The sequence below is a fragment of the Hibiscus syriacus genome, unplaced genomic scaffold (assembly GCF_006381635.1).
Source record: "Hibiscus syriacus cultivar Baekdansim isolate YM2019G1 unplaced genomic scaffold, ASM638163v2 tig00002237_pilon, whole genome shotgun sequence".
Taxonomy (NCBI): domain Eukaryota; kingdom Viridiplantae; phylum Streptophyta; class Magnoliopsida; order Malvales; family Malvaceae; genus Hibiscus; species Hibiscus syriacus.
In genome coordinates, this window is record NW_024061918.1 from 21,190,197 (window position 1) to 21,326,069 (window position 135,873).

The 135,873-nt window shown below is 34.6% G+C and overlaps 2 protein-coding genes, 1 long non-coding RNA gene and 3 pseudogenes across 3 annotated transcripts; 5 read left to right on the plus strand and 1 right to left on the minus strand.

Annotated features, from left to right (window-relative positions):
• Positions 1-43,504: 43,504 nt before the first annotated feature.
• LOC120139957 lies at positions 43,505-60,491 on the plus strand. The gene is made up of 3 exons (XR_005517691.1): positions 43,505-43,724; positions 60,035-60,039; positions 60,481-60,491. It is a non-coding gene; the product is annotated as an uncharacterized LOC120139957 (long non-coding RNA).
• A 6,957-nt stretch (positions 60,492-67,448) lies between these two features.
• On the plus strand, positions 67,449-80,685 carry LOC120143587 (annotated as a pseudogene).
• Positions 80,686-82,296: 1,611 nt separating this feature from the next.
• Positions 82,297-98,478, plus strand: LOC120143596 (annotated as a pseudogene).
• A 2,272-nt stretch (positions 98,479-100,750) lies between these two features.
• LOC120141487 lies at positions 100,751-103,294 on the minus strand (annotated as a pseudogene).
• Positions 103,295-106,464: 3,170 nt separating this feature from the next.
• LOC120139964 (protein transport protein Sec61 subunit gamma-like) lies at positions 106,465-106,750 on the plus strand. Its single transcript, XM_039155058.1, has one exon. It carries the CDS (start codon positions 106,467-106,469, stop codon positions 106,674-106,676), a length of 210 nt encoding a protein of 69 aa, XP_039010989.1. The 5' UTR covers positions 106,465-106,466; the 3' UTR covers positions 106,677-106,750.
• A 5,677-nt stretch (positions 106,751-112,427) lies between these two features.
• On the plus strand, positions 112,428-112,733 carry LOC120139971 (protein transport protein Sec61 subunit gamma-like). The gene has a single exon (XM_039155060.1). It carries the CDS (start codon positions 112,439-112,441, stop codon positions 112,631-112,633), a length of 195 nt encoding a protein of 64 aa, XP_039010991.1. The 5' UTR covers positions 112,428-112,438; the 3' UTR covers positions 112,634-112,733.
• Positions 112,734-135,873: the final 23,140 nt, after the last annotated feature.

Genomic DNA, 135,873 nt, shown 5'->3' on the forward strand with positions numbered 1-135,873 from the left:
ACAGTCCATTGACTATGCATATAGGTAGAAATAAGATGTATCAAGACATAAAGAGCCGATATAGGTGGCATGGTATGAAAAGAGCTATCACAGAAATTGTGGCATAGTGCATGATAAGCCAATAGGTTAAAGCTAAACATCAAGTGGCTTCTGGATTGCTACAACCAATATTCATTCCTGAATGGAAGTGGGAACGAGTCACTATGGATTTTATTTCAGGGTTACCATTTACACCCAACAAGAAATACTCTATTTGGGTGATTGATGATAGATTAACCAAGACAGCTTGCTTCATTCCAGTACTGACAGATTATTCGATAGATAAATATGTTAAGTTGTACATAAAAGAGATAATTTAGTTGTATGGAGTGCCTGTATCGATAGTATCTGACAAAATCCAATGTTTACACCAAGATTCTGGAACTCATTGCACGAGGCCTTGGGAACTCGAATGAATTTCAGTACAGCTTATCACTCGCAGACGGATGGTCAGTCGGAGCGGACCATTCAGATATTGAAAGATATGCTAAGGGCATATGTGATCAAATTCAAGGGATCATTAGAAAAGTATTTTTCTTGACAGAATTTGCTTATAACAACAGCTATCATTCGAGCATCAATATGGCTCCCTATAAATCCCTTTATGGGAGAAAGTGTCGAACACCGTTAAATTGGTTCAAGCTAAAAGATTGAGATCTAGTTGGCACTAATTTGATGAAAGAAATGAAAGATAGTGGGGATCATTCAAGATAATCTCAAGATAGAATTCAAATGAAAAATTCTTATGCAAACCTAAAGAGAAAAGAGATTGAATATCAATTGGGTGATAAAGTATTTCTCAAGGTATCACCTTGGAAGAAAGTATTACGGTTTCGACACAAAGGAAAGATGAGTCTGAGAATTATTGGACCTTGTGAGATTTTGAAAAGAGTCAGACCAGTTGCTTATCAGTTAGCATTGCCTCCCAAAATGAACAAGATCTATAATGTTTTTCATGTGTTGATGCTCAGGGAAGTATCGATTAGATCCGTCACATATTATCACTTAGAGGAAATAGAGATTCATCAGATTTGACCTATGAAGAGGAATCGTTTGAGATTTTGCTTGAGAAGTCAAAGACCTACAGAACAAGATGATTCATTTGGACAAAGTTCTTTGGCAGAATCATAAAGTCGAGTAAGTGACCGGGGAAAAAGAAGAGGACATGAAAAGACAGTATACGCACCTCTTCAAATTAGGTACATACTAAAATTCAAGGATGAATTTTTCTTAAGGGGGAGAGCTATAATACCCCAAATTTTTGTTAGTGACCAAAAGGTATGTTTTGAAAGTTTAGTTGCTAACATATAAAATTGGTAAAAGTTTAGGGACCTAAGTGGTAATTTTCCCAAAATAATTTTTATTCCAAAAAATATGTAGTTTTTTTGGAGTGGGGTTTTATTGAAATCATATTCTTGATCCGGAATTTACGTTGAAAACTAGGAAGGGTTAAAGTCTAATAAGAAATTAGTAAATCGGATTGAATAGAAATTTTGGGAAAATTGAAGAAGATAAATTAGGCTTAAAAATATTATTTCCACATGTTAAAATTATGGAAAATAATATGGATCATTAGATTTGAAGATTTATTTCCATGTTAATTTGGATTGTTGGATCAAAGTGGCAAGATTGCAATTTTGGAAAGTTACTTGGTAAAATTGAAAGGGTAAAATATTTTGTTCATCGTTGACTTTGGAAAATGATAAGGTTATGTTGCTTGATATTATTGTAAATATCAAGTTTCATTGATGGAAAAATGACATTTGTCATTAAATGAATATTTTATTCATTTAAGCTTAAATAAAGGTTAAATTAACATAAAATTACATTAAAATTTCATGAAACTTAGGCCATTTTTCAGCCCCTTGGTCGTTGACCCCCTAGCAAGGTAAGATAAATTTCTTTCTCATTTTTGAGCAATTTCCTTTGGATTTGGATCATGTCGTGAAATAGAAAATTGTTTTATTTGAAAAACGCTATTATTTGGTACCTTTATTGCATGCTAATTTGATTTGTGTTCAAAGATCCCAAATCTAGTGTTTATGTTCACATTAGGGTATATGGAATTGATGAAGGATTTTTATGTTTTTAAGGTTGTAGAATCAATTCCAAGCATAATTTATGCTTAAATATCAATTATACATGCCTATATAAGTTATGGGTAATTTCGACCTAACCCTAATCTTGAAGGAAGTTTATGTTATGTTGAATTTTGATTAGGTCTTTGATAGTAGAGATTGTATAAGGTTGAATCGAGGTTGATTTTATGCTTAAATCGAATCAAAATCAAGTAAAATCATGAAAACCTAGTCTTAGGTACATAAACCATTCGGCCTTGAGAAAGATGATGGGGAAATTTTTTGAAAAAATTCATGTGGCTAAGAAATGATATTAGAAAGGTTCTAAAAGCCTTAGAAATTTTTTGGGCCAATCAATAAATTTTTGAAAGTTGGGGACCAAATCGATAATTATAAAAAGTTATGGGTTATTGTATAATTGTTCAATAATTTTTGTACTATGCTGGAAATTACTCTTTGGGGACTAAAATTGAAGTTAGAATGTGAAATTTAGCCATTTTGGAAAGTTGACAAGGTTTGAGTGATAAATGATAAACATTGAGAAAGTTAGGGATTAAATGGTAAATATGGAATTGTTGAGGTATTTAGGCTGAAATTTTAATGCTGGAAATTATTGGGCTTATTTAGGCCTTGAATTGATGAATTAATGACAAGAGCCCAATATGAATAAAAAGGAAAAGCTAAGATGAATTTTAGAAGAATTCGAAAATAATAGTACTTTTGGAGTATTATTATTAAGTATGAAATGTTAGTATGACTACTAACATGTATTTTATATTTGTATATGCTTCGTATGGATACTATGTAGATCGTGATCGAACTCGTGATACGAGCAAAGCGAAAAGCAAGGAAAAAGTTCGAGAATAATCGTATTTTGATAGTAAGGCATAATAGTGAGGCATATCAGGTGAGTGCACTTATTATGTACTTATATAATATGAGGATGACTTGCGATGAGTATACCTCGAATGTTTTTATAAAAGCATATTTTACCGTTTTTTTAAATATTTTCATAAGGTTTATGGTGATGTTAGGGTATGAACTTCCCTAAAACAGATGATGAACTTTTATATTATTTTAACAACTATCCATGTTTCAGAATAAATGTTTAATCTGCGAATTTGACTTAAAGGCCTATTGTATGTGCATTGAGAGTCATAGGTGCATTTTGACATACTTGGAGTATGATGGTTATCGATCGATTTTGTTTAATGCATATGTTGCATTTTCGTATCAGTACCTTTGTGTACTTTCAGCACTATGTGTGCACTCATTGTATTCGTAATGGGTTTATGAATTACCATTTCGATATATTAGTATAGTGTCGTTGTTACTACAATACTTATACTTTTATTTAGCACAATTCTTATAATGGTTTACTCATGTTTTTAAAATACCTTATTTATTTTATTGTGTCTCACTAAGTGAATACTTAGCGTTTAATGATTTTCACGCATAGGTATATTGTACGAATCAGAGTAAGGAGTACAGTTGATATCATCAGTCAAGGGTTGCCTTATCAGTAACAGTATGACATCTCTAGACGTTTAATTTGATACTACTAGTTGGCATGTACTTAGATATTGAATAACCCCCAACCCGTACCCGACCCGAATACGAGTCTGAGGTGTCACATTGACTGTCCAAAACGTTTACTTTGACAAAATCCAATGAAATTTAGTTAGATATTTCCAATAAAATCCAAATAATTTCTATTGTATAAAACGTATAGTTTTACGAATTGATCAAAGCGTTTCCAGTACAAATCTTTTATCTTACATGCCAACTATATTTCATATGACAAAATACATAATTTAAATCTATTTCTGATCTGAATTGTGGAAAGGAGAATCTGACCTGTCTTGCTCCACATTGCTCTTTACTCTTCTCACTTCGGTAACCTACGTGTGAAACAATCACACGCTAAGTCTATGACTTAGTGAGCATTAAACACATTAAAGTAACTCTAACTACTTAATCATGCATGAACATATCATATCATATCATGCTATCACACAAAACAATATAGCATTTCATGTAATCAAATGTACACATATACAGATCATTCATCCTTTCCATCATTAACCTTATTCTATTATCCATACTATTATCATTTATATCCTTTAATCATACATTTTTATCAACATATGACTCATTCAAACCATACACACATCACCATATCAATCATATAATACAATTCATATCACGAAAGCATATACTTTACATGTAATATATATATATATATTTATTGTTATCTCTTTGTTAGCCCATGTGCATTTGTGAGAACTGTAGATATGTGAGTCTATCGAGGTTGTGCACTATGCTGTAACCATAGCTTGTATGGGGTCCCACTAGGGGCTATGAATTTTGTCACGAAGGACCTATGAAATATCCCGAAGGATCACTGTATATCCCGAAGGACCGCGTAGACCCTCGACTCTTGGCATGCCAACTATACCTATAGCTATCGTATCATATAACATGGGCATTTTCACTTTATCATATTTCTCATGCAGTCATATAGTTCAGTTTCCCATATGTTCATATATATGCATAACATAGCATATACTTCCCATATCATTACATTCAAAAGCATGTTAACACATATAATCATGCATACATACAATTCATATCATTCATATAGGTATAATCATATATTCATGCATTCTAACATAGGAAATAGACTTGTCACAAGTCTTGTTTCCATTTAACACCATAAACTAACTAATATGCACTCACCTTGGCCTCACTAAGTTCCAATCCATTTTTATAATTTCCTCTCTTGCGACCGAATCATAACTCGATAATCGTTCTGGGACTTGTTCGTGCTCGATAACTATATAATCATACATTGATACATATTAGTATCCAATTAATATACTCTAATCTATAATTTCTTAGACCAAAAGAAATGTTTATTTCAATTTCCCCTTGAAGTGCATTGATGCATTCTACAGTGTATCGATGAATCCCTTAACATGTGCATCGATGCACTCCTTGTGCATCGATGCACTAATTGCATTCGATGTTTCCATTTTTAAGGGGTGCATCGATGCACTTCCTTTGCATCGATACACATTGAAAATTTTTGGAAATTTACCCTTGATGCATCGGTACACATTGAATGTGCATCGATGCACCTAGCCCATGATTTCCAATTTATGCCCGAAAATCCACTCTTTTCACCTTAATAACTTCATATATCATCCCCTTTTCTTATTCTTAACTTACATACTCATATTCAAACTCATTTCTATTCATGCATCACCCTTTAAATCTCAAAATTCCTTTATCCATATGGAAATCATGAATTACACTAAATTTCCAGCATGTTCCAAATTCAATTCTATTGCTTCTAACTTCTTAATTAGACCCTTGACAAGTCAAATTTAACTTCCAATTTAACTTATCCACTTTCATTCAAGATTTCCTTTAAAAACTTCTAATCTTTAATCTCTCTTTACTCCTTTATCTTATGGTTTTAAGATAAATTAAGATTTTCTTAAGCTTAATTATCATCTAATGATCAAAACTCAACCTTAAAATCAACAATTAATCAACAAACAAAGAAACTCACCTTTGAGCTTGGAGATACGGGAGGAGGAAGAAGAAGAAATAAAACTTCTGGAGAATTCTCTCATCTTCCACGTGGTTCTCTTATCTTATAAAGGAATGATAAAAATCTTACTTGTCAATTGACCATTTTACCCTTTAATACATTCCATAATTACTAAATAACCTTCATCATATATTTGCAATAAATCATTGAACTATTCAATTATCCTACTTTAATTACCAATTTCTAAAATTTTCAATCTAGTCACTAACCCGATATTGAGGATGTTACAAATCTCCCCTCCCTTTAAGAAAATTCATCCTCGAATTTTCACTGAACATAATAATAACATATCTTCTAATGTTCTCATGTTACCTACTTTACTTAATCTTTCATTCCTTATACCCAAATCATATCTTTCCTTTCATGTTCACATACTCTTGTCTTATCACCTATACTCATCTCTATGTACCAATCTTCATTGCATCCTCATAAATTTAATAACCCGTTTACTTATATAGAACTTCATTCTTTATCATTTCCTATGCTTGTATCTTCCTTCCTTAAGGTTCCATGCAAATACTTATCTCCTTTTCTACATCATAACTATCTGATCAGAATACACAACTATATTCAGATTCACATCATAATCATTGAACTTAACTTTATCTTTTCCTTCAATCTTATAACTCTATCACCTTTACTCTGTCAACTAGTCAATAACATTGTTCAATCTAGGGCACAAGCCCTAGTGAACCAGTCATGTACATCCTATAATTTCTGTTGCTCAAACTCAACATTCTGACTTCCTTTGTCTTATAATCTAATCATCGATATACTCCTTCTTAAACTCTTCTTATCAATCCTCAGCTTTACTCAATTATACAAATCCTTACTTCCTTTTCCTTTACTATACCACATTACTATGATCCAAATATACAAATGTATCCAGATCCATTTCATATTTGGTTATCATAACCTGACAATATCTTATAATCTTATAATTCCAGTACATTGTTATCATGTACTCTGGTTATCCAACGCTAACTCTTTCCGTCTTAACTGCAAACCCTTATCATATAAACACTCTTGCTTATACACAATGATATCCCTTCGTTTCGAACTCATAAGCTCTAACTTTATACATTTTATACGCTTGTCACTGATATACTTATTCTTGAACTCTTCTACCAATTCTCAATGCATCATTTGATCTTTTAACGCTCTTATGGTGACACTTGTTCACCATATTCTATCTTATCCACTAAATAACAAAACGAATCCATATCACTTTTCTGATTCAAAACAATGAAAACTTTTTATCATTATTCATATATGATTTCAACTTTCTGAAATCAACCTTTAATCTTATAAGACATTTTCTGAGGTTTCTGCTCTTCATCTTGCCTGGCCAGGGCAGCTAAATTGCTATCACCATCAGATTTTTCAACTATCAATTTACTTTACTTTGACAATTTCTATAATCAATTCCTACTATATCATACAAATCTTATTCTATTAGCAAGACAACATACTCCTTACACTATCAGATCAGAAATTTTCACTTTTAGTTAGCATATACTCATTTTTAAACCTCATTTGACTTCAGTTTAAGCCTAGAATCGGCTAAACCTTAGCTCTGATACCATTAAATGTAAAACCCCTAACCCGTACCAGACCCGAATACGAGTCCGAGGTGTCATATTGACCGTTTAAAACGTTTACTTTGACAAAATCCAATGAAATTCATTTAGACATTTCCAATAAAATCCAAATAATTTCTATTGTGTAAAACGAATAGTTTTACGAATTGATCAGAGCATTTCCAGTACAAATCTTTTATCTTACATGCCAAATAAATTTCATATGACAAAATACATAATTTAATCCTATTTCTGATCTGAATTATGGAAAGGAGAATCTGATCTGAATTGTGGAAAGGAGAATCTTTTATCTTTACTCTTCTTACTTCGGTAACCTACGTGTGAAACAATCACACGCTAAGTCTATGACTTAGTGAGGCATTAAACACATTAAAGTAACTCTAACTACTTAATCATGCATGAACATATCATATCATATCATATCATATCTATCACACAAAACAATATAGCATTTCATGTAATCAAATGTACACATATACACATCATTCATCCTTTCCCTCATTAACCTTATTCTATTATCAATATTATTATCATTTATATCCTTTAATATACCTTTTTATCAACATATGACTCATTCAAACCATACAAATCGTCATATCAATCATATAATACAATTCATATCATAAAAGCATATACTTTACATGTAATATATATTTATTGTTATCTCTTTGTTAGCACATGTGCTTTTGTGAGAACTGTAGATATATGAGTCTATTGAGGTTGTGCACTATGTTGTCACCACAGCTCGTATGGGGTCCCACTAGGGGCTATGAATTTTGTCTCGAAGGACCTATGAAATATCCCGAAGGATCATTGTATATCCCGAAGGACCGCGTAGACGCTCGGCTCTTGGCATGCCAACTATACCTATAGCTCTCGTATCATATAACATGGGCATTTTCACTTTATCATTTCACATGTGATATAAGCTCATATCTTTCTCATGCAGTCATATAGTTCAGTTTCCCATATGTTCATATATATACATCACATAACACATACTTCCCATATCATTACATTCAAAGCATGTCAACACATATAATCATGCATACATACAATTCATATCATTCATATACGTATAATCATATATTCATGCATTCTAACATAGGAAATAGACTTGTCACAAGTCTTGTTTCCATTTAACACCATAAACTAACTAATATGCACTCACTTGGCCTCACTAAGTTCCAATCCATTTTTATAATTTGCTCTCTTGCGATCGAATCATAACTCGATAATCGTTCTGGGACTTGTTCATCCTCGATAACTATATAATCATACATTGATACATATTAGTATACAATTAATATACTCTAATATATCATTTCTTAGACCAAAAGAAATGTTTATTTCAATTTCCCCTTGAAGTGCATCGATGTATTCTACAATGTATCGATGCATCCCTTAACATATGCATTGATGCACTCCTTGTGATCGATGCACTAATTGCATTCGATGTTTCCATTTTTAAGGGGTGAATCGATGCACAGGAAGTGCATCGATACACATTGAATAATTTCTGGAAATTTACCCTTGATGCATCGGTACACATTGAATGTGCATCGATGTACCTAGCCCAGAATTCCAATTTATGCCCGAAAATCCACTCTTTTCAGCTTAATTACTTCATATATCATCCCCTTTTCTTATTCTTAACTTACATACTTATATTCAAACTCATTTCTATTCATTCATCACCCTTTAAATCTCAAAATTCCTTTATCCATATGGAAATAAAGAATTACACTAAATTTTCAACATGTTCCAAATTCAATTATATTCCTTCTTGTTGAAAACATTTTGATATTTCGATATAAGAAATTAATATAAATGAATTTTAAGATTTTCCAAAAGATTTTCTAAGTATATTCGATATAATTATTCGAATATCAAAATATTACTCCAAATCTTTCAAATGTCATTTTTAATCCTTACTCAAGTGTAAAATTAAGTTTTAATCTTAAAATAATTTTAAATAATTTTACAAAGTATTTTGAACCATTTCAAAGCCAAAAATTCCAGTATGTCCAGAGGGAACCGATTCCCCCTGAATGGTTTGGCTCTGAGAAAAACAGAATGCTTGGAGGGTACCGATTCCCCCCCCCCCAAATGGGGTACCGATTCCCCCTAATCAACGGTCGAAATATTTGAATTTTACACTTAGGGAACTGATTCCCCATGAGGGGGTACCGATTCCCCCACGCTTCAAGCTGTTTTATTAATTGATTTCACACTAAAACGGCTCTATTGACTCCACTAATCATCCCCAACGTTCAGAATCATTTGAAGGTGTATTTAAACAAGCTTAGAAGCCATTGATCAATAACAAGAAACAAGTATCAACAAGAATCAATAGAGAATCAAAGAGAAAGAATCAAACCTCAAGTTTGAGCATTTTCAAGCCTATTTCATTCAATATTCATTTTTGCTTTCAAGAACACTTATTGTGCTCAATTGTATTATTCTTGAGTGTTCTTTCTTTGTTCTAGAATTTTGCAAACATCTTGCCTTGTGAGGATTTTCTTGTAAGTTTGCAAAGTTTGTATCGTTATCTTTGGGAGAGAGTGTTCTCAAGAATTTGGGGTATAATTCCTGAGGGATTTGTAAGGTTACACTTTGTCCTCAAAAGAAAGACAAATTAGTGAATTTGTGGAAAATCCTTAGTGTGGATAGCTAAAGTAGTGGACGTAGACTTTGGTTGAGAAAGTCGAACCACTCTAAATTGTTGCGCAATTACTTTCAAATTTATGCATAAGCTTCCATCGGAATTTTTATTTGCCAATTCACCCCCTCTTGGCCATATTCATCGATCAATTAACTCAACAATTGATATCAGAGCCTCACTCATTTGAAGGTTTAATCACCTCTTGAGTTGATCCAGGAAGAGTTATATCGATATTCAAAGTCATCAATGGTCGGCACTTCAAACACTGACTCCGGTCTCGATTCAATGCCCGTCAACAAGCCTCCTTTCTTCAATGGGGCTAACTATGCCTATTGAAGAATAGGATGATGTATTTCATTCAAGCAAGTAACATGGGAGCATGGAATGTTGTAGAAGATGGATATATCAAGTCTCTCACTCATCCAAGATTGTGGAGCGAATGAGAGACAAAAATATTCCAGCTCAACTCCAAAGGCATCCATATCATATTTTGTGCTCTTGGACTAGATGAATATGGAAGAGTTTCATCTTGTATAACCACCAAAGAAATATGGGATAAACTACAAGTCACTCATGAAGGCACCGATGAGGTAAAAGAATCTAAAATAAGTTTTCTAACACGTAGCTATGAAAATTTCAGGATGAAACCAAATAAAGATGTCAAAGCTATGACGGATAGATTCTCAACGATTGTCAATGGTCTCAAATCATATGGAGAGATCATTCCAAACGAGAAGCTTGTGAGGAAGTTAGTTTACTCACTTCCAAAATCATGGCAATCCAAGAAAACGACAATCATCGAGGCTAAGAACCTAAAATCCTTAACTCTTGAAGAGCTAATCGGTTCCCTCCTCACTCATGAAATGATGCTTCAATATGAGGTGGACCTCGATAAGGTTGAAGAGAAACCAAATGACAATGAGAAGAAGAAAAATATTGGAGTTGCTCTCAAATCCACAAAAGATGAGAGTGATTCGGATGAAGATGACGAGGAGATGGCATTGTTTGCCAAACGGTTCAGAAAAATGATGAGACCTTACCGAGGAAGAAAATTCAAACGAAATGAAGGCCTCAAAAATGAACCAAAAGAGAAGGACCCGATCATTTTCTATGAATGCAAAAAGCTAGGTTATGTCAAATATGATTGCCCACAATTAAAGAGAAATTTTCAATCAAAGAATAAGCATAAGGCTCATATGGCTACATGGAGCGATGAAGAAGGTTCCAAAGAAGAGGAACAAGAAGTAGCAAACTTGTGCTTGATGGCATTCGGGGAAGATTCTAAGGTAACCTCTAACTCATCTGATTTTGATGATTTATCTTACGATGAGCTATTAGAGGAATATAATGGGTTGGCTTCGGATTATGAGAAGTTATTTTTAAAATATAAAAATGATATTTCAAAATTGAAAAATGAAAAGAATCTCATATCCAAGACCAACAATGATCTTGAAAGTAAAATCAAAGATTTGCAAATCAAACTAGAAGAGTTTGAAAAGAAAAAATTGAATTTGCAAAATTTACTTTCAAAGGTTAATGATGATCATCAAAAGAAAATTGATGATCTTAAAGCTTCTTTTGATAAAGTTGGAACAAAATGTTTTGAAAAAAGAGAAAATTCAAAAACCAACTTTGTTAGAAAAAGTTTTAAAAACTACAATCATAGAGGTCCCCGAAGAACCTCTAATGGAAAAATCGTTAGAGTATGTGGGTTCCTAAAGAACTCATTACTACTAAAGATAAAGATATCCTACACAAATGGATACCTAAGGGGACTAGGATTTTGGAAACTAATGAATATGGACCCAAAAGAATTTGGGTACCAAAAATAAAAAATTAATCAATTTTTAAGGAAAATGAGCATTGCTACAAGGCACGGGAAATAAATTCAAATTCATGGTACCTTGATAGTAGATGTTCAAGACACATGACCGGAGATAAAAGCCGGTTCATAGAGCTTAACGCCAAAAATGGAGGAGAAGTGACTTTTGGTGATAATTCAAAAGGTCACATTGAAGGTATAGGTAATACCTCTTCCATACAAATTAAAAATTTGTTATATGTGAATGGTTTAAAGCATAATCTCTTGAGTATTAGTCAATTATATGATAAGGGATTCAATGTCATATTTGAAACTAATGGTTGTAAAGTCATTGACATTGCATCTAATCGGATTATGCTTGTTGGTCATAGAATAGGAAACATATACATGGTGCATTTAGACTCCATAGAAATGACTAATTTATGCGTAGTTGCTAAGGATGAGTATGATAGTTGGTTATGGCATAGGAGACTAGGACATGCTAGTATGAGTGTTTTACAACGGTTAGTTCAAGGAGAATTGGTTCGAGGGATGCCTAAACTAAAATTTGATAATGATAAAATCTGTGAGGCTTGTGCTAAAGGAAATCAAAAGCGAGTTTCTTTTAAATCCATTAATGATGTGTCAACTAGTAGAGTATTACAATTGATCCACTTAAATCTTTTTGGGCCATCTAGAACTACTAGCTTGGGTGGAAAACAATATGCATTTTTCTTGGTAGATGACCATTCTAGATATACTTGGGTTCTATTCTTAAGTACTAAAGATGAAGCATTAGAAAAATTCATCATGTTTTCAAAAGTAATCCAAAACGAAAAAGGTTATTCTATAACTAGTGTTAGGAGTGATCATGGAACTGAATTTGAAAATCTTGGATTTACTGATTTTTGTAATTCTAATAGTATTAGCCATAATTTTTTAGCATCTAGAACCCCTCAACAAAATGGAGTTGTTAAGAGGAAAAATCGAACTTTAGAAGAAATGGCTAGAACCATGCTTTGTGAAAACAATTTGCCAAAATATTTTTGGGCGGAAGCCACAAATACCGCTTGTTATGTTATAAATCGAGTAATGATTAGGCCTATTTTAAAGAAAACTCCATATGAACTTTTCAAAAATAAAAAGCCTAACATTAGCTATTTTCGTCCTTTTGAATATAAGTGTTTTGTTTTAAACAACGGTAAAGACAATCTTGGCAAATTTGATGCTAAAAGTGATGAAGGAATTTTTTTAGGTTATTCCTTAAATTCTAAAGCTTATCGAGTATTTAATAAAAGAACTTTGGTTGTAGAAGAGTCTATACATGTTGTTTTCGATGATAATCTCCTTTCGAGGAATGATTCTTGTGTGAATGATGATGTAGGTGTTATAAATACAAATAATGTTAGACATGACGTTGGAGAACCACCATCAAAGGAAGAAACAAAAAATGAGGAAACTCATGATCCTCTCGAGAATCCAACCATTGAAGAAAGGGAAGTCTCTTACCCAATGGAATACAACTATGTCAAGGATGGTGAGATTATAGGTGATCCATCCAAATGGGTAACAACTCGATCCTCTCTTAGAAATATTTGTAATTATGTGGCATTTATCTCATGCATAGAGCCTAAGAATATTAAAGAAGCATTAAAAGATGAACATTGGATTATGGCTATGCAAGAAGAGTTAAATCAATTTGAGAGGAGTAAAGTATGGACATTAGTTGAAAGGCCTAGTAATAAATATACTGTAGGTACTAGATGGGTATTTAGGAATAAGCTTGATGAAAGTGGTAATATAGTGAGAAATAAGGCTAGACTTGTTGCTCAAGGGTATACTCAAGAAGAGGGCATAGACTATGATTAAACATACCCATAGCTAGGATGGAAGCAATTAGAATGTTATTAGCATTTGCATGTTTTCATGAATTTAAATTATATCAAATGGATGATAAAGGTGCATTTTTAAATGGTTTTATAAAGAAAGAAGTGTATGTGGAACAACCTACAGGTTTTGAAGATTTAAAATTTCCAAATCATGTTCTTAAATTGACAAAAGCACTTTATGGATTAAAACAAGCTCCTAGAGCTTGGTATGAAAGATTGTCAAACTTTTTAATTGAAAAAGGTTTTTCAAAAGGGAAGGTTGACACTACATTGTTTTTAAAGCATAAAGGTAAAGATTTATTAATAGTTCAAATTTATGTTAATGATATAATATTTGGTTCTACTAATGATGTTCTTTGCCAAGCATTTTCTAAGCTAATGCAAAGTGAATTTGAGATAAGCATGATGGGGGAGCTCTCATTTTTCTTGGGACTCCAAATCAAGCAAAAAAAAGATGTCATCTTCATCAATCAAGCTAAGTACGTTAAAGATATGCTCAAGAAGTTTAGACTGGAAAATGGGAAACCCTATGACACTCCAATGAGTTCATCAACAAAGCTTGACTTAGATGAAGGAGGTAAATGTGTGGATGTTAAATTATATAGGTCAATGATTGGATCTTTACTTTATCTAACTGCAAGTAGACCGGACATTATTCTTAGTGTTTGCTTATGTGTTAGATTTCAATATTGTCCTAAGGAATCACATTTACTAGCTGTTAAGAGAATCTTTAGATACCTTAAGGACACTCCTAGTTTAGGACTTTTGTATCCTAGAGACTCTAGCTTTAGCTTGCATGCCTTTTCAGATGCGGATTATGGAGGATGCAAATTAGATAGGAAAAGCACCTCCGGTACTTGTCAATTCCTTGGAAATATGTTGATTTATTGGTTTTCAAAGAAACAAAATTGTGTTGCATTATCTACCACTGAAGCCGAATACATTTCAGCTGGTAGTTGTTGTGCACAAGTTTTATGGATGAAACAACAACTTTTTTATTATGGAATTGAAGTAGGTACAATTCCTATCAAGTGTGACAATACTAGTACTTTTTGTCTCACTAAAAATCCCATCCAACACTCTAGAACTAAGCACATTGAAATAAGACATCACTTCATTAGAGACCATGTCACTAAGGAAGATGTAGTTCTAGAATTTGTTGATACTTTACATCAATTAGCGGATATCTTTACAAAGCCCTTAGACAAGGAAAGATTTTGGACACTTAGGAGAGAATTAGGTTTAACTGACCTATCTTCACTTAGTGTTTAAAATAATTTTAGATCTTTTAAGAATAAATGAAAAATGCATATAATAGTAATTTTTGATTGCATTCATTGCTTTTAGTTAGGGGGAGTTTATGATTCTTTGTGAAAATTAACTTTATGTTCAAGTAATTTTTAATGATAAATTTGTTTGTTTGAACATTATTAATTTTCAATATATGAGTTGACAATACCACTAGAGAAAATTAATTAGGAATTTTGAGTGTTTAAAATCAGATTTTATCAGTTTTGGTGCAGAGGGAATCGATACCCCCTTGAAGGGGAACCGATTCCCCCTTTGAAGGGGAACTGATTCCCCCTGTAAGGGAATCTATACCCCCTAGAGGTTCTATTTTTAACACGTACAGAACCCTTTATTTGCTCAAACCCTCTCTTCTTCTCTTCATGTTGTTCTCCTCTCTACTCTCTCCCTATCTCCATATTTCATCAAAACAACGTTTTTAATCAGAATTCTCTTCAAATATCATCTCCTAAACCTGTTGGAATCATCAAAATCGTGCAAACTTCATCTAATTTCACTCAAATCCGAAAATCTTCAAGGTATTTTTCTAAAACTTCTTTTTCATCAATTTTTTGATTTTAGAACTAGTTTTAATTAGTTCTAGGTTGAACTTTAGATCGGGCATTGATTGTTTAGTGATTAGAAACTAGATTTTACAACTAATTTCATCAAAAACACAAGAATTTTCCAAAGTTTTTGAAATTTTCGAAATAAAAAAAGTTGTTTTTCAAATTATTGTGTTTTGATTGAATTATGTTGTTGTTATGAAAACTATACATATATTGACTCTAAAAACATTATTTTTCAATAGTTTTCAAAAACTTTGCCCATTAGGATTGGTATAAAGAACCTTGAAATATTGAGGACTCAATTGAGTTTTGGGATTGATTATTTTGCATACATATGTTTTTAAAATTGTAGGTTATCTTTTCATTCCGATTATCTTAAATCATGTATTATAAACGTTTTAGGGCCTCCTCTATTCATTCTAGCCAACCTCCAAACTCACCTCCAAATCCTCCACCTATCCCACAAATTCATATTCCTAATCCCGATGATCCAAACAAGACCATTCGCAATTCTTGTTTCAATGAACCCGGTTGTAAAGAAAATCTCTACTTTAGGTTTTGTCAATACTTTGAGTCCTACAAAATTCGGGAAGAACGTATCACATTTCTTCAATCCATATTAGACATAATTTATGTCATCTTCCTACTCTTCATGAGTGGAAATTTGACAAACTCTTCGAGCTTGAACCAATTGTTTACCATCAACTTGTTTATATCTTCTACTCTAATGCTGTTTGCATTAAAAACTGAGAGAAAACCTTAACCATAGGGATCCGATCCTATCTTCTAGGACTATTCTTTCATCTTGACTCGGAATCTATTGCCAAAGCATTAGGATTAGATAATGAAGGGTTAGACAATGAAAAACTTACGGTAGGATCTCAGTATAAGCGAAGGGATAGTACAAGTGTTCTAGACCTTCATGACCATTTTCATAACCTAATGATATCTTGGTGGTTTAGACCATTCGGAGGCCGTTACTCTACTCTTCGAGCCTTAGATCTATTTTGGCTTCATTGTGTCCAAAATAATCTCAAAATTAACCTCCTACGGATTATCTTTGCTGAACTTGTCGAAACCGTAAATCTTGTTCCCAATAAGAAATTATGTTCTTCTCTAGTTTACGGTTGTATTCTTAGTAATCTGTTTAAGAAAGCTGGGCTTAGAGTTGGTCTTGATGCTTCTTTTCCCCTCAAAAACCGAATCAATCTTTTCTCTTTAACTAAATCGGGATGGAAGATCAATGAAGAAACTGGTCTTTGGGTTCGTACTGGTGAGCAACCTCCGGAAAAAGACGACTCCGACAATGAGCCGGAGCAGCACGAGGAACAAGCACCTCCAGAGGAACAACCTCATCCAGAGTATCAAATGCCTCCATACTTCTGATATTTTATGGAGAACATTGATTTGAGGCTTGCATCTATCGATTCCAATCTGACTGCAACCACCGAAACGATGAATCATCATTTTGATTCGTTGGACAAAAGGGTCGATGCACTTTCACGTGATGTGACCAATATTTGGTCACATTTATCTCCTCCTGATACACCAATGGATGATTAGGCCCTGTTCTTGCTTAGCTTTATTGGATCAAAACTTCAAACTTATTGTTTTAACATTTTGGATATTTTGGAATGTTTGAATTTGTGGATTGGTTGACTTTGAATTTATTTTTGGATGGTTTGAACTTATATTTCTTGTGTGGTTAAATTTATTCATTATTGCATCATTTACATCATGTTAGATATATGACTAATTTTTCCATGTCACATTGTTTATGAATATTGATTATGAAACTAATGGCTAACGTTTCTCTTGATTGTGATCTTAGCAGCTTAAGCTATATATATTTATAATCAATTGGTTAAATTATTTCAAAACCTTGTTTAAAATATTTTAAAAGTCTTTTTCATTTAACAAAAAGGGGGAGAAATGTTAAAGTGTTTAAAGGGGAGAAGTGTTAGAGTAAGGGGGAGTAATTTCAAAACTTGATTTCAAAATCTTAAAATTACCAAAATGTTTTGTTATAACAAAAAGGGGGAGATTGTTGAAAACATTTTGATATTTTGATATAACAAATTAAGATAAATGAATTTTAAGATTTTCCAAAAGATTTTCTAAGTATATTCGATATAATTATTCGAATATCAAAATATTACTCCAAATCTTTCAAATGTCATTTTTAATCCTTACTCAAGTGTAAAATTAAGTTTTAATCTTAAAATAATTTTAAATAATTTTACAAAGTATTTTGAATCATTTCAAAGCCGAAAATTCCAGTATGTCCAGAGGGAACCGATTCCCCCCCCCCAAGGGGGTACCGATTCCCCCTGAATGGTTTGGCTCTGAGAAAAACAAAATGCTCGGAGGGTACTGATTCCCCCCCAAGGGGATACCGATTCCCCCTAATCAACGGTCGAAATATTTGAATTTTACACTTAGGGAACTGATTCCCCATGAGAGGATACTGATTCCCCCCACGCTCCAAGATGTTTTATTAATTGATTTCACACTAAAACGGCTCTATTGACTCCACTAATCATCCCCAACGTTCATAATCATTTGAAGGTGTATTTAAACAAGCTTAGAAGCCATTGATCAATAACAAGAAACAAGTATCAACAAGAATCAAGAGAGAATCAAAGAGAAAGCATCAAACCTCAAGTTTGAGCATTTTCAAGCCTATTTCATTCAATATTCATTTCTGCTTTCAAGAACACTTATTGTCCTCAATTGTATTATTCTTGAGTGTTCTTTCTTTTTTCTAGAATTGTACAAACATCTTGCCTTCTGAGGATTTTCTTGTAAGTTTGCAAAATTTGTATCGTTCTCTTTAGGAGAGAGTGTTCTCAAGAATTTGGGGTATAATTCTTGAGGGATTTGTAAGGTTACTCTTTGTCCTCAAAAGAAAGACAAATTAGTGAATTTGTGGAAAATCCTTAGTGTGGATAGCTAAGATAGTGGACGTAGACTTTGGTTGAGAAATTCGAACCACTCTAAATCGTTGCGCAATTACTTTCAAATTTCTACATAAGCTTCCACCAAAATTTTTATTTGCAATTCACCCCCCTCTTAGCCATATTCATCGATCGATTAACTGAACACTTCTAACTTCTTAATTAGACCCTTGACAAGTCAAATTTAACTTCCAATTTAACTTATCCACTTTCATTCAAGATTTCCTTTAAAAACTTCTAATCTTTAATCTCTCTTTACTCCTTTATCTTATGGTTTTAAGATAAATTAAGCTTTTATTAAGATTAATTATCATCTAATGATCAAAACACAACCTTAAAATCAACAATTAATCAACAAAAAAAGAAACTCACCTTTGAGCTTGGAGATACGGGAGGAGGAAGAAGAAGAAATAAAACTTCTGGAGAATTCTCTCATCTTCCACGTGGTTTCCTTATCTTATAAAGAAAAAATAAAAATCTTACATGTCAATTGACCATTTTACCCTTTAATTCATTCCATAATTACTAAATAACCTTCATCATATATTTCCAATAAATCATTGAATTATTCAATTATCCTACTTTAATCACCAATTTCTGAAAATTTTCAATCTAATCACTAACCCGATATTGACGATGTTACAAATCTCCCCTCCTTTTAAGAAAATTCGTCCTCGAATTTTCACTCAACATAATAATAAGAACATATCTTCTAATGTTCTCATGTTACCTCATTTACTTAATCTTTCATTCCTTATACCAAAATCATATATTTCATTTCATGTTCACATACTCTTGTCTTATCACCTATACTCATCTCTATGTATCAATCTTCATTGCATCCTCATAACTTTAAAAACACATTTACTTATATAGAACTTCATTCTTTATCATTTCCTATACTTGTATCTTCCTTCCTTAAGGTTCCATGCAAATACTTATCTCCTTTTCTACATCCTAGCTATCTGATCAGAATACACAACTATATTCAGATTCACATCATAATCAATGAACTCAACTTTATCTTTTCCTTCAATCTTATAACTCTATCACCTTTACTCTATCAACTAGTCAATAACATCTTTTCAATCTAGGGTACAAGCCCTAGTCACCCAATCATATACATCCTGTAATTTCTGTTGCTCAAACTCAACATTCTGACTTCCTTTGTCTTATAATCTATTCATCGATATACTCATTCTTAAACTCTTCTTATCAATCCTCAGCTTTACTCAATTATACAAATCCTTACTTCTTTTTCGTTTACTATACCACATTACTATGATCCAAATATACAAATGTATCCAGATCCATTTCATATTTGGTTATCATAACCTGACAATATCTTATAATCTTATAATTCAGTACATTTTTATCATGTACTCTGGTTAGCCAACGCTAACTCTTTCCGTCTTAACTGCAAACCCTTATCATATAAACACTCTTGCTTATACACAATGATATCCCTTCGTTTCGAACTCATAAGCTCCAACTTTATACATTTTATACGCTTGTCACTGATATACTTATTCTTGAACTCTTCTACCAATTCTCACTGCATCATTTGATCTTTTAACGCTCTTATGGTGACACTTGTTCACTATATTCTATCTTATCCACTAAATAACAAAACGAATCCATATCACTTTTCCGATTCAAAACAATGAAAACTTTCTATCATTATTCATATATGATTTCAACTTTCTGAAATCAACCTTTAATCTTATAAGACATTTTCTTAGGTTTCTGCTCTTCATCCTGCCTGGCCAGGGCAGGTGAATTGCTATCACCATCAGATTTTTCAACTATCGATTTACTTTACTTTGACAATTTCTATAATCAATTCCTACTATATCATACAAATCTTATTCTATTAGCAAGATAGCATACTCTTTACACTATCAGATCAGAATTTTCACTTTTAGTTGGCATGTCTCATTTTTAAACCTCATTTGACTTCGGTTTAAGCCTAGAATCGGCTAAACCTTAGCTCTGATACCATTAAATATAAAACCCCCAACCCGTACCCGACCCGAATACGAGTCCGAGGTGTCACATTAACCGTTCAAAACATTTACTTTAACAAAATCTAATGAAATTCAGTTAGACATTTCCAATAAAATCAAATAATTTCTATTGTATAAAACGTATAGTTTTACGACTTGATCAGAGTGTTTCCAGTACAAATCTTTTATCGTACATGCCAACTACATTTCATATAACAAAATACATAATTTAAACCTATTTCTGATCTGAATTGTGGAAAGGAGAATCTGACTGTCTTGCTCCACATTGCTCTTTACTCTTCTTACTTCGGTAACCAACGTGTGAAACAATCACACGCTAAGTCTATGACTTAGTGAGGCATTAAAAATGACTTAGTGAGGCATTAAACACATTAAAGTAACTCTAACTACTTAATCATGCATGAACATATCATATCATATCATGCTATTACACAAAACAATATAAAATTTCATGTAATCAAATGTACACATATACACATCATTCATCCTTTCCATCATTAACTTATTCTATTATCCATACTATTATCATTTATATCCTTTAATCATACCTTTTTATCAACATGTGACTCATTCAAACCATACACACATCATCATATCAATCATATAATACAATTCATATCACAAAAGCATATACTTTACATGTAATATATATATTATTGTTATCTCTTTGTTAGCCCATGTGCATCTGTGAGAACTGTAGATATATGAGTCTATTGAGGTTGTGCACTATGCTATCACCACAGCTCGTATGGGGTCCCACTAGGGCTATGAATTTTGTCCCGAAGGGCCTATGAAATATCTCGAAGGATCACTGTATGTCCGAAGGACCGCGTAGACCCTCGACTCTTGGCATGCCAACTATACCTATAGCTCTCGTATCATATAACATGGGCATTTTCACTTTATCATTTCACATGTCATATAAGCTCATATCTTTCTCATGCAGTCATATAGTTCAGTTTCCCATATGTTCATAGATATACATCACATAGCACATACTTCCCATATCATTACATTCAAAAGCATGTTAACACATATAATCATGCATACATATAATTCATATCATTCATATAGGTACAATCATATATTCATGCATTCTAACATAGGAAATAGACTTGTCACAAGTCTTGTTTCCATTTAACACCATAAACTAACTAATATGCACTCACCTTGGCCTCACTAAGTTCTAATCCATTTTTATAATTTCCTCTCTTACGATCGAATCATAACTCGATAATCATTTTGGGACTTGTTCGTGCACGATATCTATATAATCATACATTGATACATATTATTATCCAATTAATATACTCTAATCTATCATTTGTTAGATCAAAAGAAATGTCTATTTCAATTTCCCCTTAAAGTGCATCGATGCATTCTACAGTGTATCGATGCATCCCTTAACATGTGCATCGATGCACTAATTGCATTCGATGTTTCCATTTTTAAGGGGTGCATCGATGCACTTCCTGTGCATCGATACACATTGAACAATTTCTGAAATTTACCCTTGATTCATCGGTACACATTGAATGTGCATTGATGCACCTAGCTCAGAATTCCAATTTATGCCCAAAAATCCACTCTTTTCAGCTTAATTACTTCATATATCATCCACTTTTCTTATTCTTAACTTACATACTCATCCAAACTCATTTTATTCATTCATCACCCTTTAAATCTCAAAATTTCTTTCTCCATATGGAAATCAAGAATTACACTAAATTTTCAACATGTTCCAAATTCAATTATATTGCTTCTAACTTCTTAATTAGACCCTTGACAAGTCAAATTTAACTTCCAATTTAACTTATCCACTTTCATTCAAGATTTCCATTAAAAACTTCTAATCTTTAATCTCTCTTTACTCCTTTATCTTATGGTTTTAAGATAAATTAAGCTTTCTTAAGCTTAATTATCATCTAATGATCAAAACACAACCTTAAAATCAACAATTAATCAACAAACAAAGAAACTCACCTTTGAGCTTGGAGATACGGGAGGAGGAAGAAGAAGAAAGAAAACTTCTGGAGAATTCTCTCATCTTCCACATGGTTCCCTTATCTTATAAAGAAGAATAAAAATCTTACTTGTCTATTGACCATTTTACCCTTTAATTCATTCCATAATTACTAAATAACCTTCATCATATATTTCAATAAATCATTGAACTATTCAATTATCCTACTTTAATCACCAATTTCTGAAATTTTTCAATCTAGTCACTAACCCGATATTAAGGATGTTATAGATATGTTGTGATGCTCTGATATGATACTTGGTATTTGGTTGTAGTATTATATTACGTTTCAACTTAAACTACTGTTTGATGGATTTTTAAATGTTATTTTATATATTAGTAGTTGAAGAACATTTAATAAATTGTACTATTAAACTGTTTATTTAAAGAAACAAAATTTTATTGGTTTTCAAGTATGAAAATGTTTTAAAATCATGTGGTATCTGTGGCTCATATATGGAAATGGATGTTACAAATAAATCTACAAAATAAAACATACACGTAAGCAATATTAAAAGAATTCTAAATCAAACAATGTTCCCTGGCAACTACGAGAGTTTTAGATGTCAAACTTACACAGAGCATATTGTTGTCATTAGATTTTTTTAGTAGCAAAATGTATCAAGGAAATGAGATGCTAGATAGAAAGTAATGAAATCAATCACGAGAAGTACCAGTTCATATTACAGCATTCCAGAAAGTAATTGGTCAGCTATCAAATCAAAGAATATGATATGATGACTTCCAAATTTTATGCAAACATGATATACTTAGTGGATGTGTTCAGCATTGATTAAAACCATTTGAACTACTTTAATAACTTTCATTAATTAATAATTCAAACTATTAACAATGCTAATCTAATGGATGCACGCTTTTCAGTGTACCTATGCTACTCAATAACACCAGAGCTCACAAATGTATATAGCAATTCGAATGAAAATATTTCCATATTCAAACAAAAACACTATATATTTAATTGCAAAATATTTCAACTCACAATCATGAAGTTCAAAGCTCATAAACTAAATACTCAAGTAAGCACAAAATACAAAGTTCATAATAAACATCCAACAAAAGTTTAATCATTCAAATCACTCCCTATCTCAATAGAAGGAATTGAAGGCATTGAACGTGATATGCTGACCACTGAAGCTCCTCAACAAGCTTCCTTCATTCTACAAAATCCCTGGCAGAAGATTTAGGTGTCCATGACTTGAGAATAAATAATGTGGAAAATGGTATTGTTGATCTCTCTCAATCGTCACACTTTTTCACCAAAGTACTCCCCCTCTTATAGCTTGAATGAGAATTCCATCGCCAATAGGAAAGGTCAAAATTTTAGGTATTATCCATCCACATGATAGCTACCCAATCCACACTGCAAATGTCACTGCCAAGAGAATTCGGCCGAGCCACATGACAACTAAGGCCACCACAAAATCATCAAGTCAAATACAAAAGAGTTCTTCCAAAGTGAACGTCATTGCCAAGATAATCCACCCGAGCCACACTAGCTCAAGGAAAAGCCCAAGAAAGCCAATTTAACGGAGTATTGTTCTCACTATCCCATTAAACTTTTTAAATTTTTTTCACATGCATTGAGAGCAATCCATTCCTTAGGTTTGGTGGTACATTGTTTGTTGATTTTATATTTTATTTAGGATTACATGTTATATTTGTTTGCATATTTTGTTGCATAAATTGTAAAGCATTTATGAGTTGCATTAGTAATGCTTTAGGATTAATGTTAGGAAACCAATGAAATATATATTCTTTTTGGAAATTTTAATGATACCTGATGATGAAAATTTTGATGATGTGAAATGATAGAATAATGTTGTAGAGATTTAGTAGGAATTGGATTCATAGAACTTTTAAACACTATAGGTGTATGATATTAACACTTAGAGAAGTTAGAAATTTTAAGCTGTAAATCTCATATCTTTATTAGATGCTACAGTTAATTTTGTTAAAAGTCTCTTAGAAATAAGTTGGATAATGCTGGCAATAGCTCCAACATATTTTTAGGAAATAAATTGGGTAATGCTGGTAATAACTCCAATATAGTTTTTAGGAAATAAGTTGGAATGTTCTAACATAGATAAGGCAAATTGGTGTAGCATTGAAAATTATTAACTGAGTATGTGAAACATTTTCTAACTTATCCAATAATTAAGTTGATACACCTAGATAGCACACTATTGCACATTATGAATTCTAAGACTACTACGTTAAAAATACATTCTTCAATTTAAGATCATACATGTTGCATTTCTTGTTGTAGCCAAAACTGAGGGCTGAAAAATGGATTGGGAGAAAGTTTCTGAATGTTTTCCTTATATTTTTCCTGTAGTATTACTTATAGTTACATACACTTAGTTTCTTAAGGACAAACAAACATTTACGTTTGGGGGTGTGATAACTCTCCAAAAGTGTTATCCTTTAGAAATCTTTTTACCTATAGTAAGCTTGAACTTGAGCATTTTTTGGAATATTTTAGGATCATTTTTACTTATTTTGCATCATTTGCACAATGGGATTGAGTTTGTTAATGTTTGATGAAACTTTATGTTTTATGTTGGGATTTGGTACACTAATGTTGGAGGCATTATTCGATGTTCTAGGTATGTTGTATTGCAATGCTATAATGAAATGTTAAACTATTCTATAGCATTCAGTGACTCACCACAAAGATTGGAGAACCTTCTAAAGGGGACAGCCGGATAAGGACAACTGTCAAAGGCTCTAGAATCACTTGAAATATGGTGGATGACCATTGGTTAAGGATCCACCCTCTCAACCTATAAATAGAAGCAATACTCTCACCATTTCTTCATCCAATTTTCTTTCATCTCCTATATCTTTCCCCATCGATTTAAGCCACAATGGCAGCTTAGTACATCTGTCGGGGAGTACATCAGTAGAAAAGGAGCAGCCTGATTATTGGGGTTCAACGTTAGCTTATTATTTCAAACTTGAGAAAAGAATGAATGATATTGTGGTTCTTGAATGTTAAATACTTTTATTTTGGGTATCGAACATAAAGTGTTTGATTGAATTTTTATGTGATAATTTTTGGTGATTTAAACGATGTTTATGATGTTGTAGTTTTTAATAGATGTTTATTAGAGATGATAGCATTTTGTGCATGTGTTTTTGATTAATTTTAGAGATGAAATAAATTAAGGATGCATGCTAGGTTTTGTACAACATAGGTGTAACGCCCCATACTATGTCCAGGAGTCCAAGCCAGATACCTGAGCGTACATTAGCTTCCAATCGTGTTGGACAGATCAGGATCCACATTATGCACATTTTGTGAAAGTAAACAAACTAAAATCTCTTACTATTCATCATACACAATGTTCAATGTAACTAACATGCAATTGAATCTCAATTAAACATGCAAACATTACATTTAAACATTTAGGGGTATTTTGGTCATTTCATATTTTATAATAAATCAACAAGTCAAATCACGAATTAAGGTTACCACATCTTAAACATTGTCATAAGAAAGCAGCACGCAAAACTTTCATACCAATCGGACATCAGACAATCACTCAATCAAATATATAATATTAAGGACCTAACTATAAATATATAAAACTTATGTAAACAGTAATATACAATTGAGGGTTCCATTATGCAATTAAGTGTGTTTAAGAATTGATCATTCAAATTTCATCAAATTTCCAAAAAAAGTTTAAGTAATGAAACAAATCAATTTATGGGTTAAATTGAACTCACATAATCATTCAAGGGTCAGAATTTAAGAACACTTCAGAACTTTAATGAATGCAATTTCGCCTTTTTCCAATGAGAAAAATAGTTAAGGGATTGTTCTTTCTTGAAAGAAATCTATCTTTTTTCACGAGGGATCGATCCTTTTGAAAAGAGATCGATTCTTTGAAAAACAGAAACTTTGATATCAATCATTTATCCTAAGGGATCGATCCTTTTTTCTGGAAAAAAAAACTACAGATTTACAAGAACATGCATATTTGGTCAACTAATCACCCACATAAAAGTAATCATGGACTAGGAACATGATGGGGCATCATTCAACCATTTCAATTGCATAAAAGTTCATTTCAAACACAAGTCACCTACTCATTTTTGGCATTTAACGTTGTTTCATGCAACCTAAGAGTCTAAAAAATTAGTTTACCAAGTTACACTTAACTAAACACTCTAAACACTTCTTTAGGTTTAAAACAATATTTGAGTAATATCATGCTTCAAGCAACAAGTTCATACTTATAAATTCAAATTCAATGAATCAAACCAACATCAAATCCCAAACGTAAATACACTTATTACAAACCAAAATCCAACATTATAAGTACAACAAAGTGAATAATAGGTCTAAGTACAAAACGTCCCCAAATTACCACACAAATTTCGAAAACCACATACGTATAGTTTTATGCCTTAGCCATTCTTGATCACACCAATGGCAAGCTCCTCGCCTCCAAACTCGAATCTAATCCTCTAAAAAATGTTAACAACAAGTGTGAGCTTATAAAGCCCATTGAACGACTAACATTCAAAGCAATGCACATAACCAAGATAAAGATCAATCTTATATGCTTATACATAACTTGTTCTTTACTCTACACATATAATTTGACATCTTTCTTGAATGATTAGTTAACATGTTCCAAATCACTTGATTTCCATATTAAACAAATATCAAGGAACATATAGTTTAAAAGCAATCACAAGCACGCATGCACAATTATCTTCCATGGAAAATCACATACACGCATTTTTCCATTTTAAGATAAATGGACTTTGTTCGAAACACAACTCACTCATTGGATAAACGAACTCCATACAACTCCCGCTTTTTTTACAGACTCACATAGGTCTAAAACAACGAATTGTTGGGCAAACTCAACACCCATCCTTACCCCGTATCTTCTCAGAGTAAAACTCAACATACCATCAAAACATCGTATAATCCTGAATCACACAATAATACAAAACACATAGAGTACTTTTCCTAGGCATGTCTTTGATATCCAAAGGTCCTACTAAGAACAATATCCAATTAATCCAATTCACCAAGAGTGGTAGTTAATGATGTATAGTTTTCACATATTTATTCAAATAAAATTTTGAAACACACTTACGGATGGTTGTCATGATCAACCCATATATTTGGACAGAGAGAAAGCTTAGCTCATCCAATTCACATTCAGAATATATATAGATTTTCACAAGCCGTTTCCAAAATCCTATGCATCATTTGCAACACATCATATTCATAATTCACATTCTCATTTTTTCATAAGTCGCGTCGTATGTAAATCAACATAATTCATATTCAAACATTATAATTAACCAAATAACACAATAAATCAGAATTATAAATGCAATATTACACAAACCTCAACCTTGAATCATGTTCATTCCCTAAGAATGCAAGCCAATCACCTTGCTGTCTGGAAGCCGAAAACGCTTCCAACCTCAACGTTCACCAAACACTAAGTACCAAGTTTCCACAACTAACAACAGAATAAGAACCTTGCAAAGCAAATTAACAAATCAAAATCTAATCTAAAACAAAGTAGAATCCTATGTTTCTAAAACAAAGCATAAACGTCAAAAACATCGAAAACCTTACCGACGTCACTCTAGAAAGCTCCAAACCGAAACGTACGAATCTCCACACTAAAAGTTGATAAACAACAACTATAATCAACATCTAACTCAACTAGAATTGCACAAATTAACATCTACAAACCTAAATTCCCATATTCCCAAAAATATCGAAAATCGACTTTGTTTTCAATAAATCAATATCCAAATCATTTGCAATCAAAAAACTGATTTAAATATTATAATCACACCAAAAATAACTCAATTTTATTAAGAAAACCTCAAAACCAATTCAAGAAATCATCACATTAATTAGCTCCGAAAATTCAATTTAAATCTTAGAAATCCTTTCAATTAAATCATCAATTCAATAGAATCATTAACACTTAGTCACTTTCCCTCGAAGCTTGAAAGAAACCCAAGGAAAAGATCCTTACCTTGCTGAAAATATATTGAAGTTGAGATCATCAATGGAACTCCATTATGATCAAGCTTTAAAAACAAGAAGAGAAAAGAAGAGAAACTTGAGAATTAAAATCAAGATTGAGATGAGTGAGTTTAAAAATCAAGAAAAAAAAGAGAAAGAATTAATCAGCTTGTTTGGGAGAAAAATGAGAGAAAATTGAGGAAGTTAAGAGAAGTTGCTAAAATGTAAAATAAGAAGGAAATGAAAAGTATGTGAATGAAATCAAGTAAATGTTATTTAGATTAAAATGAATCTAAATGGAAAAATGGTAAAAAAATGAAATATAATACATTTTAATTTAGAAGGAAAAACTCTAAACATAAGTCTTGGTGTAATTGCTTCATAACTTTGGACATTGTAAAAATTTACAAAATGATTACCGAAATTATAATTTACAATTCTTTCAATTCACCAAATCATTTAATTAAAATTAATCATCTAAAATCACTTAAAACTTTTTCAAAGCCAAAATATGAATTTTAGAAAATGTTCTTCTTTTTTATCGAAAATCCAAAAATCAACCCGAAATAGACCTTAATTACCAAACCCATTTTTAGGACGATACAACTCTCTCCCCATCAAAAGAATTCCGTACCCGAAATTACCTTAGCTAAACAACTGCGGAAACTGGGCTCTCATCGACTCTTTAGTCTCTCAAGAACCAACAAAATCAATCACGCCGAAGCATAACCTCCAAAACCTATATCACACGCTCAGACCACCCATCCGTCTGTGGATGATAAGTTGTGCTCAAACTAAGCTTCGAACCCAAAGCCTTATGCAAACTTCGCCAAAACCTCAACGTAAATCGCGAATCACGATCCGAAATGATCAACAAAGGAACTCCATGCAACCGCACTATCTCAACTAAGAACAACTCATCTAACCTCTGTAAGGAACACGTAATGTGAACCAACAGAAAATGTGAACACTTAGGTGACGTTTGGTTGGCATGAATCCCTTGGAATTGGTGGGAATTGGAATCCAATTCCACCACTTTTCCATGTTTGGTTCAAGTTTTCCAAGGGGATTGGAATCCCTCATGGCTTCAACTTTCCATCAAATGAGGGAAAGTGAATTCCATCCAAGAATGGATGGAATTCAATTCCCTTGTTGGAGGGAATTGAAATTTAACCATACTACCCTCATCAATCTTTTGGTAACTTATTCGTATATTGAATAAAAATATTTTTTTATTATTTCGGGTCGGGTTGGGTTTCTAATTCATATATTCGGGTCGGGTCGGGTGAAACTTTATTTTGGTAGGGTCGGGTCGATTTTTTAAGTGTGATATTCGGGTCGGGTCGAGTTCAGGTTTAGGGTGAAAAATACTCGACCCCAAAATATATATAATTTTACCTTATATGTTTAGGAATAATTATAATAATACCCCTCTATATATAATTTTTTTCAATTAAGTCATTGTTTTTATTGAATAAAAATAATTTTTTTATTATTTCGGGTCAGGTCGGGTCGGGTAGGATTTCTAATTCATATATTCGGGTTAGGTCGGGTGAAACTTTATTTTGTTCGGGTCGGGTCAGGTTTTTAAGTGTGATATCCGGGTTGAGTCGGGTTCGGGTTTAGGGTGAAAAAACCGACCTGACTCGAAAAAAATATATAATTTTACCTTATATATTTAAGAATAATTATAATAATACCCCTCTATATATAATTTTTTTCAATTAAGTCAATGTTTTTATTGAAAAAATAATAATTTTTTTATTATTTTGTGTCGTGTTCGGTCGGGTTTCTAATTCATATATTGAATAAAAATAGTTTTTGGTATATTTTTTGGTAACTAATTAACATACTCTGATTGGAATGTATCGAAATATTGTTATATCTTTTGGTAACTTATTAACATATTTTGATTGCGATGATTTTAACTTATGATGTTTATTAGCATGATTTTTGTAATTTATTGAAATGAATAATCAATTAATAAAATGAAAATTTAATATTTTTAAATTTTTTATAATATATTACTACATGTAAGTTGTAAAACAAACTAAAATAAAGCAAAAAAACAAGAAGGGCAATTCTGTCATTTTACATTATTAAACTCAAATTCATCTGACGTGTCTGCGAACCAAACAGAATATGGAATTGGATTCCAATTCCATTTCCTGCCAACCAAACAGAATATGGAATTGGATTCCAATTCCTGACAGATTCCAATTCCTTCACAGATTCTAATTCCCTCAGAAATATTCCAGCGAACCAAACGCCACCTTAGTAAATCGATCAACTATCACCCAAATCGAATCCTTGTTCGAAGGTGTCAACGGAAAACTCGTCACAAAAAATCCATCGTAATTCATTCCCATTTCCACTCAGGAATACTAATTTGTTATAACAAACCCGAAGGACACTTATGCTCGGCTTTAACATGCGGACAAACAAAACATCGTCCGACAAACTCAACAACGGCACGCTTCAACCCAGGCCACCAAAACAACTCATATAAGTCCCAAAACATCTTCATATTACCCGGATGCATCGCAAACGATCCACTATGCCTCTATGAGAATCTCATACCTTAGACCCTCATCCCTTGGCACGCACCGAAAGCACAAAACACCTTCAGAGTTTAATGAAAAGTCACCCCCAACACTATCTCGCACTAGCTGAAACTTTTCTTCCAACTTCTTGTCACTTGGTTGCAAGTCCCGAATATGTTGAGACCATGTAGTCTTAACTCGCAACTCAGCTACTAGTGCTCCATCCTCAGCCAAACTCAAACGAGCAAACAAGGCACGTAACTCACCCATCGACTTACGACTCAAGGCGTCCGTAACCATGTTCTTACCCGGATAATACTCAATCACACATTTGTAGTCCTTCAACAACTCAACCCAACGTCTCTGCCTCAAATTCAACTCATTCTGAGTTAGGAGATATTTGAGACTCTTGTGATCAGTGTAAATAATAAACTTCTCACTAAACAAGTAGTGCCGCCAAATCTTCAACGCAAACACTACTACGACCAACTCCAAATCATGCGTAGGATATTTAAGCTCATGCAGCTTCAACTGCCTCGATGCATTAGCAACTATCTCGATGCATTAGCAACTACCTTTCCATCTTGCATATGCATGAACCCAAGACCCACAATCGATGCATCACTGTAAACCAAAAAATCCATTCCCGACACTAGTTGAACCAATATCGAAGCCTCTATCAAAGCTGACTTTAATAACTCAAAACTATTATGCCTTCCACTCGTCCACTCAAACTTAACATCCTTTTGCAACAACTTAGTTAATGGAGCAGCTTCCCTCAAAAAAACCCTCAACAAACTGTCTATAGTACCTCGCTAACCCAAGAAAACTATGAACCTCAACAACACTCCTACGCGGTTTCCACTCAACTATCGCCTTAACCTTACTCGGATCAACCCGAATACCCTCAGCAGAAACAATATAACCAAGAAACGCCACATTGCCTAGCCAAAACTTGCATTTAGAAAATTTAGCATATAACTTATTTTCCCTCAAAACTTGTAAAACAACCGAAGATGTAAATCATGATCCTCCTTAGAAGTTGAGTACACCAAGATACTGTAAATAAACACCACCACAAAATGATCGAGCTATGGGTGAAACACATTGTTCATCAAGTCCATAAAAGTAGTTGGAGCATTAGTTAACCCAAACGGCATCACCAAGAACTCGTAATGACCATAACACGTCTGTAAAGTTGTCTTCATCATATGGTTCAAGAACCTTTAACTGATAGTACCCAGAACGTAAGTCGATCTTTAAAAACACCTTGGTACCCCTAAACTAGCCAAACAAGTCATCGATCCACGGTAAAGGATACCGATTATTGATCATCAACTTGTTCAATTGACAATAATCAATGCACATTCGTATTGTACCATCCTTCTTCTTTACAATCAAAACTGGAGCACCCCACGGAGAAACACTCGGATGGATAAAACCTCGATCCAGCAAGAACCTCTATCCAATAACTCTTGGAAATACACTTTCAACTCCTTAGGTGCCATGCAATTGGGTGCAATAGACACAGGGGCTAAATTGGTATAAGTCACTATACGAAACTCAACCTCACGATCTGGTGGCAAACCCGAAGCTCTTCTAGAAACACATCTGGAAAGTCCCGAACTGTACGAATATCCTCACACATAACTCCCGACCACCCGGATTATGTACATAAGATGAGTATGCCTCACAGCCACAACCCAACATCCTACTTTCATCCAAAGTCGATACAATATTAGAAAGAAACTCCGACTACTCACCTACAACCAACTAACTCAACATTATCTGTCGTCTTCAGAATTACCCGGGACAACTTGAATTTCAAGTGCACACGATGCTTGCGTAACCAATTTGTACCCAGAATGACACCAAACCCATGGAACAATAACTCCATCAAATCAATCAAAAAAACCTCACCTTGAACAACCAAATGACACCTACGGTACATACAATCCACAAGTGCTCTCTCGCCCAAACCTCCAGTTACAACCAAACCCACACTTAACATAAAGGAACACTCAACTGACTAGCTAAACTAATAAAGATATAAGAGTGCGTAGAACTAGAATCTATCAAAGGAAGCAAAGGAAAAGACTATAGCAGAAAAGTACTTGTGATCACGTCTATCAGAACACGATCTTAAGCCTCATGAATCGCGAACACTCTAGCAGGTCCACCAGTCTTAGCTACCCTGACACGACCACGGCCTCTACCACGATCCTGACCCATCAGACCACCCGTACCAATTTGACCAGCTTCTCTTGCAGGAACAGGTGCCCCATTTCTAGGCTCAGTTCTCCTCAGACAATCTCGCAACCGATGACCCTTGTCGCCACAACAGAAACAACCTCTAGTAGTACGCCAACACTCACCCGGATGAATCTTACCACAAGATAAACAAAGTGGAAACTACTACCAACCTCCAAACGATCTAACAACCCTACCAGACTGGCCCTAACGAGAATCACATTGATTTGATCTACGACCCCTCTTAACCGAACGACTTTGAAAACTAGGGTCACTGGACTTCTTTCCAGAGAACTCCCTGACTGATCCCCCCAAAGTACTCTCTACATCCCTCACTTGATCTACCAGAACTTCAAACACATCTGAAGACCCTATAACCAAGTAAGCATAAATATCTCTCCTCATACCATCCTTAAAACTCTTACACCTTGTAAGCTCAGTCGGCACAATCTCTCGGTTATACTTACTCGGACGAATAAAATCAGCCTCGTACTCAGATACCAATGAACGAACCTAAACCAAGTTGAGAAATTTTTTCTTCCTCACATTTGTATATTGTGTACCCAAAAACTTATGCCTAAACACCTCCAGGAATTACGGCCACGTCAGTCTATCCTCAATAGCACTCCTCCGAGTCGTGACCCACCAACAATGAGCATCACCCTGAACTAAGGACATAACATAACCTAACCTCTCAGCATCGATACAGTTCATCTGATCCAAAACCCAAATAACACTCTCCAACCACTCCTCTGCCACTGTCGACTCGGTACGGCGAACACCACTAAACTTTCTAGCTCTTAAAGCCCTCAGCCACTCTAGCGGTAACCCTTTAGCAGCTGCTATCGATAAAGGAGCGGGTACCACAACCAGAATGGCTCGACGTAAAGCTCTTAGAAGTGCTTCAGTCAATACATCCACAAGAAGGTTCAGTTATGGAACTACTGGCAGAGATCTGTTAGCACCACTATTGACCTTGGTCGTATTAGCCCCGATAGTACGACAACTCAACCCAGAGCCCCTAAAATAGCACATCACTACGGTGCCATCGCTCTAACTAGACACATTACAAACTAACGTCAGAATGAGAAGTGCACCAGTGATCAAGGCAAAACCTACAAAAACATTTTAAAATTATGTAGCAATTTAGTACTTGTTTCTTACCCTGACATACAACAGTATACACATCATTAATTGACAAAACAATTGAGTAACCTAGCTCTGATACCAATAAACATAACGTCCCATACCCGATCTAAGAGTCCGAGTTGAATACCTGAACATACGGACAGATCAGGATCCACATTACGTATATTTTGCAAAAGCAAACAAATTAAAGTCTCTTATTATTCATCACACATAATGTTCAATGTAACTAACATGCAATTGGATCTCAATTAAACATGCAAATATTACATTTAAAACATTTAGGGATATTTTGGCAATTTCAAATCGTATAATAAATCAACAAGTCAAATCACCCAATTAAGGTTACCACATGTTAAGCATTGTCATAAGGAAGCAACACACAAAATTTCATACCAATCAGACATCAGGCAATCACTCAATCGATCATACAAGATTAGGGACCTAAATATAAATATACAAAACTTATGTACCAAATAGTAACATTCAATTAAGGGTTCCATTACGTAATTAAGTGTGTTTAAGAAATGGTCACTCAAATTTCATCAAATTTCCGAATTAAACAAATCAATTTCTAGGTTAAATTGAACTCACGTAATCATTCATGGGTCAAATTAGAATTTAAGAACACTTCAGACCTTCAATGAATGTAATTTCACCTTTTTCCATCAAGCAAAATAGCAAAGGGATAGATCCTTTCTTGAAATGGATCAATCCTTTTTCACGGTGGATCGATTCTTTTGAAAAGTGATCAATTCTTTGCAAAACAAAAACTTTGGGATGTATCCTTTATCCTAAGAGATCGGTCCTTTTTTCTGAAAAACTGTAGATTTATCAATAACATGCATATTTATTCAACTAATCACCCACATAAAAGTAATCATGGACTAGGAACATCCTTGGACACCATTCAACCACTTCATACATGTGAGAACAAAGGTATAACATGCTTTATAACACAAGTCAACACAGTAATCAAGGATTTGACACCAAAAGTCATCAATTGCATAAAAATTCATTTCAAGCATAAGTCACCTACTCATTTTTGGCACTTAAGGGGTTTCATGAAAACTAAGAGTCTAACACGTTTAGTTTACCAAGTTACACTTAACTAAACACTCTAAACACTTCTTTAGGGTCTAAAACAATATTTGAGTATCTCATGCTTCACACAACAAGTTCATACTTATAAATCCAAATTCAATAAATCAAACCAATATTAAACCCCAAATGTAAATCCATTTATTACAAACCAAAATCCAGCATTATAAGTCCAAAAAAGTGAATAATAGGCCTAAGTACCATACGTCCCCAAATTACCACACAAAGTTTTTGAAAACCACATACGTATAACTTTATGCATTAGATTTTCTTTATCACACCGATGCCAAGCTCCTCGCCTCCAAACTCAACTATAATCCTCTAAAAATGTTAACAACGAGTTGAGCTTATAAAGCCTAGTGGGTGACTTACATTCAAAGCAATGAACATATCCAAGATAAAGATCAATCATATATGCTAATACATAACTTGTTTTTTACTCTACAAATATAATTCAACAACTCATTCTTGAATGATCATCTAACATGTTCTAAATCACTTGATTTTCAAATTAAATAAATATCAAGGACCATATAGTTTGAAAGAAATCACAAGCACGCATGCACAATTACCTTCCTTGGCAACTCACACAATCACGCACATTTTTCCATTTTAAGATCAATGGCTTTTGTTCGATGCACAACCCACTCATTGGATAAACAAATTACATACAACTCTCATTTTGTTTATAGACTCACATAGGTCCAAAACCACGAATTACGAGGCAAACTGAACACCCAGCCTTACCCTGTATCTTCTCAGAGAAAAACTCAACATACCATCAAAACATTGTATAATCTTGAATCACACAATATAAAAAACACATGGAGTACTCTTTCCTAGCATGCCTTTCATATCCAAAGGTTTAATTAAGAACAATTTCCAATTAATCTAATTCACCAAGAGTGGTTGTCAATGATGTATAGTTTTCACATATTTATTCAAATAAAATTTTGAAACACACTTATGGATGGTTGTCATGATCAACCCACATATTTGGACAGAGAGAAAGTTTAGCTCATCCAATTCACATTCAGAATATATATAGATTTTCACAAGCCGTTTCCAAAATCCTATGCATCATTTGCAACACATCATATTCATAATTCACAATCTCATTTTCGTCACAAGTGGTGCCGTATGTAAATCAACATAATTCATATTCCAACATCATAATTAACCAAATAACACAATATATCATAATTACAAATTTAGCATTACATAAACTTCAACCTTGAAACATGTTTATTCCCTAAGAATGGGAGCCACTCACATTGCTGTCTAAAAGCCAAAAACGCTTCCAACCTCAATGTTCACCAAACTCAAAGCACCAAGTTTCCACAACTAACAACAAAATAAGAACCTTGCAAAGCAAATTAACACATTAAAATCTAATCTAAAACAAAGAAGAATCCTTTGTTTCTAAAACAAAGCGTAAACGTCGAAAACATTGAAAACCTTACCGAAACATCACTCTGGGAGATCCAAACCGAAATGCACGAATCTCCACACTAAAAGTTGATAACCAACATCTAACTCAACTAGAATTGCACAAATTAACATCTACAAACCTAAATTCTCGGATTCCTAAAAATACCAAAAATTAACATTGTTTTCAAGAATTAAATATCCAAATCATTTGCAATCGAAAAATTGATTTAATATGATTATAATCACTCTAAAGACAAATCAATTTCATTAAGAAAACCTCAAAACCAATTCAAGAAATCAGCACATTAATTAGCTCTGAAAATTCAATTGAAATCTTAGAAATCCTTTCAATTAAATCAATAATTCAATAGAATCATTAACACTTAGTCATTTGCCCTCAAAGCTTGAAAGAAAACCAAGGAAAAGATCCTTACCTTGCTGGAAATAGATTGGAAAAGATCCTTACCTTGCTGGAAATAGATTGAAATTGGTATCATCAATGAAACTCCATTATGATCAAGTTTTAAAAACAATAAGAGAAGAGAAACTTGAGAATTAAAATCAAGATTGAAATGAGTGAATTTAGAAATCAAGAAGAAAAAGAGAACGAATTGATCAACTTGTTTGGGAGAAAATGAGAGAAAATGGAGGAAGTTAAGAGAAGTTACTAAAATGTAAAATAAGAAGGAAATGAAAAGCATGTGAATGAAAACAAGCAAATGTAATTTAGATTAAAATGAATCTAGATGCAAAAATGTTAAAAATGGAAAATTAAAACATTTTAATTTAGAAGGAAAAGCTCTAAACATAAGCCTTGGTGTAATTGCTTCATTGATTTTGGACATTGTGAAAATTTACAAAATGATCACTGAAATTATAATTTCCAACTCTTTCAATTCAGTCACCAAATCATTTAATTAAACTTCCATAATTAAAATTAATCATCTAAAATCACTTAAAACCTTTCCAAAATATTTTTAAAACCGAAATATGAATTTTAGAAATTTTCTTCCTTTTTATCGAAAATTCAAAAATCGACGCGAAATTGACCATAACTACCAGACCCGACTTTAGGACATTACAATAGAGGCTTACGAGAATAACATATCCATATAGAGATATAGGATACCTATGATTATGCTTGATTATACACATATTAGATTTTTAATGAGAATTAAAAGTTTAATATTGTGAATTAATCTTAGCATTAATCATGAGCATAGTACTTCAGCATTACTACTATGTTTGCAGCCCAAAGATAATAGCATCTCAAGTCCATCGGTTTATAATGCTCTCTTGAATGCTATAGCACTTCCCTACTCTTTAACACTGATAAATCTACCTTTTACTTTTATTTGTCACTCATCACGTCAAATCTTTCTTTACTATACTATAAAAAAATTTGCTCCATGTGGGTTTGACATCCGTAGCATTAGTTTGCTATCACTTTATTACTTGATATACGACACATGCACTTGCGTTAATTTCGTAGCATCTGTTGCCTAGAACTAACTTGTGGAATGAACCTTTGATTCGCAAGGTCTTTAGTGATGTTGATGTTAATCAGGTACTGATGGTTCATATTTCCCCTTATAATAAGGATGTGAATGTTTTGGGTAACCATGATTCTGGCATGTATTCTATGCGATATTGTTACTGGTGGTTGCAATAGAGTGCCCATGATACTAAAGGTCGGTCTAAGATTTGATCGGTCATTGCAAAGATTCAGTTGCTTCCAAAAATCTGTAATTTTGCATGGCGTGTGGCTTGTAACGCCTTACCTTTGGGTAGTAGCTCAAAGTTACCAGGTTAACTAATTCAATTTGCCCGATGTGTTCTGCTAATAAAGAAACAACGTTGGATGCAGTTCATTGTTGTTCTTGAACTCAAGAGATCCTTCATCTGGCTGATATTCCTATTGGTGTTGCTCTTAGTAATGTAGTTGATCCTTTGGTTTGGTTGGAGGACTCGTTATCTTTTTTGGGATGTGATGATTTTGCTATTTTATTATTTATTTTATGGAATATCTGGAATAACATAAATTCATTTATTCATAATAACAGGTTGTAAGTGCCTTGGATTTTGGTTATGAATACAAGAATTCTTCACCAAGAGTACTTAGAGTTCGACGCAAAGGAGAAAGATGTAGAGTGGTCATTGGAGGACCATTAGAGGTGTGATTCCAAAGGTGGATAATGGTAGATGGCGGTCATTGGTTGCGAGAGCGATTAAAGTCAATACGGATGGGGCCTTTGACGATGTCCGTCGTATTGATGTTTTTCATAACCATTTTTTACGAAATAAAAATTAAAAGTATAAAAAATTAAGTCTAAAAATAGTTATGACTTTATTTTGGAAAAATTGAGATAAATTTGATTTAATTCGAATTGGATTTCGGTTTATTTTGAAATTTGTAGTCGCCGCCGACCTTCTGATTAGGTAGGTCGAATACCTAAAAACGTATTTTAAAACAATTTTAAGAAAATTCATTTTTAAGACATAAATTGATCTGCGTATTACCAGAAATTTGTTTTTAAGGATTCGTCAATCGATTACACGTGAGGAAGGGTAAGCAGCCCTACAACACTCAAAATTAGTACCTTTGATTATACGTTATCTGAAATGGTAGAATTTTGTAAAATTCGAATCTAAAATTTAAATTACGATCCTTTTATTTCGATGAATTTTAAAATGAGTTAATTTCTTTATAAAATACTTGACTCGATAAAGATGATATAATTCACTTGGTTTTATTTAAGAAGGATGTCCTCTTACTACGTGAATTAACAAAAATTGAAATCCAGTTATGTTGGACGTAATTTCGTTAAACCATGACGCAAGTCAACATTGCCTTTGATAATTTTTAAAACGAGAAAATGAATGCATGACGTATGAATGCAGCAGTAATAAATGACATGGATATGATCGATGAAATGTCAAATATAATATGTCAAATAAAATACATAATAACAATAAAATATTATCTTCATTCGAATAACCCTCGGAAGGGCACTCTAGTTTTTTGGAGGTCATCTATAGGTTAGTAAAACAACCACAATTTTATAAATTCGAAAATATTAAAACGACATTTTAATAAAAGTAAAATATGTATGTAATAAAGTAAAATTAAAAAAAGGGTCGGCCTTAATAAAAAAAAATACGTACATAAACGTATATAATGAAATTTAGGCATAATACAATATATGTATTTAATGTACATAAAAAGTCAAACAAAGATTTAAATATATAAAAGGTATGCAAAACATTTAATACACGTTGACACTAATTAATATTCATAAAAGGTGCGCAAAAAATGAAAGAATATATATACATAAATACCATATATACAATATGATTTAATATATTCCATAAAATATTAAAAATACTAATAAATACACCTACATTTATGCATATTTATATTTGTAGCAAATAAAATGTGCAAGGAAAAATATGCATTTATGCGTGATCAAGGGTGACCAAACAAATCAGCTGAATAATATTTAGGCCAAACAAATAATTAATCAGGGACTGAAATGCAAGATTTAAATATTGTCAGTCTCAAATCTAAACATGAAAAAGTGAACACTTAAACTAAAGTTTGAGGCCAAAAGAAACACGAGATTAGACTTCATAACTCAAGTGAAAACCAACACAAATAAAGGACTAAATCACGAATAAACCCAAACATGTTAACAATTAATCAGTGACGTAAATAAAAAAAATTAAAATCCAGAAGCATAAAGTGTAAACTTTTATTTAAGGACCAAACGAAACTTTACAAAACGCAGATGGCCAACAAAGGGGTTGTTTCATGAGCAAGGGTTCAGAAACCTTACCCCCAAAATGACGTAAATTCATCAGCCATATATAAGTGGAACTCAAGGCTAAAATTTAGCCTTATATTTCATTAGTACTTTTCACCCTTTTTACCCAAAATACAAACTCTCAAACCCTCTCTCTCCTTTCTCTCATTCGGGTGCAATGATCGATTAGCTATCGTTCAGTGACGTCGACAGCCACCGTGACCACTGGAGACGGTGGCCGAAAAAATAAAAAGAACTAAAAATATCCTTTTTCTCTCTGGAACCCAAATCCCAAGTTACTTTTACCTTAAACCAACTCTAAAAGCCTAGATCTAACAAATAAATCCGAAGAGTCTACCTTCCTCCATCGCAAAATCCACTGTCCGATGAAGTTTTCACCGAGATATGTTGCTTCCCACTCACCAATGAAGACTTTGACCAAAGGGTTTTAGATATAAGGCTTTGAATCAAGGTTTAATTCTTTTTTAGTCTCATTTTTTTCTCTTTTTTTTAACTGTTTGAATGGCTTTCCCCGATTTTTTTTTTAGTTCTCTCTTTTGTCCTCCTTTTCCGAACCCCCTTCTATTGTTGCTTGATGTTGCTTTTATGGTGACTTGTTTAAGCTACCAGGAAGCTCGTCATAGGGAAATGATTTTCCTATACTGCATTAAAAATCCAAATCTTCTTTGAATTTTAATCTGATTTTTAATGGTTTGTTGAATTGATTTATCTGTTTGATTGATTTCATGTCAGTTTTTGGTTGAAATGACGGCAATGGGACAGGCTCTGATAGCGACGGAGGGTAGCTGGGAACCTTGCTGGTGGCGCGAGTGTGGCTCGACTTGGACAGCGGTGACTATGGGAGGAGAACATCACACCTAGGGTTTCTAACAAACCCTAAAAGATTGGGTTGGTTTCATTCAAGCCTTGTTCTATAGGAAGGTTTGTTGTTGGGCCCTTTAATGGGTCAGGTCCTGTAATGTTGGGTCTGCTATTTGGGTTAGTGGCCCATTGTATCTTGTTTTTAACCTGTAAATAATAAATACAAAATAAAAAAATAATTATAACCAGGACAAAAACTGGCGTCTACAATGTTGTTGGTGTTATAGCTCATGATTGGAAAGGACATGTTATTGGCGATCTTGCTCAAACATCGATTGGTTGCTTTGAAGCTGGATTTGCAAAATTTCATGCGCTTCTTGCTGGTTTACATCTTGCATGTGATAATGGGTGGGAGGTTGTTCAATTTGAGATTGATTCGTTGATGCTTGTGCACAAGATCACTCACAAAGGACATTTCTACGCTTGGTATTTTTGCCAGGGAAGCTCGTGCTATTTTTCAATCTAAGCCTAGATTTCATATTACCTTTTCTCCTCATTCTTGTAATATTGTTGATCACAAGTTAGGTAGTTGGGCAATTAGAACTAGTGGTACTTTATTTTTTTTGACTAGGTTTGTCTCAAGATAATTTACAGTGACATTATGTTTGATGTATTGATTCTTGATTTATGATAGTTGGACACTCTTTTCCCCTTGTTAGGTTTAGAGAAGGAATTTTTAATGAGACCCTTATTGGTTTTGTTCAAAAAATTGTTAAATAACGATAAAAATACACTCACATAACAATTTTATAATACATATTTTTATTTAATTATATAATATCGACTATTGAAAGTTATAAGGATCAATTATAGTAGTTACTTTGTTGAGTTCATTGACTATTAAAAGTTAATGGTCACTAGACTATTCATTACGTTCTAAACTCTTATTTTCCGTTAAAAATTTAACGCAATCTAAGTTGTACATTAACCTACAAACTAAGATATGATAAAATCTGATCTCATAATCTCAAACGATTATATATCTCAAGCACGTCCAACTCATATGACATTTAATTTTTTAGCGGAAAATGATGAGTTTGGAACATAACGAATGAAGGGACTCAAAAAAACAACTTTCTATAATCAATAGATCATTTTGTAACTTTTAATAGTCAAAGAACTTAATAAAATAATATTTTATAATCGGTATCATATAATATTACGAGGTAATTTTTGTTAATACAATGGGAAGAGAAAGGCCAAACTAGAGAACATTAGCCGAGTATTGGTCTTCTGCAATCACTGTTTTCACCACTGGTGGAGGTCGAGAATAGTGAACTAAGCCCATCGGATGCTCCCATGATAATCTCGCCATGCCATCTGCTGCTATGTACCCCTCATATTTGCTATCGTGAAACAAGAAAAGGCTCTGATCTGAGAAATTGAAAGGATATATTCACATTTGCTATCGGACGTTGTCATTGGGATCACGTAGTTGTTCTTGTTTCTGGTCGGAGCGTTGCTCCCTACGATTTAAAGTTCGTTATTTCGTAAAATTTGTTTTAAGTTGATAATAATATTATTTTTGATTGCTGCTGAATTCCTTGTTTAGGTAATGTATCAGGCTAATGTTTTTTGTCGGAAGTAGTAATTCGTTGATATTGATTTATTAAGCGATTTAGTTTCTGCTTCGTTTCTGAAAGAATTGAGAGAAACGGAAGGAAAAGTTGCTTGAAATGATTCGTTTTTAGTTCTTTCATTAGGAAAAGTGTTGATGACTAAATCGGTCGTTCCTATTTAGAAATTTTGATTGCTTGAGTAGGGATTTAAATTTAGGCCCGAGTTCTTTGAACTGTTGTCTGTATCTACTGGATTAGTTGCTTCTTTTTTCTAGAGGTTTGTTTCCCCTTTTTTTTCCTTGCTTGGATGGCTTTTGTGTCTATAACGTTGATTCGATTTAGAGCCTTCAGCATAAGCATTTGATGTCTATCACATTTGTACCGAAGTATTCTAGCTTAGGGATTGTTTATTACGAGGTAACTTTGGTTAAAATTTAAAACTCTTTTGTTGTGGTCATAAAAAAACACTCAAAATATGTATAAATGAAATTTTTAAAAATAAAAAACTCAAAATTCAATCATTTAAATTAGGTTTATATAACAAATAAAATACCCAAAGTATACCCTCTTTTTCTTTTAAGTATCTAAAGTATTTTTTGGTCAAAACAAGTACCCAAAGTTATTTTTTTCGTCAAAATAGGTACTTAAAATTTTTTTTGTCAAGATAAGTACCTAAAGTATTAGTTTTTTTCATCTAGGTACCTAAAGTATTCTTTAATCAATGTCACATGTCAACTTTTTCAGAACTTAGATGAAAAGTTTGAAGAGTTTAGGTACCTATTTTGACATAAAATATTTTAGGTACCTATTTTGACCAAAAAGATAACTTTGGGTACTAATTTTGACCAAAAATACTTTAGGTACTTAAAAGAAAAAAGAGTATACTTTAGGTACTTATTTATAATATAAGCCTTTAAATTATAGTGAAAATCATGATGAAAATATAGTGTAACATGGATGTAAAAAAAACTTTTAATAAAACATTTATAATATTAAAAAATTAATAATAAGATAAGATAAAATGTTATTTTAATTTAAATGTAATAATCTGATAAATAAAAGATAGTTTTTTCTTAGTTGAAACTTTTTTCAATTTTATATAAGAAATATTACAAGTAATTACAAACTAATCAAGGCATAATTCTTATATAAGTGCCTAAACTATATCACTTTTTTTTCTAAACATGTGCTCAAACTTTTTTTTTTGAATCATCTAGGTGCCTAATGTTACAAATGTTACCACTTTAAGTGCTCGGACCTCAACTGATGTTAAATATTGTTGCTAAAAGACACGTGTCATATTCTGGTAATTTTAAAAATTTTATTTAAAATTTAAAAATTAAAAGTATACTTAAAAACACATAAAATTTTTGAAATACTTTAAAAATCCTCCAAAACTTTGAAAACTCTCATTTTAATCCCTAAACCCACACTGACCGCCACCATTTGCCATCGACACAGCTCCACATGAACAATCTATGTAACAAATCGTAACCCAATCCAATCCCGACGGCCAATCGGTGACAAGTATGATGGCATATGACTAGGTAGATGACATTGACTACGTTGGCGGTGGTGGTCGCGATCCACAAGGATGACATCGACGATTAGAGATTTAAGATTGTTAGGGATTTGGGTTTTTTTTATAATTAAAGAGAAATTAGAGTTTTTATAAATATTATAATATTTTTATTTTTTCTATAAAAATAAATTTTTAAAATTACCAAAACATGACACGTGTCACTTACTAGCTAAATTTAACGACAGTTATGGCCCGAGAACTTAAAGTGTTAACGTTTGTAACGTTAGACACATGGATGATTCAAAAAAGAGTTTAGGCTATTTTGAAAAAACTATATAGTTTGAGCACTTATTTTATAATTAAGCCAATAATCTTTTTTTATTATTAATATAGGGTAAGTACAATGCAATATTTGTTCAAAAATGACTCTCAACTATTTGACATTGAACGCTCACGCATCTGACATTTCTAGTGCTCAAACTCGAGATTAGGGGTGAGTGTTTGATCGATTCAAGTAAAAAAAATTCGAGTTATTTGAGTTGACGATTCTTATTTTACAATTAGAACTTAACTAGAAATTTTTTCGAGTCAAGTATTCGAGTTTATATATATTATATTCTTTTTACATTATAACATTATTTAATATATAAAATATAATATAAAAATATAAAATATATTCATAATATTATATTTCAAAGAAAGCATTTTGAGAGTAAAATATAAATGAAAGTATAAATGAGTCAAGGAATTGATGAGAAGAAATAATTTGCAAACAATTGCAGTTAAAGAACCAAATTGAGTAAAATGCAAAGTTAAGGGACTAAATAAAAATAGAGTATATTTTTAGTGAAAAAGTAAGAATTGAAGTTACATAGGTATTATATTGTGTTATATGAGCATGTTGTTTAAATGTGGTTAAAAAATGACTTAAAATAAAGTATGAATTGAAGAAATTATGAAATTATGTAAAATTGAGTGACTAAATTGAAAAATAAAAACAATTATCGAAAAAGAGGAGTTGAAAGTGCATATATATTATATGATAGTTAGGAGTATGTGGTTCAAATTTGGTAAAAAAATAGACCTAAAACAAAGGGGAAACTAAATGAATAATGAAATCAAGGAATTAATCGTAAAACTATCAAAATATGTAGTTAATTTTTTTATTTGTTGAGTAACTCGAAATTTCAAATTTTCAACTCGACTCAACTCGAAAACTGAATCGATAATTCGAGTCGACTCGAATAACTCGAAATTAAAAAAATGATTTTTCGAGTCGAGTCTAATTTTGCTCACCCTACTTAGGACCTCAAAGAATAACAACAATTTCTTTACCACTAAGATCACTTAATTCGTGCGTTAAAAAAATAATCAAATGTATAAGATTGGGATGATAATAATAAATGGGTAAATTACACCGTTCCTCACTGTACTATACTCTCTCATATTTTCCTCACCTAACTTTCAATTTTTCTATTTTACTCACTAAACTTTACAGATTGAATCATTTTGCTCACTCAGTCGTTAACTTTTTAACGGTGTTATGATGTGGCACAAAAATTAAAATGACACCGTTTTGAAAAACTCAAATATACTCTAAAACGACGTCGTTTTGGTTAGTTTGGACTGAAACGTTTCAGTTTCCTCACTTTCAATCTCAAATTTGTGGACTTTGGAGCAACTTCCGACAAAATGGAAGTCGTATTCGAACTCACGACGTTGAGACGAAGTGACCTATCCCATTTTGGGACCAAAAGGCCACCATATACGGCGGTCGACGGTGATATCCGACCACCTTTTATTTTTATTTTATTTTTTAATTATTTATATTAAATAAAAAAACCATATCATCAGTCGTTAGAGAGAAAATGGAGGAGTGAACAAATGATTCAATTTGTAAAGTTTGGTGAGCAAAATAAAAAAATTAAAAGTTTGATAAGAAAAATAGGAGAGAAGGTATAGTATAGTGAGAAACAGTATAGTTTACCCATAATATATCCACTAACGTGTGTGTATATTTCAACCCACCGCTGTAATCGCGTGTACAGTACGATTAAAATACAAAATGCCTCCTACACTCCAAACCCTACGCGGCCTCGTCACATTGGTAGCACGAAAATTAAAAAACGAAATTACATAGTCCAAAAAAAATAAGTAGGGATAAAGTACACTAAATGTTCCTAAACTATTCTCAAATGATTTTTTAGTCACTCAATTTTTATTTTATAATTATAAATTTATTAAATTATTATAAAATGATTATTGCGATATTTTTATAACCACAAAGTTTGATAATTCTAATGAAAATTATGTAATAATTTGATATTTTTATCATTATTGTAACCATTTGATAAAAATAATGATCATTTTGTAATGTCACAATGATCATTTTGAAATAGTTTTGTAAATTAAATGATTATTTTATAAATTTCAAATTTTTAATAGTTAAAAAAACATTTGAACATAACTTAAACTTTTAATATAGTTTATTAAAAAATTATAACACGATTTAAAAATTTCAAAAGAATTAGGATGAAGTACACCATAGTCTCTAAATTATGTTAAAAATGATATTTTATAATTAAATTGTTTTAAAATTATAAAATAACTTTTGAAAGTTAAGTGACTGAAAATATCATTTAAGTATAGTTTGAAAACCTCTTACGTATTTTATCCAAAATAAAAAAAGGGAATTTTTATTTAATTTTAAGGGTAAAGTACTCATATAGCCACTAAACTATATTGTTGCTTTTATTTTTATCAACAAACTATTTATTTTTCAATTAGACAATTCCACTGTTAAGTTGCTACCAACCAAGTCATTACCTGTTAATATTTGATGAAAATAATGATATACTAGTTAAGTAAACTTATACAATTATATTTTTAGTTATCATTAATTACATATTCTATCAGTTTAGTTGAACTTTAATATAAGTAAATTAAACAAATTTATTTAAGTGTCACATCATTATTTTCGTTAAATGCTAATCGTTAATATTTTTTTGATTAAAAAAGATAACCCATGAAGAAGGTTATGTAGTTCCAGAAGAGATGACAACACGATCTGCCTGGTTCAGTTCATAAATCGCTGCAGTAGGAGCATTGAAAGAGTGAAAGCCAAATGGAAAAGACCAAGCTGCTCTAGCCATTCCATCAGCAACCTTGTTGCAATCTCGAGGGGTAAAAGCCAAAACATCACTCCAGGAACACGCAAGTAACTCACAACCATGGGTGAGTTAAATCCGGAACATTGAAGAAGATCAATTACCGAAATCTGCTTGCTGTCCGATTCGACCACTAACGTTCGAATACCCAACTCCCAAGCCATCTTCAACCCCTCAAATATACCCCACAAACTCAGCATCCAATGTCGAACAAACACCAATTTCTTTGGAGAAACCGGCCACCCAACTACCAGCTGAGTCCCTAATTACACCACCTCACGTGCTCAATCCCGAATCTGTTCGCCGAGAACCATCAGAATTCAGTTTATGCCATCCTTGTTGGGGTGCCTGCCAATACAGGGATCGTTCTAGTGGTCACATCCTCCTTAACTGTTGCGACTGAAAATGAAGGAGCTCTTGCTGCATTAAAAAACTTTTTTGAATGTCATTTTCGAACTCTATAAACTCCACGTCAAAGATCAATCTATTTCTTTGATGCCAGAGACTCCATAAAATAAGCCAAACAAAGCACCCTAATCAACATGATTAAGCGAGAATTGGCAGTGGTTCAAAAGATTACGCTCGACCCAAGCCAATAAATCTAACTGGTAAAAAACTCAACTTGATGTTCATATTTGATCAGTCTATTCCAAACAGACTTAGCTGGCAAACAATTCCAGAGAACATGGATTGTTGATTCGACTGCCGCTCCACATCCTAAACACCCTGCATCGGAAGCCATGTGCTTCCTAACTCGTTTTTCATTTGAGAGAAGCCTGCCCCTGCACACAATCCAAAGAAAATTTTTAACACGGGGGAATCCATTATACCCAGCAATAGTCTTCCAAATCGGATCCCCTTCCAAGATATCAAAGTTGCACCGACGACTATAAGCACTCTTAGTAGAGAAGATACGCTTACTTTCCCATTTCCATCCCGGATTATCCGAACCACCATGAAGTAAGGGTGGTTCGAGGCCATTAAATTCAAAAACACCAATAGAGGAATGAACGGAATGATTTCTTCCCATCGCCATTCTCTATTAGGACCTACAAGAGAGGCCACCTTCACATTAACCGGTGGAATACGACCCTGGGTTGGACATGAGGCACGGAGGGGCCTCAACTCTCCCAGCCAAGGATCATCCCAGAATTCCACGGTGAGACCATCGCCCAAATTCCAAACAACTCATTCTCGTACCTCACTCCACACAAGACCCCCCATAGTCGAGAGCAACTATTCTTCGTAATTGACTCAGGAAGAAATTTAGTCATTTTATACTTACTTCGAAGTACCCGAGCCCAAAGATGATCATGATTCCTTACTAATCGGAAACCAACTGTCATAAGCATTGCTTCATTCTGAATGTGCAACCTTCAAAATCCAAGCCCTCCCTGATGTGTGGGCAAGCAAAGGATATCCCAACGAATCATGTGAACATTTTTCTTCTCCTCAAAGCTACCCCAAACAAAATTTCGGATGACACGTTCGATTTCCTGACAAACCCCTTTAGGCAAGTAACAAGTATGCATTGTATAAGATGGAATACCTACTAATACAGACTTTGCTAACACAATAGGACCTTCCATGGAAAGGTGTTTAGCTTTCCATCCTGAGAGGCAATCTCGGGCTTTTTGAACTAGGTAGCGATAAGTTGCACAGGTTACATGACTATGTAAAAGCGGGACTCCAAGATATCTTCCTAAATCATCCACAAGAGTAAATTAGAATCGTTGATTAATATCACCTTTCAAGGCTTTATCAACGTTATTCGAAAAGCAAATATTAGTCTTTGAGAGGCTCACTTTATGCCTCGAAGCATCATCAAAATACCAATAACTCTCTTAATAACAACAAGCTGTTCAAGAGACGCTTCAACGAAAAAAGAACAAGGTCATCAGTGAAAAAAAGGTGGGAGAGATTTGGGCCACCGCGAGATAAGCAAATTGGCTTCCATAGATTGTCATCCACTGTACGCTTGATGGCCTGAGATAGCCTTTCCATACACAAGACAAAAGGTAAGGTGACAGGGGATCACCTTGACGGACTCCTCTGAACATAATCAATTTTCGAAGAGTTGGGGGACAACCAATATCAAATAGAGTATCATCAATAAAGGGCTACTCCAATTGATCATACGTTTTTTCCAAATCAATCTTGATTGCCATCCACCCCTTCATGCACTTTTTCCAATTCATCGAGTGCACTACCTTCTGAGTAATAATTATGTTATCCGAAATAACCCTTCTAGGAACAAAGCTAGTTTGGGTCTCCAAGATCCATCTAGGTAGAAAATGCTTCAACCGATTACCAATCACCTTTGTTACAATCTTATACAAGACCGTGCAAAGGCTAATTGGCCAAAATTGAGACAAATGCTCCAGGTGCTCAACTTTTGGGATTAATACAAGCAATGTTTGGTTGAGATCTTCCGAAACTTCCCCAACTGAAACAATCACGCACAAGCTGAGCAACACTAGGACCGACAAGACTCCAATTCTGCAGATAAAAGAATGCGTGAAAACCATAAATATCAGAAGCCTTTGTTGGTTGCATATCAAACACGACACGCTGAACTTTCTCCTCAGAGACCGGGGTGGAAAGACTATCAATCGGACCAATATCAGACGGAAAATAGTTACAAACGTAGTACATGTACCCCACCTCACCAATAGAACAGAAAAGTTTAATGTAATACTCAACTGCCATGACACGGAGGCTCAGATCATCCATACTCCAACTATCATCATCCCCTAAAGAGCTCGAATTGTGTTGACTTTCCTTCTATTACGAGCACAAGCTTTAAATTATTTGGTATTGCGGTCCCCAGATAATACCCAATTACATCTTACTTTTTGTTAGCAAATCGACTCCTCTTGTTCCAGAATAATATCAAGCTCTTGCCTAAGAGTCTCCTCAAGATTGCTCAAAAACTGCGAATGACGTTGGGCAAAGACCCGATCAATGCCCCCAGTTTAGCAATGATATTTTTTTCCGCTTACCGATCATCCCAAAGGTACGAATATTCCTATAACACACTACACCAGTATGACACACAGTCGTCCAATGAGAGCGCCACATGGAACCACTGGAGTGGCTAATCGGAATTTTCTTTATCAGAGTTAATGGAAAAATACATTAATAATTACTTGTGATAAAATAGACAATAACTTTCATGCTAAACATTTTACAGTCAGGAGCTCCCACATATACAAAATTCAAATATACAAACCTTGAATTTAAAACAAGTTACGACTCGATTATACAAAATAAGAGTTAAAAATATACATGCCCTCTAAGAAGAAACCGAGACGTACTCTGCTCCGAAAATCTGAGTCTGTATCTGCTCGACACAAAAGTTCTTCAAGTGCTCCACCTAAGAATCTGCGTAAGGGATCAAATTCCAAATGGTGAGCTAATTAGCTCAGTGCCATGATAACAACTAAATCGTACTAATAAGGGTTCATTTAAAACATGCTCAAACAACTAAATAAAAGGTAAAATAAATCTATTAATCTCAATTATTAATAGGTATCCTTGTGATACTCACTCTCTACGCTACGGTAGACATCATGGTGCGACTAAGGGATCTCTGCATCTTGGAGCTCACACACCCATCTAGTCTACCGAGGATGTTCCCCTAAAATCTCTGCATCGGACATCAAACCCCCAACTAGCCCACACCTTGCGAGTGTCAGACCTTGCACCCTATCTATTTAGTATAAAGTGTCTTGCACACTCGTTAAGGATATCCGGACTAATTCTATACTTTGATACCTTGAACTAAAGGAACTTGGTGTCTCGTTTGTTTCCCGAGCATCAAATAGGGCTAGTCTTATTTATCCCTACTTTATCTTGCTTCTACGTTCTATTAAGCTTTATTATTGTTTCCACTTGTAGTCTTATTTGAAAGTAATTATAGAGTTCTTAGGAGCCTCATTTCCCCATTACAATACCTTGAAAATCTTTAACTTAAAATGTACGCTGGTACCGATACTGGCCTTTCAGTATCAGTCTGACCTCTTAATATTGATACTTTGCCTTAGGTATTGATACTTTAACCTATTATTAAATGCTTTGAAAAAGAATAGTATCTATATTCACCGCCTAGTATTGATACTTCCAAGCTAGGGTACAAATACTAAACGGGGTATCGATACTAAATTTAGATTCAATGTTTTGAAAATAATCTCAGTATCGATACTCCTATAGGGAGTATTGATACTTTTACCCTGGTATCGATACTTCCATGAGTATCAATACCAAATTTAGCTTTGATGTTTTCAAAAATTCCTCAAAATCGATACTCCTTCAAGGAGTATCGATACTCCTTTTCAAACTAGGCTAATTTTACAATTCCTTAAGAACAATATCTTACAGTACTGATACCCCTGCTCAAAAAGGCCTTATTTATGCTCAAATTTTACATCCAAACTTACTTACTGTCCGCTCTTTGTGAGTACTAAATATGGGTGCGGATATGTGTGCAAGTATACACAATCGAACAAGTAATAAAGTGATAAGTCGAGTATCGTCTCCACAAGGAATTAGGGAAATCAAATAGGTTTGTCAAGGCACTTTACTTTGTCACCTAAGTAAAGTTAGTAATGGTATAAATAAATGATAATGTTGTAGCAAAATAAAATGACTGATGTGGAAATGGAATGATGGTGGTGTGGTAGTAATTAGATATGCCATGGCAAATGAAATTATAATACGTGCAAGTAAAATGGAAATGTCAAGGCAAAATAAAAATACAAATACTGGATTTAATTTGTAGGACTTTAGCTTTCTTACACAACTAGCAGCAATGAGAATGAATGATGGGAGTCACTAGGAAAACCTAAGTCTATTTCTCTGAATGGTATTTCCTCTATGCTTAACCTACCCGACAGAGTCTACTAAAGTTCCCTCAGCTATCTCTAGGAAGGGACTCGACAGATTAAAGATGCCCTGGCAAATCCGATTGGCTTAAACCCCTGCAGTGATCCTATTGATTCAGATAACAAGATATGTCTCGGCAATACCTTTTTACGGAAGCATTAACATCTAACCTATTGGTTATGCTATACTCCTTTTAGTCCAATGAAATCCTATTCTTATCTCTAAGATGGATTAGGCCTAGTTACTGTCTAAAACCCCTTTGTTTATGTAGTTTCTCCCTAGCTACTCTCGAAGACTAAAGATATTTTGCCTAGGTATTCTCTCGAACCCTAAACACCTTCTAAGGAAAGGCTACTCTCGTAGCTCCTACAACCTCAAAGCATTAGTTTCATAAACAAAACAGATTAAAACATAACAAAACAACCATTCATTGAAAATAAAACTTAGACATCCAAGCGAACTCCCACCAAATAGGATTAGTTCATGGTGGGGTTCGAAATAAACAAGTTCAAGACAAGTTCCATTCGTTCCTTACAACCCAACGACAAAATATGAAAGCAAAGAATTAAGGGGAGGAGAGAAAGCCTTAGACGTGCACTGCCCAATGCTCCTCTCGGCCACCAAGAACTGCTCCCAGCGGACTGGCTCCTCTCGGATGCTCAGAACGCCACTCCTTTCTTCTAGTCAAGGAGAAATGCCATGGCAAGACAGATTGACTGAGAGATGTGAGGCATTCTCACTCTAACTTTTTAAGCTTAAACCAGTGTGTAACTAAAGTCCTCTTTAATGTGGCTTCATCCTCTATTTATAGGAGAAACAAATCCTATGAATTGATGTTAATTATCCTAGAAAACCCCAAAACCATAGTTGAGCTACTTGGGAGCCGAGCAGGGCAGTCTATGATGCAGCCTGGGTAGATGGCTGATGGACCGGTAAAATCCTGCTGCAGACGCCCAAGGACAGGCAGGATCTGCAGGGTCAGGTGGCATCATCAGCAGAAACGGTGGGTAGAGCGCCGATCCCTCCAAGCGGATCTTCGAGGTGGATTTCTCGGGCAGAGCTCTCGAGGAGTCGGATACAGCTGGCTGCAAAAATATCTTCTCGCACTTACAACACTTTCGAAATGCCAGTTGAACTTGGCAAATTCATTTTGCTCAGCAATATCCTTATGTCACGGCATTTTCTTTCCTCTTCTTCTTGCTATCAATACCTGCACATCATCAGACAATTACCTTTCCCTTTAAAGCAGCACCGTAGTAAAAATAAAATACGACGGTAAACCGAAATCCACCACATGCAACTAAATGCGTCTACATGGTCCTAAATGAGCCTTTAGACATCCAATAACTTAAGTAAAAAGATCTCAAAATGTGGCCTTTTACGAAGTTATCACACCCCCAAACTTAAGTTATTGCTTGTCCTCAAGCAATGGATAGTAAAAAGCAAAATAAAAATACCATGACAAGTTCAGAAGACAACTAGTTTCATGGAATAAAATTTTAGCCCTCAGCATAAATGGCTTCAACATGCTAGACTAGTTCAAGAAATCTAGTATTGTCCCCTAGGGCAAGATTCTTTGTATGGGTGTGTATGTGTTGTATCCAGTCCATGCTTAACAAATTTAAAAATTTTCTAAGCAAGCTTTCTTAATTTGCCATGGCATTCACAAAATTTACTCCCACCTTGCTTTATTTTCTTTAATTCAGCTACGAGGGTAGTCAGCTCATTACTTTACCATCCCACACTCTAGGTGAAAGGGAGCATACCTTCCACCCCCGATCTAGTCAGGTAGAGTCATCCCGTGACTACTTTTATTCGCTCTTATGCCATGGCATAGCGGAGTGTTCCTCTACAGTTATGTCGAGGCATTTATTCATAACTTCATTCATTTCATTTCATTTTTTTCAATTTTTTTAGTGGGTTTTTCATCATTCAAAATTTTATGCCACAACATTTTAAGAATTCTCTTATAAAAAATTTTAAGTTTCTCAAGCATGGAAAACATACAGTCGTGTATTTAAGGATTTCAAAGAAGCAAGTCCTAGGGTTGGTTCTATCATCCTCAACCAGTCATGTACATTCTATCCTAGCCATCAAATTCATCATCATCGGCATCCTTAACTAATTCCAGAAAACTATTCAGGCAATTACTAATGTCATGGCATATTTATTTTACTACTACTATCATGAAATGATGCGAGAACCCTACTTCCCCCAAACTTGAGAGAAGCATTGTCCCCAATACTGACTAAAACTAGGGAAAATAAAACTACATGTTATGAATGCAATGCAAATACAAGGTACATTGTCTTTAAATGGGTGGTGGTGCAGCGGTTGCGTGGCGAGTGCGCTTTCCTAGCTTGGCAGGGCTAGAGTGCTCTGAGTTAGACACAGGTTCGGCTGGAGGAATGCTAGGTCCTTCTGGAACGGCTGGGAGTGGGATCTCCTGATACTGAGATGCCTTCCACAGGCAACGTCGGCTCCTACGCAAAGGAGCTTGCCGTGGCATCTTTGATTGTGACTCCTAGGTGGACTCAGTGGGATGTGGTACTTCAGGTTGCTCTTTTTCTATCGGTGCAGCATATTGCGGTAAATCAGGGTGTTCTGCTGCCAAGGGTTCAACAAGTTGCGCTAGTTCCGGGATATTAGCGAGTTGGAGGTTGGCTTCTTGATCTGTGTCGGGTGACACTACATGGATGGGATCAGGGTCATCGGTCTCTTCAGCGTTAGCAGACTCTTCAGGTTCAGCGGGCTAGGGACTCTCTGCACCGTACGACTGAGGGGCATCAGTATTGGTAGGATGAAATGCTTCTGCAGATGCCTCGGTATCATCATTCGGTGGCACGAGTATGTCAGGAAAGACAGGAATGGTGAAGTTAGTGTGCGGGAGGAATTCCATCAAGGCACTGGTGAGAAATTCATCTCGGCGTTTGGCATAGGCAAAATATGTCATCAGTTTGTCAGACAGTTGCCTGATATGCTCGTGAGTGCGCTGGACTGCCTGCTCCAGGGTATCAGAATTTGCCTTGGAATGTTACAATGAAGAAACGCGAGATATGGAAGCCTCTTTTTCCTTCCCTTTTACTTCCTTCAGTCCCAACAACAAAGGAACTTTTGCTATGGTAATTTCAGCAATACCCGGTAGAATCTCATTAAACATTTCTTCAGGAACCTTCTTCTTTCGGCATAAGGCAGTGATGAGGTTTGGAAATACCAGGGCACTGGCAGGTCGCTTCAGACACAGATGAGCTTGTTCCACTATAATTTTCCTCACATCGATGGTTCGCCAGAAAATGATTGAATACAACAAGAGCATTTGCTGGCATGACACGGTAGTATTGTGGGACGTGGGTAAAAGTTTGTGCTTCATGAAATGATTCCACAACTTCACCTGTGGGAGCAGCCTCTCCCGATCCACGATTTTATGACTTATTTGCTGTCCATTCCATTGCGTATTCGAAAGATAAAGGTCTTCCAAGATGCCTTGGCAAGTTTCGTTGTCAGCTTCTTGCGCAAAAGATGTATGATGATCTGTAATATCCTGCAGTTTAAAGTAACGGTTAATGGCAGAAGAAGTAAAATGAATAGAGATGCCACGAACCATCACGGTATGCTGGTTTGGCTCGGATATATTGGAATAAAACTCCTTCACTAAAGTAGCATTGACGGTGGCGGGATGCTTGGCAAATTTTTGCCACTTATGCTTGGTGATCATGTCGAGAACCTCACCTCCGAAGGCATCATCCTCCTTCTCAAAGAAGAAAACCCCAACTCAAAAAATACTCGCCAGTTCTTGATTGTTTGGAACCATTCACAGGCGGAATCATCCATAAACTGTGGTGGCGAAGGTGGTGTAGGGGGACGGGAATGAACCATCGTTAATCAGAGAAGGGAGAAAGAAAGAAAAAAACTTGGGGTTTTGGACGGTTATGGAGGTTTTGGTCAAAGAGAGAAGAGGAAGATAAGATAGAACAAGTCAAGGAAAAATGAAAAGGAAATGAAGATAAAACAAGAAATGAGATTACGTGGGGGATAAAAGGAGAAATGGTGGGGTCTAGACAGGAAGAAGACAAAAATTGAAAGTTAAAAAGTTTTAATCCTAGGTAAAAGTGAAAAAGTTCCCTCCTTTTATGAATCACTTTTGCCGCCCAACTTTCACAAGCTTCCTCCATACTCTTCACGTGATGGTCATGTGGGAAGTATCTTGCAAAAAAATAAAATAAACATAATTAATTAAAAATGAGAAAGACTAAAATAATGGTAGAGTAAAAATTATTTATGCACAACAGTAAATTTAAAATGTCATGGCATCTTTAAGATGCCAGACCCATGTCGACATCATGCAAGAGCAGTGCCGACTTGTCACGCGTAGGTGGGATTCCTTGGTAAGCCTTCAGGTGCTAGCCATTGACTTTAAAAATGGATCCATCGTCCAGGTTCTTGATATCAACAGCGCCTTATGGGTAGACATGGTGAACTTCAAACGGTCCCGACCAGCGTGATTTTAGTTTGCCAGGGAAGAGTTTGAGCCTTGAGTTGAAGAGCAGCACTTTCTGGCCCTTATGAAAATGACGTGGCAAAATATTTTTGTCATGCCACTTCTTAGTATTTTCCTTGTAGAGCTTGGCATTTTCATATACTTGCGCTCGAAACTCCTCCATTTCATCCAAGTCAAGCAATCGTTTCTCCCCAGCAAGTTGTGCGTCGAAGTTTAGCTTCTTGATTACCCAATATGCCTTGTGTTCCAACTCAACCGGGAGGTGGCAGGCTTTTCCATATACCATCTTAAAAGGCGACATTCCCAGAGGTGTTTTGAATGCCGTCCTATAGGCCCATAATGCCTCATCGAGCTTGGGGGACCAATCTTTCCTTCGAGGGTTCACCACATTCTCAAGGATTTGTTTGACTTCACGATTGGACACCTCAGCTTGCCCATTTATCTGCAGGTGGTATGTCGTGGCAATCTTATGTCATACTCCATATTTCTGCAATTCCTTGGTAATTAATATGTTGTCGAAGTGGGTGCCTTCATCACTGATGATGGCTCTCGGTACTCCAAATCGAGTGAATATGTTCTTGTAAAGGAACTTGAGCACCGTCTTTGAGTCGTTCTCGGCGTAGCAATTGCTTCAACCCACTTCGAGACATAATCCACCGCAAGCAAAATGTATAAATCCCCAAAAGAAGATGGGAATGGTCCCATAAAATCAATGCCTTAAACATCGAAAAGTTCTATCTCCAGAATATTTTGCAGTGGCATTTCATGTCGTCTGGAAAGGTTTCCAGTGCGCTGGTATCTGTCGTACGCTTTGCAAAATTCGTGGGCATCTTTAAATAATGATGGCCAATAAAAGCCCGATTGGAGGACCTTTACAGCAGTCCTCGAACCTCCAAAATGCCCTCCACAGGTTGCTGTGTGGCAATGGTATAAGATATTACGTTACTCCTCTTCGAGGACACACCGCCTAATCATTTGATCGGCACATTGCTTGAACAAGTACGGCTCATCCCAAAAGTAGAACTTGGCATCATGCATAAACTTCTTCTTGCCCTGGCTATTTAGTTCATAAGGGAAAACATCGCTAACAAGAAAATTAACAAGGTCAGCGTACCACGGAATTACCGTGGAATATAAAATTTTCTCGTCAGGGAATTCTTCTTTAATATCAAAAATGTAATGGCATTCTGAAACGTTCTCTAGCCTATATAGGTGGTCTGTAACCTGATTTTCAGTACCTTTCCTGTCAACTACCTCTAAATCAAATTCTTGCAATAGTAATATCCATCTTATCAGTTTAGGCTTGGCATCTTTCTTGTTCACTAAATATTTTATAACAGAATGATCGGTGTGAACTATGACCTTTGTGCCTATCAAGTATGACCTAAACTTGTCAAATGCAAATACCACGTCAAGTAATTATTTTCAGTAGTAGTGTAATTCAATTGTGCATCATTTAAGGTACGGCTAGCATAATAAATCACATGAAAAATTTTACCTCTATGTTGTCCGAGCACAGCTCCTACGGCAAAATCACTTGTATCGCATATTAATTCGAACGGTGCCATCCAATTTGGGGAACTACGATCAGCGCAGAGATAATGCTTTGCTTCAGCTCTTTAAATGCGCCATGGCATTTTTGATCGAACACAAATGGTTGATTCTATTAAAGTAGGGTACACAAGGGCTTGGATATTACAGAGAAGTCCTTGATAAATCTTCGATAAAATCCAGCATGTCCAAGGAAACTCTGAATGCCCTTGACAGAGTTTAGTGGAGGAAGTTTCTCGATTACCTCAATCTTGGCCTTATCAACTTAAATGTCTTTTGTAGAAATCTTGTGACCCAGAACAATGCCTTCTGTTACCATGAAGTGGCATTTTCCCAATTCAGTACCAAGTCGGCCTCTTCGCACTGCTTCAACACCTTTGTCAAATTACCGAGGCATTTTTGAAAGTCGTTACCAGAGACAGAAAAATCATCCATAAAAATTTCAAGATAATCCTCAACCATGTCAGATAATATGGCTTGCATGTAGCGATTAAAAGTTATCGGGGCATTACAGAGTCCAAAAGGCATCATTCGGAAAGCATAAGTGCCATAGGGGCACGTGAACATGGTCTTCTCTTGGTCCTCTGTGCGATGGCAATCTGGTTGTACCCCGAGTAACCATCCAAGAAACAATAAAATGCCTTGTTAGCAAGTCGATCTAGCATTTGATCGATGAACGGAAAAGGGAAGTGATCCTTCTTGGTGGCCTTGTTAAGCTTACGGTAGTCCATGCAAATTCGCCACCCGGTGATCGTGCGAGTAGGTATCAATTCATTGTCTTCACTCGTCACTACGATCATGCCCCCTTTCTTGGGCACGCATTGAACGGGACTTACCCACGAACTATCCGAAATGGGGTAAATTACTCTAGCGTCCAGCCATTTGAGAATCTCCATCACAACTTGCTTCATGATTGGGTTCAATCTCCATTGTGACTCTATAGATTTTCCATGACATTCTTCCAACAGGATTTTGTGCATGCAGATTGTTGGACTTATTCCCTTCATATCTGCCATCGTCCACCCCAACGTTTTCTTATACTGTGACAAAACACTCAGCAAAATAGTTTCTTGGTTAGGAGTAAGGGCAGAGGAAATAATCACAGGCAATGTCTCATCACTACCCAGATAAGCATATTTAAGATACTATGGAAAATTCTTAAGTTCTAAGGTATGAGCATGCTATAATGAGGGCTTGGGAGGAACAAACTCTTCAAAGTTTAAAGGTTCAAAATGCGTACCTGGGCTAGCCTTGAGAAAGCTAGCCTGCTGTTCCTCGGATTAAAAGTCGTTAGGCTCTTCGGCCTTTAAGTCTTCCAACAGTCCCGCATTATCACCCAGCTGAATGAAATTGTCATGGAAAAATTTATCTGCTTCTTTTGCAATTACTGTGTAAACTTCTAAAATGCTCTGGCATTCTTCATAATCATCCATGCACTTAAGTGATCGGAAAACATTTACGGTGACATGTTGATCAGCCACTCGCATCGTTAGCTCTCCCCTCTCACAGTCGATCAGAATACGAACGGTAGCTAGGAAGGGTCTCCCCAAGATTATGGGTGTTTGTGGCGTCAACCTCACAGTCCAGAATCAGAAAATCGACTGGAAAGACGAACTTGTCAACTAGTACGATGACATCTTCAATTCGCCCCTCTGGACGAACGTGCGAACGATCAGTTAATTGCAAGATGATTGAGGTGGGTCTCACATTTCCTATCCCAAGCTGGACGAATATTGACTTAGGCATCAAGTTCACACTTGAGCCAAGGCCACATAATGCATTCCCAACAAATTTATCTCCTATTGAACATGGGATGATGAAGCTGCCCGGATCATGTCTCTTTGGTGGCAGTTTACTTAAGGAAGAGCAAAATTCTTTTGCCATGGCAATTGTTTCATACTGCTCAACCTTTCTCTTCTTGGTAACGATTTCCTTTAAAAATTTGGCATAGGTGGGCATTTGTTCCATAGCCTCTAGAAAAGGAACATTGATTTGCAGTTGACTCAGAATGTCAACAAACTTTTTAAACTGAATATCTTCGTTGTGCTTCTTCAGTCTTTGCGGAAAAGGAAGTGGGGGTCTGGCTTCCTGTTCTGACGGGGTACGAACAGAAGTTACATTGGCATCTTTGTTTTCCCATCAGTTTCTTTACTTGATGACTCCTCAGCCATTTCCTCTTCCACTGGTGCTTCTTCTTGCACTTCATTATTAGCTTGCTCGGTCACAGGGGGGTGACTCATCCTTTGGTGTTCCCCCAAACATGTCTTCAGCGTTAATTTGTGTACCACTTCGGAGAGTTATCACACTGAAGCTCTCTTTTCCATTAGGTTTAGTGACTTCAGTGTCACTCGGTAATTGTCCTGGTTTGCGTTCTTGTAATGCCACGGCAATTTGACCTTGACTTTCTAGCGCCCTCAGCGACGAACTATGACTCTGGAGCAGCGCTCCTTGATTTTTGATAGAGGTCGCATGGTCTTGCATCATTGTTTTTATTGTTGCAATAAATTCTTGTATTATGGCTTCCAGAGAACTTGTGTTTGATGAAGATGGTCCTCCTTTGTTAGAATTATGCCATGACATATTCGATTGATAACCCTGAGAGTCATTGTAATTCTGTTGTCGAGCTGGTTGATGGGCATTATTGGATCCTTGATTTCCCCATGAAAAGTTCGGATGTTGATGCCATCCAGGATTATATGTGTTGGAATAAGGGTTGTTGTTACCTCGATTAAAATTGCCTACAAAGTTGATGGATTCTTGATTGGTTGGGCAATCATTCTCGTTGTGATTGCCGTGGAATAATAAACATGCTGAATGAGCTACCTTCACTTCTCTCACCTCACATTGTCTTTGCAAATTCTTCAACATGTTGGTGATAGCAGTAAGTTAGGCGGACACGTTATCTTTAGAATCTAGATCGAAAGCTCCATATGACTTGCGCCCAGCTCTAGCCGTGTGGATGGAAATTAATAATCATTAGTGGAAATCTTATCTAGAATGTCAAATGCCTCTCCTGGTGATTTGTCAAGCAGCGTCCCATTTTCCGAGGCATCAAGCATCATCCTCGTGGGTGCATTTACTCCATTATAGAACATCACCACTTGGGTCTAATCTTGAAAACCATGATTTGAGCACTTGCGAAGCAATGCCTTGTATCGATCCCAACATTCATACATCGACTCGTCATCAGCTTGACGGAAGGAAGTAATGTCGTTCCTCAATTGAGTGTTCATATTCGGAGGATTATACCGCAGCAAAAATTTTTTGCACCGATCTGTCCACGATTCCATTGAACTCGCTGGAACGCCACTCAACCACGCCCTTGCTCGGTCACATAAGGAATAAGGAAACAACTTTAATTTCAAAACATCTTCGTGCACCCCTTGTTGGCGGAACGAATCACACACCTCCAAGAAGTTACGAATATGCTGTCTGGCATCTTCATTTGGCATGCCCCCAAACTGTCCTATAGTTCAACATATTGAACATGACGAGTTTAAGCTCGAAATGGGCTGCCTAAATATTTGGGGCCACAATTCCCGAATTTAAATCTTCTAAGATCGGATTTAAGTGATCACGAATGGTGCGAGGTCTGGCTGCATTCCTAGAATTTAAATTTGCCCCGACATTCTAATCCTCTTCATGGCCAGTGCCTTGATTTCCGAGTTGGTACATGTTTACATGTTGAGCGCATCTTCTGTGTCTAAAAAGCCTCTCGATTTAAGGATCAATAGGTTCTAATGGCTCTTCAGGATTACTTTGGGTCATGTACCTAGAAAAATAAATGAAGAAAAATTAAGGAAAGTAAAAAAAATATTAAGCTAACTAAAAAGAAAATATGAACAAGCAAAATAAGAATGTTATGACAAATCAATTGAACTTCCAGTTGCCAACTCCCCGGCAACGGCGCCAAAAACTTGTCCGCTCTTTGTGAGTACTAAATATGGGTGCGGATATGTGTGCAAGTATACACAATTGAACAAGAAATAAAGTGATAAGTCGAGTATCGTCTCCACAGGGACTTAGGGAAATCAAATAGGTTTGTCAAGGCACTTTACTTTGTCACCTAAATAAAGTTAGTGATGGTATAAATAAATGATAATGTTGTGGCAAAATGGAATGACTGATGTGGAAATAGAATGATGGTGGTGTGGTAGTAATTATATATGTCGTGGCAAATGAAATTATAATACGTGCAAGTAAAATGGAAATGTCAAGGCAAAATAAAAATACAAATACTGGATTTAATTTGTAGGACTTTAGCTTTCTCACACAACTAGCAGCAATGGGAATGAACGATGGGAGTCACTAGGAAAACCTATGTCTATTTCTCTGAATGGTATTTCATGTATGCTTAACCTGCCCGACAGAGTCTACTAAAGTTCCCTCAGCTATCTCTAGGAAGGGACTCGACAGATTAAAGATGCCCTGGCAAATCCGATTGGCGTAAACCCCTACAGTGATCCTATTTATTTAGATAACAGGATATGTCTCAGCAATACCTTTTTGCGGCAGCATTAACATCTAACCTATTGGTTATGCTCTACTCCATTTAGTCGAATAAAATCCTATTCTTATCTCTAAGATGAATTAGGCCTAGTTACTGTCTAGAAGCCCTTTGTTTATGTAGTTCCTCCCTAGCTTCTCTCGAAGACTAAAGATATTTTGCCTAGGCATTCTCTCGAACCCTAAACACCTTCTAAGGAAAGACTACTCTCGTAGCTCCTACAACCTCAAAGAATTAAGTTTCATAAACAAAATAGATTAAAACATAACAAAACAACCATTCATTGAAAATAAAACTTAGACATCCAAGTGAACTCCCACCAAATAGGATTAGTTCATGGTGGGGTTCGAAATAAACAAGTTCAAGACAAGTTCCATTCGTTCCTTACAACCCAACGACAAAATATGAAAGCAAAGAATTAAGGGGAGGAGAGAAAGCCTTAGACGTGCATTGCCCAATGCTCCTCTCGACCACCAAGAACTGCTCCCAGCGGACTGGCTCTTCTCGTATGCTCAGAACGCCACTCCCTTCTGCTAGTTAAGGAGAAATGCCACGAAAAGACGGATTGACTGAGAGAGGTGAGACCTTCTCACTCTAACTTTTTAAGCTTAAACCAGTATGTAACTAAAGTCCTCTTTAATATGGCTTCATCCTCTATTTATATGGGAAACAAATCCTAGGACTTGATGTTAACTATCTTAGGAAACCCCAAAACCATAGTTGAGCTACTTGGGAGCCGAGCAGGCAGTCTATAATGCAGCCTGGGTAGCTGGCTGATGGACCGGCAAAATCCTGCTGCTGGCGCCCAAGGACAGGCATGATCTACAGGGTCAGGTGGCGTCATCAGCAGAAACGGCGGGCATAGCGTCGATCCCTCCAGGCGGATCTTCGAGGTGGATTTCTCGGGCAGAGCTCTCGAGGAGTCGGATACAACTGGCTGCAAAAATATCTTCTCGCACTTACAACACTTTCGAAATGCCAGTTGAACTTGGCAAATTCAATTTGCTCAGCAATATCCCTATGTCACGGCATTTTCTTTCCTCTTCTTCTTGCTATCAATACCTGCACATCATCAGACAAGTACCTTTCTCGTAAAGCAGCACCGTAGTAAAAATAAAATGCCACGGCAAATCGAAATCCACCACATGCAACTAAATGCTTTAAAATACGTATACATGATCCTAAATGAGCCTTTAGACATCCAATAACTTAAGTAAAAAGATCTCAAAATATGGCCTTTTACGGAGTTATCACCTACATTGTTACAATGAAGTTCTCAATTATTATTAGTGTCTTATGTGATCAATCAGGGTTGTAAATAAGGATTTAAAACATGCATATAACATAAAACATTGAATATACCATTAACATGTTCATCAAGCTTATTTCTCAACTTTCATGTTATCTAACACTTCTAATGACCCACTAATAAGTATGAAGAAGTTGTAAGTGTGGTTACTTCGTATTCTTGGCTAAATGCAAAGCCCCCAACTCACTCAAGAGGTGATTTCTCTTTTCCTTTGGCTTTTAAGTTTTCTCCCACTTCTTTGACTATTCAAGGGTAAGAAAAGGAATTCTAAGCGAACTAAGTGATGGAAATGAGGATGTGAACATTTCCTTTAACGTAAATCTATCAAAACAACTTATAATCCATGATTTCTCTTAAACCTCCCAAAAAACCCATTTTGAAAACTCAATCTAAAACTTGAAATATGGAGCTCAATTTAAAGCTTGGAAGATGATGATTCACATTCTTACCTTGGCTCAACCAAACTAGAATTGGAATACTTAAAATATCTACTTGAGAAATGAAGAAGAAGATAAGAAAATGGAAGGAAGAAGAAAAAGAGTTTGTGAGATATTTGGGGTAGTTTACGTGACCTGATATAAAAATAAAGGGGAAGTTTTCAGCTTAAAACAAAAATGGGTAAACTATACTTTAGGTCCCTACACTTTCAAGCTCATGAAAATATCATCTCGTTTCATAAAACTTTAAGGCCCAACTCAACCTAATTCCAAATAAACTTAGTCCAAGCTAATTTAATAAATCCTTTGGGCTCTAAAATGGATCTCAGGTTGACCCAAACTACTAACCCAGATTTCAGGGCTTTACAATTCCAATCAACCAATTTCAATTTTAGGTTTTCAATATTGCCTGGAGCATCCACATTACTTTGCCAAGCCGCCTTTAGAACGTTGAGGAAATCTGGATGGTCTTGCCAAGAAAAGAGAAAGCTAAATGGAGCATGTGTTATCCTCCGATCCCTTTTTTATTTGCAAGAAGATATGACAATGATCCGATCCAAGTTGATCAAGATGAAGCTCTCAAGCTTCAGGAAATGTATCTATCCACCCGACATTCACTAGAAACCTATCCAAGCATTGTTTGAGCATGCCACAGACCCAAGTAAAAGGGGTCCAACATTTTTTTTTGATAAATATATTCAAAGACTCTCAACCATTTGAGCGCTCATATCCATGTATACATGGTGCTTGAATCCAAAATCTTAAGGGATAAAACAAATCTTTTAACCACTAAAATCGTTTAATTCATGTTCAAATGATTTGAATGATAATAGTTTAATAATTAAATAAATCTAACTAATTTTTTTAATTTTTTTCAATTCGTTGATCAAAGTAAAAGCAATCATATAATTTAATCACTATATGAGTACTTTACCCTAATTTTAATTTTAGTTTGTAGGTTATATTAATTCTATAAAACACGTTTCCCCTAACGAAAAATAACCTACGCTCTTGTATTGAATCTCAAAACATTTATTTACCTAAGGGGAAAAAACATTTATTTACCTAAGGGAAATAAACTTCTATTTTTCCCAATCGGAAACGATTAAACAAAAAAGCGCATCGTCTTCCTCCATTGGAATCGGGTCTTTTCACCTTCTACTCGTTCCATATTAGCCACCGGCGCTGATTCTAAAGACGAAACCAGTAAAACTGGGAGAGACTCGAGTGGAAACGTTTTCTTCATTTTCAAAATATTTGACGGTCGGTTGTATTTAATTTTCCCGGCGATTTCAAAGGTGCTCATGATTATTAAATTGCGCATATTTTCCAATCATACCCAATGAATTCTTTTCCTTATTAGCCAAAAAGTTCTCATTTTATTTTCATAAAGGCCAGCCTCTTTGTTTCGATCAATAGTCGGGTTTATTTGGCGGACGATTTTTATTTTTAATATCTTCCCTGAAGGCTACGGATTTAGGAGTTCGGATTGTGAATTGTTGCTTGTACTTTTTATTTTAGGGTTTGTTAATCAATGTTTCTAGTTTTCATTTTTTTCGTCTTCGTGTTTGGAGTGACAGATCTATTGTTCGCTCTGTTCAGCTCATGCTTTTCTTCCCTTATTCAGTTAGGGTTTTTTATTTTGTGGATTGTTTAAATTTCATCGTTTATGTGCTCAAATTCATTTGACCAATGTGCGTGAATTCAAATTTATATGGTTTTAAGTTTGACTTTACACTTTCTTGTTCCCATTTCTCTGTTTCTCAGTTGCTTTGAATTATATTTTGATGCAACGGGGTAATTCTTATGTCAAATTTGCATTTTTGTATAACGATTTTTGAAGTTTTCATAATGGCCTTTCACTCCTTGCAACATCAATAATGACTTTGAATTGGCATTTAACTAAGTTATTCTCATTGTTATCTTTACTCTCTCAGAAAATTTAGCAAACTAAAATGAGTTTTAACGTTGGACATTGATTTTTTTTACTTATTCAGCTGGGTATTAATTGTCATTTTCTTAGTAAATTGTATTATTTAGTGAAGAATATATTCATTTGTCTTGAGGTTCTTTTTTAGCAATACCAATTTTTAATTTATGTTCCCCTCTATACTAATATCGGTCAAATGTGTGCTCAGGTTATCTCAGATGCACTAACAATTTGACCTTTGACCGATTGACTATCCAGGTTCTCAGCAAAGGTTGTGATGCTGCTTTGTATTCCCTAAAGAGGGGAGTTATATGCCTAGGATTTTAAAGTGAGAGGATGGCATGTTTTAGAAACTATTCAAAGGACACTGTCTCAGATGGAGTTTTGGAGGAGAGAAGGCAAGGGCAAAATGTTGGTAGGGTTCTGAGCTCAGCAGAGAATGAGGACGTAGATGGGACTTATAACGAAATATAATTTGATATTAACATGGATGCACAATATCAAAGTGGCAGGGCTGTCATTTCCAATTCAGGGCAGAGTAGGCTGCATCATGAGATGGTTACTGATAATGGGGCTGGCATTTCAAATTCCAATTTTCAGCCAGCAGGAAGAAGAATAGAACCTGTGAAATGGGGTTCAATTTTTTTGAAGGACTGCATGCCTATGAACCCCCAGGCTGGATCTGATTCTGGACATGAGTCAAAATCTGACCATAAAAATTTGGAAGGTTCAGTTACAATTCATCAGATGACAGGTTAGAATCAGAAGTTGATGAGGCATAGAAAGAAGTTTGCAGGGCTCAAAGGGGTCATTCTGATGTCCCTGCATATGAGATGTTATCTGATGAATACTATGAGCAGGATGGGGAAGAGCAAAGTGATACAATGCATTACGGAGGTTTTGGCAGTTCTGTTGGGTTAAATACTAGGCCACAGTCAAAGCATGTTTCTGTCAGTACCAATGTATCCAGGAGTTCGAGAGCTTTAAATAACCATAACTATAATGATGAAGATGATTTTGATACAAATTATGAGGAGGAGGAAGAAGATGGTAATACACTTTCCTTTTTGTCCTCATTTGTTGCCTTATTTGTTGATACAACATTTTTTATTGAGTCACTAAGACTGAATAAATAAGTGCTTTGCGATTGAACAGTTACATATAATTGTAGCCTTTAAATATACAACACTTTTTAGTCCCCTTGATTTTGAGATGCCAAGTTTTTGTTGTTTTATTTGCAGAAGATGATCCTGATGATGCAGATTTTGAGCCTGACTATGGTCTTGCAAGTTCTTGTGCAGGGAATAAGGTTATTAAATTAGTTTTACTTCTCACATTCTTTTGTTTTTGTTTCAATTTTATGATTTTTATATTCTCCTTCACATTTGAAGTTCTCTAAAGGCATATTCTATCCAACCTTTTTCTTTGGCATAAATAAAAGATAGTGAGGAAGAAACGAGAATGTGAATTACTGAATTGTATGACTTGAAGCTTGTATATTCATGTTACCCGACTAGGAATTGAGTGTCGGGCATAATTATCTTCTTGATAAGTGTAAATTATGTCTTTTTGACAATCAATAATTTCAAATTTTAGGATCAAAGTTTCATAACTGTATAGTAGTGAAGTGTCCAAGAAGTAGGCACTTTAAAGTGAATCATACATGTAACATATTGTAGATTCCTGTCCAAGATGTTTGGCTCTGGTCTACATTATTGCATTCAAGTTTTAGCTGCCTGACCTGCTGGTAAAAAATCTATTTTAACCATTTAAAGATTGATATATTAAATAATACTATGAAGTATAATTGCACACTGGATGAGAACATATTCATGATTATACTGGGGTTGAGTGTTGGGAATTTATGCCTCTTTTAGAATGTAGAAAAATACGGTTTCGGAACCTTTTCTTTTTGTTTTTTTGAAAATGGTGATGAATACTACTGAAGCTTCGAAGGTTTTTAATCTGTCATGAACTGTGTTATGGTTTTTGATGATATACACTGCAATATTCAATTTTAGGGCCACAATTAAGATTATCCATAATAAGCCATATTCATGAAGCTTCACCTCGATGGTTGTGTTGCTTATGCTTTATCATTTGCCTAATCTTTCTCCCCACTAATTTAGTTTTTTAAACAGGATAAAGACTGGGATGGTGAAGATTCCGAGGAAGAAGACAATAGTCATGGTGATTTAGATGTTTCAGATGAAGGTGATTCTTATTATAAAAAAACCTAAGGGTAGGCAACATATTATTAAAGTTGGACGTAATAATGTAAAATCCACTAGAGAGCATAAATCCTCCAGTCAATAAAGAAGAGGGAGATCGTCTTTTGAGGAGGATGATTACTCGGCCAAGGATTCTGACAGTGAAAGTGATGGGGATTTCAAGAGTATGACAAGGAGAAGTGGAAATAATCATAAAATTAATGCTCGCTCAAATATGCCAACAAGCATAGGAAGAAACAATGAGGTTCGTACTTCTAGTAGGTCTGTCAGGAAAGTATCATATGTTGAGAGTGACGAAAGTGAAGAAATTGATGAAGGCAGGAAGAACAAGATGCGAAAGGTGAAGTCTGTAATCTTGTCATGGTAGACATATCCTATCTTATTTTTTTAGTAGGCGTGTTTGATCTTTCATATTTGATGTAATTGCTTTGAACTTGGAATTTTGTGATGAAGATCATGCAACTATATGTATACTATCCAAATACATTATAATATTAACTTTGGCATTTTAGTTGCATATTTTCCATGAACATCTTATGATATCCTATCTAATTTGTTCATAAACATTATGGTTATTTCGTGCAATTTTATATTTAAAGATCAATTGGATTTTTCATGTTGATGCAATTATTTGATTCTAAAATGCTCTTTTAAGTGATATTATTTTTTAAAAAGTTCTATATATTCATGTTTAGGATGAAGCTGAAGAGGAAGATGGAGACACAATTGAAAAAGTGTTATGGCATCAACCAAAGGGCATGGTTGAAGATGCTATTAGAAACAATAGATCAACAGAGCCTGTTTTGTTAAGCCACTTGTTTGACTCTGAACCAGATTGGAATGAAATGGAATTCCTAATAAAATGGAAAGGCCAGTCACATCTTCATTGTCTTTGGAAATCATTTTCAGACTTACAGAATGTAGGATTTTATTTTATGTTATTTATATATTACTGCATATCTTTTCTAAGAAGCATAATTTTGTGGAGGTCTATTTCTATTGCTTTATGTTTCTCTTTCTTCCTATTCTGATGACTTGTCCTTTGTGTTTCCATGCATGATTTTGTAGCTTAGTGGTTTTAAGAAGGTTGTAAACTACACCAAAAAGGTAATGGATGATGTGAGATACAGGAAGGCACTTTCACGCGAGGAGGTACATTTGTGTTCGTAAATTTTTGTTTCTGAAATTCTCATTTCAAATTGTTCATGATCGACTAAAACACTTTGGAAGTTCTACCCATTCTCTGCTACTGAAATTGTTTTCTATCTATGTTCTTATGAACAACAATTCACACATTGTTTATTCTTCCACCATGCTGAAATTTCTGGGGTCATGTGATGGTAAATGAACAGTAAGTTAGACAATAAGTATGACACCTGTATTTAGTTCCTTGATGATTAACTATTTGGAAAAAAACTAGATTGTTGAAATTGGAAAAATGTGGCGGGACAAATTTAGGCTGTAACTCTAGCAAGATTTTGTTGGCTCTGGTCATTTTCGATATACACGGGGGCCTTCTTGTTGGGAAACTTGGTTTGTTGCATTCTTTTATGGTGGTGTTTTTTTCCAAATAATATTCTTATCTAGCATGTGAAGAGTAGCACTTTATAATATCTTCAATACCCTTTTTTGTAATTGTTAAAAATAATGAAATTCTGCGTAAAACTATGTATTTTTGTTGTAGGTAGTGTTACATATTTATACAAGTAGCAATCTTAACTTAGGAAACTCTTAAGCTAGGAAAGTACTAATTCGAAGGAATACACAATCCTTAAAGTTAGGGATTACAACTACTAAGGAATATTTACAGAATCATATCTTAATTACTCATAATATTTCTAATTTAGGAATTTATTTTCTGACACTCCCCGTCAAGCTGAAGAGTGGATGTCTTCTATTTTCAACTTGCATGCTAACTTCTGAAAAAGTTTACCAGGTAGTCCCTTGGTAAGTATATTTGTAACTTGATCTCCAGTGGACACATAGGAAGTACAAATTAGCCCACTGTCGAGTTTATCCTTTATGAAATGCCTATCCACTTCAACATGTTTTGTTCTGTCATGTTGAACTGGATTATGAGCAATATTAATTGTTGATTTATTATCAAATTACAAATTCATTGGACCTTCCCATTTAATCTTTAAATCTTCTAAAATAGCTTTAGCCACAACAATTCATAGATTCCAAGTGACATTGCTCTAAACTCAGCCTCTGCACTGGATCTAGCCACAACATTCTGCTTCTAGCTTCTCCATGTCACTAAATTTCCTCCCAAAAAAGTACAGTACCCTGAGGTTGATCTTCTATTAACCACTAATCCTGCATAGTCAGCATCAATATAAGCTTCTAATGTCAAATTTCCTCCTCTTTTAAACAAAATTCCCCTGTCAAGTGTACCTTTCAAATATTGCAGAATTTGATTCACAGCCCTTAGGTGTGTTTCTTTAGGGTTGTGCATAAATTGGCTTACAACTCCAATAACACAGGCAATGTCTGGTATGTGGTGGGTAAATTAGTCTCCCCATAAGCCTTTGATATGGGGTTTTGTCAACTGTTGCATCCTTCATTGTATCCCTAAGCTTGTGGTTCACTTCTATTGGCGTTTATGCTGATTTGCATCCTAGTTTTCCAGTCTCTTCTAACAAGTCTAGGGTGTATTTCTGTTGAGATGAAGATCCCTTGTTGTGAATGTGCCACTTAATACCTAGGAAGTATTTCAATCTCCCTAGTTCTTTGACTTCAAACTCTTTCACCAAACACTTCTTTAGATCATCAACCCCTTTCAAATCATCCATTGTGACTAAAATGTCATCTACATACACCAATAAGGCAGTAACTCCCCCTGTAGTAGAATGTTTCACAAACAAAGTGTGATTACCCTGACTTTGTTTGTAGCCCAGCATCAACATCACTTTAGTTAATATTCCAAACCAGGCCCTTGGAGACTACTTTAATCGATATAAATCCTTTTTTTAACTTGCACACTTTCTGCTAAGCACTTGGACTAAATCCAGGTAGGATGTCCATATAAACTTCTTCCTCGAGATCTCCATATAAGAAGGCGTTATTAATATCATACTGATGTAATTCCCATCCTTGGTTTGCAGCTAATGACAATAAAATTCTCATAGTATTCATCTTTGCAACAGGGGCAAACGTTTCAAGATAATCTATCCCATAGTTTTGAGAATACCCCTTAGCCACCAACCTTGCCTTATACCTCTCTAACGATCCATCTGACTTGTATTTTACTGTAAACACCCACCTGCATCCTACTATTTTCTTTCATTCTGGCAGTTTCACCAAGACCCATGTCTTGTGCTTCTCTAATGTTTCCATCTCAACCTGCATGGCATTTTTCAAATTATCATTTTCTAATGCTTCGAACACGGTTTTAAGAATGGTGATGGTGTTTAAGCTTGTAAGGAGGGCTTGGTGATTGTGAGACAAAGTTTTGTAAAACAAAAATAGGTAACGATGGATTTTTATGGTGCGAGTCCTTTTTCATTTTCTAATTGCAATTGGAAAATCAAAATCCCTGTGATTAGAGACAGGATTAGAAATTTCAGTGTTATTTGAATCAAAGATAGGTTCAGCAGTTACATCGGCTTGTATAGGAGAGGAAGAGGATGATTTAGCCTACACTGGTGCTTTTCTTCTTGAGTAAACCAGTTAAGGACGAACAGTGTCTTGAATTTTTGACTAAGGAGTAATAGGGTCTAGTTGTAAGGTGCTAGGTTGGTAAAAAACAGAAGGTTGTTGGGAAGAAACAGAAGGTTGTTGGATTGGTTGTTGGGAAGAAATAGAAGGAGGATGCTGCTGCTTAGGAAAGTCAATGAGAGGCTGAAGAAGGAAATAATCACTGTCCTTATCTTCCTTGAATGAAATCTCCACTTGAAGATAGGGACGAGTAAAATAATTTTCCTTTTCTGAAAAAGTGACATCAGCCAAAATAAAATGTCTCATTTTTAGGTGGATAATAGCACTTGTACCCCTTTTGAGTGGAAAAGTAACCAATAAAAACACACACTTTAATGCCCTTGGATCAAGCTTCCCCCTATTTTGAGAGTGTATATGAACAAATGCAACACAACCAAATATTTTAGGTTTAAGGTTAAGTGAGGGGTTGAAGTTTGGAAAGAAATTGTTTAGGATTTGGATAGGGACTTTGGGATTCAAGGCTTCAGTGGGTAGTATGTTTATCATATAGGTGGTAGTCAACACTGCTTCTCCCCAATACTGTTTAGGTACATTTTTTTGAAACAAGAGAGCTCTTGTAATGGTAAGATGGCCATTTTTTCTTTCTGCTACTCCTTTTTGTTTGGGGGTATTTACACACGAGGACTCATGAATAATGCCTTTTTCTTGAAAATAGGGAGATAGAACTTTGTTGAAATAGTCCTTAGCATTGTCTGATCTAAACATCCTTATTTTCTTCCCCAAACTGAGTTTTAATCATAGTATAATAGGTTTTAAAAGTGGAACTCACTTCTATTTATGTTTTAGAAGAAATAACCATGTCACTAAGGTACAATTATCTATGAATGAGACAAACCATCGGGCCTCAGTTATATTAGGAATCATGGATGGCCCCCAAACATCGTTGTGTATAAGGGTAAAGGGGTTTAAAGTTCTTTTATTACAAAGTGGGAAAGAAGAGCGTTTATGCTTAGCAAGTTCACATATATCACAATGGAATTCCTCACTATTTAAGGATTTGAACAAAGAAGGAAACATAACCTTAAAAGTTGTAAAGGATGGGTGACCAAGACGGAGATGGTGAAGCCATATCTAATCTTTATTGGTTTTGAATTCTGATAAAAGTGGAAAAGATGGGGAATTCAGGGCCTTGACTTGTCCATCAGGGTCTTCAAGGTAATATAGACTATTTTCTTCTCTAACACGTCTGATCATCCTCTTCGTTTCTTGTTCCTGGAAAATACATTGGGTAGAATGAAAAAGAACACTACAGTTATTGTCTTTGATGATTTTTTGAATGGATAAGAGGTTAGTAAATAGCTTTGGTACATGAAGGATATTTTTTAAAGTAAGGGTTTCACTTATAACAATATCCCTTTGATCAGCCACTATTATCATAGTGCCATCTGCCGTAATTATTTTGTTGTTGCTAGGACAAGGTGTATAGGTTGTAAATCTGAGCGAGGAATTGGTCATGTGGTCTGTAGCCCCTGAGTCAATTACCCAGGAACTTTGGATGGGTAAATCCGGGGCCTTAGAGTGCTGAGAAGAGGAGGATATACCTAAGAAGACCAGACTACATGTACCTGCAGAGGAGTTTTTGTCCAGGAAGCCTAGCAGATTTCTCAAGTTCTCTATTTCCTCTTTGTTGAACTCCACAAGCTGTTCTTGAGAGTCCTCAACCAATTGTTTAGTTGTATATGCTCTTCCTTGATCCCTTGATGATCCCTCCTTTTCTGGAAAATTTTGACTTACTGTCTGTGGCTTTCCATGAAGTTTCCAGCACTTCTCCTTTGTGTAGCGAGGTTTCTTGCAGTAGGTACACCATAGAGAGTGTCTGTTTGCTGCTTTTGATGTCTCTTTTGTACTTTGCAGTTCCAGACCTATTTTTCTCTTAGTTACAGCTTTATTGATCATGTCTGAACTTTCCTCTTGATTGCTTTCAATTATAACTCTTCTCCTTTCTTCCTCAGCTCGAATGATTGCAATAGTCTCATTCAATGATGGCAGGTCTTCTTTTCCAAGAATTCGTACCCTAGGATCTCCTTTCTTAGGTCTAGTCCCAAGTAGATAACTTAACTTGCCTCTACCTTTTAGAAACTTGCCTCTACCTTTTAGGAACTTACGAACAAGCTGAGACCATTTGAGGTAATTTTTTCCATTCAACCTATAGGCGGCCTGTATATTCTACAAGTCACCTACAGAATTGGAATAACTCCCTTCACTCACATTGCCTCCTTGGACAGTTTTAGTGCTACTGGTATCAGTCACTTCGACCAATCTTTTTGTTCGGATAACAATATGCACTCAAGGAAGGATTTACTAAAGGGAAAGGGTTGCAAAACGAGCTTAACTGGACCCAAAAATGAGCTTAAAATTGCTCTGATACCATGTTAAAAACAATGAAATTATGTGTAAAACTCATGTATTTCTGTTGTAGGCAGTGTTATATACGTATTTATACAAGTATCATCCTTAACTTAGGAAACTCTTAAACTAGGAAAATAGTTAATTCTAAGGAATACACAATCCCTTAAAGTTAGGGATTACAACTACTAAGGAATATTTACAGAATCCTATCTTAATTACTCACAATATTCCTAATTTAAGAATCTATTTTCTAACAATAATTTTTTAAAAATTGTTTTTCTCACTTGAGGTACATCATAAATCTCATTGATCTTGGGGTTTATTGTGTCTTTATTTGGGAGCCTGGAATATGTGAAATAAGTTCTTCCTGCCTTGCCTGGGAGAGTTTAATATATAAGCATTCTAAGATAAGCATTTTTCTGGTAGTAGCTCACTTGTTTTCTCTCTTACCTGCTAGATTGAAGTCAATGATGTAAGTAAGGAAATGGACTTGGATCTGATCAGGCAAAATAGTGAGGTTGGTTTCCATATATTTTCTATTTTTCATTGTTATGATTGGTTTCTGGAGTTGTGCTTCGTTAGTTTTTTGTAATTAGTTTACGGTGTGTGTTTCAGGTGGAGAGAGTAATTGTTGATCGAATTAGTAAAGATGCTTTTGGGAATGTGATGTCAGAGTATTTAGTCAAGTGGCAGGGATTATCTTATGCGGAAGCAACCTGGTAATGGTTTGGATTGATAGTTCAATAAAATGGTACCAGTTAAGAGAGTGTCTATTCTTGTGTGGTGCTATTACGCACTGTGTTCTCTTTCCTTTTCTTCTCGTTGGTTCTTGGCTTTAGACTGCTGCAGTGTTTATGAAATTATTATTATAATTACGTATTTATTGTTTCAGGGAAAAGGATATAGATATTTCATTTGCTCAAGATGCTATTGATGAATATAAGGTAACATGTCCTGCAGATCGACTTTCTTTGTTTTACCTATTATTACTTTTGTCCATAGTTTGTTGAATATTCTAGGATATTAAATTGGTGTGTATTAATCTAGGCAATTGGTGAATTGAGCATTAGGTGGTTTATCTTAATATATAATGTCCGTTATAATCCACCATATATTATTACATTGTCCAGTCATCTGATTTTCCCGTTGTATAAGTTCCGTTTTAAAATTTCTTGAATATGCTTAGATAATAAATAAAATTATCTTGTACTGTTATACTTAATTAAAGACGTGTTTCTTATCCTTTAAACAGGCTCGTGAAGCAGCAATGGCTGAGCAGGGGAAAATGGTAGATCACCAGCGTAAGAAGGGAAAAGGTATTCACTGCTAATAATGTTCTCTATATGTGTTTATAAATGTAGTTTTGTATCATACATCCACTGGCCTCCTTTCCCCTTGAACTTCGGTCTTAGTTTCTGCTAGGTTTATTCTTATTAGTCTAAAAATTAATCATTTAAATGGATCATCAAACTGGGTTACTTTTTCATCTTTAGCAAGTTTGCGGAAACTTGATGAACAGCCGGAGTGGTTAAGGGGGGGGGGAAAGCTTCGTGATTATCAGCTGGAGGGTTTGAATTTTCTTGTAAACAGGTATATTTTTTCTTTGTTACTTTAGCTTAGCCTTTTATTTTTACTTAAAACGGTTGCCTTACCATTAAGAATTCTTGTATATCTATTAATGCATGCTTTCATATTTACATAACAGTTGGAGAAATGATACTAATGTCATTTTAGCTGATGAGATGGGTCTCGGTAAAACTGTTCAGTCTTTATCTATGCTTGGTTTTTTACAGGTACTCGTTGGGCTTCTAAGAACAGCTATCATTTATGATTTTTTAGGTTTACGATGTTTTCATTGATATATTATTTTTTTTCAGAATGCTCAACAAATACCAGGCCCGTTTCTTGTGGTTGTACCTTTATCTACCTTGTCAAACTGGGCTAAAGAATTTAGAAAGTGGCTTCCTGATATGAATATTATTGTATATGTTGGTACTCGTGCAAGCCGAGAGGTAAGTCATGTTTTTGTTTGTGTATGTGCTCTTTTTATCCGAGTAGGTTTGGAATTTGCATTATGCAGTCACTTTAATATATATTTTGTATATTACCACTTTGTCTATATATTTGCTGTGGTGTGTAGCTCTTTTTAATCTTTATGTGCTTGCTGATGATATAGTTTTATGTTAGAACTTGTGTTATTGGTCACTTGTGTATTTTACATTAGGTGGGTGGTAGTTTCAAATAATTTTAACCTTCCCCCGTTGACCTCACCCCAATTGTTACTGTTTTCTTTTCTTCTTTTGTTGGCAGGTTTGTCAGCAATATGAATTTTACAATGATAAGCAAATTGTCAGACTTATAAAATTTAACACACTGCTGACTACATATGAGGTAGTTCTGAAGGATAAGGCGGTACTGTCTAAGATAAGATGGAACTATTTGATGGTCGATGAAGCTCATAGGTTGAAGAATAGTGAGGCACAGTTGTACACTACACTTTCAGTATGCACTATCCTGTCACTTCTGCCTTGCATAATTGTATATTTTCCCTTTTTCGGAACAAATTTTATTCGTTTGTTACTATGGTTATTTATTGGATGATGTGTTTCTGTTTGCTCAGGAATTTAGCACAAAGAACAAGTTGCTAATTACTGGAACTCCATTACAAAACAGTGTCGAGGAGCTATGGTATTTATTGTGATTGGATAATTTTGCATTTGATTTTTTAGTCAAATGAAGAATTTGAGCAAATTGCGTTTACCATAACTGCTATTTATGTCACCTTTTAGATATTTCTCGTTGACCGCATGATCTGCCTCTATATTTACCTTTTCTCTTGTTAAATGTTACCAGATCGCCGAGTTTGGAATTCATTTTATGATAACAATGCTCTCATCCTATTTGGAATTCATTAATTTTATTCATTTCAAATTTTGTAATCTAGCATTGCAGACGCTTACAGTTCCTTTTCATTGACTGATAAATGAATATTGTATTCTTCTTCAGCTAGTATATCCTGTTACTGACATCCGTGAAAAATATTTCATAGGGCTTTGCTTCATTTCCTTGACCCTGACAAGTTCAAAAGTAAGGATGATTTTGTTCAAAATTACAAGAACCTTGGCTCGTTTGATGAAATTGAGGTATTACAGTAAGATTCATTACATCTTAGGTTGTTAAGATATTTATTTGACTTGATCTAAACAAAATCCTGTAATTAATTTGTGACACAGCTTGCAAATCTTCACATGGAATTGAGGCCTCACATTCTTCGAAGGGTTATCAAGGATGTAGAAAAGTCTTTGCCTCCAAAAATTGAACGTATCCTTAGGGTTGAGATGTCCCCACTTCAGAAACAGTAAGAGTTGTACATTTATTGTTCTTGTGAACTTGCAAATTTTTTTCCATTGCATAAACACATGATACTATTTGTATTTTTGCAGATATTATAAGTGGATTTTGGAACGCAACTTCCATGACTTAAATAAAGGTTTTCGTGGCAATCAGGTTTGTATCTCTTATTATTTTGCTGCTTGGAAATTTCATCTCTGCAGCCTTTTTGTGGTGTTTGTCTTTTGTTTTGGTTTTACTAGTATTTTATTACCGATAGAAGTATGCTTTATATAGATAAATTATATATTTCTGTAAAATCTATTTTCAGAGCTTTCCTTCCTTTCTGTTTGTCAAGCAGGTCTCACTTTTAAATATAGTAGTAGAGCTGAAGAAATGCTGCAATCATCCTTTCCTGTTTGAAAGTGCTGATCATGGTTATGGTTGTGACACTGGAATGCATGATATTAGTCAACTGGAGAGAATTATACTAAGCAGTGGGAAGCTAGTTATACTTGACAAGTTGCTTGTGAGGTTGAATGAAACTAAGCATCGTGTTTTAATCTTCTCCCAGGTTTGTTTTGGATGCTTATACATACTTCTCAGCTACATTTTTGCTTCAATTTTTTGTTCTCTTCATTAATGGGTTGGGTGTGTTTGATAGTTGTCCTTTGGATATTAGGATCTATGCAAGTCTGTGTCTATGTTTCTAATGGAGGAGATGCCTGATTAAGTTACGCAATCTGGTGTTTTACATTGTTCATGTTCTTGATAAAATGATAAAAATTTCAGATGGTTAGAATGCTTGATATTCTAGCCGAGTACACGTCTCTCAGAGGATTCCAATTCCAGAGGCTAGATGGTAGTACAAAGTCAGAGCCGCGATAGCAGGCTATGGATCATTTTAATGCACCTGGAAGTGATGATTTTTGTTTCCTTCTTTCTACTCGGGCTGGTGGCCTTGGTATCAACCTTGCAACTGCAGAATGGAGGAGTTGGACCGTCCCATATAAACGGTTCCATGCACGGTCATGTTGAAAGAGATGGTGACCCTAATTACTTCCCTCCTTTTTCTCGTTCTGTCAATAAGCAACAAAGGTACAAGAAGAATGCGATGGCACAACAAACATCACAATCAATTCACAAAGGCATCGATACCGCAAAGTTTGAAGCTTGGAAACGTTGGAGAGCAGAAACGGGCAGTCATCCCCAAATTCAGCCCCCAATTCAAATACCTCCCAACAGTGGTAGTCGTGTAGTAGATCCAAACTCCTTGGGGATTCTTGGGGCAGGACCATCCGATAAACGACTTGTTAATACTGAATGGCCGTATCAGAGGCGTCAAACTGGATTTCCACAGAGGCAAGGTTTTCTCTCAGGCATAAAGTAAGCCTTTTAGTGCTGTGCTGGATGATATCCTGTAGAAAGAGTTGGCACCGATTTGCTTAGACCATGTGGCATCGTCTGCTTCAGCCATTTGAGTATTCTCTGCGATTCTTTTTTCACCATGGGAATAAAAAAGCTGCTATTACAATCTGACTTTATGCCTGGATCAAAGAGGCTATCCGCCAGATGGGAGCTGCGTATCAAATACCACCCATAGCTGCGTATCAAATACGAACTCGAAAGCAAATACCACCCATTTTTTCCCGACTAATTATGGTTTTTCGAAGTAAGTCCCGTATTTTTGTTTACGTATATAGCACAGGAATAGCAGGAACAACAAAAAATCTCAATTCAAATCCGAAAATACATGCATGAGATATCTTTTCCATGGCAAAACGAATGCATTATTAGTTATGTATTTTTGCTTTCTAAAAGGATGCAAATGATGTTAGCAATAATAATAAAAATGTCATAAATTTGCTTCTGTTATAGCATTTTAAGACCTTGGTGTTTATAATAAATAACCAAGTTTCATTGTCGGTATTGAAGTTCAGCATTGAGTTTATATTTAATACACTATGGGTGGTATTTGCTTTCGAGTTCGTATTTGATACACTGACGGAATAATATTTTATTGGGGTCAGCAATCCCTTACGATTATCGATCAATTCTCCATGTAGATATATATTTATCTTTTAAGGAAAATGACACCTGAGGTCTCATTCTATTTAAAAAAAAAAAAGAAATTAATGTGATCTTCATTCTATTTTTTTTAATCAATGTGACTTTCTAACTCAAAAAAATAACTTACGACTAACCCTTTTTTTTTTTTTTTACTTTGGGATGATGTGGAACATTAAGCAATCCAGCTTTTCTGTTTAATGCTGTTTAAATTGGCTAAATTAAACCATTCATCACTCAATTATTTTTATTTGTTATTTTGGTCACTAAACTTTGATTTATCTCGTTCTATCTCTCTCTCTCTCTGGTTTGTCTCCCCTCCGTGTTTCACTCTCTCTCAATCACCGCTCTCTCACTTTCTTCCTTACCTTCCTTTTTTTTAATTTCTCTCCCTACCGTGTTTCATCATCAATGCCTCATAATCCCTTGAAGAAGAAAACCATCGGGACAACAGCAGTAACATAAAGTTTTCAACTTTCCCTTCAGATTCCCTCACTTTTTCAATTTTCCCAAGAAAAAAAAGCAGTTATGGAGGAACCTCATACCCAAACAGAAACGATTACATAAATCACGAACCACAAAACACAATTATACAGCAAATCCTAAACATAAAAAACCAAAATTTTCTCGAGAAAATCAAAGGATCTAAGACATCGAAGAAGAAATAGTTATTGATAAGGGCCAATGCATTTGTCTAGTAAGAAATTTTAGTTACATATGTTCATCTTTTATTGATTTATACTTGTAATTTTAACGTTTAACTAAAAAATAATATATGTTACATATTCAAAAATTAAATATTAAAATTTTAGTTGTGAATATATGTAATTAAAAATATTAAATATTTAATTATACTAAAAAAATTAAATATCTATTTGCACTAGGAAATCAAATACTCAACTACATTATTAAATACCTACTTGCAACATTAAAAAAATAGGTTATAATTTTGGTTAAATTATGCATTTAGTAAATAAACTATCAATTTTGATCTGTTTAGTATCTAAATTTTCAAATTTTCGAAACTATACCTAACGTTTAGTTTTCATTTCATTTTATTATCATGCATTAAAAACTTAATGCGTTTAGTATTTAAACTATCAATTTTTGCCCGTTTTAGTACTTGAAACTTTCAAAATTTAATGCTAAATTTTGAGTGGATACTAAAATGAAACAAAAACTAAAGTTTTTAACAGCGGATACTAAAATGAAATAAAATTTTAGGTATGATTTTGAAAATATTAAAAGTTTAAGTATTAAATTAAACCAAATTGATAATTTAAGTACTAAACAAATTTACCCTAAAAGTTTTTGTTCGACGGTGTTAGGGTTCTTGGATAACATAATAGGCGGATGTAACGTTATCGATAGTTTAAATTTAGATGCTATATTTGATATTTTCAAATAGTTTAGGGGATTATAAGGAATATTACTCCAAAACTAAAGAAAACCCCTGCAGATTCCCTCTCAGGGACACCGGCCCTCGTTCCCTACCCTTTAGTAGTATCTCCAATTGCAGAACTTTTTGTTTCCCTAGAAAAATCAGAGGAAAAATAAGAAAGAAAATATGAGCAGCTGGAAAAGTCTTCTTCTTCGAATTGGCGACAAAAGCTCAGAGTACAATTCCTCTTCCGATTTCAAAGACCACATTGTTCGTACCTTTCTCTGTAATTTGTTTCTTCGCAAATAAACCCTAGTCCATTCTGCTATTTTCCACCCGAAACGAATTCTTTTTTTTCACGTATTTTTTTTTATTAATTATCGTTCTGTGTTTTTCTTTGTTGAAATTACAGGAAACTTGCTTTGGAGCTTTACGGAGAGAGTTGTTGCATTATTCTTCTGAAATTTTACCTGTAATATCCTCTCTCTTTTTAAAAAAAAAAGTTTTCCTTAAAATTTCCCATTTTAGTTCTGACATGGTTGAAAATCATGAGATATCTTAAGTATTTGGTGGAAAATCAGGAAGTAATTGTTTTAGCCTTTGGAGTGGAGCTGTTAGGTTTGCATTGAGAGTTTTTTTTTGGCACCAACCTAAAGGGGCAAGAGAGAAATAAAATTACAAAATGGAAAATTGTTTAAAATTAGGGCCTTTTTTTCCTGCCTACCTTTAGTTAGTTTAGTAGTGCTGTAGATATAAGTTACTATTATCCTATTTTGGAACTTTATAGTTAAATTTCGATGCTAATAGTTTTAAATATTTCTGAAAAAAAATGATCTTTTTGTTTAACTTTTGGCTGGCTGCTTTGAACTTTTATAATCATATAAAGTTCTTAAATATCTCTGTGGAGTTGATAAAAAATGGCTCCTTTTTCTTTTACGATAAGTTGAAGTCATTGCAAGAAGAAGGCATAAAGATATCAATGCATAAATACACACAATAAGTATAATATATTAAGAAAATTTGGTTAGATTGAAAGCATAGAGGGAAAACAAAGCCTTGTATAACTAAGATTGCTTTCATGAAATTACTCCACTCCAATGATAGAGGACACCTGTGAATTGATGAGTTGGAGTACTATTTTTTCCAATTATAAGGTATTTCCTTGCTTGAGGCATATACAGATTATTGAATGCGTTTTTGCTTCTTTACCCTGACAGTTCCTTCTCCAATGTGCGGAACAATTGCCTCACAAGATTCCCTTGTATGGAACATTGGTACGACTCTTCTAAGCCTTTTGAAGAATCCTTTTATGTTGTCCTTTGATGTTTTTTTTTATTTGACCGTGTCAGCTGTGTAAATTAAACTAGTCAGTTGATTATATTGGCACACCTCTCATGGTGTGATTGTTACAATAAAGTTTTTCTTCAACGGACTTGTTTACTAGCATACATAATGTATAAATGTTGACACTAATCCTGTAGAAAAGATACTGATTTTGCGAGCAAAAAGTAGTATTTAAAACTCTGCCAGATTTCCTGTTGGGCTGAACTGCTATCTTTCATTATTATATAAACATCCACATCAATTGACATATATTCAAGGATACTCCTTTATCCCTTTTGTACATTTAGTGACAGTGCTTACAGGGTCTAATCTCTCTCTCTCTCTCTCAGATTGGTTTGTTAAATTTGGAAGATGAGGACTTTGTTAAAAAGATAGTTGAGAATACACAAAACAGTTTTCAGGTGAGCAAGCTTTTAATTCGAATGATTTCAAGTGTCTATTCCCGTGTTGTTTTAGCCTTCAACTTCAAGGCCTTCTGTATTTTCCCCCTCCATATTGTACTTTCTTTGACATTTTTGCCATGTTGGATTTTTCAGGATGCTCTGAATTCTGGAAAGTGTGACATAATTCGTCTTTTAATGCGGTTCCTGACTGCTTTGGTATGTATGGCATTGTATAATTGTCTATAGTACAGCTGTAGTGATTGTTTTCGGCAGTGTCTTGAATGTCTGGACAAATTTAACTTCCTCGCTCCCTCATATGATTGAATACTAGAGAACTTGTCCAGGAATGAGCACTCTATGATATTTATTTATTTTTTTGATAAGAATGACAAGCCTCCTTAAAAACCTCCTTCTTGATCAAAGAAGAAGGAAAAGAGTGCCTTAGAAACTTTATTACTCCTCCGAAATTACATAAGATTTAACATAAACACCATACTAAAAAAACACAACAGACTAAGCTACTCAACAGAACCAAAAACCTAAACTCAAACGATAAAACGCACTGGAAACGACTAAACATCAACCAATTCCCATCTTTGCTAAACTATCAGCCTCCCCATTACACACCCTTGGAATCAGTCTAATTGAGTGCACACTGTCCGAGATAAAAGATGAAATCTCTTTAACTAATGGGAGGATAAAAACAGGGGCCAAAGCTGGGGTATGGACCCATTCCACAGCCGACTTACAGTCACTTTCCACAATCAACCTTCCAACCTTAACCCAACAAGAAGACATATAGATTTCAATGCCTCTCTTAATAGCCTTTAACTCAGCAACCGGCGGGGGACCCTGACCTACATTTTCTGAAAAAGTCAGAAGGGAGTTGCTATTCCAATCTCTCAAAATACCTCCTATACCTCCATTTGAGCCATCAAGTCTAACAGCTCCATCGACATTCATCTTCAAAAAATCCATAGGGGGTGGAATCCAGCGAGAAACCTGAAAATTGTAAATGTTGAGAGCTTTAATACCATCTGCAAGAGATGGATCACCAATCAGCACATCCTCCTGAATAGGACACTTAGGATACTTGGCTAGAAACCATTTAGATAACCTGAATCTAGCAATAAAAAACAGAGACATCCTATCCAAGGGGGAACCTTCGAACACCATTGCATTCCTAGCTTTCCATATCGACCAAAATACTACTCCCGGGATAAATTTCCAAATCAACGATTTCCCCCTCAGCTCACCCCAAGAACATAGCAAAGAAAGTGGATCCTTTGGAAGGACTAAGGCTATATCCCAAAAGCTTGCTATCTTGTTCCAAAGTTCCCAAACAACATCACACGAAATAAATAAATGCTGAACTGATTCCACCTGTTTTTTACAAAACGGACATAGAATTTCATCCCCTAGCTGCAAACCTCTTTTCACCAACTCTCTCACTACCACTTTCTGATGAGCTAGCTGCCACAGGAAGACTTCAACACGAGGAGGAGATAAACCCTGCCACACCCCTTTTACCCATAAATCGGACTCCCCAGACACCTTGCCGAGTTCCTTTCTACAAGATTTCACTGAAAACAGTCCATCCCCGCTTGCAGACCAAGAAAGAAAGTCTTCAACTGAATCAGTCAGTTTAAAGTCCTTCAGTTTTGTCATTAAATCCAGCCACTGATCCAACTCCCAGTCACACAAATTCCTTTTGGTATCGATGTTCCACACCCAACCGTTCGAATCTGAACTTCCAAACTCAGCGACCATACCCCATTTATTTGTTGACAACGCATACATTCTAGGGAAAAGATTTTTTAAAGGAGACTCATCAGCCCATGAATCCGTCCAAAATGCAATAGACTTTCCATTTCCCAGTTTCAACTTGGAGTTAGATCTGATACGTTCACCCTCCGAGTCGTTCTTCAAGAAATTGTTGGCAATCCCTCTCCAAATCCAAGAAGATTTGGGCGAAAAAACCTTACAAATAGACATGGAATTACTACTTACCTTGTGCCTGCAACATAACACACTTTTCCACAAAGTATTTTTTTCATTGGCAAACTTCCACACCCATTTTCCCAAAAGAGCCCGATTAGATAGGTTCACATCAAGAACACCAAGGCCACCACAATTTAGAGGCGTGCAGACTGATTTCCAATTAACCCAGTGTATCTTCCTTTTGTCCTCATTATCCCCCCATAGGAAACTGGCCATTAAAGAATTAAGCTTCTTACCAATTTTACAAGGCATTCTAAAAAGAGATAAGAAGAATATTGGTAGGGATGTTAACACCGACTTTAATAAAACTGTCCTGCCCGCCAATGAGAGACAATTAGCTTTCCAGCCGGCTAGTTTGGAACTAAAATTCTTGAAAACTGGATCCCATAAGGCTTCTGAGTTTTTCTTAGCACCTAGAGGAAGTCCCAAGTAATCTGTTGGAAGAGAATCAATAGAACAGCCCACCGAAGATGCCCATTCTGATAAAACTTCCTCTTCCACATTAATACCAAATAGCTTACTCTTAGCTAGATTAAGATGCAACCCTGTCATAACACTAAAAATCCTCAATACTCTCTTGACATTTTTAATCTGGGAGAGAGATGCTTGACAGAAGATGATCAAGTCATCTGCAAATTGTAGATGTGTCAATCGAACAGAATTTTCAGATTCCCCAATAACAAAGCCTTGAAACAGACCCCTGTCCATTGCTTTAGATATCATCAAATTAAGCAGCTCACCTACAATGTTAAATAGTAGCGGAGATAAACTGCACCCTTGCCTAAGTCCTTTGGCCATGTGGAACTCTTCTGATGGAGACCCGTTTACGAGAACTGAGATTGAAGCTGTTGAAATACACTGAGATATCCACGACAACCATCTCTTACCAAAACCCATCTCTGACATTACTCTGATTAAAATTGGCCATTCCACGGAATCATAAGCCCTACGAAAATCTACTTTGAAGGCAACCCATTTTAACCCTTTTTTCCTCCAGTAATCAATCCCTTCGTTTGCTATAAAAGCACAATCCAGCAACTGTCTCCCTGGTATAAACGCAAACTGAGAGTGACTAATAATATCACCAACACAACAACTCAGTCTCTTCGATAGAACTTTAGAAAGTATCTTGTATAAACTGCCTACAAGGCTGATTGGTCTAAATTCCTCTACACTGTCCGGATTAAGCTTCTTCGGAATAAGTGTGATAAAAGCATGGTTTATACCGTGCTCCCATTTCCTTCCAAAATAGAAATCTTCAAAAAATTTCAACACGTGCTCCTTTAAAATCGGCCAGCAGTTTTTAAAGAAACCCATGGTGAAACCATCTGGTCCTGGAGCTTTAGAGCTGTCTGATGAAACTATAGCTTGCCATATTTCCTGTTCTAAGAAGTGCTCTTCAAGCTTCTTAGACTGATCCCCTGATAGCTTAGCAAAATCTAGTAGAAAATCCTCCGTTTCCAATGTTGAATTGGAATTATAGGCTGCCTTGAAAAATTCTGAAATATGTACCTTTAATTGTTGAGGATCTGAAACCACACTCCCATTTATCTTCAAGCTTAAGATTTCATTTCTTTTGCTTCTGTTCAGAGCAGACAGATGAAAAAACCTTGTGTTCCTATCCCCCTCCTTGATCCATCTCGCCCTTGACTTCTGAAACCAGATGCTTTCTTCTGTCCTATACAACCTCCATAGATTTGTCCTACAGAGCCTCAACTGATCCCACTCCTGCTTCGAAAGAATTCCACCTTGAGCTTTAAGATCCAATTCATTAATATTCCTCTCTAAATCAGAAATCGACTCAGGGATCCCAATAAATTTACTGCTGGACCAATTTCTGATTGAATTTTTAGTACCTTTTAAGATACTGAAAATACCCCTTTTATTATTTCTCCCCCTCATAGAAAGCATTGAAGATTTAACCAATTCCTCAAATCCTTCCTCCTCTAGTAAATAATTAAAAAACCTGAATGGTTTCGGTCCCCAATTAACAGCTTTGTCCTCTAATGAGACTGGATTATGATCAGATAGGGATTTAGGCAAGAGACTTTGCACTACATTTGGAAAACATGACAGAAACGTCCCAGAGATTAAGAACCTGGCTAGTCTTTCCCAAGTCGAGTCTTCTCTATTATTGCACCAAGTATACCTTCCTCCCACCAAAGGTAGATCAATTAAATGTGATTGCTGTAAGAAGTTTCTAAATAAATCAATAGAATGCCAGTTTTGTGATTTTCCCAACTTCTCGTCCGGATCAAGATACACATTAAAATCTCCCCCAATACACACTAACATATTTTGAGCCGAAACAAACTCCAACAATTCCATGAAAAAATCTTCCTTTTCTGCTTCAATTGATGGACCGTATACATTGATAATCAGACACTCTTCACTTGAATTTCTGAACTTCCCAAAGACTGCTATGAATCTGCCATTAAGATGGCTGTTCGAAACTTCAAAATCATTTTCATTCCACATAATCATCAATCCACCAGCAGATCCCACTGCTGGCGCAACAATCCCTCCTCTAAGGAATCTCCCCCCTATCCTTCTTCTAAGAGCCAAAGAAACAGTTTCTAGTTTTGTTTCTTGAATTAGAATCAAGTTCGGCTTATTCTTCTTCACCAAATTAGCTACAACTCTTGACTTTTCCTTTTTTCCAAGACCCCTTACATTCCAAGAAATAATGTTGACATTTATCATAACAAGAAGATCTACACCAAATCCTTATAGCTAGTCAACAGAGAAATAGAGACTAAACCCCTGACTTCCCCTATTCCCTACTCTCAGCCGAACCCTCTTCAAGGTTGATGATTTTGTCCAAAAAAGCCTTCTTCCCATCTTTGAAAGAAATTCCTAGAACTTTACATACTTCCCATGTAACCATCGCTTCCTCAACCGCCTTCGAGAACTGAGGAGTAAAAACAAAAGGAGAATTAACCATATCAACTGCTTCCCTTGTTAAAACTCTTCTCTCCCTTCTTTTAGACCTTCCTGACCCTACAGCAGAGAAAGGAACTACTGCCAAGACCTCCGAAGAACTATTACAATTAGTTGGTGCCACATAAGGGTTCTGATCATCAGCTGCACCATTTAAAATCATTTCCCTTCCACCTTCCATATTTATTGAAGGAGGCTGCAAATCCTTTCTCACCGGAATACCTTTGTGTTTATTCTCAAACCAGTTAATTCTCACCCTCGACCTGGTATAATGTCTTTTATAGCTGGCCATTCTCCTCCTCTCTATGGGCAAACTTTTGGGACAAAGTGTTCTTCTATGCTGGAACAACGATCTGTCTCTATCCCTAATCAGTTCAGTTCCAACCCCCCTACAATCGTCCTTTTCCAAGACTACTACTTCCTCTAACAAATCCTTATTTGGCTTATTTGAGATCCCTTCAGATTGAGACTGTACTCTATCCGTGAACCCACCCTCAATCGAAATATATTTGTAACCTGACAAATCAGTATTCGAATTCTGTAGTTTTGAGTCTACCAAAACAGAATGCTGAAACTCTCCTTGAACCTCCACCCTACTTAATTTAACATCATGCCCCCCTGGAATTAGATTATTAGCTGGTGAATCATACTCCCTGTTAGGCAACAAATTTGGATTTAAGTCTGCCGAGACATTAGCCCAATTCTGCACCTTTAGTTTATCCGAATCAGATTGCTACTGAGAACCTGCCAATTCCACCCGAGACTCCAAACGGTTACCATATCCCAGTTTTAATAAATTAACAGCTGGCCCAGAAGGTACTATTTTGTGGATATTTGTATTGGACTCACTCGAGCCCTCTAAATGGGCTTCTTCAGATTCATTAATAGAGACATTCCTTAGACCAAGGCCCCTATAGTCCTCTTTAAAATTCAAATCTTCTGCAGAAAAACCTGACACCTTAGCACCACTAGGTTGACTTTCTCCTTCCTGCAGCATTAAATGTTTACTTCCACTGCCGCCTGCCACTGTTGTGCAGACATCACCTACCAACCATCTTTCTACTGTGTCCCTAGAATTCTCAGCTGGCAATTGTGGGCTACCTACTCCACCTGAACTCCAGACTTCTTTCTCTTCCGATGAAGAATCAACTCTAGACACACCATCTCCGGCCACCTGAAGAATTTCTGCAAAAAAACTTTCCTGTTTAGAACTGACCGATCCCACACTAATCTTAACCTTATACGATCTCCCATATGCACCCAAGGTAACAGAATCCTGTATATCATAAGGACTCGCCACCCTCAACAAAGCTCTTGCCACCGCCAAATCCTCTCTTCTGATCGTGGACTCATGAATACACACCAATTTCCCCCACCTTGAGACCAGCTTTTCCAAAAAAGATACATTACAACATAGTAAAGGGATTCCATACAACTCCACTGAACAGAAAGCCATCGAGACTCCATCTACACTCATAAGTGGATCAAGCCAGTCGAACCAAAGTGACACTTCATCCCTTCTGTTTTTCCACGCCTCCTCGAACACTTCCTTCGACCCAAAGGTTATAATGCAAGAGTTCCAGGTATAACCCCATTTAGTTCCCTTGACCTTGATCCCTTTACTAGCCAACCCCTTCACTACTGTCCCCAGATCAAAATGAGATTTAATGATCCCAGTTATTGATCTTTTCACCCAATCATATTCGTCTGGGGGAATATGCATTTCCCACAAATTCCTCACCCCTACTTCCTTGTCTTTATGGCCTTCCCAAATCACTTTAGACGCCGGACCTTCTCTCCTTCCATCCAAAGATGCTAACGCATCCTTGTAAGATCTCTCATCTCTCAGTCGGCTATAAGATTCTGATCCAACTCTTCTACTCCGATGCGTATCCTTTTTCCACTTATCAACTTCCTTACTGTCGTTACTTCTAACAGCCTGCTTTAGTCTCTTCTTCTGGTACTTAGCAACTCCTACTGAGATTTTCTTACCATCAATCCAGATACCATTAATATTTGCTATCGCCTTCAACACCCCATCCTCATTAGCAAACTGGACGAAAGCAAACGTATAATTTCTATAATTCGGCTTGTTGGAATTATTCGGAATGTAGACACGAACAACACTCCCCTGTTGATGAAAAATTTCCTTAAGAGTTTTCCTAGTTACCCTTTTACTTAGATTGTCAACGAAAACCGTCCACTCCTCACCGGAAAACTGACCAACTGAAAACCTCTCTCTCTCTCCCACTTTCTCCCTGACACTCTCTCTCATCTTTTACTATGATATTTATTTCATCATTAACAAAAGTAAAATTTGTGGAAGATTATGCAAATCTTACTTCTTAATGGTTTTCATTTTATGAGGGAAATTATACTAAAAAAATCTTGTTGGTATTGCAAGCGCCAATATCCAGGGATTACAAAACTGATACAAAAGGCAAACTCATACTTGATTTGCTTAGTATTTTTTGAGTTCTTTTGGTGAATATTCTGTGAGACCTTATAGGCATCTACAACTTCAGTTGTATAGTTTTCACAACAGATGCATATTTTGAAGCTTCCTTTACCAAGTTTCTTATGAGGGTAGACATTTATGTTAAGAGTGTTATGCTAACAGGATTAGTTTCTAACCTTTTTTCCAATTGCTGGTTTGTATTCTGCAACTAGTTAGCTAAAACAGATCCCTGTAATGGAAGATATATTTTTAGTTATTTTGAAGATGATATATGAAGCTTTATTTCTCAATTTCCTTGCATTCTGCAGATGTGCAGCAAAGTTATCCAACCTGCTTCAGTAGTAGTTGTCTTTGAAACTCTATTATCATCAGCTGCAATAACAGTTGATGAGGAGAAAGGAAATCCTTCCTGGCAAGCACGTGCTGACTTTTATGTGATTTGCATTTTGTCTTGTCTTCCATGGGGAGGAGCAGAACTCGCGGAGGTGAGGCCTTTCGTAGCTCTCAATAAATATTATTATTTTATGGGTTGGGATCACTGTCAGTTAAGTTGGTTGTTAGTACTTTGTACTTTGTTGTTTCCTTTGAAGGGTTCCCTTTTTATTATATTTTGTAATATATTTAGCCACCTACACCGTGTGTGCCGTTTAGAGTAGTAAAAGTTATACTTCAAATTAGCTCCATCTAAGAATTTTAGTTTACAAATTATGGAAACTAATTTGTTGTTTAGAATTATCTGAAAGAAGCAATGTAAATTTCAAATGACAAGAAAATCTTTGGGAACATAGTTCACTTGGCGCCTGGTTTCTGCTACCTAAGTTTCATTATACTTTAGATTACTACAATTCTATGACTGCTGACCTGTGATTTTTGGTGAATGTATTTCATAATTCTTATAGGCTTATTTTATTTATGCCTATCACGGTTTTAGATTGAATTCAGTCATTAACTGTGATGATATGTATTGTTTATTCTGAAAAAAAAAATGTTTGTGTATTCAGCAAGTTCCCGAGGAGATAGAAAGAGTATTGGTTGGTATACAAGCGTATATGAGCATTCGAAGGCATTCGTCTGACTCTGGATTATCCTTTTTTGAGGATGGCGAGTCTGGAGGTGACGTTGAAAAGGTAAGTCACCTGGTGCAGTTCATTGATCCTTACCTTTCCTTGGTTGACTTTTTTTTGGCTTTGAGGATATTTTTACTATGGCAATTAGTTGACCTCTAAAGGAGAAGCTATGGTGGTTAGGTCTTATAATTGTGTGGATGGTCAACAAAACTAGATTATGTAATTCCATTGTTGTTAGTTCATCGTTATTTCCTCGAAGCTTTATGGGAATGAATACATGTTCTAATCTTAATTATTAAATACGGTCCGAATACAGCTTTCTTCATCATTAATTCCCTTAAATTTCTTTCAGGATTTCCTTGAAGATTTATGGGAACGAATACAAGTTCTATCTAACAATGGGTGGAAAGTTGAAAGTGGTAACATGTCTAGTCTTTGTTTTGTTTATATCTCTGAACCCTTTACTCTTGCTATGAATGTAAATATGTCCTAGTTTGACAATATAAGCAAGTTATTTTAGTATTATATTTTATGATGCAGTTTTATATACAAATTTATTTTCTGTGGTCTCTCTCTTCCATCTATCTCCCATTTTGTAATTGCATTGGAATGGCTTTTGGCTTCTCTACTCTCATCCTCCACTACCCTTGCTTCATCTACATGACAAATTTTGATCGCTATGTTTCTATTTGCTAGTTCCAAGGCCTCACCTATCATTCGAAGCGCAGCTGGTTGCCGGAAAGTCTCATGAGTTTGGGCCCATTAGCTGTCCGGAGCAGCCAGAGCTGCCTTCAACAATTACTTCCTTAGCTTATGGAAAGCAAAAACATGAGGCAGAGTTGAAGTATCCTCAAAGGACACACAGGCTTAATATTTTTCCTGCTAGTAAAACAGAGGTAAAATTATTTAACTTGTTATCGTTGAATTTTAATGGGCCGCCACCATTTTTCTTTTAAACTAAGATGGTCATAGAGTTTATGGTTTAAAGCTTAGTTGCCTATAACAGCTTTGTGCTTATTTATCTCTCCTATCTGGATTTTCCTTTCTAGCCCCCTATCTCTCATTTCTTCTTTTGTTTGACAGGATCTGCAGCCAATTGATCGCTTTGTTGTTGAAGAGTATCTGCTCGATGTGCTTTTGTTCTTCAATGGATGGTTTGTGCACAACGTTAACCTTTCGCTATCTTCTTCTATGTACTTTAATGGCTTTATTTGACGGTGACTATATTTTCTTAGTCATTATGAACTATACATGCTTGTAAACTAATGTCTTTCCATTGACATACAAACAAACATTATTTGAGAAATCCATCCCCCTCCTTTTATGGTTTTTCTAGTATTTCTCATATAATGTTTGTTTGTATCTCAATGGACAGACTGTAGCTTACAAATTAGTATTCTATTTTCTTTTTTTTCCTTTTTTTTATAGAAGTAGGAGGCCTCATTATTCTATTTTCTTTTTGAATGTTATTCATTTACCAACCTTTATGGCTTTTCTTGTGAACTGAAGCAATGCTAGAATTTAATGCTGTATTATTTACATAAACAATGGTGAAAAAATCAATCAGCTTTGCAGACATTGAAAATTCACTAATACCTTGATCTTTACTTGATAGTCAGCAAGAATTAGAAGCAGTTAAAGAGAAGTTTATACATTTATTAAACTGTTTAGTTGCATCTGGAAGAGTTAAAAGCTGAAGTTTCATTGATTGTTTGCTTTGGTCTGGTAAAGCAGCTGCTGTCTCTTTTTGCGTGTTTGTTCCAGCTATTCGTAACTTTCTTTGAGTAATCATCATCCTGATCTTGTTTCTTTACATTTTAAAATGAATTAATTCCTTATACTTATGCTTGTAAAAGTATGGCATTTGGTCTTAATGTTAATTATTTATTTTTCCTGCTCTAGCCAAAAGGAATGTGCTTCTTTCATGGTAGGCCTGCCTGTGCCCTTTCGATATGAGTACTTAATGGCAGAGACAATATTCTCCCAGGTAAAAGGTTAAAGTAGAATAGGGACTCTCTAGCCGCTTCTGTTTTCTTATATTACCATTAACTACAGAACCAAATAAATTCTAAATTGCTACTGCTATACTTGATTAATAAATGATTAAACAGCAACTGCTCTGTGATGTTTCCTTACAAAAAACCTTCTATAGATTCCTTTTTAAAAAGTTGGACAAAGTGATGTTATTTATTTTTTCTTTTATGTTTTGCATGTTAGAGTCTCATATGGAAGTGATATCTCTGTCTTGTTGCAGCTGCTTCTGTTACCACATCCCCCATTCAAGCCAATATATTACACATTGGTTATTATGGATCTCTGTAAGGTAGTATAGAAGCAATTATTTTTTACTATATATTTTTTTTTGATAGGAATAGAGTGCCTTAGGATTTTATTGATCAATGGCACAGAACATAAAATACTACCAGAAGACAAACTAACAAAACCATAAAATTTACAGAACACTTAAACAACCCCCTAAACGACCAGACCTCTCATAAACAATAGCAAAACTATCACAGTTCCAACAACCTCTATAAAACAAGACCCTACTGAAAACCCTCTAAGGCAATTATAAATATTCATCCAATTCCCTGTTTAGCTAAAGTGTCAGCCTCACAATTGTTGCTCCTCGGAATAAGTCTTACAATGATCTCCCTCTCCAAGATTAGGGAAGCAATTTTTTGAACCAACGACCTAAGAAACCGAGGAGATGATGTCGGCAGCAAAATCCAATCCACCACTGACTTACAATCACTCTCAATAATTAACCTTCCTGCAGTTGTAGCTGGTGCAGTTCGTGCTCTATTTGATAAAATTGCTGATTTAGACATGGAGTGTCGAACGCGCCTTATCCTCTGGTTTTCACACCATCTGTAAGTCTCGCATTAAATTCTGCTATTTTTTAACAATATATATTCCTTTTTTTCCTTTTATGCTTGATACGATTCTTGGCTTATTTGATATTGCATCTAATTTATGTCTGATGATTTAGCTATATGTCCAGTTCACCTACTAGACCACTTGCTCCTCCTTTCAGGATGTTGCTTTAAGGTTTTACAGTGTATTTCTTTGCATGTAGTAATAATTCTTCGCTCCACAGATCAAATTTCCAATTTTTTTGGCCATGGGATGACTGGCTTATGTTCTGGACCTCCCAAGGTGGGCTCCACAGCGTGTATTTGTTCAAGAGGTCTTCGAAAGAGAAGTTCGTTTGTCATATTGGGATAAAATAAAGCAGGTACGGAGACGTGATTGAAAGGATGTACGTTTTGGTTGGGGCAACAAGTAATGGTTAAAATCATTCTTAACCTCCCTTGGTTGGGCCTGTGTTGTATTGATTTGTACTAAAAATTATATTATACTAACCTTGGCATGTTGCTACATCTTGGTAACATTTCTCTTTTTATTAAACTTGTTAATCCAGAGCATTGAGAATGCACCTGCCCTTGAAAAGTTGCTACCACCCAAGGGTGGTCCAAATTTCAAGTATAGTGGAGTTAATGGTCAAGAAAAAACCGAACAAGAGCAGGCACTTTCTGCAGAGCTTAGCAACAAGGTGAAAGAAAGGCAGTCGGCAAGTGAGATAATTGTATGGATTGAGAAAAGTATATATCCTATTCATGGCCTGGAAGTTACCCTCAGTGTGGTTGTACAAACTCTTCTCGACATTGGATCTAAAAGTTTCACTCATCTGATCACCATCTTGGAGAGGTATGGGCAGGTCATGGCAAAACTTTGCTCTGATCAGGATAAGCAGGTCATGCTTATAACTGAGGTCGGTTCATAATGGAAGACCAATGCACAAATGACAGCTATAACAATTGATAGGATGATGGGTTATCGTATTGTATCAAACTTGGCCATTGTGAGATGGGTCTTCTCTCCAGAAAACATTGAGCAATTTCATTTATCCGATTGTCCATGGGAGGTATATCAACAAATTCAGCTTAGTTACCCTCCCCAACCTTTTCCTTCCCACAAACAATAGCATGTGTGTTTAGTAGTTTCCTTACTACATACTTATTTAATATATGGTGGTTGGATTGAATACTATAAATTTAGATACAAGTATACAACTATAAATTTTTTTCCATTTCAAATACTTCAATTCAACAGGTTCTCAGCAATGCAGTTAGTAAAACATACAATCGTATCACTGATCTAAGGAAAGAGATTTCATCTCTGAAGAAAGGTGTTATAACTGCAGAAGAAGCTGCATCTAAGGCGAAAGCCTATTTAGAGGCTGCTGAGTCGAAGCTTACTCTAGTGGAAGGTGAACCTGTTCTTGGTGAAAACCCTGCGAAGTGAAAGCATTTAAAATCTGTGGCTGAAAAGGCTAAGGAAGAGGAAGAATCCATCAATGACTCTTCAGAGGCCAAAGAGGCTCTTCTTGCTCGAGCACTAGATGAAAATGAGGTACTAGATTCAACTGGCATGGTATGTTGTTCAATAGCTTTGCAATTTGGACTGTCCTTGTGGTTGAGATCTTCACAAACTGTTCTGGAGTGTCTAATTGAACAAGCTTATATGGTTGATGAATAGCCCAGTAGTACCAAATATCCTTTTTAACTAGTATATTCCGGTCTGCATTGAATGTCTTCTTTGCTTTTAATTACTTTTTTATTAGTGATTATGGAAGCACACAAAATGCGTGGTAGTTCTATTTTAGTTTCCATTTTTGTGACTCTTGGATAATGCACCTAGTATTCTCCACTTTTGTGACTCACTTTTTTTTTTTGGATAAAATGTTTATATTATATCCAAAGAAAAAATTCAACCTTGAGTATTTATCATGACTCCTGTATTTGCTTGTTTGAATGTGCTCTCTTTATTTTCCTCAATCCTTTCTTAAGTTTACTCCCCTTCCCCCCCCCCCCCCCCGGTTCTTTCTTGGTCTCTAACTAAGCTTAAATTATCTGATTAACCTTCTATCAACACAGTTTATCTTCTAATTACCTTATTCTATTTTTCTGTGCGATTCAAATGTGTAGGTTCTGTTCCTCTCTCTATACAAAAACTTCTGCACTGTATTGATGGAGCGTTTGCCTGATGCATCCAGCGATGTGACATTGCAATCATTAAAGTCTATCCATGGAGATTCAATGGCTGTTGATCTTGAAGAATCATCGAATATGGAGGTGGATGATGAGAATGGAATACCTAAGAAAAGTCCCAACTCCCCAACCTTCCACTGTGTTGCTAAGATCCGCCACTGCCCTGCCCCATTGTCTTTATTTATCTTTATAAAAAATAACAGTTAATTAATTATTTTTCATTTCTATGTTGCAGTCAGTCGAATGAAGGTAAAGCGTCAAATACTTGCAATGTAAAGGAAAAAGAACAATGGTGTTTATCTACTCTGGGCTATGTCAAGGCTTTCTCAAGGCAATATGCATCTGAGGTTAGTACCGTTTATTGAGCTCTTTGGGAATTGCATTGCCTTGATGCTTCAGTACTTTTAGGAATATTAACTGAATCTAAAATCACATTTAATCGACAAAATGAGTGTATATTTATTTTAAAAAAAAAAAGAGTATTAATATAAATGGATTTGGATATCACCTGTATATCGAGAAATGATAATTCCAAAATATTGAAATAATACACATTATATATATGTGTGTATATATCAATACCCCATGAAAAGCAAATTATGTCGAATAATTCGTTGCATATGTTTCTCCTCATTGCATTTTCTACCAATCTGTATTTTTGGCAGATATGGCCTCACATTGAGAAGTTGGATGCGGAGGTGTTCACTGAAGATGCCCATCCTCTTTTGCGGAAAGCTGTTTATTCCGGCCTTGGCCGGCTGAGCAACGAGTTGTAACTTGGATGATGATATTCTTTAACTTTATCCATTTTCGACATCAATCAATCGGTACCACACCCCTTTCACCCTTCAATTTTTTTATGTACATGAATTAAGAGAAGTGAGAACATTGTTCATGATCGATCACTTTTTAATTTATCGTCAGAAGTAGATGCAATAGTTTCGATAATTTAGTGATGAACTTAATGTCGTGATGTGTACTAATACGGCCCTCCTAAGTAGCCGAGTTGCCTGATATAAGGCTTTTAGTGTGAGCAACAATTCTCTTGAGTTTTTCCCCCTAAACCTTGTAGACATAGTTCAAATATTTTCAGTGTTCTTCCTGGAAATTATTATATACCTTGAGAAAAACTCGTTGGATATGTGTTTTATTTTGCATTTTAAAATCTTTAAAATCAGAAATTTGCAGCATATTTGATGCAACAATTTTATTTTGATTAAAATACATGTCAGGTCATTCAATTATTGATTTAGTTATAAATAGATCAATTTTTTAAAGTTAAGATTTAATTAATTAAAATATTATTACAAACAGCCATTTTGTTAAAAATGTCTAATGTGGTATAATAATTATGGGTAAACTATATATCGATCACTTAATTAATGTCTTTTTCATTTTAACCATCTTTTTTAAAATTTTGTCAATTAGATCATCTAACTATTTAAATACATTTAATCAAGTTACTAGCCGTTAGCGGTGTGCATTTAACCAAACCACTAGCCATTAGTGGTGGAGTGGCAGTTAACTAAGATAATATAATTGTATATTTTGATCCTCAATATTTATATATTATATTAATTTAGTCTTGACTTTTATTTTATTCAATAATTTTCTAATCATACGATGACATGCGTAACCTTATTGGAGAGTCTTTTTTTATAATTTTAATTTATATAATATAATATTTTTTTCCAACGAGATGGTAAGAAAAAACTAGTTACAAAGAAATGAGGAATCATAGAATGATCCCTGAAAGAGAGGTACGATATACATACACGTTCACAACCTTTTACATACAACTTGTACAAGATCGATGCAAGCTTAAGGCAGTTGTAATGAGAACAAGATTGATGTAATATACATACATTCACAACCTTTTCGATTTTCCAGATAGTTTGGATGGACATAGACCATGACTTCCACTCGTAACTAGAGCAGGCACAACAGCCGACTGAGCCAGAAGTTTAGCCATCTCTCCTAGCAAGCTATCTGCAATAAACAAAGACTTGCATAAAAGAATACCCCCAAAGGGACTAAAAATGCTTGCATTCCTCACAAAATTGTCAGACTCCGTCCGGAATCATTCAACAACAATCAAAACAGTAGTCGCACAGCAAACGAAAACCCTCGTATAGATTCTCTACATGTAAATTTTACTTTTAAAAGAAAAGCGACGAATCAAAGTTTCATAAATTCGTCAAGAAAAACTTAAACCCAATAAATTTATCCCAAGCTAATATCATATAACTTCTTCCAACAGAGTTAACTATACAAGAACTATTGACATTTGATTAAGCGTACGTGCTAGAAAAGCTAAGGCACAATACTCCAATAAAAATGGAATACCCATGAATCTAACAAGTGAAATAAAGTGAACCAAGAGCTTAGGTTACAAAAAGCTTCATACATTTAATGGAATTAAAACCCAGAAAGAAAGCACCCCAAATTATACAAATTTCAACACCAAAAGAAGAATTCTTTAGACAAAAACCAGAAACTACAACCACCCAAATATCCAACAAGCCATGAAACCAAAAGAAAACATCAAATTAAACCTGGGGGAAAACAGAAGAAAAAGATGCACAACTCACCTAAAAGAACCGACACGGAGAAGGAGAGGGAAAAACAAAGGTCTTTCTTTCAGAAATTGCAGTAATAGAGATTAAATGTATAATTATATTATAATATTTAATGATTAATGACTTAATTAAATATATTTAAATAGTTAGATAATCTAATCTACAAAATTTTTAAAAATAATGATCAAAGTAAAAAAGATACAATGATATATTAGATAATTCGATACTAATTTGATATACTTTTTTATATTATAAAATCAATTGAATATATCATATCAATGTAATAGTTAAATAATTATGTTTTATTATAAAATTATAATAATTTATTATTATATCAAGAAAATAATACTCCATATTTTTTAGAGAAGAGAAAAAAATACTTGCATATTTTCACAAGTAGTCCTTCTAAATCCGGTCTTACTTTAAGTGGACATGATTGTAAAAAAGGAATATTGTATTTCTTTCATAGTTTCCAAATTGCCAAGCATCAATATATTCATTTAAAAAAAAGGGCTTAGACACACTTAAACATATCTAGAAATTTAAAAATATCTAGAAATTTAAAAATATTTTTCAAAATTTTATTTTTTTTAAATAATGGGTATGTAATTTTTTTACTTTTTTATTTTTTCCTTAATACATTAAATTAAATTTAATAATTTTCCCAAAATAATGGGATGCACTTTCCCTACCGGAGTTTAGTGCATCCGCACCTTCTTGAAGAGACGGAAGAAAGCAGTGAACAAACCTTTCCTCTTATATTTATAATGAAAGATAAGGAATCGATTTTTACATTTACTGGGCCTATATATGTATACTGAGTAACATATATTTATACCAGCCGTATGTTATCCGCACTTCCTGACGATGAATGTGAAGCAGCAAGGACAGCTGCACCGGTCCCTGATCCGTTCAGTACCACTGATCACGACATGCCGTGCGATATCTTCCCCCAATATTTCATGCAGGGCTTCGTGCAAGTAGTCCCTAAACGTTGTGTATTGTGTGTATATACTTCCCTCGACATCCACTGCCATTCTTCTCATCTTGATGTCGCTTCTACTTCTTCCACCCGTGATGCCACTACTTCCATCCCGACCAATCTTTTTCAAAACTCCGACAATGCCTGCAGCCACCAATTGAGCAGCCCTACGGGTTACCACATCGCATATCTTCACGACAAGCTTCCTAGACTTCAAGGGAACATCTGGAATCTGCAATGCTAAAGTGTAAGCTTGACAAACAACTAAGGTCATGGCCCAAGAAAAAGAACACGAGGGATAAATGTTTGAGTCAATTACATCAAGAATATCTTTTAAGATTTTCGCCACTTCCGACAATTCAGGGGAGTCATCCTCATGCATTGCAGTCATTGCAGGCGCCCTGAAATTGGATGTGGAAATCGTTAATCTTGTTAAATGAATCAGAGCAGCCCTACAGGGAAAAGAGAAGCATACCTTAAGGCAAAAGGCACATATAATCGGGGAGAAACCGGTCCAAAAATATCCAACTCTTCTGACATCCTTAGAATCACTCTCCGAACAATATCACCAAGATACATGCCTGATATCATTTTCTCAAAACCCTTGAGAAAATTTTAAGAAATTAGATCCAGCTCTTCATTACGATCGATCAAGAAAAGAATACATAATTAGACCTATTGCTACCTGATCATTCGGATTTGGACTCTCGGCATCTAATTCAATATCATATGAGGTTCTTGGCAAATGAGACGACAAAAAGTTTCCCCGTTCCATATTGACAACCTAGAGATGAGATAAACAAATAATGTGAACGATGATAAATGCAATCGATTACTTCCACATATAAAGTAAAATAAAAGCCACATGCGACAGAAAGAAAGGATACCATGCATCTGGAAGTTGTAAGAAGTCCTTGGCACTTAATAATAGCATCAGTCCGCTCCCAATAGCAGGCATTTGTACCTGTTCCTATTATCACTGCAGCAACAGTGTCCGCATCATGATAACATCCAAGAGCTAATGTTCCAACAGTATCATTCACCTGCTTAAGAAATCCATGAAAGTTATCCAAACATGTAACTAAATACGAAGATACATCCACATACGTCTCGTGAACAAAATATACTTCGCGTGCTACAGATATTGAACAAAATATATGATGACTCGGAACTAAAATAAATGGTTAGATGATGCTTCTTTCTTTCATCAATTCCTTACTCAGTATACTAAAGCATAACTACAGTAAGAACAAGACATTAGAAATATCATCAAGCATCGTGCCATTTTTTTTCTCAGGGGTTCCATAAAACATAGAAACGTTCAAATTAAACCTACAATGAAGAATTAAAGCTCACCAGCACCGCAACTCGCATATTCAAACCTTTCCTGGCAAGTGCTTGCTGTAAAGCTCCAGCAACCTCTTTTCCAACCTTCAGCCATTTATGCCACAAATTTAAAAGAAATAAAACCCTAGCAATGAATTAAAATATAATTTTCAACATAGTTAATCGAACTTGTTACGACTCTCGAATGCAGGTATGTTAAATCGAACTTGTTATGACTCGAGAATGCAGGTATGTTCAAATTTTTTTTCTAAGTACCTTAATTTAATTAGAAGGTTTTTTTCTCATCATATCACCATACCCATGTTCAGATACGGACACTTCAAGAAAAATGAAGCACCACCAAGCATTTGACATAAAGTTGCCAGTTATCCTAGCAGTTTAAAAAGCACTCGTATTTAAAAAATACAACACTAACCATGTTTTTTATTGCAAATGCTTTTGTCCATTTGATTAAAACCCCTGATGAAACAGATGTTTTCTTCACCGTAAAAGAGAATGTAAACCCTAGTTCTTTTGTAACTGAAGATTGCACAGAATCATTTCCTTTTCCAACAAACCGATGCAACGATGAAGCTATAAAGTCAAAAAGATCCTGCATAAAAAAAGTTTTCAAATGTTACTAACTTCATTTTGAATTGGCAGATAATAAGATTTTCATATGTTTGCCGAGGATTGGCGAGCGGAAACTTTTAGATACCTCACTTCTGCCAGTCATCAAATGCTCGGGAATGGGCTGTTGCTCCACATCTGGATCCAAATTGGATCTTTGACCTCCTAGTTCAACCCGTTAGACCCTGAACTTAGTACCTCCAAGATCTAGGGCATAAAAAAATTCTTTTCTCACTCCTGAGAAAAAAATAAGTACTTCTTTTACTAACACGACTTATCCAAGAAAAAGAAGATAAATATATATATATATATATATATATATATATGCATGACCAGACATTAACACCATTTGCTAAGGTATAAATCTATACAAAAGAGACTGCAGTGCAAAAATCATTCATATAAAGCCTGTTAAAGGCAACTCAACAGATAAATTACACCTAAAATTCCGTTACAAACCCGAATTTTGATCATTAATTAACCTCAGACCACATTAGATACAGGAATCAATAGATTCTTTCAGTTAACGTAGTTTAAACAGAATAGTACCTAACGTCCATATATATGCCAAGAAAAAGGAATCAAATCAGAAACCACTAATGTCCTATGAACTACACAAATTAAGTTCCGAGACAGAACTAGATTCCCTATTCAAAGCAATGGAATCTGGAATGAGAAAAGGTGAAAACAACAGGTAATACTATTTCAATGCCATTAAACTTCAAAAGTAAAAAATCATTTGTAGGAGATATCGTCTACACAAGATCATGTTCATTAATACTCGAACCGAAAAAACGGGTCAAAACTACAACATGAAGAAAGAAAAGAAAAAGGAACAAGCAAACATCAAATAGAAAAGAAAGAAAATATGTAACCAGACAAATCAAATTACCATGGCAAAAAGTAAAAACAACTCACAGTGGCCAAGTTGGAACAAGACAAAAAAACTCAAATATCATACCATAAATAACAAATGAAGGAAACATCACCAACTTTGACATAATATAATGCAACACGCAATGGCATAAAAAAGGAATTACTTTCAATTCCTAGTGATGAAATCAAATCTATTTTCCCTTTTTTCCCCTCAACTTACATATTGAGTGGAAACTTTAACTATCTCAACAAACAGATAAAGTTCAAAATACTCAAGTAGATGAAATTAAAGAGTGAACTATTCAATTAACAGAACCCATCATCTAATATGCTACACTGCAATGCAACAATAATCTCAACAATTAGTGCAGGCCAACCAGCATATATAATTTCAACAATGTATCAATGGCCAAACCTAAAAGGAGCCTTTATATCCACAATGTATCAATGGCTTCGAAGAGGGAGGCCGATGGGTGTAAGGAGAGAAGAAAAGAGGGAAAAGTGAATTTTTTTTAATTAGAGACGTGAGAGAGTGGCTGAAGGGTTGCTTTCAAAACCCTTAAATTTGGGTTTAAATTAACCCACGTCTGCGGCCCCGTTTGGAAATGGAAAAGGGAAACATGTTTTTTTATTAGGGTTAATCACAAGAGTAGTCCCCAATTTTTTTGTCTTTATTACTATTTGTTTTGCTGACTTTTAATCTAACCCACTAACTTTTATTTTATTGCATTATAACCACTGTTATTTATTTATTTATTGTTATTAATATTTGAAAACTTATACGACTTTATGGTGACCCGATCCGAGATACGATCCACATTATTATGGTCCGAACCCCGCTAACCGCTAAGCTTTTTAATTTATTAATATTCTAATTTTTATTTTATTGCTTATACTAACATTCTAACTTTTTTTATTTTTATTGTTTATACTAACTTTTATTTTTATTGTTCTTACTAACTTACTAATATTTTATTTTATTGCACAACTAATTCACTAACTTTTAGATTTAATGCGATCTATTTCCTTTTTTATCTATTTATTTTTTAGCATATTTTTTAGTACTTCATGTTTTTGCCTTTTAATTTTCCAACGTTTTATTTCAGTCCTCTTTTATCGTTTTAGCACTTAGTTTTCATTATTTGTATTTAGGAAGCTTACTTATATTTCATTTTATTTTTGTCCCTGATCTTGATTGTGGTATATTTATATTTATGTTTCAGTCTTATTTATTTACCCTCTTATTTGTATAGTATTTTATATCTTGGCGGTTGGTTTAAAATGTTTTTATGTTGGTCCATTATTTATGTGTATATTTAGAAAATTATTAACACTTTTTTTTAATCATCATTGTTTTCTAAAATATGTAAATGAGAAAATTTCATTGTGAGGGAAATCTACGAAGACATATCCCAACTACAAGGGAAAGTATCTTTTTGAGGATTTTTCGCATAAATGTTATTTTTTGTATTCGATAATTCTCTTTGTTCCACGTTTATTTATTTTAATTATATTTCAACTCTTTTCACTTTTATTTTGTTTTATTTTATTTTATCTTTGCGAAAAATTACGAATAATATATTTTGTGAGGGGAATCTATGAGAAAGTCTCCTAACTACAAAGAAAGTGTATTCTCGTAGATTGTTCACACAAAAGGTCATTCGTTATCCGAAAATCGACACTTTTTGAATAAAGTCCAATGAATAAAAGGATCGTAATATAAATATATTTTTGAGATTATAATTCCCAATATTTAAACAACATATAATCGTTTAGGTACCAAAATTTGGGCGTTGTGGGGGTGCCTTTCCCCACACGTAATCAACTCCCGAACTCTTAAAAATGAATCTTTGATTAAACACAGACCATTTTTTGTCGTTTAAGGTTTCTAACCTACCTAACTTAAAGGTTGGTGGTTACTACAAAATCAAATTGTTTTCCAAATTGAATTTCATCGCCTTCCCTGAAACTAAAATTTTCAAGTCTAACGGATCCCCGAATGAGACGTTATGACAGCTTGGTGACTCCGCTGGGGACTTAGAGAGTCAGTCCATAAATGATTATATGGTGTTTTTATTCTTGGGAATTACAAATTTAAATTGTATTTATTTTACGATCTTTTTGTTTATTTTGAGTTTCAACATATCATGTATTATTTTACTTTCAACTAATTGATTTTTTGACTTAAGTGGTTTTCATATTTGACCTGATTTTTTGGAGTTATGAAAGAGTTATTTCTTGGTCATGTCTAAAGGTTTGTGATTTTCTCCTTACACACAACACGTGCATTTACATAGCATAAGCTCACTTATGAACTTTGTCCCTTTTAAGTTGAGGTGAAGGCTTAGCCTACTGTAGACACCCGTTTTTGTCCGGGTCTACAAAACATTTTATTATATTATTTATTTATTTATTTATTATTATTATTATCAATATTATTATTCGTATTTTTTGTAGGCCCCACAGTCAATCACCATGATTCAACAACCCCGATTTAGTGAGATTTAGAAAATAAACTAACGTATTTGAGTCATATTGAAACACTAAAACTGAGGCATTTGAGTCCAAGTGAGACTCTAAAACGTCTCTAAAAATAGCCAATCACTAGGCTATTTAAAGGCAAGCAAAGGGGAGATATGGAGGCAATGGATTCAGTTTTCTATCCGCTAAGAGAGTTCGCTAAGGATAGCGTTCGTCTTGTCAAGAAATGCCACAAGCCTGACCAGAAAGAGTTTACGAATCTGGCGTTTCGTACAACGATCGGATTCGTAGTTATGGGATTTGTAGGGTTTTTCGTTAAGCTCATCTTTATCCCCATTAACAACATTATTGTTGGATCTGGTTAGGTGTGGTTCGATTCCTTCCATTTCTATTTTGTTTTTCATGTTACTTTGTTGGTTTATTGTATTATTATATGTTATTGCTTTGGTATTGTTCTTAATTTATTCGAATTAAAATGAATAAAGCACGGAGAATAAAAAATCTATGAAAATTTGTTTGTTGATTACTCTAGGAAAATGGAATTTGCCTGAATATTATAGGGTTTTCTTAACCAGATTTATTATTTTATTTATGAATCCATGTTTGGCATCTCAGTGCGCTTGATCTTTTCTTTATATAGGGATTTTATTCTACCTGGGAGATATAGTGAACTCAACGAATCAATGCAATTATTTTTTTTATTTTGTTTTATTTCATTTTTTATTTATTTTGTTTATTTTTATTTTTACTTAGTCTATTATTTTTCCTTTTTGTTATGTTTATTATTTTCATATTTACACAATTTTTACCTTAATTCAATTATGTACTTCACTACGAATCTAATATTCCTTTTTTAAGGGTACAATTTTAAATTAATCAAAGGTAAGTAATTCGAGTCGAGTACTTTTAAATTTTAATTTTAATTTTTCAATTTTCGCAATTAAAGACAACTGACAAATTAATTGGTACCGAAAGGGCGGCTAATCCTTCCTTGACCGTAACCGACTCCAGAACCCGACATATTTCTGGTCAAACGCAGATCATGTAAGATGGTGTCCGACCCACCTAAATTCGTTTTAAAATGGTCGGTGGCGACTCTAGCCCAATCAATTCAAGTCGTAGCCCAATTCCGGGCCCAACCGAAAGACGGTTCCGACAACTTGGCGACTCTGCTGGGGCCAGGTAAGTGAGTCAGGCCGAAATTAATTTTTGGTTATCTTTTTAAACGAAAATTGTAAGTTTAAATTTTAATTTAACTATTCGTTTCTTATTATTTATCTTTGATTTTTTCCAAATAAATAGTTGTACTGACGTTTTTTTTCAATGATTTTAGATTTTCAAAATTTTCATTTCAAGCTCTATTCTCGAGCTCCAAACCCTTTTTAAGTGAGGGTAAAAGCGACGCCTTTGTGAAAATTTATTCTCCGTGCGGGTCTAGCAAGTAACCTTCGGGATTCATATACCTTATGTCTTCGTGTGAATTTATTCACCGTGCGGGCATAAGGGAATGTTTACTCTCGAGTTTAACTTAGTCCACATAAGCTTGTAATGGGCTTAAGACTAAGGGTCTGGCAAGCCAAGGGGGCACCAGCAAGGAGAACTCAGGTACCTTTTTTAGAACCTAAACTGAGAGACTATAGGGAATTAGAGCCCACCCCATAACCTCACTTCAAACCCTAAGCTGTTTTAATATTATTTCCTGCTTTATTTCATGTTCAAAGAACGTGAACTAGAAATTTATGCGGTTAGGACTTGTTCAAAATCAACTTGTGGGATAGAGATCATGTCCGGTTAGGAATAATAATCATGTGGGTAGGACTTTTTCATGATTGTTTTGATTATTTTTACCTCACTAACTCTTTTCATTTTTGTTCTCTTTTATTTTATTTTCATCGTTTGCATCATCCAAAATAGGTATTGATCCACCAAAAACATGTTCATTAAATATAAATAGTCTGTATTAATGGACAAAGGGGTTATAATACAAAGAGATAAAAAGCTCAGAAGTCCAGCCATGGTCAAAGAATACTCAGAGGCAAAGGTTGTAGGGGCAAGACGAGGAAAAGGTTACTGACTCGGACACTCCTTTCAAAAACTACGAGAACAAGATGACGAAACCCTAGCTGAGCTGGATGCCATTGCTGACGAATTCAAGAAGCAAGCTTCGGATAGTTTCTATCGATGGAGGGCTCCAATGGTGTTGCCATTAGGGAACAGACTCAGCAGAGAGTGGAAGACGAAGATGCAGTCCTTCTAGACTTTTTTTGGGGCAAACAGCTCGTCACTTGCACAATCTAGCCAAATGAGCTGGAACGGTTCGACAGACGAAAGATGAACCAACTTGGCAGAGGCTGTTCAGGATTTATACTATCAAAATGTTTTTTTGTCTCTTCAGACGTAACACTTTTTCCCCAATAAGGAGTATTTATAATAACATACACATTTTTGGATCAATGCCTCGAACATTTCATGCATCATACATTTAGAAATATTTTGCATTTTGTTATTTTCCTTTACATTCGCATTAACTAGCAGAAGCATGTCTCATCGAAAGGAACACATACTGGATACACCACCTCAAGCCTTTGACACGCCCCATCCGTATAACACGCGCTCAAAAAAGAAGAAGATGGACATGATGTACAAGAATGTGCCGAATTTAGAGCCTTGATCCAACTAATGATGGACAGAAAAGAACTAGAATTTTACGATGAAGAAAATGACACTCCCAAAGCAGAAAGAGTCATGGCAATTGGGGAATCCTGATGAGGCCCTATTCAATTTTGAGGCATCTTGTTTGAATTTGTTTTTTGAACTTTCTCATATTTGGAACTTGTTTTTGAACTTTCTTTGGATATTTCAATGAATTTATGCTGAGCATTGAATCAAATCTACAACTTGAAATTCTTTGAATATCAACTGAGTTAAGAAACTTTGTAAATGATCGAATTTATATATCTTTGGCAAGGGAACATGATTAAAATTGGTAAAATAATGACTTTTTCCCCCCCAGAAGGAATGCTCGAACACCATACCCTTCTCTTTTAAGAACCAATATAGTCTTCTCCCTTCATAAGGCTTGGTATTTAGATGTGCATAGGTGCAGACAACATGGGGTATCTTTTGCATATGACAATTACTATACTTTTTGTTTAAGACGTTCAATGATGATAATGATCTTCACAGATGGAATAGTCAAGTATGCAAATCTAGTTTAGGTCAGTTGTTTGGAAATTGAACTCTAAAGATGAGATTCCTTGACTTTCAAAAACACTTAGACTATAATAGGTTCTCATTGACAAACTTAAGAAATTAGCCCAGATTATAATATTATATATATACAATAAAGCTTGAGTTGTCCCTCTATAGCAATTGGTTAAACGCCCTGGCTTTATGGATAATATTCAGCTAGCCTGATAAAGGTGATTATACTATACAATAAAGCTGAGACTGTCCCTCTAAAGCAATTGGTTAAACGCCCCGGCTTTATGGATAAGATTCAGCTAACCTGATAAAGGTGTTTACATATTGAGTTGTCCCTTTAGAGCAATTGGTTAAACGCCCCGGCTTTATGGATTCAGCTAGCTAGACAATGGCAAATTAAATTTATTTAAATAAGGAGTTTCAGTAAAAATGGACTAAGGGAGTTAAGGAACACCTGTTATAGTCAATTTCGCACGAGCACTCAAGAATTTCATTTTTAGACCGATATTTCTGCACTACCTTTGTTAGAGGAGCTTACAAAGCTTGAAAAAATGGAAGATTTCAGAGAACCAAAATAGAAGGTCTAGTAATTGATAATGCTAGTTGCGTCATTTTGTCCGCACCCAATTAAAATGCCAAGGCAAAGAAAAAGCATGTTGCAATAACCGAAAAATGAAATTTTTTTATGGCTGAAACCGTAGGTCAACCTAAAAGCTAACTCATCTACTTGAATATTTGTCAAAGAGCTATAACTCTAGAAGCATTAAAAGAGCTATTGATTCATTTGATATTATTTGAACTCATGTTTATGATTTGATTCAATTGTAGGCATGGATTATGGGGCAATGTTTTACAGGAATTCTTACATTTTTATATCTCTTTTTTCTCTTCCCCCTAAAATAAGAGAAATGAGAAAAACATTTTCAAACAGGACAGTCTCAAATGTGAAAGGTCCTGGAAGGTGCTAAGGCTCATTTTGCCTCTCTTAAAGAAAGAACGAACAATGTTAAATTTTGAGCATTTCATAGGACAATCAGTCCGAGAGATCAAACAGAACTTGTAACGTTATCAATAACCTGAGAAGAAAATGGGGCATGGTTGATTCCAAGGACAAAACCAGCAGACAAAAATAAGGCTCCATCCAAGGGATAAAACAGAATTAATTCACGTTGCATTCATCTTAGACATACTTAAGAGCATCACATTTATCATTTTTAGCATATATAATTTTTTGCAGCTTTTTGAGTCAAGTTTCAACTTCAAGACAAAAAGTACTCGATTCAAAAGCACATTCAAAAGTTGACAGTGGTTTCTCAACTTCACAATGAAGGATCGTTTGTCAACAAACATCTTTCTAGTGTCATTCAGAGTCAATTTCAACTTCATAACAAAAGATATTGAACTCAAAAGTGATGCAATTTGCAAATGTGGATTTTAACTTCATAACGAAGGACGTCCAATTAAAAGCTCAATTTCACAACGAATGAGCCATCCACAATTTAAAATTCACGAAGAAGGATATCATGCCCGATGAAGTGATTTAGCGTCACAGCAAACATGCCATCCACAGATTTTACTTCCTTAAGTCAACGATTAGAGCTTCTGAAAGGATTTCTTTAACATGCAAGAACAAGAAGATTATCGATCGCCTTTGAGATTGTTTCTCTCGAAACAATGGGTCGTCTCGCTTGAGACTAATTCACTTAGAACAAAATATTGTCTTTGTCTCTCTTGAGACAATTTCTCTTGAAACAAATTTTCTCTCTTGAGGCAGTTTCCATTGAAACAAATTTTGTCTCTCTTGAGACAGTTTCCCTTTAAACAAATTTTATCTCTCTTTAGACAGTTTCCCTTGAAACAAAGTCTTTGAATATGTTTTCCTTAAAACAAATTTTGTCTCCCTTGAGGTAGTTTCTTTTGGAACTAAGTTTTGTCTCTCTTGAAACAAATTTTGTCTTTGTCTCTCTTGAGACAGTTTCTCTTGAAACAAATTTTGTCTCTCTTGAGACAGTTTTCCTTGAAACAAAATCTTTTAATATGTTTTCCTTGAAATAAATTTTGTCTCCCTTGAGACAGCTTTTTTTAAACTAAGTTTTGTCTCTCTTGAGACAGTTTCTCTTGAAACAAATTTTGTCTCTCTTGAGACAGTTTCCCTTGAAACAAAGTTTTGTCTCTCTTGAGACAGTTTCTATTGTAACACCAATCTTTGAATATGTTTCTCTTGAAACAAAATTTTGCCTCCCTTGAGACAGTTTCTCTTGAAACATAAAAAAAACTTTTGAAATTGTTTCTCTTGAAGCACAAATAAAACCTTTGAAAATGTTTCTCTTGAAACACAAAAGACCTTCGAGTTCGACTACGCTCAGCTCCAAGGCACATCATTTGTAGCATAGCTCAAGGGCATGTCAAATTTACAGTATAGCTTAAGTCGAGAAAAGTTATCTGTCAACAAAAATTGACAGCGAGGACCAGACAAAGGCCCAATTCCAGGAAGAATTTTCAAGATGAAATCTTTAAACCGATAAGAAGACAAAGGCCTAATTCCAGGAAGCCCAATAAAATTTGAGAGGACCAGACAAAAATTGATTGTCTTTTTTTTCGTCTTTGCCCTATTCTTGTTAACACAAAAATGTGCAAAGAGGGGCAGTTGTAGACACCCGTTTTTGTTCGGGTATACAAAAACATTATATTATATTATTTATTTATTTATTATTATTATTATTATTATTATTTATTTTTTGTAGGCCCCACACTCAATCACCAGGATTCAATAACCCTAATTTAGTGGGATTCAAAAAACAAACCAACGTATTTGAGTCCTATTAAAACACTAAAACTGAGGCATTTGAGTCCAAGTAAGACTCTAAAACGTCTCTAAAAATAGCCAATCACTAGGCTATTTAAAGGCAAGCAAAGGGGAGATATGGAGGCAATGGATTCAGTTTTCTATCCGCTAAGAGAGTTCGCTAAGGATAGCGTTCGTCTTGGCAAGAAATGCCACAAGCCTGATCAGAAAGAGTTTACGAAGGTGGCGTTTCGTACAATGATCAGATTTGTAGGGTTTTTTGTTAAGATCATCTTTATCCCCATTAACAACATTATTGTTGGATCTGGTTAGGTGCGGTTCGATTCCTATCATTTCTATTTTGTTTTTCATGTTACTTTGCTGGTTTATTGTATTATTATATGTTATTGATTTGGTATTGTTCTTAATTTATTCGAATTAAAATTAATAAAGCACGGAGAATAAAAAATCTCTAAAAATTTGGTTGTTGATTACTCTAGGAAAATAGAATTTGCCTGAATATTATAGGGTTTTCTTAACCTGATATATTATTTTATTTATGAATCCATGTTTGGCATCTCAGTGCGCTTGATCATTTCTTTATATAGGGATTTTATTCTACCTGGGAGATATAGTGAACTCAACGGATCAATGAAATTATTATTTTTTATTTTATTTCATTTTTTATTTATTTGTTTATTTTTATTTTTACTTAGCTATTATTTTTCCTTTTTGTTCTATTTATTATTTTCATATTTACACACTTTTTACCTTTATTCAATTATGTACTTCACTACGAATCTAATATTCCTTTTTTAAGGGTACAATTTTAAATTAATCAAAGTAATTCGAGTTGAGTACTTTTAAATTTTAATTTTAATTTTTCAATTTTCGCAATTAAAGATAACCGACAAATTAATTGGTACCGAAAGGGCGGTTCAAGGGTGTTAATTCTTCTTTGACCATAACCGACTCCCGAACCTGACACGTTTCTGGTCAAACACAGATAAGTTAAGATGGTTTCCAACCCACCTAAATTCGTTTTAAAATGGTCGATGACGACTCTAACCCAATCAATTCAAGTCGTAGCCAAATTTCGGTCCAACCAAAAGACGGTTCCAACACCTACATGAGATAATTTGTTTCTCCGCATGGGTTTTAGCAAGTAACATTTTGGGTTTATATACCTTATGTCTACGTGAGATAAATTGTTTCTCCGCATGGACATAAGAGAATATATCCTCTTGAATTGAACTCGATCAACCCAAGCATGTAATAGCTAGGATTGAGGGTTTGATAGCCTAAGGAGGCACCAACATGGACAATTCGAGTACCCTTTTTCTTAGAACCCAATACCGTATATAGTTAGCCATAGTAACCCGCCTCGATAAAATTCATGTCGAACCTCTATCCGTCAGTAGTTACCCAAAATAAGTGTACACAAAGGAGAAACGACTCACCTCTTCTCTTTACCTGCATTATTTTATTTTATTGATATGTGAATTCTTTTATACTGACATATTTTCTATGTTTGATTTTTTTTATTGTGTGGAATTGTATGATCATCGTGAATAAAAGAAAGGTGTTGATTAACCAAGTAATCATTAGAGTAGAAGAGTGGCCATTAATATGGAAAAGAGTTTTCATAACAAGGAAGAACCCGATCCGGCGGTTCGAGCTTAATCTGAAGAAACAAAGAGCAAAAGGAGATAGCTTGCTTGGGGATTACGTATCACAAATAACCATAGATGTCAATGTCAATTTCAAGCAGAACGATTTACAAAAGCTTATAGAGATTTGGGAGTGCTTGAGAGTAGCAACCAAAGAGAAGTTCCACAAGAAAACGAATGTTGTCCATGGCGTTGTCTCAAGAAGGTGATACTCGAGCACAAAGATGAAGATAAGAGATTAGACACCTTTTCCCTGGCTATATATGGTCTGGTAATATTCCCTAAGGCTTTGTTCCACGTGGAGGCTACTGTTGCATATTTCTTTGACGGATTGGAGAAAGATAAATCCTGCACCGACTGTCTTGGCAGAGACCTTCCGATCTTTAAATAAATTTCATATATTGGAGCAAAGTCGATTCAGAGGTTGCAGTCAACTACTCACCGTCTGGATTCAGATTCGTTTCTAAAAAGAAGAGAAAGTTGTTGGAATCATGACTGAAATCATAGAGCTAAATAAAAAGGTCGAACCACATTCGTAGATTGATCTCTCTTGTAAAGATGAAAGCTCTTTTGGACGAATAGAAATCTTTCTAAGAATGATTACTTTTTGAAATCAATACCTTTTACATTTGCATTCTGCACTGCATTTAAACATTTTCACATTTTTTGCATATGCATTTGCATATTTACATTTTGCATGGCATTCATTAAAGCATTTTTTTACATGCATTAATCATAGAATTATGAGTTTATCTTGTGGAGGATTCTGAGGAAGTGCTTCTAACTATGTAACTTCATTCAGATAGTATTGAGAATGGAAGCAAAATTTGATAAACTGAAGAAAGAACTCGAAGAGAGTTTGCAAAAGATGCAAGCAAAGTGGGAAGCTAAAATGGAGCAGGCGCAAAAAGCCGCCATAGATCATATCTTGCAAAACCAAAATGACCTGGTTGATCAACTTGTAGCCAAACTGAATGGGCTCAACCAAGAAATAGGTAAAGAGAAGATTTCATTGACCAGGGAAACCTCTGAATGTGTGATAGCCCATGCTAATCCATTGATACTCATTTCACCCACAAGCTTCCAAGCCACCAAGTAGGCTTCTCCGCCACTAAAACTCATACAACTATGTTAAATCCTCGGGCGACAAGAAGAGCCAAGAATGATATCCCTGATAAATTAAAATAGTGGTGCAGAGAGACATTCCAAGGAATGAGAGGAAAAAGCTCTCACAATGAAATGGATGAAACAAAACTAGTCTTAGTTCTTGACTTGGTGATTCTACCCAAATTCAAGATGCGCGACTTTGAGAAGTATAGTGGAACCAGTTGCCCTAATGCCCATCTCACGATGTTTGTTTGAATGATGACTAGATACACCAACAACGATCAGATGTTGATCCATTACTTTTAAGACAGTTTGATTGGACCTGCTTCTAAGTGGTATAATCAATTGAATCGTACTCAAATCCGCTCTTGGAAGGATTTGGCTAGTGCCTTTCTAGGCCAATACAAGCATATGATTGATATGGCCCCTGATCGAACAACGCTGCAGAATATGGAGATAGGAAGTGATGATTACTTCCGACAATACGCACAACGATGGAGGAATGTTGCATCTCAAGTACACCCACTAACGACTGAAAGAGAGTTTATCACTTTATTCATCGATACATTGAAATCTCCATATATCAACCATATGATAGGGGATGCAACTAAGAGTTTCTCTGACATCGTCATGTGTGGAGAAATGATCAAAAGAGCCATCAAGAATGGTCAGATAGGTGGCAATAGTAGTACTGACATTGAAAAAAGAGCCGAGATTAACGTAGGGGGATCTTACCTGGCTAATATGAGGGCCAAACCTCATAAGACATTTCATCCAATTCCAATGACATATGAGGAATTGCTCCCAACGCTAATTGAGAAAAATCTTGTGACTCCAGTTCAATCCAAACCAAGAGAGACCCCATATCTTGAAGGACATGATGTTAACCCCTTATGCAACTATCATATGGGGAGCTCGGGGCATACCACTGAGAATTATAGGATGTTGAAGCGTAATATCCAAGATTTGATTAATTCAGGGGCATTGACATTCAATGTGTAATGGGGACATTCTAATCGAGAGTCGACTGGGCATCCATCAGGAATTTTTTTTGTATTCTCATGCATGTCATCTTGTTTGAACTTGTTTTTCTTACGTTTAAATGTTTGTAAGTTACTTGACGTTCGAACATTTTCAATAAAATGTTTCCCTTTTAGGAAATGAACAATTAGCAAATTTGAATCTTGAATTTCCTTGAATATCATTTTTATTAAATGCTTTTTAATAATTGAGGTTGTAAATCTTTGACAAATGACAAGATTGAATTTATGCAAAACAATGACCCCTTGATCCTAATCTAAACATACACCAGAGTACATACCCTTCTCATGTAGGGACCTAGCTAGTTTTTCTTCTCATGAAGAGTCCATCAAGGATTTGGCATTTAGGTATGTGTTAGGAGTGGACAAAATGGAGCAACTAGCACATGAGATTGCAAAACTAATTGGTTTCTACTTTCGTTGATGATAATCAACGATGATCATGATCTTCTCAGATGGAATGGTCAAGTAGGTGAATCTAGTTTAGGTCAGTTGCTTGGGAATTAAACTTTAATTATGAGATTTTCTGATCTTCAACAAACACCGGGACAATAACAGGTTGTCCTTGACAAACTTAAGAAATAGAATCCATTTACCCAACAAAAAAATATATATGTATACAATAAAGCTGAGCTATTCCGCTAAAGCAATTGGTTATAGAGAAAACTCGAAAGTCTTGACTTTATGAATAGATTATATTCAAACCATGACATTGATCGGGTACTCGGCAATTCGGTGTTTGCTCCACTGTGATTGTCAAGTCAAAGACTTTGTGACGACATGAATCCTTAAGCTAGCCGAACAAAGACAATTATAAGATATATGTACAATAAAGTTGAATTTAACTAGCCAAACAATGGCAAATTAAGTCAAAATTACTAAATAAGGAGTTTCGGTGAATATGGACTAAGGGAGTTGAGGAGCACCTGTTATAGTCGAACTCACACGAGCACTCAGAAATCTCATTTTTAGACTGATATTTATGCACTATCTTGACTAGGTGAGTCTACGAAGCTTGAACAAATGTAAGATTTCAGAGAACTGAAATAGAAGTGTTATGAAAGGTCTAGCTATTGATTATGCTAGTTGTGTCATTTTGTTCACTTCCGATTAAAATGCCAAGCCAAGAAATAGGGGCAAACCGTGATCTTTACGATGACCAAATCGGGGAAACAAACCTTAGAGTTTAGGTATCTAACCTCAAAACTAACATGTCAATCTTTATATTTGTCCAAGATTTACAATTATCAAAGATTAAAAGAGCATTTGATTCTTTTGATATCCAATGAACTCCTGTTTTATGATTTGCTTCAATTGTGAAACCTAGAAGGATGCAATATTTTTTAAAAAAATCTTTTGATATTTTTCAGACTTTTGAAATTTCAAAGGAAGAAATGCATTTTCAAACAAGATAAGTTCTCTGGAAATATCTTGGAATTCAACGAACATCTCTCTGAAGCTCAAGATCGAAGCTAGGGAAAGAAAAGATAAATTTTGGGGGGCAAAATTTGATGGGACAAGAAAACAATTTCTCAGGTCGAGGTTTGCAAGAGTACACTCTGGTGGAAATGAAGACAAACTGAATCAAATATAGAGTGAAGACTGCTCTCGCAACCATTTTTCTTCCAAATCGAGAAAACATACATCAACACATACATACATGAAATGTACATCTTTGCATCAAACATTCATTATCATGTGCATCAAAGTTATTTTTCTCCTCTGTTGAGGACAAACTCAATAACCCATCAAACTAAACACATCAAATAAATTTCATCTTGGCATCCATCATAACATTCAAGATATTCAGTCATAAATGCATCGTTTTGAGCTTTCAGGAAATCGAAGTTCGACAATGACCAAATGTCTTCAACCTGAAAGAAAAATGTCATCCCCAGATTTGACTTCCTGAAGTCAACAATCAGATATTCTGAAGATGTGTCCTCAACATGCAGGAATCGATAGACAGACTATGAGCCTTTGAGATTTTCTTCTAAAAAAACAAAATGTCTTCTTGCTCGAGACAAATTTTCTTCAAAGCAAAATTTGTCTCGATTGAGACAATTTTTACTCAAAATAAAGTTTTTATCTCTTTTGAGACATTGTCTTTTGAAACACAAATCTTTGAGTATTTATCATTTAAAACAAGTTTTTTCTCTCTTGGGACAATTTCTTTTGAAGAAAAATCTTTGAGTCTGTTTATTTGGAAACAAAATTTTATATCTTCTGAAACAGTTTCTTTTGAAGAAAAATCTTTGAGTATGTTTCTTTGGAAACAAAGTTTTGTCTCTCTTGAGACAGTATCTTTTGAAAGAAAATCTTTGAGTCTATTTCTCTTTAAACAAAAGTCTTTGAGTCTATTTCTCTTGAAACAAACATCTTTGAGATCATTTCCCTTGAAACAAAATTTTTTCTTCCTTGATACAGTTTCTTTCGAAACACCATCTTTGAGTCGGTTTCCTTGAAACCATTATCCCTAAAGATGGCATGTCATCCTCATCACATAGGAACCGTGTCATCCCTGACCAGATCTCCTCATCACGTAGGAGCCGTTTTACCCCTCATCACCAGCCTTCCTCATCACGTAGAAACCGTGTTATCGTCCCTAAAGATTGCCTATCGTCCTCATGACGTAGAAACCGTGTCATCTCCCAACCAAACCTCCTCATCATGTAGGAGCCGCGTCACCCCTAGATAACGATCCATCCTCATCACGTAGGAACCGTGTCATCTCCCGACCAGACCTCTTCATCATGTAGGATCCGTGTCACCCCTAGATAACTAATAGTCCTCATCGCATAGGAATGTGTTATCACCTTTCCTAAAGATGGCCAGAACTCTTCATCGCGTATGATCTGTGTCATCCCCGACCAGATCTCCTCATTACGTAGGAGATGTGTCACCATTCGACAACCAGAACTCTTCATCACGTATGAGCAGTGTCGTCCTCAACAACAAACAATTTACCCAAAAACGACCAGATCTCTTCAACACGGATGAGCAGTGTCATCTTCAACATCAAATTATCTCCAGGTTGACCTGATCTTCTCAACGCGAAGGAGCAGTGTCATCCTCAGACAATCAGACTGCCTCAACATGAAGGAAAAATGTTGTCTCTAAATTATCGACTGATTGACCCGATTTGCTCAACACGAATGATCAACGTCATTTTAAACAAATAATTTACCCGAAAATGACCATATTTCTTCAACATGGATAAGCAATGATATCTTCAATATCAAATTGACCCGATCTCCTCAACGCGAAGAATCAGCGTCATCCTCAACACGAGGGAACCATATTACCTCCAAATTTTTCTATGATGGACCCGATTTTCTCAACTCGAAGGAACAACGTCATCTCTAACAAATAATTTATCTAAAAGTGACCAGATCTCTTCAATACGGATGAGTAGTGTCATCTTCAACACCAAACTTTCCAGTTTGATATGATCTCTGTTGAGTTAATCGATCGATGAAATCGGCCAAGAGTGGGTGAATTGGCAATAAAAATTTGGTGGAAGCTTTTGCAGAAAATTGAAAGTAATTTGCACAGTGATTTAGAGTGGTTTGACTTTCTCAACCAAAGTCTACGTCCACTACCTTAGCTATCCACACTAAGGATTTTCCAACAAATTCACTAATTTGTTCTTTCTTTTGAGGACAAAGAGATAACCTTACAACTCCCTCAAGAATATACCCCAATTCTTGAGAACACTATTTCTCAAAGAGAAGATTACAAATTCATAAACTTAATGAAAAACCTCACAAGGTAAATGTGTTTGCATAATTCTAGAACAAAAAAAGAACACTCAAGAATAATACAATTGAGCACAATAAGTGTTCTTGAAAGCAAAAATGAATATTGAATGAAATAGGCTTGAAAATGCTCAAACTTGAGATTTGATGCTTTCTCTTTTATTCTCTCTTGATTCTTGTTGATTCTTGTTTCTTGTTGTTGATCAATGGCTTCTAAGCTTGTTTAAATACTCATTCAATTGATTCTGAACGTTGGGGATGATTAGTGGAGTCAATGGAGTCGTTTAAGTGTGAAAACAATTAATAAAACCAGTTAAGAGCATGTGTGCATCTATGCATAAGGCTAGTGCATTGGTACACTATGTGTAAAATTCAAATATTTCGACCGTTGGAAGACTCAGTGCATCGGTCCATTGAGGGTGCATCGATGCATAAAACACATTCGGTGTTTTAAAATAGCCTGAGTGCATCGATGCATAGCTTGTGCATCGGTGCATTGAATGCATTCGATGTTTCTATTTGTTCAAGAGTGAATTGATGCATATAGAGTGCATTGGTACACTAAATGCATTCGAAATTCAATTTAATTGAGAGTGCATCGATGCATGGACTAGTGCATCGGTACATCTCTTTGAAAATTGAATTTTTTGCTTGGTTTTGGTTCGAAATACTTTGTTAAATTTGTTTCAAAAATATTTTAAGTATAAAACACAACTTTACACTTTAGTAAGGATTGAAATTGAACTTTGAAAGACTTGGAGTAATATTTTGATATTCGAATAAATATATCGAATATACTTTAGAAAATCTTATGTAAAATCTTAAAATTCATTTAACTTAATTTGTTATATCGAAACATCAAAATGTTTTCAACAATTTCCTCAAAACCAAAGCAATTAGAACCGGTCAAAATCAGTGTCTTTGATCTTTGTCATATTCTCGTTACACGACAATTGACAAAGAGGGGCAGCTGTAAACACTGTATTTTGATCGGGTCATGTTTGACCCGGAATGAGGCCCGACTCGATGTCCAATGGGCAGAAAACCACATAAGAAAAAAGATCGGGATTTCTAAACCCCACCGAAAGCCGCCGTCGAACATGGAGTTTCCACGTGCGCCGTTTCCCAACGAGATTTGCGCCAGTCACCCGTGATTTTCCTGCATGCATGTCAACTGCCAAGCGCGATTCTCGTCGAAAGATTTTTTTTCTTTTTTCCTCTTTCATGTAAACGAATGGGTTATAAAAACCCCGTTAGAACAATGTAAGAGGCAACTTGTAACGAGAGAAAAAAGATTTGAAAAAAAGAAATACAAAAATATCCAAAAAAATTGATTTAAGCAACATTTTCTCAAAGGTATTTTCAATTTTTTTATGCATGTTTATTTTTTGAAGAACTAAATATAAAAAAAAATATTAGAGCTTTACCTTTGTTGGGGGTCTTCTTTTGCCAGAGTGAAGAAGGATCACCAAGCCACGACGGTGCTTGAGGGTGGCTTAGGTTTGGTTGAGGAAAATATTGGGGTTTGGTTCCATTTAGGGGGTCTTTGGATTCGATCTAGGCTAGACTAAAGGAAGGGAAACTTCCAGGGGTACTTGTCGGAGTAAATCCGGCCACCATGGCGGTGGCCGACCGGGTTTTGGGTGGCTTGGGAGAGGGAGGCTGATGGCTGTAAGGAGACAAGAAAAGAGGGAAAGTGAATTTTTTTTAGTTAGAGACGTGAGAGAGTGACTGAAGGCTTGCTTTTAAAACCCTTAAATTTGGGTTTAAATTAACCCACTTCTGAGGCCTGTTTGGAAATGGAAAAGGGGAACATGTTTTTATTAGGGTTAATCACAAAAGTAGTCCCCAAGTTTTTTATCTTTATTACTATTTGTTTTGTTAACTTTTAATCTAACCCATTAACTTTTATTTTATTGCATTATAACCATTGTTATTTATTTATTTATTGTTATTAATATTTGAAAACTTATACGACTTTATGGTGACCCGATCCGGGATACAATCCGCATTATTATAGTCTGAACCCCGCTAACCGCTAAGCTTTTTAATTTATTAATATTCTAATTTTTATTTTATTGCTTATACTAACATTCTAAAATTTTTTATTTTATTGTTCATACTAACTTTTATTTTTATTGTTCTTACTAACTTACTAACATTTTATTTTATTGCACAACTAACCCCTTAACTTTTAGATTTAATGTGATTTATTTCCTTTTTTATCTATTTATTTTTTAGCATATTTTTTAGTACTTCATGTTTCTGCCTTTTAATTTTCCAACATTTTATTTCAGTCCTCTTTTATTGTTTTAGCACTTAGTTTTCATTATTTGTATTTAGAGAGCTTACTTATATTTCATTTTTTTGTCCTTGATCTTGATTGTGGTATATTTATATTTATGTTACAGTCTTACTTATTTACCCTCTTATTTGTTTGGTATTTTATATCTTGGTAGTTGGTTTAGAATGTTTTTATGTTGGTCCATTATTTATGTGTATATTTAGATAATTATTAACACTTTTTTTAATAATCATTGTTTTCTAAAATATGTAAATGGGAAATTTTCATTGTGAGGGAAATCTACGAAGACATATCCCAACTACAAGGGAAAGTATCTTTTTGAGGATTTTTTGCACAATTTTTTTGTATTTGATAATTCTCTTTGTTCCACATTTATTTATTTTGATTATATTTCAACTCTTTTCACTTTTATTTTGTTTTGTTTTATTTTTATTTTATCTTTACGAAAAATTACAAATAATATATTTTGTGAGGATAATCTATGAGAAAGTCTCCTAACTACAAAGGAAGTGCATTCTCGAAGATTGTTCACACAAAAGGTCATTTGTTATCCGAAAATCGACACTTTTTGAATAAAGTCAAATGAACAAAAGGATCGTAATTTAAATATATTTTCGAGATTGTAATCCCCAATATTTAAACAACATATAATCGTTTATGTACCAAAATTTGGGCGTTGTGGGGGTGCTCACCCTTCCCCACACGTAATCGACTCCCGAACTCTTAAAAATGAATATTTGATTAAACGCATAACATTTTTTGTCGTTTAAGGTTTTCAATCTACCTAACTTAAAGGTTGGCGACGACTCCAAAATCAAATTGTTTTCCAAATTGAATTTCATCGCCTTCCCCGAAACTAAATTTTTCAAGTCTAATGGATCTCCGAGGGAGACGTTATGACAACACCTTTTTAATATATGGTTCTTTCTTCTCTCTCTCTGCTTATCAATCTTCTTCATTGAAAACCCAGAAAAAGAAAATCTTATGGTGGTTAAATTCACAACTTTCCGAATGGCTTCCTTCTTCCTAGGCAAGAACCGGTGATCAAATCTTTCTAGCAAACACGAAAAAGAATTCCTTTGTTTTTCAAGAAGGTGAAATCTTAAAAGAATAAACTTTTTAAACAGAAATGGAAGAACAAGAAATAAATCGTCATTAAATTTCCTTCTTTCTTTGAAGAGTGTGCAATTAGAACATCTCCAGCTCATCGCTAGAGTAGAGAAAATCTCTATTTTAGAGATGAATTTCAACTTCAACTCATCTCCACTTTCAAAGCTAGAGTAGAGAAAAGCTACAGTAATGCTCTACATCTAGAGTTTCACTATAGTTGCGCTACATATTTTTTTTATGATTTTTTGTTTTGTTTTTTTTTTTAATTTTCTTTTATTATGTTCTTTTTCTTTTCTTTCTTATATTATTTTCTCTTATTCTATTTTTTATGTTTTTTTATTGTAATTTCTACACAATAAAATAAAAATTAAACATAATATAATAAATTCAAGTAGATTAAATTACAAGATAGATAAAAATACATTGAAATTAGATAAATAAACATACTAATATTGTGAATAAAGTAGAGTTGGTGGTAATGTATAAATAGTGCTGAAGATGAATTACTGTTTAATCTTTAGAGTAGAGATAGAGATGCTGTAAAGTAGAGATGAGGGCTGGAGATGGCCTTAGAGTAACATCGGAAAGTGAAGGGTACTTATATAGGTATCAGAATGACGGATGGCTTGAGGGATTTCAAAATTTACGGATTTGTTAATTAAGGGATAATTATTTTACCGTTGACGAATGATTTCGATGAGAATTTTGACTTTTTGTCTGGTATTTTTGGATACTAAAACGACCCTTAAAGTTGGTGATAATTACGGTTTTGGGTGGGGACTTAATGACGTAGGTCTTTTTAAAAGAAACAGTAAATTACGTGTTTAGTATCTAAACTATCAGTTTTTTCATACATAATGTTTAGTTTTTGTTTCACTTTAGTTCCCCGCCATTAAAAACTTTAGTTTTTGTTTCATTTTAGTAATCGTTCAAAATTTAACGTTAAGTTTAAAAAAAATTAATGTTTAGGTACTAAAACGGATCAACACTGATAGTTTAGGTACTAAATGCCTTAAGTTTTTAATGTAAGATATTAAAATGAAATGTAAACTAAATGTTAGGTATGTTTTAAAAAAATAAAACTTTAGGTATTAAAATGGACGAAAATAGATAGTTTAGGCACTATATGTGTAGTTTGCCCTAAAAGAAAACAATATGTCGGTTGGTTAAGTTTTGAGGCGCAGTTTGATTGGCTTTGACTGATTCGATTAAGACATTTTGGACATGTTTTTTTATTTTAGCCATCTTTCTTAGTGGAGATGTGAATCACTGATTATAAGATTGATGTATTAGATTCAACTAATTATGCTAAAGTTCTATTTCTTTATAGTAAGGTTTTAAAAGTTGTAAAATCACCATTAATACTTTATCAATTTATTATAAAATTATCATTAAATTTTATTGAACTATTATAAAATAGTCCTTAGAATTATCAAATTTATCACTATTTCATATCATGCTATGGTCATCTTGAATAGTCCAATAAGTTTAATAATTATTTTTTTATAATTTTTGAAACTTTAGTGATCAAAAGAATCATTCTAACATAATTTAGTGACCATTTATATACTTTACCTTGATATTTAAGCATTCAACCTCTTAATTCAATACTATAATTTCGGTATTTCTTCTATTGTGGCTTCTGATGTTATGTTTAATCAATGAAAGCAACGTTTATATTCAAATATATATATATATATATATACACATACATACATACATACTACAATTTATTATGATATAGTACGTCATATGTCACTAAATATGTTAAAATGATCATTTTGGTCTTCAAATTTTCATAAAATACAAAATTATAATTTAATTTATTAAAAGGTTATAAAATGATCATTGGATGTTGTAATAAGTGTAAAAATTCAATAAGTTTAATGATCAATTTGTAATAGTTCAATAAAGTTTAATGATAATTTATAATAATTTAATATAATTTAATGAAAATTATATAACAATTTGATAAAGTAAATGATTGTTTTATAATTTGTTTCAAACTATATTTATTAAAAGTTCTATTTTTTTTTGGGGAAATCTCACCCCAAAATTTAAATTTTCATTTTTTGATATATTTCCCCAACCATTGGATTGAACCCCCTAACGTTAGGCCTGTAAATGAACTGAACGTTCAGCGAACCGTTCGTGAACCGTGCGGCGGGAAGTTCGTTTATGTGCGTTTATTTATTAAATGAACGAACATGAACAATATTTTTTGTTCGTTTAATTAAATGAACGAACATGAACATAGGTCTCGTTCGTTCATTTACGTTCGTGAACGTTCGATTATGTTCGTTCGGTTATGTTTGTTTATGTTCGTTTGTTTATGTTCGTTTATGTTCATTCATTTATGTTTAATTCAATCTTCTTAAATCAATTTTGGTGACCAATTTGTAAGTATCTTAAAAATATTAATTAATCTGATATTCTGATGACCAACTCCATAATTAACCCAATTTTATTTGGAGATTAAATCCAATATGTTAACATGTGAGGCACATCGCACCTATATTCATTTCCCCCTTTTTTCCCAAACCCTAGTGTCCACTAGAGAGTGGAGATGATCGCTGAAAGCTTCAAAACAAGTTATATTATAGTGCAATATGAAGTTTTACAGGTCTGTTTTCATCTCTTTCTCTGTTTTATTTGGCTTAATAGTTGATATGTAAAGTTATTGCAGGTATCTTCACATCTAAAACTCAAGAAAACATCATACTTCTTTCTAGAAATAGATGAGAAGATAAAGGTAACAATCGGAAGTATATGAACATCAATAAAGAGAAAAATATATAGAATTTGCCAGAAAACAAAACAAAAGTTTCTATGCAATTTCTGAAAAGAGTGTAATAGCGAAAAATGATTGTTCATATGTAATCATGGACCACTAAGATAAATGTTATAGCGTTAAATTAAAGTTGTGTGAATCATTTAATATCTTTAAAAGATCGATCAAAATATTTGATATCTTCAAACATTTCATCACTGCTAATAAACTCTTACGCTATTTATCACTGTAGATTTGGTTGATTTGCATTGGCGACTATTTTTCATGAAAGAACAATGGAAGGTAGGGTCTCCAACGTTTATGTTCGTTTATGTTCGTGTTCATTTATGTTCGTGTTCGTTTATGTTTATGTTCGTTTATGTTCGTTTATTTATTAAATGAACGAACATGAACATATTATATTCCTTAATAAACGAACATGAACAAAAAAATTTTGTTCGTTTATGTTCGTGTTCGTTTATGTTCGTCTATTTATTAAATGAACGAACATGAACAAACCTCCGTTCGTGTGCGTTCGGTTCGTTTACAGGCCTACCTAACGTGTTTTGGTTTTCTGATTGTCATATTCTCTTTTACTATTCAGATAAATGAGTAATCAATAGAAATCTCAATGAATAAAAAAAAACTCGACATACTTGTTGTTACTTTTTATTTGATTTTTTTCCATTTATTATAATTTTTCTCTTTAGTACTCGTTGTAAGTTGAAAGGATAATTTTCGGCCAGATCAAATCAAGTAGGGATGAATTTTTATCTCAAAATTATGATTAGGTGGAATCAGTGGCGGATCTAAAAATTTAAGAATAGGGGTCCAAAATTTTAATTTTCTTTTCTTAAAAATATTGGGTATGCAAAAATTGTAATTTTTTTAATTTTTCCTTAACACATTAAGCTAAATTTAATCACTTTTCCAAAATAATAAGATGCACTTGACCCCTATGATAACTTAGTGCATCCGCCACTAGGTGGAACATGTCTAAACGTCAGTTGGATTAGAGTCAAGTGAAAGTCTTCAAATTTCATTCAAGGTTGGAGCTGCCAAAATCAACCCATCTCACCTCGTACTCATCCCTAATTGCAATGTAATCATATTACCCCTTAATATTTCATTATAACTTAATTTTAAAATTTTTAAAAATATGATAATTAAAATTAAATACATTAAAATATATAGATTAAACTCTTAACTTATACATAATACACACATTAATAATATAAAAAGAATCATACTAAATTTTAACATCTATCAATGAATATTACTTTATTCATATTTAGATAGAAACGCCAAAATAATTCAAAAGCCTGACAAAATCCCACAAAATCTAATAGGACCCATTTGCCATTAAGTGCAAGGAGAAGGACAAAACGGTAAACATAAAAGGGCGAAGAAATTTTGCCTTGGATTTTGATTCTCGTCTTTGAAATTGAAAAAAAAAAGGGGGTGGGGGGGGGGGGGTGGGGCTTCTTCTATGTAAAAAAGAAAAAGCGAGTCCCTTCAAGAGGGAGGTGCCCTTAGGCAACGTCCCCAAAAAGAATAAAAATTAAATAAAACGGTGACGGTAGCTGCGTATTTGTACTGTACCCTCCACCAAAAAACGGCAGCTGTCTCCCGCTAATTCCAGCTGTGCTTCACAAATAAAGCTGTAAAACTGTACCATCCAATTGGAGTTTTTAACCTTTTGTTATTTAATATTGAGAAAATAATTTCAGTGATAAAAATTATTTTATAATATACGATTTTAATTAATTTTTTTAGATTTGTCAAAATGATCAACTAAATCGCAATGCGATCAATAATTTGCAAAGCGATCTCCGGTATCGCAAATAAGTTTTTAGATTCGCAACGCGAACTTCGACTATCGTATTGCGATTTACATATTCGCATTGCGATAGTCCAAGTTCGCGTTGCGATTTATTCCAAGTTCGTTGCGATAGTTGAAGTTCGCGTTGCGATTTATTCTAAATTCGTTGCGATTTATTCCAAATTTGTTGCGATAGTCGAAGTTCGCGTTGCGATTTATTCCAAATTCGCGTTGCGATTTATTCTAAGTTCGTTGCGATAGTTCAAAATCGCAACGACGGTATTGCATTTGTTTCTTAAGAATTTTCTCTAAAATGATAGTATTCGCGCGGACGTGTCGAAGACACGTATTACCACGACCACGACCACGACCCGACCCGACCCGAGACGAGACGGACGACAGCGGCGGCGGCGCGCGAGAGTCCCCTTTGTTCTCTATTACTCAACAAGGAAGTGGGAAAGCCAAGCCTTAAATACCATTCCCAATAGTGTTTCCAATACTATGTGGGATTGAGCCTTAAATAGTGATATTATTTTTGAATGCTTTGCTTAAAATTGCAATAATCGCGATTGATTGTAGATTGACATTTAATTATGACATATTTAATCGTATAATACTTATGCAATTGGTTGTTGATTCAGTTGTTTTAGGGTGCATGATTGTTAATTGTTTCCTGAATAATCACATTGTATTGGAAACAAGTGTTGGTAATGCTCAATCCCACATAGTATTGGAAACACTATTGGGAATTGTATTTAAGGCTTGGCTTTCCCACTTCCTTATTGAGTGATAGATAACAAGGGGGACTCTCGCGCGCCGCTGCCGCCGCCGTCCGTCTCGGGTCGGGTCGGGTCGGGTCGTGGTCGTGGTAATACGTGTCTTCGACACGTCTGCGCGAATACTATCTTTTTAGAGAAAATTCTTAAGAAACAAATGCAATACCACCAGTCGTTGCAATTTACATATTCGCATTGCGATAGTCCAAGTTCGCATTGCGATAGTCAGTTCGCATTGCGATAGTCGACTATCGCATTGCGATTTACATATTCGCATTACGATAGTCCAAGTTCGCATTACGATAGTTCAAGTTCGCATTGCGATAGTCAATGTTCGCGTTGCGAATCTGGAAACTGATTTGCGATGCCGGAGATCGCGTTGCGAATTATCGATCGCATTGCGATTTAGTTGGTCATTTTGGCAAATCCAAAAAAATTTGGTTAAAATAGTATATTATAAGGCATTTTTGGTCACTGAGGTTATTTTCTCTTTAATTTTACATTTGCTGTGATTTTTTTTACAGTACAGTTAATTGAAGGCTGTTAACCAATGGGAGATTTTTTTAATATTTAAAAGAGTAAACTACGCATTTAATATCTAAACTATCAGTTTTATTCTGTTTTAGTACTTAAACTTTCAATTTTTTTTTCAAAATCATACCTAATGCTTGTTTTTGTCAGATCATTAAGCTCGGGAATGTATCTCGACTTTATTTGAAAAAGTTTGGGTTTTATTTTGAAAATATTTTTTGGAGTCGCCATCGACCTTTGGGTTAGATAGATCGAACACCTAAACATATCTTCTAAAATAATTTTAAGAATAATCATTTAAAAGATAATAGTTAGTCTGTGTGTTACCATAAATTCATTTTTAAGGATTCAAGAGTCGATTACGCGTGGGGAATGATAAGCACCCCTACAACATTCAAAATTGGTACCTCTCGATTATACGTTGACTAAAATAGTGGAATTTTATAAATTTGAATCCAAAATTCAAATTATGATCCTTTTATTTCTTTAAATGAATTTGAAAAGAGTGATTTTCTCTTTAAATTAATGGATGTCCTCTTACTACGTAAATGCACTCGATTTTATTTTGAAAGGATGTCCCCTTACTACGTAAATTAACAGAAATTGAAATATAGTTATGTTGGACGCAATTCCATAAACTCATGACGCAAAACAACATTGTATTTAATCATTTAAAAATAAGAAAACAAATAAATGAATGAAACGATAATAAATGTCATGAAAATGATGAATGAAATACCAGAAATAAACATATTTAACATAAATTATCTATATTAATTAACTTAAAATTGACAGGATGATCCTTAACACGTGCATCTTAAAGGATCGAATTCTAGATATTTTGGAGGTTTCCTCATAGATCACCCTTCGTTCGAGATTTTTCCCATAAAATAAGTATAATTCAATTTTTTTTATTTAAAATAATTTATTTTATTTAATCGAAGATAAAAGTGATACCCTTGTTTAAGTAGCACTCGGAATGATACTCCAAATATTTGGAGGCGTTCCATCAATTAGTATTAAAAAAAGGTAATGCCTTAATTTAAATAAAGTGAGAACATATTTAATATTAAAATACAAGAATGTATATAGCAAAACACAATAAGAATGTTATCATTTTATAAAATACATATATATAGTGTAACACCCTAAACTCTATATGACCCGAATACAGATCCGAGGTGCCACATTGACATTTTCAAATTCTTAACCTTTAACAATTTGTTGAAAATTTAAAATTTTCCTTTAAATAGTAAAACATTTCAATGCAAGATAAAGATTATACACTTTCAAATTTAACTAGAAATATATAATTCATCATTTACATAAATACCATAAAATTTACATTTACAAAAACTGCTCAGAGCATTTCCATTTAAACCAGGGATACATGCTAACAAAATGAACAAAACTTATAAGCCTACTATTTCAAATGGTTCTGATCTGATCTTCTCGGCCTATGATGTCCTCTCCTATGCTTCACTCTTCCGATCTCTTTGAACCTACGTGTGAAACATTCACACGCTAAGTTGTTGACTTAGTAAGGCAATAAGGATTATGCAGTAAAACATTTCAAAAATATTTTTCATTGATCCATATAAAACTTTTCATACTTTAATTATATATGGTTTCTAATAACTTGCATCAAATCACTATTGATTCAAATTTCGTCCCTTATTCTTTTAGCCCAATGTATAACACTGAGAATTCAAGATATCTGAGTACACCGAGGTTGTGCACAAATGTTGTCACCATGGCTCATATAATTTGCAGTGAAGTGCCACGTAGAATTTGTCCCGAAGGACCGCGTATAAGTTGTCCCGAAATATCACATAGATAGTCCCGAAGAACAGCGTAGAACCCTCGACTCTTGGCATGCCAACTATACCCCTAATTCTCACATATACACCTTGGGCTTTAACTTATAATTATTTTAAGTTTCTCCATTTAAAGTGTATCTTATTTGCATATATAATATTCTCATCAATCACTTACACGTAGGGCATTTCGTATTCACATGTCACATGTTCACATTCAAACACAATTAATAATAGAACTTACTTTAAAATATACTTGAATAAAACATCATAAAACATTGCATAAAAAATTGAAAATAGTTTTCGATCGAAAACTTTGAGGTTGGCTTGTCGCAAGCCTTCATCAAATCCAATATAAAACAATTTATTTGCACTCACCTTTGCCTCACTGAAGTCCTTAACACTTTTGATCGAAACTTATAATGTCAAGTTTACCGGAAGTTGATTTTGTTTAACGTCTACACAAAACAATCGAAAATAAATATCAAAATTCGAATCACTTATATCCAATCATAATAACTTAAGTTGAAAAAAACACTTAATTTCTCATTTCATGCTTAGTAGTATCGGTACTCCCACTACAGTACCAATACTTCTCTTCTATGGTATCGATATCCCCCTTCGGTAATGATACCATTTCAACATATTGGAATTTCAACTTAAAAATGGTATCGATACCTTACTCTTGGTATCGATACTCCCCTATTAGTATCGGTACCCCTTCAATCAGTATCGATACTGATCCTCGATTTTTATTTGATTTAGGCTTGAAGTATCGATATTGTTCTTATAGTACCGATACCCTTGCCCAGATTTTATCTCATCTATTTCAAATTTTAACCCATAATCGCCTGTTTTCCTTTCTCTTATCTCTAATAAACTTCTCAAACTCATTAATACTCATACTAGACAACTTATATCCACTACTACTCTTATAACATCCAAATTCTCAATAGAATATATAAAACTAAAATTCATATCATTTAATCAAACATGTTCTAATTCATTCCGGACACTTCAAATCTCTTAACTAGGACTTTGACAAATCAATTCTACATTTGGAATCTATTTATCAATAAATTTACAAACTTCCACTTCAAAACCCATCTTATTCATTCCCTAATATCTCCTTAGTAACTTAGTTTTTCTTTATTTTCAAGCTTCCTTAATCTTCTTTACCTCTTAAAGCTTTAATACTAACCCATAATTTAATAAAATCATCAGCTTGAAATAACTCACCTTAAAACAAGAAGTCACGAGCCAAAAGAAGAAGAAGGAAAGTTAGTTAAGTATCCAAATAATTCTTATTCTTTCCATTATCCACTTAAAATATCCTAATATAAAATGGATATAAAATCCATATATTGAAAAAGACCATCTTGCCCCTCATCTCTTCCTTCTTTGCAATTAAAACCTAACAAAAAATTTCCAAACATTAGTCCTTGAACTTATAACTTATTCCAATTAAACTACTAAAATTTTAAAGTTCTTACATTTTGATCACTGACCCAATGTTTGGGTTATTACATATAGAACCATATATATATTTAATGTATAGTATTATATAAAAATAGGTTGAAGAATCTTTAAAACATAAAACTTGAATATTTTAGAAAAATATAGAGACCAAAATGATGAAATGATATATACAAGGACTAAAGATATAAGTAGACCGTAAAAATCTTATATTAAACTAATATGGTGATTAAAACAAACAAGGATCAAAACTTGAGGATTAAAGTGTAAATTATGAAACTAGATTGGCAAAAATAAATGCATAACAGAAAATAAGGATAAAAATGTGATTATAAAATGAAGGCAAACATACGTGTATATACAAGGGATTGAAATGAAATAAAACAGAAAATAAGGTGTGAACTAAAAAATACAGAAAAATTAAATACTGGAAATTAAAAGACTGAAATGTAAATAATGGAAATTAAAAGACTGAAATGTAAATAATGGAAATTAAAAGACTGAAATGTAAATAATGGAAATTAAAAGACTGAAATGTAAATAATAGAAATTAAAGAACTGAAATTTATATACTAAAAAATAAATGGCATAAATATAAATAACATAAAATAAAAAATCGAATAAAATTAAAGGTTAATTAGTGAGTTAGAAATTAGTAAGCTAAAATTTTATCCGGGCCACAATAATGTGGGTCATACCTCAAAGCAGGTTACCACAATGTCGTAAATTAATTCGAATGCAAAAATGAAAAGTTAGTATGTTAGTATCAAAATTAGAAATTAGTAATAAATTAAATTAAATAGTGATTGAATTAAAACGACATACAAAAAACAAATTCAAACTAAAACAAATAAAAAAAGACAAAACTAATAGTGACTAAATCGTAAACGTGAAAAATAGCAGACCATATTTGAAGCAGAAAAGAAATCTAAACATTAATGACTAGGATGAAAATACAAGGCTAGAGCGGGGGGACTCGAATCAATTTTTCTCTCTTTTAACCTTAGTAACTAATAACAAAAACAAAAGGGGATTAGCACAATCAATATCTCACCTCAAGAAAAGTAAAATAAAAAAAAACACATCAGATAACCAAATCATAAAACGACACCTAAAGTATAGGAACCTAATCAAAATTCCCCCCAAAACAACTCGAGAGCCTAGGTTAAAAGGCTAAACCTTTTTTTATTCCTAACCTAAACCTAAAAAAACCTAACACTATCTTTATTTCTTTTCTTCAACAAGTCGTCGCCCCCATCTCGCCCATAGAACTCCAACAGTCTTCGTCAGCCATTATACCTTGATAGCCCTTATATACTTCAGATCACCATCAACGATGATCGGAGAACCCAAACGACACCCAAACCGACCAATAACGATCGATCTTCCTTTCTAAATCTTGATCTAATACTAAAAATGAAAAGACAAACCTTAAACCCTTTCAATCTAAACCTAAATCTTGGGTTCTCTCAACTCTGACGACCTCCGATCGCGGTCGGACAGGCCAAACAAAACTCTAATCTACCTAAATCTTTGAGCTTATCTTTCTAGACACCAATTGAAACCTAAAATCAATGAAAACTGAGCCTAAATCCCCCAAAACTCCTATATCTTCACATTCTCCGACTGCAATGACGACTTCTTTTACTCCCGACGACGAACTCCCTATGTAAAACCCAAATCCAATGGATTTGAGTGTCACACGAAATCAACAAAAATGACTAACCTTTTTTAGAAAAAAACATACTCACTTTCAAAATATTTACACAAGGTATAAAATCGTAAAAAATTACAAAAGCAGGCCCAATTTAAAAACTCGCTAAATAAAATAAAAATATAATATTACAATTTGACCCATTTCAAATCATGACTTCTACATTCCCACTAATTTGTCATTAGCGATGTTAAAAATACTCGACCTGGTTGACCCGGCCCATTGACTCGCTGACCCAAACTAAAAAAACTGGGCAATTATATAAAAAAAATTACCCGACCAGGTTGGGTACCTGACCCAACATTTTTTCGAGTACCCGATTACCCGGGCACCTGAACTTGAACACCCTACATGTCATAACTGTACTCTGGTACTCCACTGAGAATCCTCTGATAATATCATTGTTCCATCATTCTCCATTCTCCATGAAACCTACGAATGAAAACATATTTCGAACGCTGAGGTCACAAGCCCCACGCCACACAATACCTCTTTCATACTACATGCATTCATAACATAAGCATGCTTACAAGCATAGTTAGAGAAGTACTACAACTATGTTATTAGTACTAGCAATGTAACACCCCAAATTTTGGGCTAGTAATTTCGGGTTTACTTGAGAGGTAAGTAGACCCTGTAAAATTTATAATCTAAGTTGTTAGGCTTATTTGGGTTGGAATTGGACCCAATTAACCATAAAAAGAGTGTTTTAGAATAGTGGAAAGATGGTGAAAGACCAAAAGTTTGATTTCCCCATTTTTCAAAGATAAGGGTTTTTTATAACTCATTCTTATATTCTTCACCCTTCATTTATCTTCTTCCTCATTTTATCATTCTTCATCTCCAAATTCCTTAGCTCAAAGGTTGGTTCTTTAGCCTTTCCCATACTTCAAATTCGTCCACATTCATTCCATTAACATCATTTTAAGGATTCAAGCCTTAGGTTTCTTATTTTGCAAGAGAAAATGGGTTTAAAGGGTTCAAATGCAAATGGAGAAGGGAAAGACAATAATAGTTTATGAAAGGAGCTTCATTTTGGATTCCTAAGCTAAGGTAGTGTATTTCTAACTCTTTGTTGTGTTATGAAACTCCTAATCATGATGCTTGTTGGGGAATTTGGGTTTTGATCATATTTGGGGATTTTGAGAATATTTGGGGGGTTTGTTTGATTTATGTCTAGATGATATTTTTGTGGTAAAAGTAGTGTTCTTAATGTGCTAAATAACCCTAAATAGCTTTCTAAAACATTATGACATGATTTGGAACCAAACTATGACCTTTAGAGTGATTTTGGGTAGGGGGTTTCAAGCCTAAAAATCTATTTTGGGATTTGAGTATCGATATTAGGATGAACAATATCGATACTGGTTGAATTGGGGTAAAAATTAGGGTTTCAGGCAGGGAGTATCGATATTTCCAGGAGATTATTGATATTGCCTCTACAATATCGATACTTAGGGTGATAGTATCGATAATAGGCCTATTTTTCAGCAACAAAATGCATTTTTGGTATCGATACTCATAGGGGTATCGATACTTAACACTAGGGTATAGATATTGTAAGTATATTATTTATAGATATGGTTAGATTTGACCTGATTATGACTTGTAAGAGCTAAGGACGATCCATAATAGTAAGAATTAGTCCATAGGGGACATAAATGACCAAACATACAT

What these genes read in the sequence shown, in the direction of transcription:
- LOC120139964 (XM_039155058.1), top strand. Translation starts at nt 106,467, where the DNA reads ATGGAGGCAATGGATTCAGTTTTCTATCCGCTAAGAGAGTTCGCTAAG.
- LOC120139971 (XM_039155060.1), top strand. Translation starts at nt 112,439, where the DNA reads ATGGAGGCAATGGATTCAGTTTTCTATCCGCTAAGAGAGTTCGCTAAG.